General features: G+C 35.3%; 4 protein-coding genes across 4 annotated transcripts; 2 read left to right on the top strand and 2 right to left on the bottom strand.

The window, feature by feature from the left end:
• The first annotated feature begins 2,994 nt into the window (after window positions 1–2,994).
• Window positions 2,995–6,388, top strand: LOC137410521 (methylated-DNA--protein-cysteine methyltransferase-like). The gene is made up of 3 exons (XM_068095950.1): window positions 2,995–3,182; window positions 3,735–3,886; window positions 5,935–6,388. The coding sequence occupies exons 1-3, from the start codon at window positions 3,010–3,012 to the stop codon at window positions 6,201–6,203; spliced, it is 594 nt and encodes a 197-aa protein (XP_067952051.1). The 5' UTR covers window positions 2,995–3,009; the 3' UTR covers window positions 6,204–6,388.
• A 12,929-nt stretch (window positions 6,389–19,317) lies between these two features.
• On the bottom strand, window positions 19,318–21,060 carry LOC137385571 (uncharacterized). The gene is made up of 4 exons (XM_068072056.1): window positions 20,976–21,060; window positions 20,559–20,844; window positions 19,892–20,163; window positions 19,318–19,561 (listed from the first exon to the last, which is right to left on the bottom strand). Exons 2-3 carry the CDS (start codon window positions 20,833–20,835, stop codon window positions 19,937–19,939), a joined length of 504 nt encoding a protein of 167 aa, XP_067928157.1. The 5' UTR covers window positions 20,836–20,844; window positions 20,976–21,060; the 3' UTR covers window positions 19,318–19,561; window positions 19,892–19,936.
• Window positions 21,061–23,511: 2,451 nt separating this feature from the next.
• LOC137385844 (kinesin-like protein KIF27) lies at window positions 23,512–87,287 on the top strand. Its single transcript, XM_068072417.1, has 32 exons — window positions 23,512–23,544; window positions 25,045–25,182; window positions 25,393–25,479; window positions 26,544–26,668; window positions 28,953–29,083; window positions 30,767–30,941; window positions 33,609–33,647; window positions 34,218–34,240; window positions 34,748–34,843; window positions 38,167–38,390; window positions 38,762–38,842; window positions 44,580–44,704; window positions 45,653–45,788; window positions 48,677–48,751; window positions 48,996–49,082; window positions 49,875–50,093; window positions 51,745–51,920; window positions 52,927–53,018; window positions 53,339–53,462; window positions 61,945–62,041; window positions 62,129–62,232; window positions 63,734–63,941; window positions 69,040–69,204; window positions 73,093–73,188; window positions 77,188–77,292; window positions 79,795–79,913; window positions 81,478–81,589; window positions 82,295–82,432; window positions 82,683–82,864; window positions 83,704–83,924; window positions 84,586–84,741; window positions 86,852–87,287. Exons 1-32 carry the CDS (start codon window positions 23,512–23,514, stop codon window positions 86,866–86,868), a joined length of 3,906 nt encoding a protein of 1,301 aa, XP_067928518.1. The 3' UTR covers window positions 86,869–87,287.
• A 1,187-nt stretch (window positions 87,288–88,474) lies between these two features.
• LOC137385845 (rRNA-processing protein UTP23 homolog) lies at window positions 88,475–94,459 on the bottom strand. Its single transcript, XM_068072418.1, has 3 exons — window positions 94,197–94,459; window positions 89,669–89,823; window positions 88,475–89,312 (listed from the first exon to the last, which is right to left on the bottom strand). Exons 1-3 carry the CDS (start codon window positions 94,423–94,425, stop codon window positions 88,932–88,934), a joined length of 765 nt encoding a protein of 254 aa, XP_067928519.1. The 5' UTR covers window positions 94,426–94,459; the 3' UTR covers window positions 88,475–88,931.
• Window positions 94,460–106,925: the final 12,466 nt, after the last annotated feature.

Here is a 106,925-nt window from a genome sequence, read left to right on the forward strand (position 1 = left end):
TGAAAAGCAATTATTATAATTTCCTGGGTTTATGAACTAAACTATTATTAGCGATTCCTTGTTGCTACTAAACAGCATGGTCCTCTCGCTAAGTTGTCTCATTGGAACAATTAACTCGTACTAGGTAGAATAAATTCGCTGTAAAGATACTTGATAATCTTGCAGACATTTTTCACGCTTCTGCATCATATTTGAAGACAGTGTTTAAGAATTTTACAAATATAGATACTAATATGTGCCTTTGAATGTAGCCTATACATGTGGCAATCTGGTAACATTGACAAATTGCTGCATGTTTAAAGCGATAAAATGCATATCTATTGGTTGCCCTGTAATACTTATAATGCTATGTAAAAAGAGCTACATTGATTTTTATAATTAGGTTTAGATAAAGATGCTGAGCATCGGAAAATGTGTTATATGCTTCTTGCAAACGTGCTGACTAAGATTAACTTGCTAGTTTTCCGTTAGGGTCTTAAGAAGTGTCTTGTTGTGTGCTATTTATCAACAGTAATTCTCTGTTTTGTTAATTCTTTTGCAAACTCAATCAACTGTTTCACTAAAGAACGCAAGTTCTGGAATTCTTTGGCCTATGTCTAATGGCTATGGACTTGCAAGTGTTTGTTAGAACGTTGGCTGGGCGCATCGTGTCGACAGCTTCTAACTTTTCGCTTTCTAAAAATTTAATAATGTTTAGTAAAATAATGGGTAATAAACAAAAAAGAGAAAAAAAACATCTGATACTGGTATAGAAGAGCCAATTGATAATGGGCTAGTTTCCAAAGTTGCAGAATTGGAGCCAAAAATTGACAAGTTACAATCCACAGAAAACATTAAGGCTGAATTTTTCAACTATGCATCTTGGGCATCAAACTATTAGCTACACAACACTCATTGTTTTGATGAGCTCAAGGAACTTGAGAGTTCATATGCTGAGACAACAAAGAGAAATTTTCACATTCAACATCAACTACCAAGGAAACAACCAAACATCACCACAATATATTCAAACCCAAAAAGTGACTCATTCAACAATCTAAACATATCTTCGATTTTAAATCCTACCCTAATAGATCTTGATCAATTTATTCCAACCTCAGCTGTCAAACAGCCAGCTCAACCAAAACAACATCAAACTGCTTTTATTTTAAGCTACAACATTGTGGTTTCAATATGACGCGACTCTTCTCTACATAGATCATTTAACCAAGACCCCATACAAAAAGCTATTAACAAGTAATATGGGCCAAATATCATCAAACACATGTTCGATGATAGTTGGCCCATAGTTGGCCCAGATGCCTTTTATGATTAGTACTCATACAGGATTATGATCCAGTTTTGATCACTAAATCTCATGAAAGGAGGTATGAATTGCTGTAACTCTAGTCTTTTTTATGGATCATTTTGCAAGATGCCGGTTAATCCAGATTCTCTTAAAGAGAATTTTCTCATGGTAAAGGGTTTCCCACTCAATGTGGGTGACAACAACATTAATCAGGACATCAAAAATTCTGACTCTGATGCCTTCATAAAAAGGTTCTTCAAAGACAGTAAAAGGTTAAGGTCTTTGAAGGTTAAGTTTTCCTCATCTTTCTGTTACCAAAATGTCATCTCACATTGAATAAGTATACGATCTGTTCATTGTCTATGTCGTACTGAACCTTTTAAATGATAGACCTCTTTGAAAGCTTTGCCATTGCCCGTTTGAATATTAGAGGCTTATCTTCTAATGTTGATCAAGTCAGGTATTTGATTTTTAAGTATAAACTTGAAATTATTTGTTTTCTGAGACATTTCTTGAAGCTAAACAAGGGTGATGATTACTTTAAAATTCTGATTGCATTAAGATAAAAATGATAGGAATTAATTTGAAGCATTTAAAATTAGCAATTAATCAAATTGATCTGAGTCTTTCCATTAAAGTCATTCCAATCATTTACATAGTGCCTTTTGTTTATAGACCTCCAAATTCACTAGTAGATTGGGTAAAAAAATTTTCAGGCTTCGTAAAAGAGTGTTACAGTAATTCGGAAGAAATTGTGGTACTGGGGGAAGTTTGTTGAGTGATGGTCTACTAAGTAAGCTGTTAGTATTTGAAGATGCTTTGTTATTACTGACATCAACTCATTCCGTTATACAGGTAGCTCTATTTTAATGACAGGGTTACATTTTGAAGACCCTGTCATTAAACGAACCTTCCCTTCATGCCTTTGTTGCATACATACAGACCGGTTATTTACATTGTACTGTGCTTCTTTACCTTTTCTCTTTCTCTACTTTTTAATGGCTATTTTTAATAATACCGGTAAGTGTAAACTTTTAACAAGCACATTAAATTTTAATTTTTTTTCATTTAGCTTTTGCATGTACTCAAGCATATGAAGAAATGTTAGGCTGCTGTAAAGTACACGGCGGTAGATGTTACGTAGTTTCACCTATTCTTTACGTTCCCTTTCCCTTAGCATTCTTCTTTTTATCTAGCATTTGTATGTACCATAGGTCTTTTGTTATACTGCTTCAGCTATGGCAGATGTTAGCCTAGTGTCTGGTACCGTAAACCCTTAAAAACAATGCCATGGCCAGTATACATGCCCAATATCTATACATTCATTCTTACTTTCATGGTTTTAAGACATACTTTTTTTTAATTGTAACTTCAAGCATATTTTTTACAATTTTTAACGTGCTGTCGGAACCCATAGTCGTCATTAAGTGAGCCTTTCGTTAACTAAGGACTACTTGTATTTGGCTTAATAAGTTTACAGCTTTTAACCATTCATTATGTTTGTTTACTTCTGCCTTTTGGTTAGCTAAATGTTGCTGGAAATATAGGATAGTAGCTCAATTCTTTCAATAAAACTTTATTGAATGTTGGCATCGTGTATTGGCAAAAACAAACAAAAGGTTTTAATAAGGTTGTACTTACATGCATTCTTACCGACAGGTCTGATGAGAAAACTGTTATCTCATATACCATTAATGGTAGGTTGTAGATTAGTTTTTACTATGTCAAGAAAGATTCTACGAGCGCCCATTGCGACTGAAAAAGGAGTTATGTTCTCGTGTGGACCATGCAGCTCTATGAGTGTCACAAGCCCTACTGGAGTGTTACAATTAGTCGCTTGTTCAGATGGGATGCACAAGCTTCACATTTCACAGCCTTCAGTTTCTTTGTCAAGGTGCTCATAGTAACAACTACGTTTGCAAGACTAGAACAAGAATTACCAAACTGAATATCTCAAAAACATGAATATCGTCAAAAACATGATAGTTACAGGGTTAATATTAGTGTAGCTTATGCGGTTATTAGCTTTAGACATTATACGCAAGAAATCTGTCTCCAGATACATGGAGTCCAGGCTATGATATTTTGTCAAGTCAACTTTTGCTATTTCTAAACATTCAAATTAGGACCTATCTGTAGGTGTTACGATTTGTATAATCACTCATAACCATAGCATCATCGGTTTTCACAGATGGTAGTGCTATTGTAACAGAGGAGCATAATTCCAAAGTCCAGGGTATAACATTATGTTGCCAAAAAGTTTGTTGCAATCGCAAAGTTTGAATTATTATTTTTAGCATTGGGAGTTATCTACCCAGTTACATTTTGTATTGCCAATCGAAGAAATGTTGTTTTCTACTGTAAACTCAACATTCATGACTGTTTCTTAGATTTGTGCATCAAGAACTTCAAACAATAAGATTTGCTTTCACTTTGCATAATTTAGGAATGTAGCCTGTGAGCTGCTGAACGAATCGGATGAGCAGCTGAATGGACCTTTGGAAAGTTGTCTTCATTGGCTCAAAGCTTACTTTACTGGAGATGTGCAAGCCATAGATGCATGCAGACCAGCACTTTGCTCACGGATATTTCACGAAGGTGAGAAAATAACAATTTAAAACCTTACATGTATATGTAATAGCGCGAGCTATCATCATTGCTAGCTTGTTATTCCTCCTGTTGATCACCGTAAGCTAAAAGTTGCAAAGAAACTTGACATCATTATTCTAAACAACCTCCACCGTGACTTATTCTGGAATTATTAAACACATCTGGAATCCACAGCAGTCACAAACAATTTGTACTTTTATGTTCAAGAACAAGATACCTTGCCTGCATTCTTGCAAAACAAGGCTTTTAGTTTACTGCCAACATGACCGGTATTGCATGACAGTGAGTAACACATTTTAAAAGAGGAGAAAAATGGGAGAATAATGCTGGCAGAAAAGTTATTAAAAGCATGGTTCACGATACATTTCAAAAACAATGACTAGACTACACAAATTGATAAGCTCGTGGAGTGGATTGCTATAACACTTTTAATTTTTCCATTAAAACAATACTAAAATCATTTTCAATGCATTTATTTTCCCTGAGTGTTTTAATTTTGTTGGCTTTCTGGTTTGGATGGCACAAAAAAACGGGTGTTTTTGTTGATGGTGTTTTTGTTGATGGTGTTTTTGTTGATGGTGTTTTTGAATGCCATTTCCTCAGCTACGCATCGCCCACCTCTGATGTGAATTGAACTATTAGCGATCAAACGATTTGAGCCAGAAAAGGGGTCGACTTATACGGCAGGTACATATCAAAACCAGGATTTTTAAACTAAACTTTAGACCTCGATTTCTAAGCCGGATCGACTTGTACGCCAGAATTTACGGTGATAGCTCTTTTATTGAGCAATTGTAAAAAATATCAATTGACGTACAGTTATGTGGATGTAGCTCACATAGAGCACTATTTTAGAAACTACTATGTATGAATTTCTACATGGAAATTGAAATCGAGTGAAAGATCTAAGGTTTATCTCATCCATTGTTTCTCCTAATAGTCTTCTAACTGATATTCTGTGTAGCTATAGAACTGCGATTCACAATATTTTTGCCCCTGGCTACTGAAGCACTTTCGACTATTATTCTTATTTCTTTTTTAACCTTTGTAGAAGTGAGCCAACAAATTAACTACTAAAACCATAGATATAATAAACCCATAAACTTATTTATTAACTTATAATGATAAGGGTTTATTATATCTATGACTAAAACTAACAATGTTTATCATTTAAGATTCAGGTATCTTTTCAACAAGTGGACTTGCACATTCTCAATGCATCCATTGAAGGTAGCACAGCTGCCTCCGACCTCTGCAGGTATTTGAGTGGTATTTTAGCCATAAAATTGCCGCAAAAGAAAACGTCACTGCTAGTCATTTCTACATGCGAATTATAGTACTGCCACACTTCTATTTTCTGAGTCCTGGTTCAAACAAAATGATTAATTTATTGTTTTTTCTGGTGTAATAATACAGGTCTTTCTTATGATTGATGAATACTCACAGAAATTTGAGCTTGAATGCTCATTGAAAGGACAAACTTGACAGATCACCAGCTAGCTCATCATCAGTGTCTTATACTGACTGATATACGTATTGCCGATCTTAAAGCATACAAATCTCTCAAAGTGCTGAGAAAACTTGCTAGCCAATTTATAAATTCAAATAGTTGTAAACATATGTTTTGGGTTGATGGTTGTGACTGGTGGAAATGAATGGTATGTGTTTGGAGTATTTGAGTTTTGTCACAGGCCAACTGTAAATTGGCCTGTGACAAAACTGACAATTGGTAGCTAATCTTTTGGCTTCAAGGTTTGTCTGAAATTGGTTAGAACTGCGAGAAAACCAACCCCAGGTTTAAAACTAGCAATGTTATTATGAAATAATGTTGCCGTGCTTACAGGAAAAAGATCAACAGATATGGATTATAAACAAGATATGTTCCAAACCTTCATGAGTATCTTTAGTTAAGCATCGGACTCTCAGACAGCCGGACTATGAAATAGTTTAAATACTCTGTTGATTATCTCTATTTCTGTACAAGTATTCAAGTAGTATAAACCTGTTCCTATCAGAGCTTGTCTGAAATTTTTCAGAGAGTTTCCGAAGCAAGGTCTGGTGTACCTTGGAAAGACAAGTCAAGTTTGGTGAAACTGTCAGTTATGGGCAGCTTGCTGAGCTCTGTGGGAACCCGAGGGCCAGCCAGGCTGTTGGGTCAGCAATGAGAAACAACCCTGTAGCCTTAGTTGTACCTTGTCATAGAGTTATTCTTGCATCGGGCTTGACTGGGAACTACTCCGGCGGAAAGCTAAACAACACTAAATCATGGCTGCTTGAGCATGAGAAAGCATCGGTCTTACAGTAAAGAGTTGCCTTTCCTCGTGTGCAAACAGTGTGCTCAGTCATTGCTCTTGTATTGACCCAGTTATTAAATAATATATTTGTGGTTGCTCGCATTATTTTTGTTTTTCCTTAACGTTTACAATATTATTTTCCACAGGTATATCTACCAGTTCTAGAGATTACTACATTATAATTTTTTATTACATATTCATATTTTACAATAAATACATGTTTGTTTTACCATTACATACTTTTTTTAGAATAAAAATGTTTTCACACTGCACTTGGCTCACTAGGGAACTAGCAAACGGTATCTTGTTTGTTTTTGGAGAAATACTGCTTGGCTTACTTACCCCATGAGTAATCACCTATCCATTAAAGTTGGGCTATCTTTTCATGATAGAATTTATCATTTTATGGGTGGACAGGTTAAACAGGTGTACATGAATAATACTCATAAATAGCGTTCATTATAAAATTGCTCTACTATGTAATTCGGAATGTTATCTGGACTAAAGCTGCCCTGGAAAGTTGACAAAAACCATTTTCTGTGTTTTTATGAGCTAGATGTACATCTGACGAGGTATTTAAAATAATTTCATCACAATCAAATTTCAATAGGTATCTCGTGTGCCTGTTAGAATATCAAGGGTATTTATTCTAATAGTTACTCAGTGCTCGAAACTTACATAAATAGTATTTTTAAAGATTCTTAATTTATCAGTACATAATTTTTACTTATGATGCTGTAGAAATGGCTTACGGTCTTCCTAAAATATTGTTGGTTATTAATTACATGTATGTAATTATATACTTTCTTATGAGCTAGTTAAACCTATAGCTTCATTGTATAATAGTTTCATTTGGCTGTAACATAAAAAAACTTGTCTACTAATTTTTTACTTAATTTACGGTTAGCAGTTTTGTGATAAAAGAGTTCAAGCAATTGCTACCAATTTACGTTATGCTCAGTTATGTATGATCAATACTACTAAAACTGTTATGTTAACATAATACGCAATTTTGGTCTCACGTGAGACATTTGACTTTATAAGCCTAAATAAATTGTTTTATTCAGTGAAAAACTTTCAAAGAATTGTAGCGCATTAGTCTTCATCGCAGCGACTAACAGATTTAGAAAAAGACATTCTAACAAAGAATGAAGTTATTTCTGCTAGGTTCAGCAGGTTGAAGTTCGAGTAATGTGTGGTTCAAAACACTTTCTTGGCTATAGCAGAGAATAGTGAGATAATACATGTACATATATATGTACCTGTATATTATGAAGCTAAGAAAAGTGACTGTCCCCTCTTATCTCTAGACAGTTGATCACTATTATTTTGATTCTCACCACAGCTTTTTCATGTGGTTTCAATGTATTTGTATAGCTAAAATTAGCTTATGTATTGTTGTGTTTTTATGCAAGATACTGCAGAAAGTAATAATAACCTAAGCACGCAAAGGCAGTTTAGGATATTGAATTTATCCTTTACATATAGTTATACCCCAGCTACAAAAAAGCATTGAGTACGTGTCATTGTACTCACATTTAATTCAAATTTACAAACATTGTTTGTTTAGATTAAAGAGATAGTGCTTACTTTAGTTCTATATGCCTATAAACTAGAAATATAAAGAATATAAAGAATAAAGAAGAAATATAACACTATTCAGCTGTCAAACATCAACTCAACGATTATGCAAACAATTATGCAACACGGTTAATGTACTATTCAACAAACACATTTTGTGATTTGTGCAAACAATGTTAGTGTTACACCACTGTTCATATAGAAATATTATTCATTAGACTGGTTGTTATCAGTGTAACAAACTGATTGAAGTATCGTCATGAAGTTACCTTCTCTATAAGTTTCCTGAGGCAGAAAACTCCAAATTGCTAAAAGCCACCGCAATAGTCTTAGCCTTATTTCCTAAGTAGTTGTACATGTAAATACAGATTATTTCGCCGAATAGTCTCAATTCTTCCTCGCGCACCTCTGTATATCCTTTTGAAGTTGAGCGTATTTCAACTCTGTCCAAAATGGATAAAACTGCTGGTGCTCAAGGCGTAAAAATGGCTAAGGTACTGCTCAAAACCAATTATATAACATAATTTATGCTTTAAAATTTTTTGACAATGACGTAACTAGCTTTTACGAGCTCTTCAATTAATGGATAGCTGCAATATCTTGTTTTTTTTATGTAGTCTGATGTACTACATATCTACTAGTTATTTTTTCAAATCTTGTCTGATCCACTACTTACCTACTAGTTGTATCTTGAGCATATCTTTAACATTTAAGGTCGTGCACAGTATTTTCTGTGATATGGTGGAATACGTGATTTGTTGCTGTGTGGTTAATGGAATTTTGTGTCTAAGCGTCATTTTTTAATTCTAGGTAATCAAAGTTCTTGGACGAACAGGCTCACAAGGACAGTGTACACAGGTAAATATAGGACCTTATTTTCGTTAACTACTCTATTTTTCGCTTAGTATTGACCAGAGTTATGGCCACAACTTGGTTTAGGATTGCATGGTCATTATCGTATCGACAGTATTAATAGGCTTGTGAAAAAACTATTCAAGGTGCATTTCTCATCGTGCTGCGAATCCCAAATATTTATTCCGATGTACTTACGTCTAGAAGAAAATGTAGCTGGTGTGATAGTAATATTTAGTCAATATCATATAAATGTATGCTTTCACCTCTTGCAAAGCTATAGGCCAGTTTTTGCCGGTGGCCTATTCATGGTTAAGCAAAGTTTTGGTAATAATCATCGCAAGCAAGTACGGTGAAAGGTTAGGCAGAACATGTTGGAATTGAATACGGCAATACGGGCTGCAATATTAAAATGTAAACTCACAAAAGACATGCTTGGCTAATATTTTGTACGCAGTGTGAAAACCTGTGTCCAGAAGTGTTGTTTCAATCATTGGCCATGTCATATGTCGAAAAATAAAACAATTCGCGTATTCAGCACTAGAGACATGTTAGAAATGGGTTTTACATAAATAATCTATGATATGTAGCAAATATGTTAAATGTGAAAGAACAGATTTTCCTCTAGCTATAAAAATAACCATCGCTGGGGATCAAACAAATTTGAGTGTCTTCAAGCAAGATCTGTTGCACAAAAATGAGATTTTGTGCTACACCAAGATAACTACAATAGACACTCCTATAACACATACATCTTTTAACATAAATAACTTATGTGAAGCTTTTGCTTCTTATTAAGTTAAAACATTCCATATAACAAATTTTCAAGTCAGTGCAAGTTCTCAAATTCCATTAGAATGATGAGAATCTCTTGGTTAGCCTTACAAATATAGTTTTTTGCTTTTGTTGCACTTGGGAGAGAACATGGCATATAGTGGTATATCTATTATATACTAGTGTGCCATGAGACATTGTCCGGTGTTAATAAGTAGTTGCACAATTATTCCGACGTACCAAGGAGCAGTCGATGGTTGCAGGTGTTAGAGTGTCGGTATACTGTACCAAGCTAAATGTCACGAAGTGGCGTCTCATTGAAAGCTACGTTTTATCCTAACGTTTAACTCTGGCTTCAGTCAGATGGGCAGACAGACACTGCTCTCATTATAATAAAGATACATTTTTGTTTTACTTTATTTTAGTCATACCTTTTTTTGCGGTATAAACCTTCCTGTGTGGGAAAATCGATTTAAAACAACCTTGAATCTGTGCGCTCTCGTTAACGTAAAATTTCCGTAATGATTGACCTTAAACCAAGTGAAAGAGATAAAAAAGAGAAAGGTTGTTGATACAAACCAGCAATACTGCAGTTACTCTGCTGTCATAAAATTGAAAAATCAAGTTTAAGTTTAGTTTTTCCTTTTTGAACGGCTGAAGAGGTGAGTTTCGGAAGATTTTGGAACGGATTAGACAATTTAATTGTGTTATACTGTTCGTATAATGTAAAATCACGTTGACATTTTCAGAGCGGTTTATGTTCTAGGAACGTCTACTGTATTCATACTTTTCTATTTACTATTCATATTTATACTGTATTCTACTTTTGAGTTACCTTATATGTATTAATAGTATTGGAAGCGTAAACTTTTTATGTACAATGAGATGTGCTTTCTTTATCTTCAACCTTACCATTATGTCTATTAAAACTAATCTAAATACTATCCCTTTAGTTATTATACACTAGCAGTAAGTCCAGGATTTCTTTCATGTTCAATCAGATATCCTGCAGGTGAGTGTTTAAGGGGCTGGTTCTCAGGAACTAGATAAAGTTTTAAGACATTATTTTTAGCGACCTGACAGAAGGCACAGAGTGTATGTGTTAAAGTTTGGATGAAATTGACCAAAAATTGTGGCAACGCATAGTGTTTACACGAAGAAGTAGACACACAGACAGTGTGGGAATTTTGAATATAGGTTTTTAATTTCTGCACACGTTTTAGGCTAACCATATACCATGGAACCTCAGTAACTAGAATTATTCCGAACAAGACATTCCAGAATATTTAACCACATAATTTGTACATATATTTGTAATTCGAGCGGCCAATCGTGCGTCGATTCAGCAGCACCAGCACCACTTTGAGTCAGTCCGTAAATGAGGATAGACTGACGCTTTGCGCATTGTGCAAAATCTTTCATGTTTTTGTGATGGATTTTCATTAATTATTCCCCCAAAAAATCATAGTTTGAAGGTGCGTGCAGTAAATATCTAAACTACACATTGGTTATGCTTTTCATTGGTGTGTCTAGTCAATCTTAAGTCAGTTTGCTACACAATAATGAAGGTGATCCTTAGCAAGTTGTGTGAATTAGACACATTAGTACTAACATATTTATTGTAGGTTCGAGTTGAGTTTTTAGATGAGAGTAACAGATCCATTATCAGAAACGTTAAAGGACCTGTTCGAGAAGGTGATATTCTTACATTATTGGAAACTGAGAGAGAAGCCAGGAGGTTACGATAGAAAGGCCATTGTTTGGTTAGTATTTTTTACCCTTTTAATGAAACTGAAATTGTCATAACACTACTGTTTCAATTTAAATACAGTGCACCCTCGAGATACGATGTTGATCCATTCCAAGGCTGGCATCGTATGGCGAAAAAATTGTATGTCTGGGTATGGAAACCATTGTAATTATACAATGAAAAAAAATGGTGAAAATCGTCAAAATTTTATAAAAATGCTGTACATATTGAAAATTTGTAACAGAATAGTATGTTAACTTTAGTAACTATGTTACCTACAGTAGCTGCATTGTATTAAGTGCACTTAGTGAATATAATCTGCAATACTGTAAAATTGTAATCTGTGTACCAAATGCAGATCGTACGGTAAAAAGTTCTTACCTTCAAAAGGTACGCATAACATAAACTTTGAATTCACTTCAAATAAGTTTAGCTTGCCAAACTCACCCTTAAAACTAAGTTTTAGTATGTATTTTGAACAATTTTAATGAATTTCAACTTTTTATCACGAAATTTTATCCTTCATAAGTTTATGTCTTCTTTTTCATTATAAGATTTAGCGTGTCTGGTTGAAACCTTTCTCAACCAGAATTCAATAAGAATGGCCGAGCGATGCAGTTATCGAAAACGGCCTCTCACACACCTGACCATTTAATGGCTACCGAAAACTAAATTAAATTTTATTTACTATACAGGACGTACATACCTTTGGGGTAACGTGACTTTAGCTGGTATATTGTAGCGAATAAAGCAGAGAGGAGGCAGAAACGTATCAATGTTAATTATGTTGCTGTACACTTGAAGATTAATTTAATACGTAATAAAATGGAATTTTTAGCAGGTTAAAGAAAGTTGTCTAGTCCTGTCCAATTTTTCTTTTGGTTTAAAAGAAAAAAATGCTGGTGCAATGCAGAAAACTGCTAGCTTGCTAAAGCTTGTAGAAGAATTCAGAGAAGGTGCTGCAGTAGTTTTTCTTGTATGAAATGTGCACAAGAATCAATGTAACCATACGCACAAAGTTTGTACTTATTTATGCCCTATAGGACGGCTTTAAGAAGTTTCAAAAAGTAATGTAAATGTGTCAACTATCTTGAGTAGCTAGTTATATGATTTACATACATTCGATGAATTGTATTCACGTAGGAGATAACAAGCCCATCTGCAAAGACAGTTAAACAAGAAAATAAAACATAAAATCAAAAGGAAACAAATAAAATTTGAAAAACATGCCACACAAGAGATGAATAATATATATTATACATGCATTGTTTTAATGTACCAGTCCATATCACTAAATTAAATGCTTGAAATATTTCTGCCAATGTGGGGTTTTCTGTATCTTCTACTTCCTCGCCTTTACTAAATGGTTGCTCCTTTTGAATGCTGATCGCGTGCATGACCTAACTGCTTCAAATCTTCAGTCGTAATCTCTTTCTTGTGCTTGCTTTAATGGAGTTCTTGTTTTAATAATAATTGCAAATGCTGATTGGTTGCGATCATATTCCTTGACAATGTTAATAATACGGGTGCCTTCTTCTTATTGACGACATTCAACTTTGTTGACATAGAAATCGTTTTTCCTTCGTTTTGTAACGTTTGTATTGGTCTCAGATTCCATAACTAACGAATTAAATGTAGATACTTGTAGTTATATACATATGCTGACTTAAGTTTATAGTAAAATATATTATAACGCTACAAATGAATATTGGCTCTCGCTTGTGTATTTTACACGAATTTTTTCACACGGAATGCTGACATGATATAAGTCGATCATCGAGTTTCTTCTAAACATTCTGAAAATGTTTTCGGCAAACTATATTTCGGTCTTTTTTTATTTTGACGTGCGTTATGAGCACACCGACCGCCAAATTTTAACTCAGGCGAAACTTTTCTCAAAATCGTATGGTGAAATAAAATTCGTGTAGCAAGGTGAAGATCTCACAATGTTCCACTTCGTAAGGTGAAAAAAATCATATATCAGGGTAATCATATCTCGAGGGTGCACTGTATGGTTAAGTATTTATTGCCTGGAATGCTACACTGCTTCATCTATTGTCATATTCTATGGTGATTCACTTTCGCAAAAAAAACACGATTATTTAGCTGGTTGCAAACCCATTTTGCAGGTTGGTGAGTTATTCATAATTGCAGTGCACTCTTAGGTTACGGCGTCCCTGTTTTATGCTTTTTTCGTCTTAGGATGTTTTTCCGTCCCCTTCATACAGCATTTTTTTCCACCATATGGCATCAAAAAAAATGTCTTACAAAATTCAATTTTGGTGATCAGTGTGCTGAATACATCAGAATAACGAAGATGCCGATATGCTATTTGCTGAAATCTCTTGTATTACGAAGACGCCGATATGCTTTCCACTGAAGGTCCTCCCGCAAAGCCTGAAAGAGATGCAATGCTCTCTCTCTCTCTGCTCTCTCTCTCAGTTTTGCATTTTTCGAAACCAGAAACAGGTAATAAAGATAAATACAATGAAAAAATTAGAGTTTAGTAAAATATGTACGAAAACTGAGCTTTAGGTGTGTGTGTTGGTAAGTTAAATTCAAAGTTTGTTATTCGTCTTTCTCGAAGGTAAGAGCTCGATACAGTACATACTGTACGTAGTAAAGTTACATTTTATTGCTTATTGTAACCGCTAAATACGCTATAGTTACTGTATGTAACTATAGTTATTAAGGTTAATATACTATTTTGTTATCAATTTTTAATATGTGCAGTACGTATATAAAGTATTGATGAATTTTTATCAAGGAGTGTTTGCCTTAGATAATGATGATAGATTTCCATACACTTTTATATGACATTTTCGTCTTACGATGCCATCACTGAAACGAATTAATGTCATAAGGAGGTGAGGTGCACTGTACTTTGCAAACAGTCTGTTAAATATGATTGGTGACATGTGAATTGTAAAAATTGTTTCCTCTTGTGCCACTCAACGTAATGAAGGGTAGACAACTTTTGTATTGTAGCCTTATGTTGTCACTATTAGCCTAACTTTTTGTGAATGCTTCTCCAGACCAATGTTTTGAAACTGCTCAGCTATTGTTGAGTCACTCGTTTTCCGGCTGTCAATTGTTACGTTCCTCTGGGTTAGTGTGTACATATGAGTGTATGTTATTGCTCTGTTATTGGACGGTCACTCAAGACAAATATTTATATTTACTCTACATATTCTTCTCATGTTTGGCTAACCAATTTGCCCCTCAAACTGTTTAGCTCAGAAACATCTCTTTGTATGTATTGTATATGGAATTACAGGATTTTATAAATAAGGTTTGCCCTTGTGATACCCATCATAATAACGGTTTATGCCAAAGCACTAAATCAACAAGCTATTGAGCACAGATGTGCAGTCAAACCCTTGACATGCTAAGTCAATTCTTTCAAATCTTCGCTTCGTATTTTTAAACCATATCAGTTGATGCCTATATTTTTATAAGAACACATTGTTTCTATATTTTTGTTCTATGTCAAAAACTTCATAAAAATATACCTGATGGCGCAAAATATTATTGTATTAACCGTAGTAGATAGATAACATTACAGATTGGGGTATGAATAATATTTTTGGGGAACTTCGACTAAATACCAAGTTTTATCAGCATTTTAGATTTATGAAAATGTAGAGAAAAATATGTGATGTTCGCAAAATATCATCCGAAAATAGCCATGACATTAAATAGTATATTAAAATTGCTAATTTTGATAACAAGATGATCTAAAATTTGTTCTATCAAATTCCTTATTCATAAAAAACAGCATGTTTTGAAGATGGTTTCTGAAAATTGCTAATTTTTACAAACAACTTATAAGTTTTCAATTAGTGTCAAGAAATAATTTTTTGCTAGCGCACTCTACGAGATAGAGTGCTAGCTGATTGATGGAATCTTCTAAATTGTTATGGCACAGACTTGTTTCTGTATTCATGGAGTCTGTTTGACCTTGCATTATAACTGCCTGCCACGCTGGTTGACCAAAATGAGTATGTAACATTGCGACTAAATGAAAAAATGTGTTAGAATGGTGGCAAACAGAACTGCTTGTCTCACGTTTATGCATTGGCTAATAGTTGCCGTTGGCAACCTATAACATACGTCTATGTTTTGTTGAACAAATGACCTCCCTGCACCACAGGCTTGGAACTTGCATCGCAAGTGTCTTTTGCCACAAATTGGTTTCTTGTTCCTCTATCATCAAAATCATTGCTGAAAAATGAAATGTCATGATTATATTGTTATGAATAGATGTAAATTTAAAATATTGTCAGATAACCTTGAGGCTATTATATGCAAGCACAGTAGCAGTATAGCAAAAGCATAGTATAATACTATTGAACAGCTAAATTATATCTAAGAAATGAATAAGGTAACGTATTAATAAGGTTTCCTATTGTTGTGTTTACATTGGAGACAAGGTAATTGTGGTATAGAGAAATTAAAAAGGTACGATGCACTCCGGTTTAAGATGTCCCTGTTTTTCGTCTTACGATATCACACACAATGTCTTTTAGTCCTCGCCTTACAATATCAACAAAAAATGATTCTCTAAATTTAAATTTGGCAGGTGGTGTGCTGAATACTGCGAAATAATGAAGATGCCGATATGCTATTTGCCAAAATCCCTCTCATAATGCCTATCGAAGATACGATACTCACTCTCTCCCAGTTTAGCATTATTTATTATGAGTTATAGTACAAACGAAATGGGAACCAAATTAATGATAAAATTTGAGCCGATGGCAAAGTTGAAGTTTAGCAAAATACATCTTAAAATTTAGCTTTAAGTAAGGGTCTAGTAAGCTAAATTCATTCGATTTAAATTCAATGTTTATGTTATACGCCTATCTCGAAGGTAAAAACTCCCTATGGTATGTACTGCACATAGTGCTTTGTAATGGTACATTTTATTGCAGATTACAACACTAAATACAGTAAAGTTACTGTGGGTAACTATAGTTGTGATGGTTAATATATTATTTCATTAATAATTTTTAATATGTACACTACAATACATATAGAAAATTTTGATGGTTTTTATCAAAGGGTGTTTGCATTAGATAATGACTATAGATTTGTATACCCCTCTATACAACATTTTCGTCTTACAATGCCAACACCTCCTTACAATGCCAAACGAATTAATGGAACGAATTAATGTCATATGGTGGGATACATTGTAATTGATGTGGTTTGTAGCTTTTGTAGCACACCCTAGCCATTTAATCACTATTTGTCATAGCTGAATGGTTAATTCTGTTGATGTACTGTTCATAAGCATTAAGATGCTACATCATGACTTGAAAATTTTAAAAGCTGTAATATGTGTGGTGTCTGTCTAGGGAGATTTTAGAGCTTATTCCTAACCAATGAATTAACTCCTATAGTGTATTTTTTTCTAGATGCTGAAATGACGCAAGAATTCTGCTGGAAAGACCATCAGTGCAGTCGTTACAATTTATGATCTATTATTAATTTTGGATAATAAATTGGTTACAACACATGCTGTATCTGCTTATGTACATGTCAGCACAAGCTCTTTGAAGCTTAGAATATCTAGACCATTTATGAACTATGAAATTTTGTATAAACCATGTACATTGTATTTATAAATAATGCAAGTACATGTATACGTCATCTCCAATAAAGCCTATCTATTTTATCAGGCAAAATTTGAGATGGAAATGATATAGCAATCAGCAAATACTTGAACAAATTATATTGATAAAACAAAGAATAGGTTTTGCAAGTATCATTTAGGTTTAAAAATATTATATCAATATGCTATTGGTCACATGGATTTTGCATTATGTACAAAGGCATGAGTGCAAAATTTAAAATTCCTGAATATCAACATTGCTTCAGCTGGTAAGCAGAACAGGTGAACCAAGAGAAGCCTCTGCATATTGGAAATAAGGTTGCAGCAGCTTGGTAGCAAGGATATTACTGTATGCAAAACGATTATTGTCACAAACAAGACAATTCTCTGATGCAACACTAATTGCATGTGGTTAAGACTATACATGGATCAATCGGGATGTCGTACATATGCTTACTGAAAATGTGTTTTTGCGAAACATTTTGCTCGCCTAATACGGTAATTATGGGAGTTGTGTGCTCTAGTGCTTCCTGAGAAGACAATTTTTACATTCAATTCCTTAATGTCAAAGCTTTCACATGCCATAATTGACAGCACCAAAATATGGTTTTATAGTGTTAAAATATGAATAGTTTACTGGTTTGTTTCCACATTTGCTCTTAACGAATACACTATTAGCAGATATGACAAAAATATAAATGGTAACTTTTCTTAGTTAATAGTTGATATAGGACAAACTGGCTTTCTGTACTGTCGGATCGTAATAAATATGTAAACAAAGATTATCATCGAAACGAATAATAATGGAGCAGAAAACTAAGAGCCACATAGTATACTATCATTACTGCAACAATGTTGATTGAAACCTGCCATCTTTAGTCAACATTTCTGAACCATCTTTGACAATAGTAGTCTAACCTATGAAAACTTTAAATATGCAAAGACAACCCTAATTTGAGAGACATGATGTTGCTTGTTTATGTTATTACAAATTTTAATGCAAATGTGTATTAAATAAATTTTTGGGAACTCTAAAAAGTTTATTTTAAAGTCTAAAATTGGAGAAAGTACAATCTGCATAGATAATCAAACAAGAACAAATATTATATTTATTTAAATAATATATTTAACCGCTAGGAAAATTTAAAATGAAGACCTGTTATGGTTTCCTATGACTTTTGTGTCATATAGCCCTGTATAATAGGAGGATATGCTTATCAAACAAGTTCCTCTAGTTCATATCAGGAACTACAATTCAACAAGATGGAAAATAGCGTCTTGTAAACAGGAGTTAAACTTTTGAACATCTTTCAATGTATGTTGGCAAAATATTTACTTAGTGTTCCATTTAGCTAGCCTGTTAATTCGCTGAGCAAATGATTGGTGCAAAGGACAGGGACTAGACAACAAATGCATCTAGTTCTATTCAGTATGGGTAAGTACATTTTTGTATGTTTCTAGTTATATGCATTCACATAGTTGCATGTAGGTACATTTGCCTATAGACAGAAATAACATTTTAACTTCATACTACCAATTCATAGAGTGTTTTCATTATTTGCAAGTAAACACTTCATTTATCAATTTTTTACTAAAAATTAATCAAAAGTCAAACTTATGAATAACCTTTGAACCCATTAAGGTGTTATATAGCTGGATATGTTACATACAAACTTGGACGTAGTTGTCTGTTGCGCTAACACAGCTCTTAATTGATGCAAGTCGCAGGTGACTTTTTCGATTAAAACTGGTTGCTAAGCAAGTTCAGTAAAACTACTCCCATGGTGATAATTAAATATCACATCTGTTTGCTTAGCAGTTTCAAGTAATTTAGAGTTCTCGCCTGTTTTTCGAAGGTAGAACGAAGGTCTATCAAGTTTGCAGACTTCCTACATACAGTACAGACAGATCTCAGTTGATTTATGCGTTTGGCATAATCTTCACTTATGATTTATATGAAATAATAAATTGTGTTAAGTGAGCGCTTTGAAAGAAGTGCAGTCATAGGTGAAAAGATCCTGGCCAAATGCTGTTCAGATTATAAAAGCACCTTTTTGAAAGCTTTATTGATCAAGCTTTGTAAACCGTAGATAGGAAATATATTGAAATACGCATTGTTACACAAGTCTAGTTTAGCTGTCTGCCAACAAGTAACCGTAATGAAATGTTGAAATAAATGAAATCTAATATAGTAGATATTCTTATTTACGTTTGATACGCCATTCTTATTTTTCAAGCATATTTAGATTATTCAAAAGACCTTCCAACACGTTCAAATTTACATGTAAATATTCAGCGATGTATATTTCAAGCTCTTATACTTGCGAATCAGCTTCCAACAAAAAGTGATGATAGGTGTTTATGCAGCAGTCTGCTATCTAGCCTGTTGACTCCTAATTCCCGAGTGTTTTCTTGAGAAACAAAAGGAAAACCCACTCGATGTTATCAGAAACTCCGAAGACATTTATAATAAATAATAATGTCTTTATTGCAACATCAATCATAGCACAATGCATATAGACAATAGCACCTTTAAGAAAACATGTAAAAAACTCAGCACATAAATAAATAAATTATAAATAAATTAAAGTTGCTACTCTTTGACAATATATATTCTTAAAGGTTTTACCAGTATAGAAATTGCTCAATGCGTGCAAGAGAGAGCTGAAAGTACATGAACAGATCGCAACAAATATATCACTAATCAAGCTTCTTTGTTGTCTGAAGTTTATCAGAACTGTCGCTAGCTGATTCGAGAGATTTTTTGGACGGAGTGTAATGGCACGTATCACAGATATCTACAAAGATAGATTATAGTATAAACAGAAAGTTGAAAACTAGAATTTACAAGACAAATGGCAGTTTGCTAGTGAATAGGTGAAAAGAGTACAGCAGTCTGGTTAAGTCAATTTATTGTAGAATTTCTGCTAAAGAGAAACTTTCTGAATCTAAGAAAAAGCTTAGCAAGTTCAAGTAATCTTAACAGCATCTTGTAATTCCCAAGGCAGTTACTGATCGAGTTTTTATAAAAGCAGTGACTGTAAGGGTTGTGTGACCTTTTACTTATACAACAAATATATGTGTTCACTACTCCACCATTTTGTCCAAAAATGTAGATTTTTACTTACTTCTGAATGGAGGGAGGTAGACATGTTCTTTAGAAGAATGACCAGTTAAATGTTTTCCAAATCGTTTTGAATAGCTAGCATCATGGCCGAGAGGTCCTTGTGTTGCTGAGGCTGGCGTGATCTAGATCGAGGTCTAACAGTGTTTCTGTGTTGCAGGGGTGGAGTAGTCGTTTGAGGTTTGCTTCGAACACGACTTTTTGGATAAGACCATATCTTTTTTAACTTTTCCAGAGTTGAAGTAGCTTCCTGTACATTGTCGATACCCATGATAGCTGCAATGAACAGAGAGACTTAGTTTCTCACATCTTAATATAATCAGAAACAGTGACCTTTGTCCACGAGGGCAATAAACTGGTCTTATCAAGTTTGTTTTATGCTTTTGACAGCCATTTATAGTCTTGGTCATCTTCTGCCATGTCCTACGCCACAAGTGCTATGTTATATATAATGCCTGCCGTCTAACATACGTGTGAACAGACAAGGGAGATAAGAGCCCTTACTATTTACTTAAACCTAAATCAGCTGATTATAAAAGGTCTGTTTTATCTCCAAGTTTGACAGCGAAGTAAGTCACCCTTTTGCATGCAAGTATCTTGCATGACAAAACTAGCTATGAATGAGTAGAAAATATGGGATATCAAAATATTATCTTGCATCATCTACTTACATTTATATTTTCTTTTAGGCTGAGGTGCGTCTATGACAGATTTGGCTATAACTTCCGCCCATAAAAGTTCCTCCAGCTGTTTTCCTATATCTAAATTCATCGACACTTTTTGAGTGTCACCGTATTGTCCGATGCGATTGTTTATCTGTGAGTTAACGTCAAGCTGTTGTGTGTTGATCCGTGGCACTGCTAGCGCAACGATTCCATTTTGTGTAAGTCTAATCCATACCAGTATTAAAGTCCACATCATGTGTGTCGAGAGAGTAATATTATCCATCTTCGTATCCTGTAATGAAATATTTAAAACTCATGCATCAACACTGAACATAAGCTAGTTAAAGTTTGCTCGTACCAAACACACAGCCGTAAATATTTGTTGCACAAAACAAACAGACATGAACGACCAGCAATACTCACGAGTGATTAACTAGTTGCTAGGAAAGATAGTTGAGATAAAGTATGGGTGAGTGGAGTAATCGTGGTGTGAACGCTTTGAGTTGCTAGGCACAAATGATAACTATAACACAAGAGATTCTTTTATACTCGTGCTTGAATAGCTTAATCTGAGTCAGCTCACAAAACAACCAATAATATCGCGGTTTGAGTGACCAATGACACCGAAGGCTCTCATCACTCATTCATCTTCGTTACTTCCATGGCATTCATTTAACGTCAGTGAGAGTGTGGTATTAAGGAAAATTAGAGCAGTGAACATTGCTAATCACTTTAGGTCTGAGTCACCTTAGAATCATTAATAAATTTACACAGCAAAAAAATCAAGTTAATGTCAATCCGTAAATTATGAAACTGTTCATTTTATTTTTTAATATCTTTTAAGCAGTTATTGTATTCTTTTTGAGATCTCATCATTGATTATTGCTGCATACCAATATGAATAACAAATTTGATGTTTTTTCATTTCAAAAACATTTCTATTTTTGAAATGAAATTATTGCCAATAAAGTACTAAATATATGTTCCCCAATACAATAATGGCATTATAATTTTTTAAACAATGTAACTTAATTTATCAATTGGTATGATAAATTCACAATTCTACCAATTATCTACATTCAGAACCAACAAGATTTTCTTGGTTATTAAATGTTTATTATAGTAAAGTGATACTCTGAATTACAAAGGTCTAAAATATATGTAGGTTAAAAAAAAACCTTTCGACTAACGAAGAAATTTTCCAAGGAGTAGGTTAATGGTTTTATAAACTCGCTCTTTCCTTCATAAAGACTAGTAAAGTTTAAGATTTAGTCATCAAATAGAGCGATGAGAAGTAACAATGTCTATAAGATGGGGGAAGGAGGAGAGATTGAGAACATCTTGCTTTGAGAACAAATGGATTTACTGCTTAATTTTAATTCATAAACCTGCTGTAAGGTACCAGAATAACATAAAATGTTAATGTATTTTATACCGTTTCTTAAAATACAGGACAGATATTTTACAGTCATTGATATGCAAGATTAGAGAAAAAATGGTTAATCCAAGAGCTCTGGCAATAGTAATACAAACATTTGACTAATCTGTAACTTTTTATCTTACAATTTCGCATATATTGTAGTGCAATAGCTGCAACTCTCTGTTTTGCTTACCTATTTTCATAACTGGCATACTTGTTGTTTTAGTCTAATAATAGGCAAAGGCTTGTTACTTTGCTCTGTTGCATTGTTTTATAAGCATGCGACTCCAAATAGCCAGTGTTTTAATAACCCTGAAGAAATAATGACTGTGTGATGTTGTTGCATAGCTCTGTTAAACCTTGAGGTAGTCTACAAAATATGCTTTTTTTGCTGCGTAGTCACAGCTGACCGAAGCCAAAAACTTTGCAGAGCAAATTTTACAAGTGTACAAAATCAAATAAGAATAAAACTACAACATATTTAATTACAAATTTAAATAAAAAAACAACTAAACAAAATGCAGAGAGTGTACAGCATCGTAACAACAATTAGCAGAACTATAAAACAATTCTGATAAGCAAAATACAACATCGTTAACTTCTATCTAAACTGGTTTGTATTGCATCATTCATTGGATCCTTACATAAGGCTATGGTATCCACTCGTAGCTAGATGAAAAAATATCACAATTTGATTAAACATTTTTGTTGCATATAATAATACGCTGGTGTTTGTAAAGGAACTCGCTTAATTCTTCCAAAACGTCTGTTTAGTGTTGGGCGTCACATTGGTTGCTTGAGCCTTTTCCAGATTGCCTGATGACTGTTCGTTTGTATCTACACAAAGAAGTACGTATTTTATATTAAGAGTTGTGCCATCTTGTTAGACAATTTTTATCATAGCAGGTAATGTTTTGTTTGTACTACGATAAAAAAGTTACGATTTCTGAAAAGTAGCGTTGCAAAGCTCATAACTCAGACTATTTAGCGATACCACTACTACACTTTCTCACCCAAACGCTTCAAATTTTGTTTAGCTTGCCAACGGAGTATAATTTAGCTTTTGAAATATTCTACTAGGCTCTTACTATTATGCATTACGTAAGCAATAGTGGCATTTAAAGAACTCCAATTTTTGTTAGCAATTTGCAATAGACTCTCTCTGCAATGTCTTATAAACAGATGAAGCCATCATTATTTAAACTAATGAAAATATTCATGTGTCAACCCAAACATTGCATATTTAAGCTGGTTTCACTTAATTGAATATTGAGTTAAAGTTAATTTATTGTTGCTAAAAATTTATTTTACAAGAATATGTGGATTTATAAAACGCTACTCAGTGCTAACTGAAAACAGCTTACTATTCTAACTACAGGTTATTCGATCAAAAATTTTGCTGTTTGCATCATTTTGTATTAACGTGGTTTGTTACAGCTATACGCTGCCATTTTTAGCTGAAACGTTTAGTGATGTGACTTATTAATTAAAGACGAGTTAGATTATTACATTCATCGTAGAAAAAGCAAATAGAGGATAATGATTGATGACAACGTCAAAGTTGCTGTTCGGGTATGTATTACACTCACATTAGTATTTGAAGATCTAGCTTTGAATGTTAGGTCTTGCTCGCGGAAATTATTTGAGTGCATGCTTTTGTGCATAGAAACTGTTTAGATGTAATGGTCACCATCTACTTGCAATTCAGCTCATGCCTTGAATCTCTGTAGGTCTTGATGCTGTATTACCTTTACACAATAGTTGTCAAGTCTGCTAAATGCTTGGTAGAGTTTTTTGTTTTATTAAATACACGTGCTCATTCGAGAATTGGTTGTAATACAACCGACACAAATGTGCATGTATAGGCTGGAATATATTTGGTTTAAGTTTTAAAAAGTGAAATCTCAGTAACAGTCTGACAATCAGTCTTTAAAGCTAGTAACTGCTTTTTGTGCCCAAGATAATAAATGTGGATTGACAACCAAGTCAACTTTTACAATGTATTATCTTATCAAAAAGGTCCTTCCGCTAAAACACTCTCAAATAATGAGCGAGTGGTGAAAAGTACTTTTAAGTTTAAGTTTATTGAGGTACTTTGAGAATTTTAGACAGCCCAAAATAGTAGGCATGAGGGCACTAAATTCATGATTGTTCTACACAATACGTCAATGCTCTTTTGAATCTTTAAAAACATTTTAAAATTTACATTTTACAAAATCAAGCTGATCGTTTTGCTCTATAATTCTAATGTTTTTGTGTTGATTTTATCAACCTAATTGTATTGTAAGCTTAAGAGTGGGTACCAGACTGCTAGGGCTGTTAGAGTATTTCTTCTGTATTAGTAGTCACGTAAAGTAACGCTTTGCTTACTGTATTCGGTGAGAAAGTAGGCCTAATAGTCAATTTGTGATTAATTTTTAGTTCTTTCCACTTTTGAGCTCATTTAAGGATTGAAAATTACTAAAATCAAGTTTAAAGCTTTTTTATATTTGATGCTTTAAATCTGTGAACATCTAACCGCAATTGCTCCTGTGCTAAATCTCATGAACAAGTGCTCAAAAAAAATTCTATACTAGGAGGAAGACAATTTGTGGTGGCAAACAAATCGAAGAAACAGGAGAAATCTGCAAACAGATTTTTGATACAACTTTTTAGAGAATCTTCAAGATATTTCATTTGCTATTTGAAACAGCGCCAAAACTATTAATGTTTTATTTGCATTAACAATGCTATATTTTAGGTTTGTTTTATACAATCAAACCTTTAGGGTATGTCATCAGTTGGAGTCGTGTTTTTCTATGAGGTTGTTGCTTAGTCATTGTAACTCAGCTAGCATGAATTGTACCAAACAGAGCTGAAAGATCAATACGATAAACAATGCTTAATTAACCGTGTTACAAATCTAGCATTTTTTTTTATATCGACAAGTTTCAACTATTTATCTTTGCTTCCTCCAACACCGTATTTCTCATCACTACTTTGGCAACCAGCAAGCATGCTCTGTAAGAAGATGGTGCAGTTACACTCAGGTGTCATTCGTGAACCTGCCGTGATGTACGTATTATGATGCAGGTCAGACCCCTGTTGGCTAAAGAGACGGTTTCAGGGGAACAAAAATGTGTTAAAGTACTAAAGGACTCTAAGCAAGTTCTTGTGGGAAAGGACAGGCTCTTCACATTCGATCACATCATTTCTCCTTTGGAGAAGCAGGTGAGACTGCAGACGAGACTGCAGACGATATTCACTACTTTTCCCGAGGGCCCTCAAAGACCAGACTACACTTCTGGTTGCTAGCTTTTATCATCAATAGACTCCTTAGTTTCTTTATACCTTTCACATTAATCGCTTATAATCCTCTTAAATCTAATTACGAGAGTTATTGTGCGTGACTATTCATCTCGATAAATCTATCTTCTGCAGGATACACTATACGAGAGGTGCATAGACAGCCTAGTGACAAGCTGCCTTGAAGGTTTTAATGCCACAGTATTTGCCTATGGACAGACGGTATGTCAGAAATAGCATTTTAATTTCATACTATGGACTCGTAGAGTGTTTTCATCATTTCTGAATCTCAAAACTGAATGACCTCTAGAGGTCATGTCGATAATGAACATGCTTTAATGTTTGCAATTGGATGACAAATACATGAACTGGAACAACCAGTGTTTTAGAATACTCCATTATTGTAAGAGACAGATCTTTATTAACACTTATGCACAATACTGTTGTATAACTGATATAGTGAAACTCAAGATGATGGACAAGTTAAAACATATGAGGAAGAATGATGCGTGTGAAATTGCCTTTTCTCAGCAATATCTTGGCAATAGGGTACCTAATGCCTCAGCTGGTAATTGATTGGCCAAGTGACATTGATTAACTGCTTCTAAAAATACTGATGAGGGCCTTGTGGGGGCATGAGACCATCGTTTATTCACCTATTGACTCAAATACCAAATATTTTATGTTCTGTCAATCAGTCTTCAATATTTCCAAATATTGCCAAAAGTAACAATTTTATTGCGCTTTTATGTCTATGCTAAAGTAGTGTACATGTACTTGTAATTGAATAATTCAATTGAAGTTGAAGATATATGCGCAGACATGGACTAAAACCTTATCATCATTCTTGATCTTTGCTTCTAAATGATGGCGTCAGCATCGAGTTTTGAATGACAGATTATAAATGGCGTTTATTCTACCGTCAATCTTACAAATTGTAACGTAAAATTTAGTAAAATGAAATTTGTTAGGTTCAAGAATCCTGCTATATGTATACATATCCATTGTTTGCCTAGTGTGATCTTGGTTGATTAATAGTATTTTGTTAGACTAATGTAACTGTTACCTGTTCATTTTGTATAACCTGCAGTTGCTCATACTGGCCTATATACTAATAACAGTGTCTTTGAGATTTCAATGACTATTAATGTTTTGCTGATCACTTTTTACCTCTTCCGGTACACCCTTATTTTGGATACACAGCGGGTAGACTGTTTGTCTGCCAGTGCTGCAGGATACCGGAAACTTTGATTTTTTAATCAATTTGAAGATATAAATTTTTTCAGGGTTCTGGAAAGACGTATACCATCGGTGGGACTAGTGCTGCCACCCACACTGATGAAGAACTCGGTGTAATACCACGGGCTTTACAAAGACTATTTCTGTTAATTGAGGTGAGCTTTCTCAGGAAGTTGTCTGAGCAGCTTATCAATTATTAAGAGAGATAAGCTGATGCCGCGTTCCTGTTGACGTAGAGTATAATCTCTTGTTGAGATGATGCTTTCTCCTTCGTAATACATACTTCAACCCTCCTTGACGATTCTATGTTTATCACTTTTATTCTACGTGACGAGATGAAGATTCGCAATTTGAGATGAGTTGGTCACTCTATTTGCATAGGCGCATTCTAATAATATTTGCTTAGAAAAATTGTGCTCATCCCCTCCTACCATTCGACACAAATACATATGAAACCATGGCGTGACGTATTGCGTTATTCCGGAACGGATACCTTTGAGTGAAGGACAACATTAGCACCAGCTGTGTTTGTCTTTAACACTCGGTGTCTTTTTCCTACTGAATTTTTCTTTTCTTATAAAGGAAATATGATGCGTTTTGCCTCATCAAGCCATCACAATAGAACGGCTTACATATACTGTTTGCACTAGATTGTACTAGCTTTGGAACATATTTTAGGAGGCGTTGTTATGAGTTGCGTAATAAGTCTTATGTGAATGATGAAAAAATAACTGCTTTTAAAATGTTGAGATTACGCAATAATTAGTTTTCAACTTGGGCGTTTCATCATTTTCATAGTTAAAAAAGAAAATTACTCTATTGCGGGATTCACATATTATAGCTTTTTCTTGCAAATTTACAAACCAGAACAAATGTGAACTCTGGGGTATCTTGAATGTGAAATTTCAAACATGTGATATTTGCTTAAAATGACAGGTGTATTAAAAATGAAGCAAGACTCAAATAGATCATTTATCGCTTATTTTCATAGCTAACATTACTACACTATCGGTAATGCTAGTATCATCAGACTATCTGTATAGTTAGTATCATCAGACCATCTGAATAGCTAGTATCATCAGACTATCTGTATAGCTAGTATCATCAGATTATCTGTATAACTAGCATCATCAGACTATCTGTATAGCTAGTATCATCAGACTATCTGTATAGCTAGTATCATCAGACTATTTGTATAGCTAGTATCATCAGACTATCTGTATAGCTAGTATCATCAGACTATCTGTATAGCTAGTATCATCAGACTATCTGTATAGCTAGTATCATCAGACTATCTGTATAACTAGTATCATCAGACTATCCGTATAGCTAGTATTATCAGACTATCGGTATAACTAGTATCATCAGACTATATGTATAGCTAGTATCATCAGACTATCTGTATAGCTAGTATCATCAGACTATCTGTATAGCTAGTATCATCAGACTATCTGTATAGCTAGTATCATCAGACTATCTGTATAGCTAGTATCATCAGACTATCTGTATAGCTAGTATCATCAGACTATCTGTATAGCTAGTATCATCAGACTATCTGTATAGCTAGTATCATCAGACTATTTGTACAGCTAGTATCATCAGACTATCTGTATAGCTAGTATCTTCAGACTATTTGTATAGCTAGTATCATCAGACTATCTGTATAATTTATTGGTGAAATGAATCACAAATAGATTAGGCATAAACAAAAATTGCCGTTGTGATATGCAAGGTTTGTTTACAACACATATTAGGCCAGCGATTGGGTATTTTTTTATTTCCTATATTTTCATCTCGTATTCTTCAGTTTAAAAAACCCACGCTTTAATGTGTTCTTTATGATGTATGCGTTGCTATTTTGGCATTACACATGACAAATCTGTACACAAATAACAAAAAAATATAAACTATAAACTTGTTTTTCTTTGAAAAATACCTAACAATATATGCATATTAGCTATCACCTTGTTTTTGACTTCAAAAAGTTTGAGAAAGCAGCTTTATCTTGCAGCGAAATTTGAGGATTTTTGATCTTGAAAAATTGTTATAGAATTGTTAAAATTTAAACAAAGATTGTAATCAGCAGGCAGTTCAGCTGAGACAAGTCAGTTTAACTTTCATAACAAAAGATTTTGTAGAACCAAGGCTAAATTATGCTTTAGTAGTATTTTCTTCTACCAGTCCAATTTATTGTGACTTCATAGTTTACAATTTTTTGTCAAAGTCGATTTTGCTGTTCAATAGAAAAATTTGCCATAATTGTATATTAGTTAACTCTATAGCTGAGGTTTTCGGAGTGTGAAGGAGACCGGATTAGTTTAGTCTGTCAAACTTGTTTAAAGTTAGTTTTGGTTCCTTGCTAGCGGCAGCTCATTTCAGTGGCTGCCTATTGATTTACATGACTAAATATACTTACCCAAGGGTCTCTGTTGTTGCCATGTATTACAGGAAGGAAGAAGTGAAGGCATAGAGTTTCAGGTGTCCACCTCTTATCTTGAGCTATATCTAGAGGACCTTCGGGATTTGCTTGATGTGAGCACGAGCAGTAAAGACATCACTATTCGTGAGGATGATCAGGGCAACACCGGTATGTGTCAGCTAGCATCTACGCTGTTGCAACATTTCCTGTCAGCATGTTTCCTGTCAGCATGGTTTCAGAGGCCTACTTAATAATTGAGGGTAAAGTGGACTCTTTTCTTTTGTATGCGGTATAAATTTGAGGATTCTGGGACTTGGGTGAACTTAAAGGTGTTGACAGGTTTTCTGGAATGGAAAATATGGTAGTAGCATTGCCAAACGCTACCTTTTTGAACAATTGCACAATGAAGAAATTGGCCAACTCACGAGTCTATTGCGAGCATAAAGAGTTCAATTTTTATTTGAAATAAATCTTTATTTAGTATTAAAACGGAAATGCATGACATATATTTTGATACAAAAGTATCTTATGATAATCACAAGCTGATTTTATGACCATCTGTAACCCAGGCGTTAGAGCACGCAGTTTAGTTGGTGTTTGAGTCTCACAAAAAGTTGCTGATATCATGACAGTCGTTTAATTTTAATGCTTCTCCGCTCCTTTAATAACCTTTAAATGTCCTTTTTCAAATTCACTTTTATACCAGAGGTTAACAGAAGAACTCACAAGTAGTTAGCATTGCTATCGAAAAAACTATTTTTGTTAGATTATTATTAAACCATTAAATTATAATTGAATAATTAAATCAGATTTTTCATGTTATTGTGAGGTAATAATTTGTTGCTGTACATAGCTTGCTGCAACAACACTCGGGGGTTGGAGGACCTGACAAAATTTGTGGACGTTTTCTCTTTCCATTTTCCTGATTTGAGCGGATATCTGGACCCTGTACTCAGGCACTTGTGGTTTTATTGTATGTTGGTTAGGACATGAAGTATCATAGTTAATGTACTGTTATTAACAACTTCTGTCATTTCTCAAACTCGTTTCCAATCTTTAACTGCCCAGACAAATGATTGATCAGGCAGCAAATATTCGATCAGTGTTTCACACTGTGCTCAAGAAAAACTACATTGCACTCAACTCGACCATTTTTTTGTGGTTCATATTTTTCTGTTTCATTTTGTGCCAACAGATACACAGATATGCATAATATTGAAGCTGTTCTTTTACTCGACTTCTCATAACGTTTGAAGATAAGACTATTGTTTTCCGTGCCATTAACCTTAAAATAAACTACTTGTAGACTTCATACTGTTGACTGCGTGGGCGCAAATAGTTTGAGTCCATATTTTAAAGCTTAAAAAACTTTCAATGAAGCGCAATCAGGTGACAGAATGTTTGAGGATCTGCGCAGGAAACTTTGCTCTTGAAGTTGGCGTCACGGAGATAAGCTTATGCACGTAGAAATATTTAGTCATGTGGAGCCAAAACTGATGAAAATGCTTTTGATCTTTAGTTTGTTTATCTGATAGTTTGAAAATACATTTATTTATTCTTGTTTCTAACGAGTCCATACTTTACACCATTTCTGAATTATGCTCCTCACTTCTCTATGTACTTTTATTTCTAACGCTAGTTAAGCTATTAAAATTTCACTCAGGGTAGTAGAAGATCTGCTACTAGCGGCATTCATATTTGACATTTGACCTTTTAATTGCTTATCACACATTAAAATTATCCTCTATATAAATGCACAATGTTTGCGTTTATTCATTTATTGTTGCAAAATCTATTTGTATGCACAAACTATATGTTAACAAATTTTACTACATTATGTTTTTATTAAAGTGGTGTCGGGGATGCGGGCAGTACCTTGTAAGTCCGTGGACGAAGTGCTCTACTGCCTCCAACATGGATCAGCAGCCAGGCAGACTGGTTCTACTCAAATGAATGAGCATTCCAGCAGATCACACTCTGTGTTTACTGTCACACTAGGTAAGTGTTCCAGCAGGTCACACTCTGTGTTTACTGTCACTTTAGGTAAGTGTTCCAGCAGATCATACTCCATGTTTACTGTTACTTTAGGTAAGTGCTCCAGCAGGTCACACTCTGTGTTTACTGTCACTTTAGGTAAGTGTTCCAGTAGGTCACACTCTGTATTTACTGTTACTCTAGGCAAGTGTTCCAGCAGGTCACACTCCGTGTTTTCTGTCACTCTAGATAAGCGTTCTAGCAGGTCACACTCTGTATTTATTGTCACTTTAGGTAAGTGTTCCAGCAGGTCACACTCTGTGTTTACTGTCACTCTAGGTAAGTGTTCCAGCAGATCACACTCTGTGTTTACTGTCACTCTAGATAAGTGTTCCAGCAGGTCACACTTTGTGTTTACTGTCACTCTAGGTAACTGTTCCAGCAGATCACACTCTGTGTTTACTGTTACTTTAGGTAAGTGCTCCAGCAGGTCACACTCTGTGTTTACTGTCACTTTAGGTAAGTGTTCCAGTAGGTCACACTCTGTATTTACTGTTACTCTAGGCAAGTGTTCCAGCAGGTCACACTCTGTGTTTACTGTCACTCTAGGTAAGTGTTCCAGCAGGTCACACTCTGTGTTTACTGTCACTCTAGATAAGTGTTCCAGCAGGTCACACTTTGTGTTTACTGTCACTCTAGGTAACTGTTCCAGCAGATCACACTCTGTGTTTACTGTCACTTTAGGTAAGTGTTCCAGCAGGTCACACTCTGTGTTTGCTGTCACTTTAGGTAAGTGTTTCAGCAGGTCACACTCTGTGTTTACTGTCACTCTAGGTAAGTGTTCCAGCAGATCGCACTCTGTGTTTACTGTCATTTTAGGTAAGTGTTCCAGCAGGTCACACTCTGTGTTTACTGTCACTTTAGGTAAGTGTTCCAGCAGGGCACACTCTGTGTTTACTGTCACTCTAGGTAAGTGTTCCAGCAGGTCACACTCTGTGTTTACTGTCACTCTAGGTAAGTGTTCCAGCAGGTCACACTCTGTGTTTACTGTCACTCTAGGTAAGTGTTCCAGCAGGTCACACTCTGTGTTTATTGTCACTCTATGTAAGTGTTGACAATCTATTCTTGAAGTAGGACAAGTTGTCAATTAAAAATGACAGAAATTGAATACAATTATCTGGTAGTATAAATTATATCTCTCTGATAATCTCTGACTCAGTTCCACCATCACCAATATACTTGTGATGGTTGTGTGAAATGTATTTATAATTTTTAAAGGTTTGGTGTCTAAATAAAAATTGAATAGTTCTGTTATTGGGCCCCTCAATGTTATTATTAATATTGTATATCTTGAAGATAAACATAGGTGATTAAATAAACATCTAAAAAGGAATAGAAGTGTATAGAAGCATAATTGAAATTGGATGGTTAAAGTTGTGCCTCTTTTGAACATCATATTCTCTAGCTACAGATCTTTAACCAAGTTCGTCTGTTCAATGAGTTTTTTGCCATGTGTTTTTGTCACGAATCCTCAAGTTTAAAAATAACACATAAAGCATCACTAGCTGGCCATCTGGACATTGAATTGTTGCTATGCTTTTAGATCTAATAATATGTTACTAATGTGTGAAATGAGTGATAACATTTAATGTACTGCAACAACTTACTCCGGTCAAAAATAATCAAACCGACAAGGTTAAAAAAGCATGCCAAAGTTGGAAGGGGTTGATGATATCAACAGGATGTATCTGAGCTGGTAACAAATATTTATCAGAGAGATTAAGTTTAAGATTTTTATTGGCAGTTCTGGTCAGTTTAGCACCAGAAAGTGATCCTACCTCCTAATAAACAAACAAAACTTTTAAGTTATATGTTGAAAAACCAGTTTTAAATGCTATATCATAGCCAACCAGTAAATATTCGTTTAATTGAAATGTCGTATCCGCTTCACAGTGTATTAGAATCTGCAGTTTTTTCACTAGCAAGTGCCAGTTACTCAAGCTATTAAGATTTACTAGAATCAATAAAAACTTTTTATTTATAAGTTGTCAGAACTCAAATTTTCAAAAAATCTGTAATGGACCTGAGAGCCTTGGTGATGATCATGCACAAGGCGGTCAATTGAGTCACAAGTGAGGAACTCAAAAGGTGACTGGGCTGCACATTTCTATAGAGCTGTCATCTGCTACACTGATAACAATGCTTAGATCTATAGATCTGGCATCTGATTCTACCTTTGAGGCCAAAGATTTTCTATTTTTAATTTTCACTAAATTACGCTGAAGTATGTTCTATTGGCAGAGAATGTCTCATTGTGACCTTATCTATAGTCGGAAAGACGCTGAGATTAGCCCCGAAGCTGCTTTGCATTCCCAGTACATCACTCACCTCTTCAGCTGCTCTACGGATAAGAATGGGAGACAGCGTTACGTTGTCTCAAGAGTATTAATGTAGGAAAGTCAGTCGTAGGATAGGCGTTATTACGTAAGATATGTCTTTGAGACGGTGTTTCGTCACGATGCTTCCTGGAGACCACAGGTCAATCGGCTTTGTCTCTGTGACAAATGCGTGAAAATTCCAAAGTGGTTTAAAAACGGCATAGTTTAGTGATGATATTCATGCCTCTTATCGTTATTGCTAAGAGACAGTAAGATAATTTAGCTTTTGTTCGGTGTTTATGGGTTATTTTAATGACTATTATTTTAGAGCAACAATGGAGGGCAGAAGAAACTAGCCAGAATATAACAAATGATAGCCTGCCGGGTATGTATGGATTCCCTGGCATTACTACTGTCATTAAGCTTAGTTAACAATTGATAGGCCAATAGTGTTAGGCCAATTAAAATTGAGTTTATTTTGTAAAAAATTAGAAATTTTAAGAGTTTGTGTTATTGATTGAAACCATATGAATGTTTGGCATGACCTTCAAAAGCCAATAATTCAATAATAGGTAAACAAAATTACGGTTCCTCTGAACTATCTCCTCCATTTAATCAAGAAGCTTGTGAAAGATATAGTTCTAAAACTTGACTCTTTTCGACCTAGGTAGCTTGCTGATGACTACTGCTGCTATCATCCTGTTGATAGAGCACTTAGCCTGGTCATCAAGGGCTCTAGATATGAGGAGAATCTTATGTCAGACAATCAATTTCTAGATATACTTGTGATTCAGCTGTAAGATGACTTTGTTCTCTAGCGTATGAACCATGCAAGTCTTGGTGTTTCAAGTGTCTCCGCTGTTGACACACGAACATCTATTTAGTGCTTCCGGTTTTTTATTGGCCAGCTTGTTACATCAGGCAGGTGATGTCACCCTGAATTTGCGAAGGGATGTATCTTCTATCCCTTCTCGTATTTTCCTTGTGGAGCAATAAAACTGTCGGGGCTCAAAGTTTCACTTTTCCTTTTAGCAATACAACTATGTCTTGTCGGTATTTCACTTTCACTTTGTTTTCTGGAGCAATACAACTGTGTCTGCTCCAAGTTTCACTTTCACTTATCCTTTTAGGGCAATACAACTATGTCTGCTCCAAGTTTCACTTTCACTTATCCTTTTAGGGCAATACAACTATGTCTGCTCCAAGTTTCACTTTCACTTATCCTTTTAGGGCACTACAACTATGTCTGCTCCAAGTTTCACTTTCACTTATCCTTTTAGGGCACTACAACTATGTCTGCTCCAAGTTTCACTTTTACTTTTCCTTTTAGGGCACTACAACTATGTCTGCTCCAAGTTTCACTTTCACTTATCCTTTTAGGGCAATACAACTATGTCTGCTCCAAGTTTCACTTTCACTTATCCTTTTAGGGCGCTAGAACTATGTCTGCTCCAAGTTTCACTTTCACTTTTCCTTTTAGAGCAATACAACTATGTCTGCTCCAAGTTTCACTTTGTTGACCTCGCCGGTTCTGAGAGAGCCCATAGGACTGGCAATGTTGGTGACAGGTTCAAAGGTCAGTCTTACTTCTTTTCACACGTTCTGTGCACTAGTGTTAGTACAACATTGATTGCGTGTGAAAATAAAAAATGAGTGATGAACCAAAGAATACTTATGAATAAATAATGCATTTGATGTGGCCTTCAGCTTTGGCTACACCGTGATATGTTCATATCATAGCTAAAAGCACTATTTAAAAGGCTACAGTTGAATGCTGGAATGTGGTAATCGCTTTTCTATTGTTTCATGATTTTGATTTGTACGAATGTGAGCTGAATGCCGGCCAATATGAGGTCGTAGCAAGGTTATTGGATATATAAAATATGCAGAATATACAATGACAATATTGATAATGAAGTTCTTGATTTAAAGCACTGCTCTGTAAGAGTATATAGTCGGCTTTAAGTATTCCTAATAATGTTTTTATTGTAAAACAAACATTTTTTGACGATAACGGCATAATTTTCATTTCATTGAAAAAAGTGTTTAGTGTGCTCGGTTTGATGAAAATTAGCCAATGAGAAGCTAATTATACTAGAATATTCTGCACAAACACAAATGGCATCGGAAGTGCGCTCTAAGTATAGAGTCATTCTTGCATTATTGATGCACGCGATCTGCTTTAGTGGACGCAGTGATTTAGTTCGCATTGTGAGGGTTTTGAGAAGGCTGCGCATCTATAACATCGCGTTTGTGTCGCATCTTCAAAAATGTTCATTTGATTTTTAGGAGATGTTGATCAGAAGTGCACTATTTTAAAGTTTTCATTTTCAAAAGCCTTTGTGAGCAAATGCGTATAAGTCATAGACCTGTTTGTAAGTGCTGACCTATCTATTAAAGATTATAGTGCTGCTTTTCTCTTGGTTTTTTATATTAAAATATGTTATTATGTTCATCATTTTATTACTCATTAGTCATGAGTGCTCAGCATTAATTAATGAGTGTCAACACCTGAGGGGACTCTTTTGTATATGCCAGCTTGTTTTACTTACAAAATATTGGATTAGAGTTGGTATGGCAGTTGGACCCAAACATTGTTCAATCTATTTTCATCTGACAAGAAGATAATTTTTGTTAAAGTACACAAACTTGTGTTCAATAAGCACCTGGTAATAGTAAATATGCATGATAAAATAGGGGATTGATAAATCATTGCGCTGGCAATCACCTGTTCACCTTGTCTATACTATTCAACGGAGCCATCCATGTATATAACTACCACTCAATGCTCACACCTGTCAACCATACGCTACCAGGCTGACGATTAACAGGGTTCAGTACATTTTAATGATGCTGTTGAGAGGCCCTTTCGGGCCCATGGGCTTTCTCCTCCACTCATATCTGCCCTTTCGCTGCCTGCAAAACATCCTGTTTTTTAATAGTTTTAATTAATGAAATTTTGCTAGCATTTACTAGACTGTTCAACTCAATTGTCATATCAATGTGGAGAAGCGTGTCCTTTCCGCGCCCGGTAATGAGGACGCCAGCTGACTCATTCCAATGGATGCTGATTAATAGACATAACTGAGGATATTCTCACCAAGCCATGCTGGCACAGTCTCTCGCAGGTCGTTAGATGTTCACCTTGAATCAATTTTATTTCACATCCGCATGCTAATATTTTATTAGCTGACAAATTATATTTCTCACAAATTTCAGAATTGCTGAATGAATGAAATATGAATACAGATTATATAAGGTTACGCGCAGTTCACAGCTGCATAGTAGTGGGAAACGTGCATCACAATTTCATATCAATGGCTTTACTCCAATCAACCTGTTTGAAGTAATATTTAGCATTAAATTAAATTTTTACGGAGGTGGATTATAGAGCATCTGAACACGTGAAGCAGTGATAGAGTGAAGGTGGAGCATTGCGAGTCCCAAGGTGTTAAACCGATGCACTTCATAGGCGTCTATAAATAGCCGAGATGTTAACAGTTTGAGGGCTTCTAGGAAACGACAACTGTTGATATAATGCGATGCATTCACGAGCCGCAGTCCTCTCATATATCAATTGTAAGAACAAGCGAGTCCGGTCGCTCCCAACGCCTCCCTCCCCTGATAACATCACAAAAAGCGATAGATTTTTGGACCCCCTACACTCATACCTTTAGCTTTGATGAAGAGTCTACACGTGACACTATCTTTACCTCAAACTGAACCGTATACGTGCGCCTGTGTAACAAATGTTTAGGAATATTTCGGTATGCTGAAAACTCAAAGCTACAATGAATATGCTACAATGTATTTACTTGAATTCTGTAGTATAGTGTGTATATAGTGCTGACATCTAAACTGTAATTACTTGATTGCTAGATAGCAACAGATTTGCCATCACTCACTTGATAGGTAGTCGTGTTATCATGATAATACTGCAGAGGAGCAGGTCTGGTTTGACATGAATTTAACAAATGGGTCTGCAGTGCATAGCATTGCAAATATGCTAAATATCGCTTTTATATGATAAGTACTGAAAATTAGGTAACCATGGTACTGTAAGCTCTCAGTAGAGTGATAGCCATGGCATTGTAAGTATTCAGCAGAGGGATAGCCATGGTACTGTAAGTACTCAGCAGAGTGATAGCCATGTTACTGTAAGCTCTCAGTAGAGTGATAGCCATGGTACTGTAAGTACTCAGCAGAGTGATAGCCATGGTATAGTAAGTACTCAGTAGAGTGATAGCCATGGTACTGTAAGTACTCAGCATAGTAACAGCCATGATACTGTAAGTACTCAGCAGACTGATAGCCATGGTACTGTAAGTACTCAGCAGACTGATAACCATGGTATTGTAAGTACTCAGCAGACTGATAGCCATGGTACTGTAAGTACTCAGCAGTGTGATAGCCATGTTACTGTAAGCTCTCAATAGAGTGATAGCCATGGTATTGTAAGTACTCAGCAGAGTGATGGCCATGGTACTGTAAGCTCTCGGCGAGTGATAGCCATGGTACTGTAAGCTCTCAGCGAGTGATAGCCAGAGTACTGTAAGTACTCAGAGGAGTGATAGCCATGTTACTGCATGTACTCAGCAGACTGATAGCCATGGTATTGTAAGTACTCAGCAGAGTGATAGCCATGTTACTGCATGCACTCAGCAGAGTGGTAGCCATGGTATTGTGTGGGAGCCCCGATTAGCTCCTCTGTTTATGGCTTAGCCATGTATCACTCATCATCATGTACATAGATGTAGCGCTTGCAGTCTTCTATGTTATATAGCTGATAAAGAATAGCGCTCAGGAAATAAGCGTTAACGCAAGGAAACATATCTGGCTAGACAGACTTGACACCCAAGAAATCGTACCATACTTGATGAGTTGTGATTTGCTTTGTAGAATCTATCACAATAAATACCGGGTTATTGGCCTTAGGCAATGTTATCAGCGCTCTTGGGGACCCTAAGAAGAAATCATCTCACGTTCCCTATCGAGATTCGAAGATAACGAGGCTTTTGAAAGATTCTCTGGGAGGCAACTCCAAGACATTAATGATCTGCTGCATCAGCCCTGCTTCAAGCGACTTCGACGAGACGCTTAATGCACTCAAATATGCAAACAGGGTTCGTCAATCGAAATCACTTTATAAATATGTGAAAGTTAATTAAGCGTTGATGGTTGAAAGATCAGTGGGGCAAATGAGATGGGAGATGTTACGAGGCCATGGTAGAACGCGTGTGTGTTTATTTGTGGCTCAGAGAAAGTAATTTCCTTTATGATTAAAGACGGTGTGAGTATTCTTATATGACCTGTTCACCATCCCACTCATTCAACTTTCTCACTCGCATGGCTGCCAAGAATTGCTAAGCTTCGTGGCTTTTCTCATGAATAAACTTGGCTGAGTAGCCATTGTTTGTTGGCTAAATGCTAAATACATATCTGGTCGTGGTCACGCAAGCATATTTCATATTTTTATTGTTATACATTATTGTAGGCGAGAAACATAAAGAATAAGCCAGTGGTAAATCGAGATGTGCAGTCCATTGGAATGGAAGAAATGCAAAATGAGATTCAGGTAACCCAGATACCATGCATGTGTTTATGCTTGTGTTTGTGAGTATCTATGTGTGCGTGCGCACGTGCGTGTGTCTATGGGTATCCGTGTGTATGCGTGTGTCTATGGGTATCTAAATGTATGCATATGTCTATGGGTATCTAAGTATGAGTGCCTCTTTGGGTATTATGTGTATGCGTGTGTCTATGGGTATCTGAGTGAGTCTGTTACAATTCGTACTAAGAATGCTTGATTGATACTAAGAATGCTAATTGAGAGAATTAAAACAGAGCTAATTAAAAACTCTTATATGGCACGCAGTGCTATTAAGTTTAAAGTGAGCTGTGTGTGACAGGGTTAATCTTATCATAAAGGCTAGGCATTGCGGGTGGATGCACCTTAACTTGTGTTCTATTCCATAAAAGCTAGGCATTGCGGGTGGATGCACCTTAACTTGTGTTCTATTCCATAAAGGATAGGCATTGCGGACGTATGCACCTTAGCTTGTTTTCTATTCCATAAAGGCTAGGTATTGCGGGTGGATGCACTTTAACTTGTGTGCTATTCCATAAAGGCTAGGCATTGCGGGTGGATGCACCTTAATTTATTTACTATTCTTATGAAATTATGAAATTCATAAAATTCAGTTTTTCAATTCTGATTACAAATGACAATGGCGCTCGATCATCTGTAAAACTGCTTTATACACTGAAGGGCGATGGCATCCGCCATGTTTCTTTATTGCATTAAATGATCTATTAGTGTTACTCCTGTTTAGGCAAGAACCAGATGTCTGGCTTACTGCAGGAGTGTTCCTGATAAAGGCCTCTCGCATAGCACCATTAGTTACTCATTACAATTCAGCTCGCCTTGCGGAAGGCTATGTAGCGACTTGCTATGTAGCGACGTTAATTATGACAATATGTTAGATAATTTTAGAATAAATTGTGCATTTTTCAGATCACTCAAAACAAAGTTTACAAGTAAACAGCAAGTCGTGTGCCACACTACTATATAATCAGTCAGACTCTATCTTGCTGCTGTCCATTGGCCAATAGCTAAGCATCTTGCTGCAGTCAACTGACCAATAGCTAAGCAATTTTTATTTTTTTCGCAGTTATTTTGTAAGCTTACCTTGAAAACATTTACAAAAAGAAACAGATATGCTGAGTTTTAAATCATGTTTGTCCCTAACTGTTCAATAATTGATTCCGCTTGGCAGCACCAAAATTAAATGTTAGAAATGGCTGGTGTAAATCAGGTGATTGCGTGTCAGAGTTTACATCAATTTTCTCAGAATGTTTGGCTACACAAGTGCATGTCACAATCGTCTAATACGAAAGTAAGGCACTCGCGAGCTGATTTAACGATGCAACTTTTGTAGTAATTTTTGACATATTCCAACAAGAGCTGGTATTTGAGCAATTCATAACATGCGCTCCACATAATTATTGAAACTGGAAAAGAGAGTTAGAGGGCCTGATGATAGGGCCTGAGCCACAGCTGAGCTGAAATACTTGAAAAACGTAAAAAACCTGGACTGTATGCTGATGTGTACTCGATTTGGCTGCGGTAATGCATTTTAGAGTTAAACATTGAAAGCCAATGCCACTCTTGAGTTACTGTTTATACATGATAGTTTATACACAGCAATTTCATGTTGTGAAACCTCTTACAAATTTGTCTCCTGTAAATCAAGTTTATACACAGCAATTTCATGTTGTGAAACCTCTTACAAATTTGTCTCCTGTAAATCACTGCTTATTCAGTTAAACCAATACTAGGTCAAGGCTAATATTTCTGCTTAGTGTTTATATCTAATTGAACAATGGTACTAGAACGACGCCATTGCTGAGTGTTTTTCACATTACCAACGATTGTTTAACTTTGAACTTCACAAAAACTAAGCAAAAGATTAGATAAAATAATTTTGTAAAAAATTTTTTGATTATTAATGTTTTTTAAGCTTACAAGAATCGATAGCTCTTACAGCACAAATTTCCTGATCTCCATTTTCATTTGCCAGATCATAAATGCAACATTATAGTCAAGGGACACAACTTCTATTTTTACATTTTTCCTCCTTTAACATGTGCTTTTGCAAGCTATCATCTGCAATTATTATATTATTAAATAATTTATATAGGTAAAATCACTCTAGACAACATGTGTGCACAATGTAGCAGAGACTGTTTGCGACAAAATATAGGTGGTGGTACCATATATGGTAGTACCAGAAATATCCAGACAAAGTTTTTTAATAGGTATCAAACCCTCTTCAGCAGTACTGAATTAGTTTATATAAAAATACTTTCAACTATTTACTATTTTGTGGAGGTGTGAGGACAATTAGCAAATTCTAGATCCAAAGCTAAAGTTAGACTCTGCGTCAAAAAGAGCTATGTCACTAAACATACGACAGCTGTATCTGGTTGGTGACTCATGTCTCTATAGGGTAACTGTAGAGTTCCTGGAGTGGGTGGTAGTGCTGTTCCCTAGGTCATTGGTATTACTATTAGCTATTCCTTTACCTCACAATTGCCATGGAAGTTGAATCACTCCGTTTCCCTGATTAATCACTCTGTTGTTTCCAAGATTTGTCTCATCATATTCTTAGTGATTCACTTAGAATGATACGAAAATCTCCTTTTTCTATGTAAGAGTATTGGAGATGTGTTTTGTGAGCATGAAAATATGGCCTGTCGAGACAATGGAACGTGTAGGCTCGTCATAGAGTGAGTGGTGGAAATATTCGACGTTATTCACTTACTTACTACATATGCCTAGTTTGATTTTTTGTAGTTTGTGCATTTAGTACGATTTACTGATTTATATGGTTTGTTTTGAATATTAACCAGTAGTGCGATAAAACCCCATTAAGTTGCAGTATACTATCTTGCTGCGATTTAGTAGTTCTATACACACACTAAAATCAGTACCCTCTGTATTCCTTGAGATGAATCTGCCTACAGTTTTTATCTGTATTGTGGATTTGAGGGAATGGTTGTATTTATTCTCTAGTGGGTTGTCTGGCTCATCTGACGCAGTGTAACGTCGAGCAAAGCAATGATATTGAGCAATAGAATTGGTTGGTTAGGCATATTTAGGCTTGGCGACAGACTCCCCAGGCTCCTCTCTAGACTCCCGCTATTAACTATTCTGTCAGTCGCTGACCCCTCAGTTTATCCTTGAGTCTCCTAAAGACAACGACAGCCAGTTCTAATAGCTATGCCACACGTGACTTATATGACAAAAATCACTTCTTCCATTTATTGATGCAAGATTGGTTGCTGCTTATAATTGCAGTTAACATTATTGTCAAAAATTATTTAGTTATAGCCAGTCTCTTCTATAAAGATTCTTGCATTTACGTGAAGAGTTATCACCACATAGTCTGAGGACTATATTGCGCAGGTAATAAACTCGAATGAGAAACAGAAATCTACTGAAGTCACAGCTAGGGCTTCTCTAACTTTCACATAGCTAGTTGACTCTGGTTCAGGTCTTCTCTGGTCTGCTGAGCTATTGTAAACTTTAGTAGTTATAAGCATGTATAGTACAACATTATTACAACTTTTTATGGTAAACATTACTAGATTTACCTGTACAACTTATTTTTTTATTAATACAAGAAACAATTCCATGAATTTTAATATAATTCAGTGAAAACCGACTTAAGAACTGTAATGGAGGGTAATTACATGGGCATTGTACATTCGAAACCTAGATTCTGGTTTGCTTCATAAGTGTATCCGATACTCTTAATAAATAAATAAACTTCTAGTAGAGTATTTTACTGGCTAGACTGTAACTCTGTACTATACTCTGCTAGTTGTAGACACATGGTCAACCAATTGTCTGTAAATATCAATGGCCAGATGCATTGCACGAAAAACAGATTTTAATAACTCCGTGTTGGGAATTCAATGATGAGAAGCCTTTAAACATTGACTCTAATTGTTACAATTATTTATGATATTATTATCATACATATTAATAATATTATGGACACAACTGACGAGCTCAAAAACAATTATAGTCATTGCTTTGTTGCTCATATAAAGAATAGCTGGTTATAATAACAGGTTATAACAACCGCCTGGTGAACATAGGAATCTTCAAAGATGTAATGAAAAACTATTTAAACTTTGCGTTATTAAGTAAAACTGCTTTTCCTTGTTAAAATGTAACCATGAGAAGCAGACGGAATCTGACTCATGTGTATTCCTCATCGGCTTACCTTTGCCACTTCCTGTTTCACCTCATTGGTCATTGGGCTATCTGTAATTTGTGGCAACGAGGTGGACATCCTCCGCTGCAGCAATTTTACAAAATTTTTGTTTTATGTATATTAGCCAACTTTAGACTGCTTCCAGAACAAAAAATAGTTTTATACTAATAAATATATAGAATATATAATATATATTCTATATATGATATATGATATAATATAATAATAAATATAATAATAGATAGTTATAACAAATGTAATATACAGTCAAACATGGATAACTCGCCCACGGATAGCTCGAACACATGGTTAATTCGAACGGTTTCTTTGGTCCGTTCCCACGTAATGATAAATTGCTATAGATAACTCGAACTCAACTCTGTTAACTCGAACTGTTTTTTGCCCAACGGCTACCAAAACGGTTGTTATCGCTTTAGAAAATCACTTTATTCCAAGCCATAGAGGTAAACCTCAACTTTTCGCAATTCATAAGCATCGTTATTACCACCATCGGCAAAATATTTTTGTCAACGACTTTTCTAAAGGTTTGGTGAAATTTGATTTATACCAAACATCCGCTTAGCGATCACCCTTCGGAAGCAAGGTAAAGTGAGGTAATCTTTGCATAAACTTCAAGAAAAATCGGCAAAATTGATCGTGGGTAAAACGCTCAAAAGAAAAAAATGTATTTTCTTTTGAGCATTTCAACAACGATCAAGTTTTTTTGCCAATGTCAATCTAAAAAACGTCCTGGCAATAACATCACCTCAAACAACAAACCAATCTCAAGTGATAGAAAAATCTCTATACTTTTTGATAAAAACGTTTTAAACTTTACATTAGAAGCATTTAATTTGAAACAAGCCATTTGTGCTTTTGATTTATATTATAGTTTGTCCATGTATCTACTAATAAATAAGTAAATACATGGACGTGTGACAGGGCTCTGATAACTTGAACGCTCTGATAATTCGAACACTTTTGCTCGGTCCCGTGAAGTTCGAGTTATCCATGTTTGACTGTATATAACATACTATAATATATAATGTTATATCATTATAACAGCCTTTCTTCATATCATAATCTATGAAGTAACTTTGGACAAGTTTATCTATGTAAGGCATTTACTGATCACTTGCTAAATGCTCATCTTTGACATGTGCCAACAGGTTGAAATGCTGGCATGTGCCAACAGGTTGAAATGATAGTGCATACATTAATACTATTATGAGGTGTCTGAGACCTCACACAGGGATATGTCTCTTATTATCTAAATATTGTCGCCTGCCATGGCAATTCTCCAGGGGGCTCTGAGAGAAGACAATGTTGATGCTAGAAAGAAACTTGCTAATAAACAACATATATTTGGTGAACTAGACGCATCAGAATTCTGTCTGCCACGGCCTTCAGTTCTCAACCTGTGTAGTAAAAGTACGGCTGTGCGTCTGTTAGTCATTAAATTCAGGATAAAGTTAATGACGCAGGCGTTGCATCTGTCGACTAGCATTTTGTATTTCTTGTTGCTAGGCACTAAAAAGAGAACTGGAGATTAAGGACTCGTTGCTAAGGGAAGAGACTAATTTGTCAGCCCGCACGGCAATTGAGTCACAAGTGGCACTCAGTCTACAGGATCGAGAGGATAAAATAATCAGGTAGTGATTGCATTTCAAGGTGTAATATTTTATTGCTCCCAGAGAAATACTGCCCGATGCTGATTATCAGTCTCACCTTCCCAAACTTTCTCTACCTAAATTTAATGTTTTTATTTTAAAGTGCTGTCATAAGCCTGTTTATAAGATTTTAGACGAGAAGCCGCAAACTTTTTAATAAGCTACACTTTATAACCAGAACACTAGTCTCGGAACTTCTTCAGGGTGTGATAATTTATTCTACCGAGAGAAAGCTCACACTACCAATATGGCCAACAGTTGTTTCTAATATTTTATGAGATCTTTTAAAAATAGCAGCTGAGGCATTTTCTAACTATTCAGATATTAATCATGATACATGAATGAAAAGAAATAGATTGTCTTATTTTATTAAGGCCTTCCATGTTTCGATGCAAAGAATACCTGATAGCATAACGCCAACACAATATTTTAGTCCATCCCTTCTATTTTTTGAGCCTCTTGGGATTCGCTGATCAAATTTTACTTGTAAATCTGCATACTAGATTTTACCTGCTATCTATAGTATCACAGTGTGTTCACATTTTACTGTACAATATAAAGAGTATGTGGAGCATATTTGAGACCATCTCAAGTATTGTGGAGGTGCGGGTTAAATTTAACTGTGTAAAGTGATTGTTTAAAAGATAGAGATATATATCACGTTTCGTTAAATTCTCGATATACAAATTTTATATGAACATTTTAACAAAACTTCGTAAATGTAAGTTTTGAGCTAGTCAATAAAAAATTCCTATTTGGTTTATTTCGCATTGCATACAGGTTTGAGTAAAAATAATGTTCTATCATTTATTAAGCGACAAAGACACTATATAAATTATATATACCGTATAAGAAAACATTAGAATTTTTTGTGTGTTCATTATGGGTATACAGACGTTGATTGGTGATTATTTTACTTATCTCTTGCAGCCTGCAGCGGACATCCGAACTGTATGAAGCACTGCTGAGGTTGGCAGCTGACACTCTGACTCAGATTGACAGCAAGGAGTCAGTTAAATCGAGTACAAAGTCAGCCATACAGGATTGGCTGAGACAATGGCACAATGCGCAGGTATCATCTCGAGCCAGTCATGGACGGAAATAGTTTTATAGTGCTATCTTAAACCAAAGTTTTACAGAATAATTTCCTTCCTTATGATGCAGGATTTGCATTACTTGTGGTGTCTTCAGTTTTCTTGTGCGATTTCTTAAGAGCTTTGTGTTTTATTTCTCAAAAGGCGAGTCCGCTAGTTGAGGCTGCGTGCATTTTCTAACGAACTTCCATCACAAATTAATAGCTAATTTTATACCTCCTCGAAGTGCCAAGTCATTCATGCCGACTGGCTAGCTGTTCACGCTCTGAGGAGAGTTTCCTATCCATTAGTCGTTTCTAAAGATGTTTGCAGTCGTTTCCTTTTATCGCAATAATAAATCAACTTTGTGTTATATAATTAGATCGTTGACGAGTTTACTCTGTCCCGCAGTGACTCCAGACAATTAAATGAAGCTAGAGAATGGTTGTATGACTAGAACTTCAACTTCTGGCCTTTTTCTGGTTTGCACTCTTGCTGAAACGCTACTCTGCCCTCTATCGGTTTGATATCACTTGCCTTCCAGACAGACCTAGGAATATCTCATGTTTGGAATTCTGGGTATTCTTACTGATTCGGTCACAACAGCGTCAGTTATTTTATAAACATCTGTGTTTGATATGAGGCATAAGGCATCATGTTCGCTATGTTGTTTTGGTACTATGCATTCTAAATGTATGAAAATGTATTTTAACTCCTTTACATCACAAGCCAGGGGCTGTGAACTGGTGCTAATTTCATTGTTTATTCGATCGTTTCTCTTGGTGGACTTCAAATCTTAGTAAGTTGACATTGTGGAAAACTTTCTGACTTTCCTCAGAGAGACTGGGATAAGGTAATAACATGATAATCTGTGGCGCGGAAAAATAATGAAAAATGCAAAACTTAGTTTGTTGATCTTGGCTTGAAATTTTCAACTCAGATATCTGACAGGATAAGGCAGGCGGTAGCTAATGTGGCATGTTTTCACAAGTAGCAGGTGCATTTTGTTCCATTGTGTTTGAGGATATGCCAGACCGATTTTGAGATGAGTTTTTCAAATAACGTATTATAGCCAACAAACTTCATCTTTGCTAGAATATGGTGACTTATAGAATTTGATTAAAATATAATTCTCAATAAGAAGATATAAACTGGCCGCTTGAAAGCGATTCGAAATATTTTCTCATCAGGTATAACTGTAAACTCTAAAGTTTGTGTTGGAATGTCCTATTAATGACTAATTTACATGTGAGCCATGACACGATGTTCGCGTCTGTCGAAAGTAACTCATAAGGAAAACATGATATCAAACTGAGTAGCTTGGCTGCAAATTCCTGTCTTCACGCCTCATATCATCGGTTGTCTACTCACTGGATTGCAAAAGGGAAGTTGATTGAGCGTGTAACAAAATGACTCGGATTGAGGAAAAGAAAATTATGTTGAGCTTAGGGTCGCTTTAACTATAAAAATGTTGTTTCAGTCTTCTCTGCTTTTTCATGGTGATTTTTGTTTTGTATAAAAGTTGCTAGAATGCTTTAAACCTTTTTAATTATTATTACGTAGCAAAACTGATAAACCATAAACACTTTAATATCAAATTATTTTATTATATTGTGATATAGTTTCACATTTATTATACTTGGATACAATCTAGAAGTACTAAAATAAAATTTCGTGTTAGAATGTACTATCCTAAATAAATGAGTTTTTAAAATATCTATATATATTCATGGTTATTTTATTTACTTATAAAACATATCATAAATAGGAAAAATAATTTTTACAATTTTTAAAAGTTTTGAGATAGTTTATAGGATGTAAATGAGTCATACATGCTGGAGATGAGTCACGGAAATGAGTGAGGATTTATATAGTCATTTGGTACACTATAATAAGATGCGCGGCAGCACCAAAATATAACTAACCAATGATAGCGAAAATGCAGTAGTTACTAATACTTTTAGAACATCAATTTTGAGCGAAGTATATGTTATCCATATTTTTTGGTAAATTTTGTGGCATAGTCAAGATTGGCGTTTTATTGTTTCTCACTCACTGCATATCTGGCAATATCAGGATATTGTTAGCTAGAATATTATTAGCTACATGTATAGGCCTACAGTGTAAAACGGGTAAACGGGTTTGATTCAAAATTTAGAAAAACTAAATGCAAGTCTATGTAACTAGAGAAGGCAGCTAGTGCAAAACTGATAGCTGTTGTATACAGTCAAACCTCGATTTTTGATCAAGACCGCATGTAAATTTTTTGTATACAGTGTAAAACTTGACTGAATACATTTGTCTCGATATTTGAAGTAATGTCCAACATACGACCTATGAAATATTTTAAAACAACTAAAAAGGTTGGCATAAATTAAGAATAAAACATGAAAATAATAATAAATATAAACTAATTTTATTTAAACTTTATTTAGCGTAAGCTAGAGTAAATTACGTTGCAAATGTTTTTCCTTCTCACTCCACAACATGCACTTCCAAGTCTCTACAATTTTGTTACTTGTTACTCTGCACTTGTTATTTGTGTCTCTAAGGTAGAAGGTATCAATAGAAATCTCTTTACTGAATGTTACATTATTAATTTAGTTTTTGTATATAGTTTTTGTATGATATTATATAATTCATCTGTTTTAAGGTTATCTGCAATTACCTTAAAGAGGTATCACTGCATTTTGAGCTGTAAAAAAATTAAATAAAATATGTATTCTCATAAGGATGTCTATGCTAGGATATGATAGTTTTGACTTAAAAGACAAATAGGATAATATTTTAATGTTGAGGCTTTACTCTATTCTTTTGTTCTGCAAGAAGCATTCTAAGTTTGGCTAATATATAAAACAATAATTTGGTAAAATTGTTGTAGCTGAGGATATCCACCCCGTTGCCACCAATTACAAATAGCGGAATGACCAATGAGGTGAAACAGGAAGTGGCAAAGGTAAGCCGATGAGGAATACACATGAGTCAGAATTCGTCTGCTTCTCATGGTTACATTTTAACAAGGAAAAACAGTTTTACTTGGTAACGCAAAGTTTAAATAGTTTTATATTACATTTTTTAACATTCCTATGTTCACCAGGTGGTTTTTGTGCGTGTGTTGCTAAGCAACAAAAATACTTAATCCAACTGCTTGCGTCGGTGTGTTATTGTTTCGTAGATAAATTTAGATTTCAACGTTTCAGTACGAAGAAATGCTGAAGAATGATGAAGAGATATTTGCACAAAAGGCGAAAGAGATCATTGAGCTACAGAATCAAAATGCTCAGCTGGTGAGTTTGTGCTGCAGAGCTCAATGTAGTAGTGAAAAGCATTCATCTTTAGTGATAGAGTGTAGAAACTTAGTTGTGTTATGAGCTAAAAAGTTTGTTGCCCCTTGTAAGCTTGCTTGAAGAGTTCATCTACCCGCATCAATGAACCTACAGTACTTTGTTGACAGATAGTTTTGTAACAAGAGTCCTAACATGTCTATTGCATCCTGTTGCACAAAAGCTATTGCTAAGTTCATGGTGCCAAGTGTCTGGATAAAATAGTTTTAGTTTAATAGCTCAAAGTTTATCCAATCTTCCAATGTAAAAAATGGTGTAAAACATCAACATGGTCAGGTCTAAAATAGTATTTAAATTTACAACTAGACTTTTAGAGAGATAATTTAAATACTTTTAGTAAAAAGCTTTTAATTTCAATCTTAAAGAGTTGCTGCCTATAAAGGTAGCAGTAACTCACCTTTAAAGGTAGCAGTAGGTCATCTTTAAAGGCAGCAGTAGTTTATCTTTAAAGGCAGCAGTAACTCACCTTTAAAGGCAGCAGTAGTTTATCTTTAAAGGCAGCAGTAACTCATCTTTAAAGGCAGCAGTAGCTCATTTTTAAAGGTGAGCTGAAGGCAGCCGGAAAAGATTACATTGAGGAGAATTTATGCTATCGAATTTGACATCAAATCTGTTTGTCTGGTATCAGCACATCAAGTTAAAAATGAAATTTGTAAAAAATTAGAAACTGAACAGGTTAACTTTAACTTAGAAATATTTATAGTGGACATTTTATGCCCGCTCCTGCTATTGTAGCTTACTGAACATCATACGATTGAATCCGAGTTGGAAGCCGTAAGGAAGCGTTGTGTTCAGTTGGAAGAGGTTCTCCTAGAGCAGCAGCTAGCATTAGACCAGGTTGGCCCCCATGGAGATGGTCTAGGAGAATCTCTGGAAAATGAAAATATCCAACTGTCATCCGGAAGAAGAGCGAAATCTGTTCCGGCTCATGGAGCTCGTCTCCAGGAGCCAGCCGTAAGTTCTTATGAGTCATTTCCTTTTCTCTCGCTCTTGAGCCAAGCTGCACTTGATTCGTAAAGGAAAGTTTATAATAGAGCAGTGAAAATAATGAACAGCGAAAAACATGTGTTTACAGAGTTAAAATAAGTTGGTGCCATCAGGAGAAACAACACAACTACATGTATTCTGTTCTTAGAGTCTCTAGTACATGCTATGGTTAGTCATTGTGTTACCATAGTACTATACTGTATTATCACAGTACTATACTGTGTTACCATAGCACTATACTGTATTATCACAGTACTATACTGTGTTACCATAGCACTATACTGTATTATCACAGTACTATACTGTGTTACCATAGCACTATACTGTATTATCACAGTACTATACCGTGTTACCATAGTACTATCTGTGGTACCATAGTACTATACTGTATTACCATAGTACTATAATGTGTTACCATAGTACTATACTGTATTACCATAGTACTGTACTGTATTACCATAGTACTATACCGTATTACCGTAGTACTATACTGTGTACTATCTGTGGTACCATAATACTATACTGTATTACCATAGTACTGTATTGTATTACCATAGTACTGTATTATACTACCATAGTACTGTACTGTATTACCATAGTACTATACCGTATTATCGTAGTACTCTACTGTGTTACCATAGTACTATCTGTGGTACCATAATACTATACTGTATTACCATAGTACTGTATTGTATTATCATAATACTATATTGTATTACCATATTACTGTATTGTATTACCATAGTACTATACTGTATTAACGTAGTACTATACTGCATTACCATAGCACTATACTGTATTACCATAGTACTACACTGTGTTACCATAGTACTATACTGTATTACCGTAGTACTATACTGTGTTACCATAGCACTATACTGTATTACCATAGTATTATACTGCGTTACTATAGCACTATACTGTATTACCGTAGTACTATACTGTGTTACCATAGTACCATACTGTGTTACCATTGTACTATACTGTATTACCATAGTACTATACTGTATTACCATAGTACTATACTGTATTACCATAGTACTGTATTACCATAGTACTGTACTGTATTACCATAGTACTATACTGTATTACCGTAGTACTATACTGTGTTACCATAGTACTATCTGTGGTACCATAGTACTGTATTGTATTACCATAATACTATACTGTATTACCATAGTACTGTATTGTATTACCATAGTACTATACTGTATTACCGTAGTACTATACTGTGTTACCATAGTACCATACTGTGTTACCATAGTACTGTACTGTATTACCATAGTACTATACTGTATTACCATAGTACTGTACTGTATTACCATAGTACTTTACTGCGTTACCATAGTACTATACTGTGGTTACCATAGCATAATGCAGTAGATATGTGCGCCGATAATGCTCCCTTATTTCCTGTTTAGTCTTCCAGTAGTATAACAATAGCCACTGCCCAGCACTCTTTGCCTAGTGTAATAGTTTGCCAATGGTTGGTTCCTTTTTTGACGAGGAGTAACATGTAACCGCAATTTCTGCACGAAGATTGAAGTTTGTTTTTAGTTATTCGAGCTGTGTTCAAATAATCTATGGGAATTATGATGTGGATAACTACACATTGTAGGCCCGACCAGTGCACACAAGCCCGGCACTCTTTACCATAGAGAGATATATGCAGGGTTTTAGGGCCAGGTCTCAGCTACTTGTTGAAAGGCTCGATGATGAAGATGAGGTTCTTCATCAGCCATTTCTCACGGGCAACGTTGAACTGGAGGAAAGAGACAACCTCACGGGACTCAAGTTAGTAACAAACTATACGCTGGAGAATCTACATACGCTATACCAGCATTATCCCTTGACCCCTAGCTTGGTTTAGCTCATTGCTGTTGATCAACCTGTTATTAGTGGCTGTTGCTCGTTGTTTGTTGCCAGTTGTCATTGCCAGTTGCTGTTGCTTGTTGTCTACTACCTGTTGCCAGTTAGTGTTGCTCGTTGTCTGTAGATAATTGCTGTTGCTTGTTGTTTGTTGCCAGTTGCTAGTTGCTGTTACGCCTTTTTTGTTTCTATTTGACATTGCTAGCTGCTGTTGCTTGTTATCTGTTGCCCGTTGCCATTTAGTTTTACTCGTTGTCCCTAAAATCTAGATAATTGCTGTTGCTCGTTATCTGTTGCTAGACACTGCTGCTTTCTACTCACATGTTGCCAGTTGCACACGGTCTGTTTCCCATTGCTGAGTGTTTTTTTTCTGTGATCCTGAGAAGTTTGTTAGGATTAGCCAAGCATCAGGAAGTTATTTGATCTTTTATAAATTTCCAAGTATGATTTTTTCCCTGAACATGCATGCTTGTTTTCCTTTAAGCATGCTGACTTTGTCAACATCAGTGCAAGAGTATTTTGCCATGAGATGATATTTTTGTTGTACAACTAATAAAGATAGACTAGTATTGTACAAATAGGGTGTGAATATTGCAATTAGTTAGCTCTCATAGTATACTTCTAATTTTATGGCCTGTAAGAACACATTTAAATTTTAGAATTCATTGAAATTTAAAATTTAGTTTATTTTAGGATTATTTCAAAGCAGGAGAAACATAAATTAAGTCAACCATTTTATAGTTAATGTTACAAAATTATTCCGATTCAAGTTAATAAGATCATAATTCATCATTTAAGTGAAAACTAAAGCTAAATTGAAACTATGAAACTGAAAATTTATATATTTAAAACTTTAAAATATATAATTTCTATGTTTTACTATTTATACTAGCTCTTCCACTAGTTACATGTCTAAGTTGACGTGCTGTAGTGACACAGGCTTGACAGAAAAGTCACCCCCAAAAAAATCAAGAAGTAGGACATTGTCATTTGGAGAAGTCACGATCAGAGAGACGCAAGCAGGTATTCAGTACACCCTATTCTCTAGGCTAGCTCTTTGAAAACTTACTGTTTGTTCAACTGTTCTACTGAATACAGAAGACTTACTGCTGTAAGTTTGTATTTGAAACCTCAGAAACCACTTCAGTAAATTTGGAAAAGAGATTCTCAGAACTACACGGATTGCTATCAAATGTTTATTACATAAAGATATGAGCATACTGCTTCTCAATCTCATCATAGATGTCTGGATTTGTTGTGTTATTTGTTAAACTAGTAACCTAGTCACAATTCTTTCAGTTTGCTTTGAATTCCTTTTTAATATTTATTTTTTCTTGTCTCAGATGAGAGCGGAACTCTAAAAGATGTCAGACTCAGCATGGACAGACACCAAAAAGAGATTCGACAAGCGAAACTCAAGTCACAGGAGTTCAACAGTCGGCTGAGGGATCTGACCATTGCAATCAGGTATACTTAGTGCCATGTGGTTTAGGTGGATGATCAGGTATACCTAGTGCCAGGTGGTACAGGTAGACGATCAGGTATACCTAGTGCTAGGTGGTGCCGGTAGACGATCAGGTATACCTAGTGCCAGGTGGTGCAGGTAGATGATCAGGTATACCTAATGCCAGGTGGTGCAAGTAGATGATCAGGTATACCTAGTGCCAGGTGGTGCAGGTAGATGATCAGGTATACCTAATGCCAGGTGGTGCAGGTAGATGATCAGGTATACCTAATGCCAGGTGGTGCAGGTAGATGATCAGGTATACCTAATGCCAGGTGGTGCAAGTAGATGATCAGGTATACCTAGTGCCAGGTGGTGCAAGTAGATGATCAGGTATACCTAATGCCAGGTGGTGCAGGTAGATGATCAGGTATACCTAATGCCAGGTGGTGCAAGTAGATGATCAGGTATACCTAGTGCCAGGTGGTGCATGTTGATGATCAGGTATACCTAGTGCCAGGTGGTGCATGTTGATGATCAGGTATACCTAGTGCCAGGTGGTGCAGGTAGATGATCAGGTATACCTAGCGCCAGGTGGTGCAGGTAGATGATCAGGTGCACCTAGTGCTAGGTGGTGCAGGTGGATGATCAAGTGTTTGCATTGCCAGGTAGTGCAGGTGGATAATCAGGTATACATGATACTGATAGCCTTTAAGGATTTCTATTGGTCTCTGAATGTAAATCTGCAGAACAGCAAGGAGTAGGTAAGTTTTTCTACGTTGCACCTTGGAGTCTTTACCACTCATAGATTTCGATAAGCTCGGTGCATGCGCACTGCAGCCGTTATATAGCGTTATATAGTAGATTTCAGCTGTTTGTGCAATATCTCAGTTTTAAATAGTCTTTCTTAAAATAGTTTTTCAAGTAATGATTTAAGACTCCTTTGTGTTCGATTCTATCCGACACTCAGTTTTTGTTCCCTGCTAGCATCATCTAACACAAAATCTCAATATCTATGTGTAGGAAGGCTACTTTATGATGGAAATTTGAGACTTATTCGAGAGCATGGTCATGATATGCATATTATCCAGATCTTAAAGTTAATTCACAGAAAACTACTGAGCCATTCTGACCTATGCACGACTATCTCAAATTACTAGTTGCACCTGCAAATATGCGGGATATGCTGGTATGGTATATTTATGCAAAATGAGATAAATTGAACAGGTATTTTCTGTTTAATTTTATAATTCATTAAGTGACATTGAGTGACTGCTGTTATATAATCTCTCGGTCATCAGCCCAATTATTTTGAAATAAAAATTAAAAATAAATGTAATTGAGCAGCTGTTGCTAGTTCTTAACTCGATTTTAAGAATAATCAGCAATTGCTGTTTTTGCAGTGCGGTGTTATTGATGAATTATCTCAGTATCGCAAGCTGTAAACGACCATGAGACAATGTTAGATTAGCTAGTTTGGATAGCAGTTACCAATGTTCTTACAGCAAAGTATTATTTTTAACAGCCGTGAATTGAATAAACTAAAATTGGAATATTAAAGGATATACAGATATAACCAAGAAGAACTAATAAGTTATTTGAGTATAACTCAAGGATCCTGGTTCATTAGATATAAACAGCATCTTAAGAAAGGAATTATGCAGGGATTATAACTACTTATAATTTTCTGTTTAGTTCCTTAAGTGACTAACAAAACAATGACTGATAGCATGGCCGTATTTGTCAATTCTTCTTATGGTTCACTCGGTTTACTCGATTAACCATGAGGTAAATTTGTAGATATGTATTTTTTCCTGTCCAACAGACTTACTGTATGCATCTCATGGAAAATTTACCTTTACAAAAAATATGTAAAGTTTGCGCTATGGTGCCAACGATGAGTCATGGTTTGTTATTGTGGTTTAGTTTAATAATCCGCAGTTTTTGAAGGATTACTCACATGAAATTTTAAAAGGATTTATCAGAAAGTACCGGTATAAATAGTTTTCTATGATTTAAGATTTTGGGAATCTGACTGCCAGGATGTTTCAAGATAGAAATCGACAAAACTTGGTTAAAATGTTAAAAAAAAGTTAAAATGCATGCCTAAAACAGACTTGCCTAAAAATGACATCAATAGACGTACGTTTTGTTTATAAGTAATAAATAAATGGTCTCATCAGGTACTCATAGGTTTACACAGCATTTAGAAAAAAGCAATGGGGCAAATTGTAACCAACCTATCTTTAAATCATCTTAAATATCTATAGCAGGGGTAGCGAACCCTATGGCTCTCGAGCCATATGGGGCTTTTTTGGCGATTGCATCTGGCTCTTTGATAAATCAATCGAAAAAATAATTCATATTTTTGCTGTTAATTTAATTAACATGATAATACAACAGTAACAATAAACAAAATAAAAAATAACGTCCATTTAATAGAAATAAATTTTCATTTGCAACTTTTTGATGTGGCGCGCGCGGCAAAGAGTTTCTGTGCTTTATTTACTCTGCTCTGTGCAGGCCACACAGAGACCGCACGAGTCATTTATAGATCAAAAGCTAAACCCTTCAAAGCATACTAAGTTTGTTGGTCTTCCTTTTCCATTTTATGTTTTCGAGATTCAAAATACACATATGGCTTTCCCTAGAATTAAATTTTGAAACATGTGAGTTTTTTGGCTCACTCAGTGAAAAAGGTTCCTGGTCCCTGATCTAGAGTGATGTTTCTGAGGCAATGTCTGAAGTTTTATTTTAACAATCATGAGCAAATGCAAAATGGAATATATGTCAATAGAGACGCGTAACACAGCATTTTGAATGGAGTAGCCGATATCATAATGAGAGAGACAAACGGGAACTGCGACAGTTGACATACCTTTTGGATAAATCTTTTTCTTTTGAGCGTTTATACTGCGATCAAGTTTCGTCGCTTTTAATCTAGAACCATCTCGGCAGTCAGATCACCAAAAACCACAAGCAAAATCTAAAACGATAGGAAAATATCTATACGGACTGATAAAACCATTTTAAATTTGATGTGAGTGACCATTAGTCAGATAATCTTGTGGTTACTTAAGACTGCAGGTTGCTGTCTCTAGCATCTGGTGAAGTGTTAGTACTTCTTTGGCTGCTCTTAGCTATGGCCATATGGAATCAGATTGACTCTTTACAGTAGTGTCACTAACCCATGTCATTGGAATATTATACCTGTAATGTCCTTTCTAGTAGAAAGTTTCTACTAGAAAGTTTCTACTAGAAAGTTTCTACTAGAAAGTTTCTATTAGAAAGTTTCTACTAGAAAGTTTCTAGTAACGTAACAGAGCAGGCATGCTATTCTCGGTGAGTTCAGAAGTCTCCAGTAAGCTAACAGCACCATAAATAATAGCTACACTTCTTTGTCACGCTGTCAAATTTATAAGTTGCTGCAGAGTACGCAACTACATATGTCAGGCTTTAGGTTATATTGAACGGTCCAAATATATAAAGTATAAATAGTTGGTTATCGTATGTTTATGTTCAAAAGTAGTTGTACAACTAAACGTAAATAAGATGAAATAAAATTCAAAGCTACAGAATAACTCTACACTAATAGTAGTAAGTGGTGCAATTGTTTAGACTTTAGACTAAAACTTACCCGGAAATATAGTTATATAATTTGTCAAATAGTATGAATAAAGTTATTATAGCATGTTTCACTCTATAACATCCTAGCAGTATTATCGAGCGAACAGGACAAACATTTCTGATTCAACCGTTCTCGCCGGCAATGCTTGTAAAATGTCTTCTACCCCACCCCTCTGTCTCCGACTATTTGAATGTAACAACTACTTGTCATAACATCACTGTTAGCGGTAGAGGAACATGTTAACATTGCCAAATGCTGTTCGGCAGCTGACAATGGACATTTTATCTGGCTCAGCTAAAAGGCTATATAACAAGTGCCCGTGACGGTTATCTTACAGATTTATGGTACTCATTTATGTCAGTATTATTATGTCAGTATTGATACATTCTACTCAGTAAATAGAGTGACATAAGAATGAGATAGCTTTATATTATCAATTAGCCTGACATTAAAATGACAAGTCTTCGAGGAAGCATCTGGCAACTTTTCGGATACAAAAAGTCAGTGTTGCCATGACCGTAGCCCACCCATTCAACGTATTAGGGTAATGATGTACAGAGTATCATTGATAGGTGATCCGTTTCATTGGCTTTAAGAAATTTATCAACCATTTCATCTGGTCACAATTCATTTTGCAAATGCAAGCGAAAGTGACAAAGATAATTATGGAGCCGACGCTCAGAAGATACTCTTGGCTCATAGAGTCTATAATCACAAGTGTTGTTAACAGTTCATTGAGGTTTTTGTTATGAGATACATTGAGAACATCGACTATCTGATCGTGAATATTGATAACATTGTGTAATAATTTGGCACACTCGCAAGGTTAGCGTATTATCCAAACGGTAGATGCATTAAAAATGATGAAGCGTGATACATGAGCGTAGAGTATGGCCTCTTTTGTTACCTTATAGCTTTAATCCTGTTAGAGAGATGTCATTTTATACACTATTATCTATGATATTACATCACACCAGAGGGTCCAGAGCTGAGATCAATTCTATGATAACATTGCGCTCTCAGCATTGTCTTCTTTCTCAGAAGGCATGTTCTTTAATGCAACCTGGTGAGGATAAGCATATCAAAGGGTTATAGTAGGAAGTGAGGGCAATTGGTGATGGGTAGTGTGAGGGAGAGGGCAGCCTTTCTTGGTTCTTTTGAACATTTTTGTTAGCAATAGTATCTGTATATGCATTAATGCGAAAATAGTTACGCTTTTTTGCGAACTCTTGAAAATACATTTGATATAAAAATTTGCATAAATATTCATGTGCAAAAGCTCATAATCTGATTATTGTCTTTGAAACCAAGGTAACACAGGCATCATAACCTATATAGACTAATATAGACTGGTAAACAAGTAGAGTTGTGCCTAAAAATTTTCAAGCCTGAAAATGGTGAATGGGGAAAAAAAAAAAAGAAAATGGAAAAGTCAAAAAGGGCCTTGAGAGGAGGAAATAAGGGTGAGGGGAGAAACAAATGGGTCATGACAATTAGGCTGAAAGAAGTAATAAGTTTGCAATACTCACTTGACTCTCCCATTCTTACTTCTACGCTTTAGTGAACTTTCCGAAACTCAAGCAGTTCAGCAATGAAAGTATTATTTTGTTTAATTATATTGATATAACTACGTGTTGATATAACTACGTGTTGATATAACTACGTGTTGATGTAACTACGTGTTGATATAACTACGTGTTGATGTAACTACGCGTCGATGTAACTACGCGTCGATGTAACTACGCGTCGATGTAACTACGCGTCGATGTAACTACGCGTCGATGTAACTACGCGTCGATATAACTACGCGTCGATATAACTACGCGTCGATATAACTACGCGTCGATATAACTACGCGTCGATATAACTACGCGTCGATATAACTACGCGTCGATATAACTACGCGTCGATATAACTACGCGTCGATATAACTACGCGTCGATATAACTACGCGTCGATATAACTACGCGTCGATATAACTACGCGTCGGTATAACTACGCGTCGGCGTAACTACGCGTCGGTATAACTACGCGTCGATATAACTACGCGTCGATATAACTACGCGTCGATATAACTACGCGTCGATATAACTACGCGTCGATATAACTACGCGTCGATATAACTACGCGTCGATATAACTACGCGTCGATATAACTACGCGTCGATATAACTACGCGTCGATATAACTACGCGTCGATATAACTACGCGTCGATATAACTACGCGTCGATATAACTACGCGTGATATAACTACGCGTCGATATTCCTACACGTCGATATAACAACACGTTGATATAAAAGTCAGTAAAAGTGAATGACATTGCTTGAGAAATTAGTCAGGTGGGGACTGTGTGTAACCACTATTTATGGCGATGTTAGCTTACTGGAGATTTATATATTCACCCAGGACAACGCTGCTGCTCTGTTACATTACTAGAAAGGACATTACAGGTATAGTATTCCAATGGCATGGGTTAGTGACACTACTGTAAAAAGTCGATCTGATTCCATATGGCCATAGCTAGGAGTAACCAAGAAAGTACTAACACTACCAGATACTAGAGACAACAACCTGCAGTCTTAAGTAACAAGAAGGTTACCATATTATATATGAATATAATATAATATATATCAGATTATTAAACTAAACTACTGACCACAATAACAAACCATGACTCGTTGTTGACTCACCAGCATTGATTCTGCATATTTTTTCCAAGGATGAATTTTTTTTTTGTTAGAAGTAATAATTGTAAATGTTCAATGGTGTGAGACTGCTGCACACTCGAGCTGTTGTAAGTAGGGGATAATACATGCAAAGCCTTCCTTTCCTTTGTCGAGCGATTTTTTGTATCAGGAAAAAATTTAATATTTCTTAAACGATCCAAAGATTTTACACAATGTTATATGACAATGTTGTCTTTATTCTGTTTTCTTTGCAAAATATTTTCTTTCCATCTTTGAAAAAAACATTGCCTTAGCTTACATTCTTTTGGTTTTGATTCCTTTATTCTGGTTCCTCGCAATTGGAATGCGATTGTTTTTTACAAATCTGCTTGGCAAATGAGCTCTTCATTTTTTGTATATGATTTGTCAAAACAGCGCAGTTGGCTATAAGAAAAATCACTTTCACTCAGGATTTTAAGCAGCTCTCAACTGCAAGATTGGTTGGTTACCTGCAGACCATGAGATCCTCTACTAGGGAACGGAGTTCTTTCTGAACAGCTTTTCGAAGTGAAAGATTCAACCAATGAAAAGGCATAACCTTGTTTTCGAAAACACTAGTTCATGCAAGATTGCAGTCTTTGATGGTTCTTATTAACACTTTGGTAGCAATAGTATCTCTATACGCATATATGCCAAAATAGTTGAGCTTTTTTGCAAGATCTGTGAAATGCATTTGAGATAAACAATAGCATAAATATTAATGCGCAAAGGTTCATAAGATAATTTTATAATTTCATAACCTATATAGATAACATAGACTTTTAAGAATAGCAATTGGAAATTCCTAAAATTTTCCAGGTGTAAAAGTGTTGAATATCTTTCATCATCGACATGCAGTAAAAGAAGCTGTAGAAGTATGTATTTATGTATTTGTTTTTATCATCTACTTTCTTCTTGGCAGATAGCTGGCTATCATGCTGCTATCTGGCAGTTAGCTGGCTATCATGCTGCTATATGGCAGATAGCTGGCTATCATGCTGCTATCTGGCAGTTAGCTGGCTATCATGCTGCTATCTGGCAGATAGCTGGCTATCATGCTGCTATCTGGCAGTTAGCTGGCTATCATGCTGCTATCTGGCAGATAGCTGGCTATCATGCTGCTATCTGGCAGTTAGCTGGCTATCATGCTGCTATCTGGCAGATAGCTGGCTATCATCTTATCTCTTATTATCTTAATTTATCATACTATGGCTATCTTAGTTTATACGAGCTCCAAATATTTTTAGCTACGAATATTCTTTAAATTGTAGTTTTTGATCTTAATTGTCATCTTAACCGAGAAGAGCGTCATTATCAATTAGTATGTGCTATTAAATAATGCACCCCTTAATGCTAAACCATGAGGCGCACTTATGAAAAGTATGAAATGATAATTAGTTATTGTTTTCAAGTATGAATATTTTTAATATTCTCGATCGCCATGACACTATCCTGTGTAGATAACTCTTCAAAGGGGAGTACTAGCGTATCAGAGGCTGCTGTATTATTGCCAGAGCTAGGTGAACTTTTCACCCAAAGTTATTTTTTATTGTTTGCTGTAATGCAGAAAAACTGCACGAGACTAAACTTGTTGTCTTTGTACCGCTCTTCAGATGTGACCGCTATAATACAGGAGCGTGTCTGATCACGGGGTCAGTAGCCTTCAGAAGATCTGTGCCACTCGTGGTTGTTTCTGCTTGAATAAGTGCCTCATGCACTTGAGTCTCATGCGCTGATTTTTATGCATAAAAAGGTGACTTAAAAATAGGGTGTCTTACCAACAGAGGCTTTGGCTTATTTATTTTTGATGAACCTTTTTGTTAGATTTTGATAGATTTGGGTAATCTACAGGCCATTCTTGCTCTTGTCTGTAATACTCATCTTCTATCTGTCAATAAATATATAAACATATAAACTTGAACTGTCTCCTGTTTGTAATATGCATGTACCATCTGTCAGCAAACAGATACAACCTAAAATGGTTCTAGCTTCTTTCTAAAAGATTGTTAGTGGATCCCAACCATACGTTTAAAGGTAAACAATGAGGATTACTGCTATAGAATGATAAATTCTAGAAAACTCTGCCCCTCCGGGTGTACAATGCAAGACTGAGGCCTTAATGTGGTACAATAGCTCACGTATCATTGTTACGAGCCGATATCTTTCTTTAGGATGAAGGAACAGCTCATCCGGCAGCTGGTAAAAAATGAAAAGGACTCGGCAGTGCTTGTCAAGCAACACAAGGATAAAATATCAGCCATGGAGGAGGTGAACGCTATATACATCAGTGTATTTGATACTTGCCATGATGTTCTTAACTAAACACTTCAACTGTTCAGTAACTTTATCTTTCAGGAAAAAATTAGAACCAACCGAGAGCTGCAGGATTTGCAAAAGGAGTTCCAGAGACTTGAGGCTAAGGAAAAGATGGAAATCAACAGCAAACGTCGACTGCAAGGGTATTTCTCTAGTTTATCATTTTTTATTCATTCCAGTTTTATTGTAGTACTTAGCTTACCTAGTTTGTGCATCTTATAGACTAGCTGTGCTACCCAGCGTTGTCCGAGTTTTAAAAATCAGCTTATAAGCAATGATAAGTAATGAGAGTTGCCTGCCACTTGCTATTAGCCTGGCAGATTGCTAATAGAAAATTTTAGTAAGCTAACTAAATACAATCTCTTACTTATGCAATCACTCTGCGCGGTATGCAAAGCCATTGGCTATGTGCTCCCATATAGCGACTCACCTCGGCAAGCTAACAACTCATTCCTTTTGGCCTATTGGGTAGGGCCTCGGACTAGCGAACTGTAGGGTCCGAGATCAAATCTTCTTCGGTACGAATTCTTTATTCTAAGATTTTAATTGCTATAGATGGAAAGCAGACACACGACATACAGACATAAAACATACTGTGAGAAATATATATATATAAAGATTGGATTGCATTCTGTCGTGGCGTAATGCAATATAGCGTATTATGGTATAACATCTTATATTATAGTGCAGTGTGAAATAACATAAAACAATATGGTAAATTATACTATTCTATGTTATACTATAATGTAATGATATATTATATAGCATATTATATATTATACTATTAAATGTACTATATTATTACACTATGCTATATTATATTATTATAGTATATTGTAATAAAATACATGGTAGTATAATGTATTAAACAATATAATATAACTTATAACATGTTATGTTTTGCTTCCTTATATTCTATTACAGTAAATACAATCTTATTATTTGTATTATTATAATTAACATTCGTGGAGTAAGAAGTTCATCATGGAAATTCTATAACTAACCTAACTGACCATAGTACAGCTAGTGAAAGCTGGTATAACCATAGTTCCTGCTTGTGTTGAGTCAACTGGGGTAGTTACCCAGAGGACCGCATGCGTAGCTTGCCATTCTAAGAATAGGTGCACATGTGGATGATTGTCAGTGTTCAAAGTCTGCAAATGTGTGCTTCTGAGATTTGGAAACAGTGACGCTAAAAGTGAGTTGAAATGCTATTTTTCCTTATATTGTAATAGTGCGTGCGTGGTTTGCTGGCTGGAAGCCAGTCTTTGATAGTTTTACTTGCCCACATCACTGATTAATCATTTCGCCAGATTTCAAACCTTGCTTAAAATTTCGATTGTGTCATTTGTCTTTGAAATTCTTTTCGGTTTGTTGCATAACAATGATTTCACTGCGCAGTCAGCTTCCTCATAGATCACTTGTGGGTGTAGATACAAAAAGCCAAATATTATGAGAAGACAAATTACTGTATGCCGAATTTCGGAGGTTTAGTCAACCTAAACTGTTGCACTATAAAAAACCGTTTTCTGTTTTAAGTGAGTTGATTTATGAGTGTAAATTCGTATCAGCTGACCTTAAACCTTTGGTATAGACTTGAAATCTATAGACTTTGCTAGCTTTGAAATCTTCGTTACATTTTAGGGAGTACAAAAAGAAAATCGACTCGGCAAAAAGACGTCTGACTAGCATTCAGACAAAGCAAAAAGAAACAGTCAAACTCGCAAGTATGTCAGAGCGAACCGATGAGAAAATTAATGACTTGCAGCTCGCTGTGGCAAAGATGCGGCAGCAACAGGAGGAGCTACAGAGGAAGCTGAAACAGGAGCATGACAAGAAGGAGAAACTAGAGGTGAGAAACCATAGAACTTTACAGACAGGATTTACTTTTCCCTGCTCTAAGATAGGTTTAATTGTGTAGCTTTTTAAATACACACAGAAGCAGGATGGATTTGCCTTGAGTTACAGCTGTACCTCTGAGTGCTTTGTTGTCTATGGCACATGGCTGAAGAAAATGCCAGTTTAAATCTCAGCGACAATTCAAACCCAGTTACAGTCATAAGTGTTAAAAGTTCTTAAGTCCGCGGTTTTACTTTAAGGTAACTCTATGTCCAAACTTGTGCATACAGGTCAAATTTGTTTGAGAATGCTCCTAACATTTGTTGTTTTCACCTTGCCACTGTCATGACCAAATGCAGCGTACGTAGTCTGCTATTTAATACTGCCAGGGGTGGTCAATTATCACATTGACGAGTAGTTATTAAAGGTCTCATTCGCTAAACATGCAATAATCTAGGGTTGAGGATGTGACAGGTCGATTTTAAAGTAGGTGTGACATCATCAAACTCTACATCTTTTGTGAAAATGATTGTGAGTAGACCACTCTACTTGAGAAAATAATTACATCGCGGAACAATCCATAATCACTCGGCATGCTATGAATAATGTTAGGTGATCCTAGCTATACTCCTCTATGGTAAGTGGATGTAAATAGAGACCTGTAACTTCCCGGCTGCCATAGCTCATATACATACTTGAAGACTTGTTAGTGCGTTGTGCTGAGGTGTGAAAGGCCAGCTGCCAGAGATGATAAAAAGAAGTGTGAGAGACGGGTAACTCACTGAAGAAGAGCCCACACTATTGCTAGATTTTCAGCCAAATGCTAAAAAAATTTAAGTGGCGATTTTCGATAACATTAATTATCTTTGAGTTATTTATACATTAATTGTTTATTCATATCAAGTTTATAGTTATTATTTTTGTAGTGAATTATCAAGTTATTCCTAGTGATAAGTTATTTTTGGCTTTAAAATATGCATAATTTCATTATTATGTCTCTTAGTATTTGACATTGGCGAATAGAGGAGTCAGCCAAGGATCGCGTTCATCGTTTGAACTCCTCATTTCCTTGCTCAGTACGATGAATGAGAAATGAGGAACGACTCGTATGACTTGATCGTTCTGTTCCAAATTTGTTTTTTCGTAAGCGTGTGGTCGGCTCTTAAAAGCAAAAGCTATACATATCAGTTTGATGTTAGCGGCTCTACAATGTTGTTAATTAAATACTGCTTTTAAGTTATTTAAAAATATTGCTGTTTTTCTTAGTCGAGTTACAATAGTTTAACACTGAAAAAATGTTTGTAGTTTGAGAGTCGTTCTGGCATTGCGCACCGCCATCTCTCAAGCTTGTACAATTTATACTATATATGTATAGTTCTATGGAATATTAAAAAAAAAGTGAGGCACGTGTTGTCTGTTCCGTTATCAACAAAGCTATACTTTTTCGATTTGCATTTAGCGAAAGTTATATTCACTTGTTGGCATTTTAATAGCTAGTGCTCAAACTAATCTCCACATTTTTCAACGACGATATGTCATAGATCAAACGTAGGCTAGCAAAATAAACATAATAGCAGTTTTCTAGCACCGGTTTCCATAGCAACAACCGTGCTCGCGGTGCATTTCCCTTTACAATTGAAAAAATGCACTCTACTTAAATTTAAAAATTCAGCATGAGAAAAGCAGACATCTTGGCACTGTTGTCGATCTAGGGAAACAATGATTTAACAAAACTATTAAACTATTACCTTGCATTTTAACACATATAAATTTTTGCTGCCAAATATATTAACGGTAAATATATGTGGAAACATTAAGTAACATTTGGCTCAGCCATATGGCATGCTTTATCAGATAAAATTTTTGTGAAATATGGAATATTACCAATAGATGGTTTTTAGTTGCCAACCTTGAAAGATAAGTCATATTCCTAGAAGCATCCAAGCGTGTTGAAATGGCACAGTCAATTAATTGTGTAATTAGGCTCGTTACCCGACTCAGTTTTATCAGATGTCTAATGAAGGCTTACTATAATAGCATGTTTGATTTCCTGTTATCATCTGACGTTACAGTATTAGTCTGTGATACGACGCAACAGAAAGTTGGCATATTACAACTATTAACAATAATTACTCGGAGATTATCATGTAATAATTTTCTAGCAGTTAATATAATGTAAATCTGCCTTTGTCACATTTGCATTTATAAGAAACTCGTCTGATGCCTTTAAAATGAGCATTTAATCTGATGCAAACTGATGTGATGAAATGTTAAAGTCCTGACTTTCCACTTCTCATGTAGTTTATTAGCTTGTTGATTGAATGAAAAGTCTAATTATTCTTTCAAAATTATCTTTGAATTTTTAATTATAAGCTCAAGAGTTTAAAATGAATCAATTGAGTATGTACCAGTTTTAGTGAGTACATGACCTTGAGTACTTTTATTGTAAATTTGGTAAATCTATGCATCATTTTCACTCAGTTAAAGAATGGTTATATTATTATCCTGAAAGTACTTTTGTAGCATTTCTGTATATCTGTCAACAGTAAATTACTGTGGTTGACTTTGCGGCGCATGAAAAGTAATATACATGTATATGTTTGAAGCTTTATATGTTTGAAATGCGCTTTAAAAAATATTTTGGTTAATATCACAAATATGAGCATGCTAGTCTTTTGATAGAACTACAATGAAATCTTTATGAAATTCGTTGCAGGTTTCTTAACTGTCTTTGTTAAAATTGAACTGCTCCAGTAAAAGAAAAATAATTTGATCACGATTGATCTACTTTTAAGTTTTATTTTATTTTAAATCTGTCTTTATTGGAATTTGAAAAAAACAATTTCAGAATTAAGCTTTGACTGAATACCATAAATCGACTTAGGGTTCTGTCTCTACAAATACAAAAAAAAAACCAAAATGGTTTGGCAACTCTTACTATCATCACATTTTTGGTCTGGGATGTTTGTAACTACAGCAATGCTATTTTAAGTCAATGTTTTTTGATCTTTAATAAATGTCAACACTCAAGAATGTTAAATTGTGATTAGCAGGGTCCTTCACTATCCTGGTTGATGAATAAAATGTTTACTTTAAGTGTTCCAAGACTTTCCCTCTGTTGATCAACTTTTCTTGCGTTTATAGCTTGAATGCTCGTTTTTAGCACGCGTTAAAATATGTTATAAATACTTGTAATAATTACTAGTACACTTGGCAGTTTTGTACACCGTAAGAGATCATCATGGGTAATCAGTATGTGTATAATTATTCCATGAAGTAGTAAGGTGGTTGAGTAGTGTAGTGGCTAGCACGCCGGTCTGTAGTACGAAGTGTCTGAGTTCAATTCCTACCTGAGGCAAGTTTTTTGGGCTAACGCTTTTGTTGCGGCTTCAGACAAACGGATGGATAGATATGGCTCTTATTATAGTAAAGATTTCGGAATTGTAATTATTTAATTTTTGGTATGAAGTTACAAGTCATTACTAGTACATTGGACTGTAAACGCAATCGCAGATTAATAATCTTTAGTTATATACAGCTCTCAAAATGCTGAAAATACATTAAAAATTGTTAAAATTTTCAACTAGATTTAAAGGTATATATTTGTACGTGTAGACCACCCATCAACAGAGTTTATTAGCCATAGTGTATAGCAGCATGTTATTTAGCTTAGAGTTATAAAGACCCTGATGTGCAGGGAATCTTTTCAATGGACATATGTATGGCTTTATGTGATGCTCTATTTCATCTTATATGTGTATATACATAGTTGGCTTCGTTTGTTGGTGGGCTTGTCCTCTATAGAAACCAACTTATAATTACACTATCTCTCTGAAAATTTGCATGTGGATTTCTCTGATACTCCCTCAGATGTTAAGCTCAAAATATTTTAGGAGCCACCACTAGTAAGGGGTGTTAGGCTGAAAAAAACATTTTTGTGAATGAAATGATGCTAAATAAGATAATAAGACAACCAAAATGTTGACCAATACAAAGCTTTAACCTGTAACACTTAACTTATTAGCCTGACGCTCTACCCAACTGAGCTAATCAGCCAAGTCTAATCAACCTAGGAAGGTTGGTTAGATTCCAGATCTAACCAATCTTTCAAAGTCTCACAAAAATTGTGCCAATCAGAGATAAATATTGCTTATTTGTACCTTTATTTTGTTCATATGTTTGTTGTATTTGTTTGAAAATTACTAGAATAAAATAATAAAAGTTAGAAATTAAAGCTGTACTTTTTAGTCTGGCAATCCTGAAAATCTGCCTATATATATATAGGCTATTTAACCATGATAGCCTCGTAATAAAGTTTTTTTTTGAAAACGATAAAAATGCCTTCTACAGAACGTGACTAAAAATTTGTTGCCTAAACTGAAGACTAATTTTTCATGTTTCTCATAAGTTGTTGTTATGTTTTACATAGTACTAATAAAATTACACATTTCATTATTTACGTAAACACTCCGGAGACAGCTGATACTCAATTTTTATATATCATATTATAGAGAGATATGACTAAAAAACAATTTATATACCAAATTATAGAGAGATATGGCTAAAGAACAGTTTATATATCATATTATAGAGAGATATGGCTAAAGAACAGTTTATATATCATATTATAGAGAGATATGGCTAAAGAGCAGTTTATATATCATATTATAAAGAGATATGGCTAAAGAACAGTTTATATATCATATTATAGAGAGATATGGCTAAAGAACAGTTTATATATCATATTATAGAGAGATATGGCTAAAGAACAGTTTATATATTATATTATAGAGAGATATGGCTAAAGAACAGTTTATATATCATATTATAGAGAGATATGGCTAAAGAACAGTTTATATATCATATTATAGAGAGATATGGCTAAAGAACAGTTTATATATCATATTATAGGGAGATATGGCTAAATAGCACCTTGTATATCATATTATAGAGAGATATGGCTAAAGAACAGTTTATATATCATATTATAGAGAGATATGGTTAAAGAACAGTTTACATATCATATTATAGAGAGATATGGCTAAAGAACAGTTTATATATCATATTATAGAGAGATACGGCTAAAGAAAAGTTTATATATCATATTATAGAGAGATATGGCTAAAGAACAGTTTCGAGTGAGAGAGCTTGAAGATATCACAGAACAACAGCAAAAGGTGTTGAAGATCAAAACTGAAGAAATGGCCGCAGCCAATAGGAAGCTGAGAAAGGGTAATGGTGTGGGACAAAACAATTCTATCCCTGGCAACAAGTATGTTTACTAGAAGTCTTCTCTTGATTTAAAATTTTTGGTTGTAACGCCTGATTTCAGCTAATCTATTTGTAACATTTTACAATTTTTTCATATATTAGTTGACTAGTAATCATCATCAAAAATATTTCCAGCAACATTTCCTTTCACTCGCCTTGTAAAACACACTTTCTATGTCAGCATCCTTTTGTCTGTTTGTTGGTAAGACACACAACGTCAAGAGGGTTCCTGGCAGCATTTTCATTGCAGAACTTGGACCTATGCTTTTTTAACAGCTGAAGTGGTCACGAAGGAAGCTAAAAATGCTTTTTCAGTTCCTTTTTTACCCTTGCTATCTATTTTATCTTCCTAGTATTCCTTCTCACTTTTGTTCAATGCTTTGTCTCGGGTCTTCATTTGTCCTATTGTCCCCTCAGTAGTTCTGTCAAAGAAGCTGCCATAAAGGCCCTGACCTTAGATAACCATTGTAATCAAATCTGTCAGCTTTTTGACCTCTTGCCTTGCGACACGCCTTACTCAACTCACCGCTGTTCTGTGTCATGTTCTGGGTATAGGAAATTATTATTTCTCACTCCCTATTCATCTTCGTGGAATCAATTTCTGGCTTGCGTCAATTCTGTCGTGACGAAAACAAACAGGCTAATAATACAGGGAACAAAGGACCTTCCGATACCTCCCCTACAATCCGCCTACACTTATGTGTTAAGCTGTACCAAGACCACTCATCTCTTTCCGCACTAGATGGTCTGTTCTTGGCAGCTAATCAATTCTTTGCTTTTATTCATGTCTAACTGCATGGCTTCAGCTAAAGGCTGGTTCACACTATATGGCCGTATCTCGGCGCTGATGCCACAATACTTTAGTGATCGTCGATAATAACAGTGTTCACACTATCACATACTTATCCGTGTTTGCATCAAGAAATAATCGGTGGCGTAGTGATTTCATTTTCTCTTTTAATTTTTTGCGAATAAACTTCTTTGTCTTCGTGTGCTTGAATCAAATACTAGGCTCCCAGCAACTATTGCAAATGGAAATAAAGAAATCACTCTATCCGCGTCCGCGAATTGCTATCGCTAAACTGGTTCATATTATACAACCTGTCGTCGATGCTCGATGAAATATCGGAAAAGTTTGACAACTGCAAACTTTCCCGGCGTATCCGCGTTGCATCGTCGACGCTATCGGACCCTGGTTTACATAATCGATGATGAGTGCCGAAAGAAAAACGCCGACACTCAGCGATATAGGGTGAGCTAAGCTCAAGTTATTTGAGAAAATACTTGAGTCAACATTTGAAGTAATTTTCATCGTATGTTTGAAATTTCTCAAAACATTGCAGTTTCATGAGTAAAAGTGACGAGTCTAGTGAAAATTAAAAATAAAAAACGATAAGAAATACATCAACTATGTTAGTTTATACTGCATCTAAAGTAACTTGTGATACACCATGCTGCCACTTCTACCTTCGAACCGGTGCATCGCCGAGTCTGCACTTTTATTTGCTTGTCTCTATCGTAAGGCGATAATAAAAAACTTCTTTCCATTCATTATTTCCTTATTAATTTAGTTGGTTACATATGGTTTTTTATATTTAGTTTTTTGCATATTTATTTTCAATGCATTTATTTTAGTGCTATGTGTAATTTATCTGCAGAATTTCTAAAGGTATTGCCGTAGTCTATTCTCATAAACACATTTGCTCCAATACATGACAGTTTTAACACATAAAGAAATCTTTGAAACAAATTAACTTTGAATGTCAGAGTACACTGTACATAGGACGTCTTCCTACTCAAAATGGTTTACTGTTATATAACTGAAATTAATTTACTAGAAATTGAAACTATTAACTGAAAATCTTTCGAATAATTTTCAAAGATTCTTGTTGACAAAGTTTTAATTTCAAGAAATTATTTTTATTTTTTATGTTTAGTTTTATTGTGATGTTGGCATCTGTCATTATATACATATTTTTTGACCAGTGAAAATACGTTTGCATATAAAATCACTATTTGTCCACGACTGGTCATCTGCAGCTAATATTTTGCGGTTTTAGTATATAGTTGTTACTCCGCGATTTTGAGACTTCTCAACCCACCCACATAGCCCACCCACGTAGCCCTCTTAGTTCTGTGTTGCTGGACCCTCCCCATAGCAGATTCTGCCGATCCTATATCATTGGTGGTTCAGTTGACGAGTGTCATTGCGATAAGCTAGCGTATGTCGGAATGCTTGCTATGCAGCCTTGAGCATCAAGTTTGGAATGGAGATTAATTTTTCCTTTTATGCTGTCTCATATCTTAATGTTTAGTTTTGAGTTGAGCTGGTGGTCTGTATCTATCGTATTTTGCCCTATTATCTAATATTAATTATGGCAATCGATTAACATTTTTGTCAAGGACTCAGAATGAATAAAATACTTTATATCACAAGCTGTAATCTATGTGTATGTCAGGTGCATTTATCTAAACAATGCTCCGTATCATCTACCCTACCGCCTACATAACTACGTTTACAAATGCACTTGAAATTAATGAATTATTTAACTGAAAGTTAATTTCATCATCGTGCACTTGGCAAAAGTTTGAACGAAGCCGTATTTCCTTTGTGTATTGCAAACAAGTTTTTCTTTATAGAACATATGACTGATTCTATAAGAGCTCTTTGAATGCATTTAAAAGATTCCTGTTTGCACGCTTATCTTATTAACCTATTCACACAAAATCGGCCATAATACTAACAAAACATTTTATTTACACTAAAATAATGAGCATCTTCCGCCCGGAGACCCGTACGCAAGGGTCACACGAATTTCTATTTTGGTGCAAATATTGTCGCCATCAGTCTTGCCAACAAATACAGAAATTATGGAAGTTTGTATCATAAACGCTGTTTTCTCTTCTCACCAATTTGATCTCTTGGCAATAATAGTAATGATTTTGTTGATCTTGTGAAGCCATGGCATCATCTCTAATAGCTCTCCTATTGCACAGCCACCTGAATGACTACTGTAGGTTTTACGATGCTAATAATAAAGATCTTATTGTCTACTCCCATAACAAATTTTGTTGATTGATCTAATTGGTGATATCTCTCAGTGATGTGTGTTTATCATAATATGTTACATATACATGTATGGTTAGATGTTTTCTTCATCTCATAAAGTGCATATTTTAATTGCTCAGAGACAAGTATTTTTGGCTATAATACCAAAAGAAGCATGCAAAAATATACTTATTTAATTTTTTATAGCAGAGAAGATTCAATCTTCTAAGGTATCTATTTCACTAAATACAAACTTTATCATCTATTATCTTAGCTGATGTAGAATTTGCCTCTTAGACATCGAACATTGACAATTCATGATTTTAAGCGTTATGCAGTCACCCAGCCACATCACTCATATAGGACGATCATTCATTGACATTTGTAGCCAGCGTATCGTGTCAAGCTGCATTAAGTTTTATATGGAAGTCACTACATTATCTAAAGACCTCTATTCACCTTCTTTGCTACTAGCTGGTGATGAATCAAACTTTATATGTCAGGTTTCCACTGATCAGTGAAGTTGGCTGGATATCAGCTGAGGTTGCTAAAAATATTCTTAGATGACAATATGACTAAAGAGATAATTAAAAATTAATTCACTTGTGCTTTTGTTGCTATTGAAACGTATGGAGGAGTATGAAAGGTGTCATTACATAACTGTGTCTATGATATAGTTGGACTAATTTTAATGCATCTTTTTAAAGACGGTGCTATTAGTTGTGGTTGAGAGGATACTGTCTGAAACAGAGCCGTCTGCGGAACAGATGAACAGCATTTGAGATTAACTCTTATTTTCATTAAAAATCTTCCGATTTGTTTCAGTTCGGCTCTTCGGGGAGAGAGCGATGACCCGAAACTGTTGGAACAGAAGCTCTGGCTAGATGCTGAGATGGAGAAAGTTCTGGAACAGCGGAAGCAAATGGAGCTATTAGAGAAGGTACATTTCAAACATTAACTGATGCACCCTGATGCTTGGCAGCAAAATGCTATTTATAGACGCAATGAGCTGGATAGGCAGCATACTATCTCTTGCAGACGTGTTCTGGTAGATTTCCCACAGATATCTGCTCATAGATATCCTGTATCCTACTCAGCATTTATCTCAGTTTATAAACGTGCAGTTGGCTGTTTGTTACCCACTCATTGTCCATTCAGTCAATTATCTTGCATATCAAGTGTCTGGGCAGGCAACTCTTAATAAAGATGTGAACTTACACAAAATTTTAGTAGATTTTATCAGAAAGTGTCAGTATTTTTCTACCATTTGCATTTTTTTATGTTGGAGGTGATCTGACCGCCAGGATGTTTCAAGATTAAAATTGACAAAGCTTGATTACGGTTAAAATGCTAATAAGAAGATGTGCAAAAATGACATCACTAGTTGTTAGCGTTGTGATAATTAATATCGGCTACATCGTTCAAGCGTTACGCATCTCTATTCTGTCAGTCTCTTTGTAACTATAGACATGATAATCACACTTTTGCTTGATCTGATTTTTTGATTTTAATCCTGAAATATCATGGCAGTCAAATCGCCTCAAACATCAAAAACAATCACAATTGATAGAAAAATACAGACACTTTTTGATAAAATATACTAACATTTTGTTTCAAGTTCATCTTTAATATGTGGTGAACATTGCAGTCTTCTTGTTTGTAGGATGTGCTTTACCACTTTACTGTGTAGCCCTAAATAATTCCTACAAAACTAGTGGTATACTGGCCCTACAGTCATCAGTCTACCGTTCTAACCTTTCCTTGTTGCGAGGTCTGCTTCACATGTTAAAACAGTTGTACGTATTTCAGGTGAAATATTTTTATAAGAACACACCGCGATTCATTTAATTCGTTCTACAGCCCAAAAGTCCTCGATAACTCTTTAATGAATATTGCAGGTAATTAATTACATATCGTATTAAATAAATTTATTATATAAAATATGTAGAAAAGTAATTGTAAAAGACTAAATTGTCTGTAAAAAATGAAATTAATAAAGTAACAACAAAAAGCAGTGTTTATTGTTAGTTTACCATATTAATACATGATTGGATGTGTGGTTCAGCCATGCTTGTGATTAAAGGTTGAGGTGGTGATACAAATATCTGGTGTAACTCATTTTTACTGTAGACTAGTTTGAGTTTAAATTATTATACTGTATCTATATTATTATTTATAGATTTCTTATGTTATATTTTGAATTTCTACCAGTTTTTTCTTACTTTCTTTTACGAAACTTTAATGCTACAAAAAACTTCAGGGGTATGGTCAAACGATTGCTCAAATTTTACATCGTACTTTGGACCGTTCGTATATTGAGGTGATCATTAGACTGGTTACATGGTTAGACTGTACATGTACTGTATTACGGAATACATATTTGTAATTGCGTTCCATAGTTCATCACTTTGAGTACATCTTTGTTCCATAGTTCTACTATAGTTATTGCTATACAGCAATTCAGTGGTTTGTACAGTTTCACATACAGACTCGCGTACAAACTCACGTACAAACTTGCGTACAAACTCATGTACAGACTTGTGTACAGACTCGCGTACGGACTCACAGTTTCACGTACAGACACGTATATGTGAAATATCTGTACAATAAAGTAATAGATGTACAATAAAGTAATATATGTATTACTATTAATATGTATATATATACACACATACAGAAGTACAATGAAATAATATATATGTACAATGTACATACAGACCCACGTATCACATATCCTGAGCGAAGACTCTCATATCTCGAGTAAGTTTTCAAGTGTTGGAAAACTAAACATAAACATGGTCATAAATGTTATCTCTTGTTGATTATACGGATTAGGACCATAATTAGAAATAGCTGATAGATGTCTGACACGGACTGATTTCATGATGTTTGTAAGAGAAGACAATTATGAATTATTTTTGACATTCTCGAATTTGTGCTGCAATTATTATGTGGTCACCTTTACAAAGATTTTTTTACTGAACTAATTAATTATTATACTAACAGATATATGTGTATTTTAATCTTTTAGTTTTAATAAAAAGTTCCTTTCATATGTGTATAAAATGGTTTCGTGTGGCAGACAATAATGATGACCGATTGGAACTAACTACCTGGTTGTAAACCAACTGGAGTGTTGATGGTGTACAATATAATTTACTATTTGTGATTATTCCCCTGGGCGAGTGCCAGCCCATATAACTTGTCCGTGGCCCATTTTTGGCTTCCTCGCTTTGAACTTTCTACGTAATCCCACAACGAGTTTTAAATCTATATTTTAATATTCGGTACTTTAGTCTCCTTTAATCTAATTCTGTTTGACAATACTCAGAGCTCTCCAATACAAACAGACAATAGATTGAATGGACCGAGGCCTGTCTCGCTAGTATGTACTTATTAAGTATAGGTTCTTTGGTTAGTCGGGAGGCCCCTTAAGGATTCCTACCAAAGACCTTTTTCCTGTGAACCGCGCTGGTCAATGGTTCATTGAACTTCTTGACATGTCTCCATAGCAACAGTGTTGGTAAACGAATGTCATCAGTTATATCGCCAGTTGGTGGCTCTGCGAGCGTGACATGTGTATGTAATGCAAGGATAGGCTTTCAATCAGACTGGATAGCTTGTTGTTGCTTGCATTTATCTTGTTCCCATGTGAGTAAGTCGAGCTGTTATAGGAAATAGATTTTCCTGTGCTCATTCTAAAAATATGTTTCCTTTAGACTGTTTACTGCCAAAAAAGTACACGCAGTTGCTCATTTGAAAACTTTTTAGATTATTCATTGTAAGAATTGCTGTAATATGTATTTAAAGTTTTATAAGAACAAATATTTTGTATACAAGCCATCAATGCACTTCGCAGCAGACCATCCTCATATTATTATGTAGTCGCTGCGATACAATTATTTTCATGCTCACATTGCTCATATACATGTCTGGCGCTAGGTAGGTCTTGCAAATAATGTTACAACTATCTTTATTTGATTTGTTTGTAAACTCATCAGACATTTCAGTACATAATTTGTTAGACTAATGAGTTATATACTTTATAATTCTTGTTATGAATTTCTTATATTATGAGATTATTTTTATTGCAACCTGCGCTGTCTGATACAAAAAGTGCTAGTATCATGTTATCTGTGAATGCTTTATATTCAGCCTCTTGGAGAGGTGAAAAATTAGTAACCATGACAACAGATAGAGATTTTATTGCTTATCATTAACACTAAAATTCAAATATGTTAGAATATATAATATAGTGTTATCAGTAATAGCCGTACAATCGACCCTTGCTTCATCGGACTTCACATTCTCGGACTTTCAATTCGGAAATGTGAAATCCGATTGCTCTTATCGGAGTCTGGATGATTGTCCAATGCGGCCGTGTCTGTTCGAAGAATGACGACTTTGACCAATAGCCCTCTCTCCTGGCGGACCATGCAAGCGAGGCGTGTGCGTGAGGTTCCCGCTTGTGTGTTGTACAGTAATTTCCGTTGGTCGTTATTACTGCTATTTATATTATAATGTGCCCTATCGCAAGTATAACCATATTTTACTCTCTCATTTACCCTATTTATGCATATTGTACTATGTTGTAGCTTAGGAACATGTGTGCGAGACAATATAGGCCATTTACTGTACTGTACAGTACCCAATTTTCGATGTCCGGACACTGCCTAGTCCAAATTAGTCCAAACAATAGAGGGTTGTCTGTTCTTTATTAAAAGCAAGACTTTTACATAGCGCAATTGCAATACAATTGAATGTGATAGTATATAGAGAACTGGCAGGATTCAACATCTTGTAACATGTAAATGGCTAGTAAAAATGGAAAGATAACTACATGTACAAGATTGAAGTTGCATCATGCAATCATTGTACTTGGTATGTTTTACCCTCAAAAGTGGAGTGAGCTCAGAGTTGTGATATATTTGTTTGTCAGGAACTGCGGAGTCGAGCATTGATTATTGCTAAGAAGGAGGAGATCATGAAGGAGAAGGGGGAGTTGGAAATGAAGCACTTGCGTGCCAGTCAGCAGTTTCATCAAGTTAGTTGCGTATTTTCTATCTCTGCGTGTCCTTCATCAGAAGCCAACATTTTTAAATGTTTCATAGCCTATAAATCACAACAATATCAGCTTTATGTGACTACCACAGGGTAAAATTCTTGGAAAATTACTTGGTCTAAAATACCCGTTTTTGCGTTTGCAGAGTATCAGGTAAGACAACTTCTAAAAGGAACTCCTTTGTTCCTTGACGTCATTCTATCGTAGTCTGCCATCTTTATGGACAACTTTTATTGTTAAAAACGCGAAGCTTCTGCAATTAATTATTGCAAACAATGCTTTTGTTTGCAAATTTTTTATTTTAGTATCAAAGCAACACCGAAAACTACTATTAATCAAGAGAATGACGATCGTTTTCTACAAAGATGGCGGCTTTTTCGTGGACGAGCGCATGTGCAAACAAGGTGATGACGTCAAAAAAAACCGTTGGATAGTAAGAAGGCTGAAGCTAGCAGAACTTTTTTGTTGGAAAAAGCAAGAGTTTTGTACTTCAAGACATTTTAGCTTCTCATACTAACTAGTGCGCTGGCAGTCCGGTGTGCCATGAGAGATCGTCATGAGTAATCAGTATGATTGTCTCATGAAGTGGTATGGTTACTGAGTAGTGTAGGGGTAATGTGCTTGCCTGTGAATCTAACACCATGGGTTCAATTCCTATGCAAGGCAATCTTTTTTCCTAACACTCTTCGCGGGCTTCGGACAGACGGATGAACACGCTTCTTACTATAGTAAAGACTAGCTAAATGCCCGGCATTGCCCGGGTAGTAAAAGCCTTTGCACAAAAAATTTATTTTAATCTAATATATAGCAACAGTTACCATTCTAACTTTCAAACTTCATATCATGAAAAAAGTGTTTTGCGCAGTTTAAATAAATTAAGAGAAAAAATAAAATGGCTGTAAATGTTTTCAAACTTTGTCAAACAACTGTAACTTTCAAACTTCATATCAAGAAGAAAATGTTTTGTGCAGATCCAATAAATTAAGAAACAAAATAAAACACCTATAAAATAGTTTGAATGTAAATGTGAAATAATTAGCAAGTAATATCTAAATTAAGTCTGCTTTGCTACAATAAAAGATGGTTTGGTAAAAGTACAATTAATATGAACAAAATAAAAATCCTGAATATGAAGAATTAATAATGACAATTCGTGCATAGAAGTACGTGTATAAAAAATGTTACTGTTCCAGCAGAAGCTATCCGTCAAAACTTTGAATACGTCGATACTGGTACCTCTCGATACTGGAGAAAAATGAGATATTAGAGAGAGAATGAAGAGGCTATTCCTACTCGAGATAATACAATTGTTTGTGTGAAAAGCATTAGCAATTGAACCTTACGAAAAACTGGAAATAAAAGTTCACGGAAACACGAAAAAGCATTGTGCTTTATAGAGCTCTTAGAGTTCATAGAGTTTCAATTTATACGTCATTTAGTGTGTGCGATCAAGAAAAGAGTATACAATGTGTGATAAGAGTAATAGAATTGTAAGAACAGTGTAGCTTAGTGACTAAATGCATGGTCTGAATTCGTGGTTGAGATCTCCGTGAGTTCAAATCCAGCACACAGCGAACCTTTCATTCCAAGATTTTGATAGCTATAACTGGACAGGCAGACATCTGTACGATAAACTTTAAGATTTATGTATATAGCTTATGAAGCTACGTTGTATGCTCAAGTGTCTCTATGGGAAATCAGCTCCACGAACATTCCAGTAAATGAATGCTGCTCCTCGGCACTGATTCAGTAAATACTATAACTGAGTGTTTGATCTGGGTCAGCCATTCCATAAAGCAGGGTGAATTCGTCTGTAGCTTGCTTATGGCTCAAGTCTCAGGATTGCTATTATAGCCAATTCCTGTGTCCATACATATTACAGTAAACTCTATTTTACTAGGAGACAACCTCGAGTTGCTAGGATTTGCTTATAATGTTCAAGCCTTGTTCACAGGATTTGTGCCTAAGTTATTGGGAACCTTGTGTGAGTTTTCTGTGATAGCTGATTAGCAGGTACAGAAGGAGGCTACAAAGTGTTCCAGTTTATTCCATAGAGATGCTAGATGCATAATTTCAACATTTATTAAAAAAACAAGCTGGAGAGTGGCATTAAATTTTTAGGGTCACAAATATACAACTGCTGATATTACCTGATCAGACAAAGCCTACCTTGATCCTCGTCATCATTCATTCATTTTGACTACATTGCTTCCAATCATTTGCTTCAATTCGCTTTTTAAAAATATCATTTAATAAAATTACTTCAGGTTAAAATGAATTTCATTTATTAAACACCTTTGAATACGTTGCCATTAACAATAGCTGGTGCTAAGGCTAACCAGCCAAGACCATAAGCGGTGATATGGCTTCGTAAATTCATAAAATTATTGTAAAGAGCATTTCTTTTCTGATACAAAGATTTCCGATGTTCTTTTCAGCCTCCAGCATACAATCACCTGTTAATAGTCATCTGTTTTATCATAGACTACAGCTAGAGACCTTGAAGCGCTGCATAAAGAACGAGACAACATAGAGAGTGAGAGGGTTGCACTGGATCAAAAGCTATACGGGGGAGGAACTCTGTCTAATGCTGAGGATAGGAGGTATACCTCATTGTTATTTATCTGTTAGCATTAAGCGAGATGTTGTTTGCTAACCACTTGTTGTGCCATCGTTTTCAGAGCTGACACACAGTTGCTTAAAAATGTTTGGACAGCTCATGTTGTTGCACTGTTTATCAATGGTTTTGTTAATCTTATTTTATATCTTTCAGTTTGTTAAAGGTTTAGCATCCTCAGCTTAGGTAGGATTCTCTTTGACCTTATTTACTGTTTTACTCCATGGCATCAGCAATGCTTAAAGACAGCACTATTACCATAACTGGATACTATAAAGGGTCATGAGATTCCGCTCAACTCAACAAGCCAGTTTGCTGCATGTCTCTTTGATTGGATCCCACTATGGCTTATTTTGAACTTTTGCACGTGATCAACAGGTCAAGGCCATGTTCTTCTAACGCCTAACGCAATTCTTATTGTAAATGTGTAGATTAAAGGAAAACTTGCCTAGTCAATTTGTCCAGCCCATAATTAGGGTGCTTTGCCAGGCCTCGTTAGCTCGCGTGCTGACAACTATCAAGGGAGATATTAAAAAGTTATGATAGTATTACTCAATGCGAGATCATGGACGTCAGTCATTACACTAATTGCTTTGCGTGAGGTGACAGCAGTGGCATGCTGTCAGAATGCTGCCATAGTCAAAGCAATTAATCAGTGAATTAGTGTGATTGAAAGGTGCTGCAAGAATCGATATAATCTACGCTTGTTTATCGCTTACAAGCTGCCTTTACTTCTTGTCCTGGATTTTAAATTGTGACGAGTGAAGTTATGACACTTGGGAGGTATTATAATAACCTTGAACTCTGGGGATGGGAGCTTTAACAACATTGATGTACTGTATACAATTTTCTTAGGAGATATTACTAGAGCATTGATAAACGACATTCATAATAAACCTCATCACATTACTATATTGTGGGTGTAACACATTCTGTAGGCCTGAGCCTTTATTCCTTCAACAATGAACACTTTTAATCATTCAAGTGTTTGACTAAGATACATTACAAATGAAAGACTTGCATAAGAGAATGTTAGTCGCAAAATTTTATGATTGTGTTTTATATGCTTTCAGACTGTCTATATATTTCTGATCACTGTTGATACAAAACACGATTCGTTATTGTAGTGATTTAGATTGATCCGGGATCAGAAATATCAACATGACCCATTTCAGATTTTTGCTTTATATAGCCTTTGATATGAGATAAGTGTAAGATTACACTGAAAGTATGAAAATACTGTAAATATAACATTGATTGCTTAGAAAGAAAAACAGGAAAGGAGTAAGACAAGAGCGAAGAAGTTGGATTTTAATGAAAAATTTATGTGTATTTGTGTTTATGCTATCTATTCAGAATGAATAGTGTATTGATAGCATGTTTATCTGGAACAAACTAAACCTGCTGTTTGTCTCTCTATCACCTTGTTCTTCATTCTTTGCATCATCAACATAGTGAATTGCAGTTATTTTCTCTTGTAACTAAATTGTCAGGTGAAGGTAACTCTATCTTAGTGTTCAACACTTTGTACATGCACCGATTATCAACAGGTTGTTGGAACTCTCTGAAGCTATAGAAGCATTAGATGCGGCTATTGAGTTCAAGAGTGAGATAATAGCGGGCAAGGAAGCAGAGATACGCCGATCTCAAGTTCTTTCCCAGGTAAAGCATCAAAACCGAATGGAGTTTCATCTTACGATGATTCATGAATAATTCTCAACTATTCATTAGTTCTGTATATCACCCTGCTTGTTTTACTGTATAAACTGTGTTGAAAGTTATTTAGGTATCACAGCAGGTCATTCCAGCTTTGGAAATGCTCAATTATTTGTTTAGATATTTAAAAATGGCCAAGGCATCGGATAAGTCTAATGACAGTAGTGTTAGTAGCATCAGCAGCAGTATTAATGATGCAGTAGTGACATCTGTAGTCAGACTCTTAGTAGGAGTATTAGTGGTCGTAGTTGTCATAGTAGTCATAGCAGTAGTAGTGATAGAGGCAGTAGTAGTTGAAGTCATAAGACTAGCAGCAGTATTAATGGTAGTAGTAGCAGCAGTAAAGGTAGCAGAAATACTAATAATATCACTAGTCATGGTTACTGGATCTGTAATAGCTGTAGTAATAGTACAGGTAGTGGTAGTAGTATTCAGAGTAGCCAAAATGGTTCGATGAGATAATTGTATTAATAGTAGGGGCTGTAGCAGTGTAGGTTGTAGCAGTAGTAATAGTAGTACATAATATTAGTCGTGTGATTGATCATAGTAGTTTGAGTCATAGTATTAGTCTTAGTAGAGGTGGTAGCAGTTGCAATAATAATAGCGGGGGTTTAAACAAATTTTTGTTATCCCTTTAACTGTTCTCTTTAGCATGAAGACAATCTTACAAACAGACTCAAATCGCTCAGCATTGTCGAAGCACAGAAATTGCTCAGCAGATATTTTACGAAAGTGATCACATTGAAAGAGAATTCTCGGGAAGTTGACTTACACTGTCAGGACCTACAAGTATGTCAGTCGTCATTATAAAATTCTGCTGCACACCAAAGTGTAACAGTTTTTATTGTCATAGCTGTTTTCATCTGTTTTGTAACTCATTTGTGTGATGAATACAAATGATCAATAGAGAAGGGCATATGAGTCACTTAAATTGTATCATCTTGCTTGATCAGAAATTTTCTGTAGTTGCTTAGGGAATTCTATGTTCCTTCATAGCCAATGTAAAATTCACTCTGAATGTGTTGATGCTTGAGTTTAGCTTCAGCTTGAGGACCAAAGCAAGCTAGTGCTAGAGTTGGAGGCGTCACTAGAGAGCCAAGTAAGAGAAGTAGACAACAGGCTAACAGAGCAGCAGCAACAGTATGAGTTGGAGATTAACAGTCTGCTACAGAAGATTTCCGAGAAAGAAAATGTGGAGCCAAACACACAGCAATTTGTAAAGTAAAGGATTATTTATTTTATTTTTCTTTATTTTTACCAAATTGACTTCTCATTGATCAAGTTTAATATTTGTATTGTTGCTTTCTCCAATGTGTAATTTATTGTTACCTCGCAAAGTGTTATTTTTTGCTAGGATCATCTGACTTATGCGCATAACAGGTCATCTTTTTAAACAGGTCACCTTTTTAAACAGGTCACCTTTTTAAATAGGTCATGTTTTTAAATAGGTCACCTTTTTCATGGATAGACTTCGCATATTAAGCGAGTGGTTTCGCAAAGAAGTTGTGACATAAAATATGTCCTATACCTTTGCTGTTGACAAATAGTTTTATAAATGCTTTTGATGTTTTTAATATTTTGCAATTTCTAAGAAAAAGTGATGGGTATAAATTATTTTTGACCCACTGAAAAGCTAGGCTTATTACAAAGTTGTGTAATAAGTATCATGTGAGTACTTTAAGACTCTTTAAAGACATTGACTTAAATAATATTTTAGAGAAATTTCTTTAAAGTTTTGCAACATTAATGTGTCTACAAAAAGTGTTGTTGCGAAGCAAATGTTTTTATCAACATCTGTTTGCCTACAATTTCTAATCTAAAAGAACAACCTCTCAAATAAATAGACAAATTGGAATCGACCTAAAATACACTTGACATTTATCAAAAGACTTATTTATCCAATGATTAAATAATTGTAAGTGAATCTCTCTAGATGTATTATTCATGTTTTAAACAATTGACACGTATATCTCGCTATGTTTGGTTCATAGAAACGATTTTGTAAACAAACTAGACGTATTTACTTTGGCTGATTCAGTGTGATGTGTTTGCCTGCTTAGAATTCAGCAGCTTGAGAAGGATTTGTACTACTACAAGAAGACCTCTCGCGATTTGAAGAAGAAGCTGAGAGAGGTGATGGTGCGTGCTGGTGAGCAGGCTGCTGGCTTCTCTCTTGATGCACATGTAGAGGAAAGTGGCATCGAGCCTCTAGATCATGAGCATCACAACAGACACTCCCCACGGCCCCATTCTCCAACAGGAACCCACCTTCCACCATTAGGTAGGCGTGTACGTTAGAAATACTAGCCTATAACTCACTATTGCCAAAAGAAGGCAGCCTAATTACCCTTTACATGTATTATTCTGCTCACAAAAATATTGATCAGGTCTTTTCAGCCGGGTTTAGTGGTCTCTAATTTATTGGCCAGCTTTTCTTGTTTGTTAAATCGTCGTGATACTCAGCAAAGTCATTATTGCTGTTGTTGAGAAGGCGGTTGAGAATATGGTGATATTAACATAATACACTTACTGCTGTTTCTATCAGCGGTAGTCATTAGTATTGACATATTTCTAACTGCTCCCTTATACTTTTCGATAAACTAGCAGTCTTGGTTTCAATTTAAGTTGATTTCATAACATAAACAGCACATTTTTAAAAACAATCTTGGTTTTGCACTCAATGCAGTTATCAAACGTTGACAACCCGCATACACATATGGACACACAAAGATTGTGTGACAGATGCGGTACCTTCATTTCAAGTAAACTAAATTTTGAGATATTATGAAATATATTAAGTGCCCTATGAAAAAATTAAATGCTTTATAGACTCGAGTAAAAATTGTTGTTATGTTTTCACAACTAGTTTTCCTTAGTGAATGCTGGGCTTTGAATGTTAATTGGTTTCGGAGTCGCCCTTCTAAATCTTAGTTTTTCTGTAGTTGGGGCAATGTCTCCAGCAACCCGAACTAGCTACAGCTCAGTAGATGGACAACATGTGAAAATATCAAAGAAGGACCTCCGACCAATGAGTCACGAGGAAATTAACATCAGGAGATCACAGCTTCAGTCCGCTCACTCCACCAGGACCTCTGCAGGTGATTAACTTTCACACCAGAAATGGTAAATACCGTATATAGAGGCAACTTCAGATAACTTGTTGGACCAGGTCAGAGGTCACTGTTGCTGTTATAGCTGCAGATGATTTGGCTAGGAGGAGGCTAAGCTGAGGAAAAAGTGTATTTACCTGCTTTTAAGCTAATTTTTTAAACTGATTTCAAACCTAATTTGCTTTTTTCATATCATCAATGCCATTGCCAATCGCTTCATTATTTTTGTCAGCAGACATTTCGATGATAACTTGCTAGCATTTGCTTGTGTGGAACCAGATGAAAGTTTATCGCATTGGACATAAAATGGAATGATTGGCAAATATTAGTTATAGTATTTTTAATCTACTCAAACAATCCTTTGACTGCTTGCAGTATATTTCATATTGTTTTAGAACAATTCTACAAATAAGGTATTACATGTAAATGTAAAGGAGAACTTGAGCTGGTTGCTAGTTCGATATAAACAACTGCCACTCCACTTGATACAAGATCAGCATAAGTTGAATAAAATCACAATAATTTATGGTTGAAGTTGACACTTTAAGCTTTTGATTACAACAATACTAATAGCTATGTTTAAAGGCTGATTGTTCTATCAGCAATACTGGTGATCTTGTGCAAGTGTAGGACTGAGTCTTGCTTATGCCGCACTTCAGCATTTTAATCTTCTATACTGCACTAATCTTGCAAGTCTTGCGACAAACAGGCTTAACACTATTTCTCATGTCCTTGACACTAAATAGCAGTGTGTACTCGCATAGCTATGGAAACTGATCTTACATTGTTTTATACTCATCCAATAATAGCTGATCAAATGATACCTAGTTCTATGAATTTCTTATTTCAGGCTATCTTAAATGGTCCTGTTTGAGCCACTCAATTTTCTTTCAATAGAGCAAGCTTCTTATTTACTGTACTCCATGCTAACTATAAAGTGTGATTGATGATAACAGAACTAGCTGATGGGATGCAAGCGATGCAAAAGCATTTCAAATGACGACACTAACCTGCTGCTCCTAGTACAAATGAAAACTTGCCAAACATTGACGCATGTAGCCACAGAGTTACACACACTAATTTTACTAATAAGCTAGTACATGTACTAATTGGTACACATGGCTTGATACTAATATGTTAAGATTGATTGAGAGAAAAGAAATATTGAGGCTCACAGATTATTAATAAACACCAACATCCACAGCCATTCATGGAAGAGAATAAATTAGTACAGTACTATGCTATATGACTTAAGAATAAGGTAAATGAAGTTGCCCTTATCAGCTAAAAAGACAAAAAAATATACTTTTGTGTGATTGTTTTTATAAAACATAACGTGTTGAGGCTTGAAACAGTCTTTTTTTACTCATTCACGCAGAGAACGCCATAGTTCGGACTTAAACATTGTCACTGGGTACATCATGAACTGATGAACTGTTTAATTATAGGCAAGTTGAACACTCAGATTAACCTGTGGAGTTGAAGCCATAGAAATATTTTTCATTTGGTATTTTTTGTGATAGCTAATCTTGTTGCAATTCCTAGCTCTCTCACTCTTCTGCTTAGGCTGCTCTTTCATCTGTACAGAATTTAGCATGTACTTAAATAATGTCACATTTAACCTACCTGATTTATTGATTTTAAACACAGACCTTTATTCAAATACAATTATACATACCTGTAGCCAATAATATTCCTTAAGGTTTCGTTAGAGTTCGGTCTTAACCTTGAGTATCGGAACTCCTATATCCTTGTTATTTAATAATTCCAAAGCAATGAAGTGATAGATTTTTATTACTATTGCGCATCTTCACATTGGTGCACAAAGTGTAGGAATAGATTATGTTTCAAAACTCAGTTTTTCTGTGCAAATAACATGTAAACTGTTATTTACACCGTTATTCTGTGTAAACAACATCCTATGGTTAATATAACATTAAGCATGTATTAGACATGTTTAATGTTATAGTAGTATGTTTTCACTACCAAGTCTAAGTGAAACTTCTCAGTTTTCATACAGTTGTACTTTCATACATAATCAGTCAGTCATTGCTGACGAGTGTGTAGATTTAAAGTATTCTTCTGTTTATTTGTGTAGATTCACTTGATGGCTAGCCAGAAAAAACGATAGTGGAGACAATGAACTCTGACTGGAAATTACTCTGACTGATCTCTGTGACATCATTCTGATCTCACAGCTTTTTGAAATATAACAATTTGCACTATTGCTGTCCTTTGTATTTTGTTAGCATTATATATATATATGCAAGTCTTCTGAGACGAAAAAACTTTAAGAATCTTCCGTCCTTGCCAACCATTCTGTCGCCATATAGTGAATGTTTTATTAGGAGTATTCATACTTGTACAGAGCATTTTGCTGCTATCTATTAAATTATATTGTGAATGTTTGTTGTTTTTATTGTTTGCAAAAATATAAATCGTATCAGTAAAATAATAGCAAATGAATTGTCTATGTTAAAAATGCTAAAGATTAATTCTTTTGCTTAGGAGGACTCCATCATTATGCTCCATCAATTCACCACATACATTCGGCTTTCAAGATTAAGAGGCAGGTCAGTTAGCAAACCGTGCAGTCTGACGTATCGCGTATCTCTCAGTGGATTATTCGTTCTACGACGACGAGGCTTCTGGGTAACTGGTCTGCTGAAGGCAGCAGAACTCTTCACACTGCATATTTCATGAACACAATTTACGCGAGTAACTTGTGTTGTAGGTGACTGCAGACGTGGTATTTTAAATTCCACCATTGTTTGTGACCTCTGTGGCAGAGAAATCGATGGTCGTAAGCTACTTCCTTTAGTTTGATTTATTTGAGGTAACAAGGTCATGCCAAAGTTTTCCTGCTTCATCGCTTGATCTGTGATGAATCGTCTTTGCATTTGTGACCATGTGAAAGCCGATTTTCTTTCTTCAATAGAGATGCAAGTAACCTCGCGGTCGAGCTTCTGACTCAGAGTGACATTATCATATAGCAGGACTTTAGGAAGAAGAGATTTCAATTTTACATTTGGCTTGTTCGTAGCATTACTCCGAGATTCATTTGACACAGCCATTCTGCAATTGTGAAGGGAGAGCTTACTCTCCAAACAATTCCTTATTTGTTAAGGAAACTATCGACAGTCAAGCAAATGTACATAGTTGTTACCCTAAATCCACACAACTCTGACAAATTTAAAGGAATCTGTAGACTTACTATTTTACTTGTAAGAAGCCACCACAATACTTGGGAGCTTACTGACATCACAAAATGGTGCGATTGTTTCATCAAATCTTTGAAAGTGATGATAATTACAACACTAATAACTTTCTAACAAACATTAAAAACCGATCATTACTTCACCTTATTTGTTACAATATGCCTATCATAATTAAAATGTTAATATATCGCAAAACGTAAAATCTCTGATTCTATAGCTTCAGTTAAAGGTATCGGTGATTCACATCAACTCTATGCAACATAAAAACTTACTGCTCTATTCACAAATGAACCTGTAGCTAATATTCACCAAAACCAGTGATAAGATTGAGACGGAACCATGAATTTCCTTTTATCCCAAACACCTTCAACAAGTTTAGAGACTAACTCAATATATACATGTACATATATACGCAGTGCTGACAGCTACATGTAGTTGAAAACAGTTTGAGTTAATAATCATATTCCTTACCGTTATGAGCCGTCCTGGTTTGCAGCAAGCCTTTGATTAAGAGCATCTCAGAGCAAGCTATTTAAGGTCCTGTGACTAGGCAGCTGCGCATACATTAGGCTAATGCTTGGTTAGCGAAAACAAACACGAATTGTTTGAAAGCCGTAACCACTCAGACTACCTACACGGTGTTTACTTTTTTTGAATAAATTACATTCAAGGATTGCTCTAGTGATGTCTTGAATGGAATATCTGTATTATTCAGATAAAAGAAGAGGTTATATTACTAGCAATCGAAAAGTAAATAGCAACCAATGAATATCAGTGATTTGAATCACCGCAAGGCAACTAGTGAACTCTAATATATACAATAATAGAATTTTCTGATGGTAGTAAGCTTTTGAGGAAGTTGATAGAACTACTCCACCAGGGCTACTCTTTATAGTATACAAACAAGAGGCTCCTGAAGCGCTGACAATCCTTAGGCTTATGTCCACATGTATCACAATTTTACAAACTGGCTGCATTCTTTACTAATGTTAAGATATCGTCGGATGCAGGTTCTTTCTTTCGTCTTTGTCGTTTTCTACATTTAGCAGTTACCGACTGCGTCTCTGTCAACTTGCGCTTCTTTTTCAAACATGATAAGGGATTTTTTCCCTTACGTTTTCTCGGCCGCTTAGCTGTTTCTGATGGTTTGTCCACTCCGCAAGACTTTTTAATATCAATTAAAACTTTTTTAGAATGCTTGGGCAGTGCTTTCTGTTCAATTTTTTCATAGGCTAACGCCTTACTTTTCTCAGAGGGAGGCTCAATGTGAGGAACCTTAGACTTGAGACAAAACAATGGAACTCCGCCTTTCTTTCTGGCATGATCTCGTATCTCCAGATCCTACATAGAAAAAAATGTAATAATTTTAGTAAAGCATCACGCTTGAAGTCGTTGGCATAAACATAGAATATATAAAGTTTAGTGTTATCCATCTATGTAAAAATAACAAGGGCATTGAGCATCTTGTATGGGTTAGTAATACCGAAAATCAACTCTTTTTATTCCAACAATGGCACAGATATGACGAACAAAAGCGACAACGAAAGTACAATCTGATGAAAGAATTTGCTTAATTTTCATATAGATAATCTACATATATGCCTTCACACTGAGAAACTTCTGCAAGCTACCAAATATCTCTGCTGTGTCCATACAACCACTGCAATAGCAACAAAATAGATTCACAACAACATTACCTGAGTACCAACACAGAACTTGTTTTTATCAACACTTTCCGTATTGTTCCTGTACTTGGAAGCGAAGCAATCCTTGACATCTCCAGCCAAAAGATGATTACACGGTATTACAGGGAATTGTTTGAGTATGGTTAGTGATGTACCCCTACTCACGCCTGGAAACCAATCAAAACACGGTATTACAGGGAATTGTTTGAGTATGGTTAGTGATGTACCCCTACTCACGCCTGGAAACCAATCAAATTGAGTCAATATTTGAGATTTGATAAAGATGGTGAATTAGAAAGCTCAATCTGAAAGTAAAATCAAAGACCTATTAACTATACAGTATAGTTAATAGGTCTATGAATAAAATATATAAGAGTTAATGGTTTAGGTTCTGCAGACAAGCTTGACTTTTAATTTGAACACATATTTCAATAAGTTTACTATTAAAGATGAACTTACACTAGTTTGTCCCTTGACTAACTTTGTCAAGAATTAAGCACGAAATGTTTTGATCCCTTATTTATTAGCAATATTTTTGGTATATGATAAACCGTGTACAACTATCTGCCAACGAGTAAGTCAACAGAGCAGAGTGGTTGCATTAAAATGTCTTTTCAATTAATTTTAATTGAGTATTATAAATACGTGTTCTGGTTGCATCAAAATAAAGCATCAATGTAAAGGCGCAACAACAATGAACAGCTTAGATAGTATTTACAATTATCCAATTATTTATACGCCTGACTGACTGGCTTGCTTTTATCAAGAAATCTTAGCTTTTACTCTGCACCGTTCAACAAAAACTGTTCATGTAAAACGAGATCCATCATTCAAAAGTTCTAAAAAGAAAGAACGATGCTCTTGGGTCAGTATTAAAATTTGACCGACGCACTTTTGTAAACTATAATTTTGATAGAACTAGGAAAGTTGTATTTGGATGCTGCAACTGTAACATTGTAAACTGCGCGCAAGTTGTCTTTTAGATTAAACTAAACTCATATACAGTGAACGCTCTTACAATGTGAATAATCCGTTCTGGGAACGTTTACGTTATAGTGATTTTATGTTACATGAACAGTAAAATACATGTAAATTGCCTAATCCGTTCCAAAAGCTTTCCAAATTTACCCCTTTGCCCCTTCAATAGGAAAATACTAAACTCAACTTTTTATCTTATTGGCTGTAATGTGACTGTAGTATTATTGGTTGGTATTAACCATTGTTCTGCTTTTTCTCATCCCTTTCACTCAATTATGGTCCATGAGTGCGGTAATCTTACAATAAGTTAAGGGGAGCGCACACCTCAAATGTCAATTTACATTGTTTTGCTCATTTTTTCCAGACAGCAAATCTATTTTGCTAAAGAAACATAACAAAAATAATGTATACGTCTAACATAAGTAAAACAACAATACATTTTTACTATAACAAAAATGGTGTTTATTGGTTCGTCCATCTATTCATTTCCAGGGTTCAAGGTTATGATAAAAAAATAGCTTTCGACAATACTCCAGCTTGTGACATTCTGATCGTTAGACTGACACTAGCAATCTGCATCAATCGATCGCCTTTAGGCATTTTTGAATAGAAATTGCGCAGTTACTGATTCTCTGTGCTTAAACGACACACCTGGCGTTCGCTCACGGCAAACTAAGCAGCCAGGGCTCTTGTATATATAATACGCATTGTTTTTTCTTGGAAGTGCGACAAGAGAAAAAGCGATATTATTAAAGGCCTGCTAAGAGATTCTCGTTGTTTAATCAAATTTGAGAACATGCATTGATTTGACACTTATATGAAATTTTTTACGTAGTACAAAGCCAAAACTTTCATACATTTTTTACGTTGTATGGAATATATGGTATAGGAGGTAAACTTATAGAATCCTCTAATGTATAAAGGATGATCTTATCCTGATTTTGCTCAAACATGAAATGTGTGAAAAATTGTGGTAAAAAGCGGAGTCATAAGGAAAATCTTATTTTAGATGCAAAATGTACTAGCTGTAATATATGTCATGACAGTCAAAATGGTATATTCTCCCTGTTGCCATTCACTAATGATACCTTAGAATCCAGTGAAACCCGACTTTCAATTTCCTAATAACATACATGTAACTATGATTAAAAAGTGATGAAAAGCATTTGAATGAAAAATTCTTGGAAATAGCCGAGATTTGCGTACGAACATGGAACAAAACCAAAGCTTCCAGAATTTGCGTAACTCAGCCGAAACAACCACACGTATAATGGGTGATGTCACCGATTAAATTCAAACTCAGCAAATGAATGCAGTTTCAGCTATTTCTTTTCCTTTGCTGAATTTGGACTCATGAATGCCTTGCTTGTCAAAAAATGAAGCAATTATTGAATTTGCTCATAATAGGAATACAAATTTAATTGGCAAGCAAAATTAGGGATGATAACAAATTAGTTTAGCATTTTGCAATAGCATGGTCATTGCATACTATAATAAACAAAATGCATTGCAGTAAACTTCTGTGTATCTACATTACAGTTTGATCATCAAACATGTGCTAATTAGCAAGTCACATATAATGAAGCAAGATTCAGATTTATTTGAAAAACAAACTTATTCTAGTCAATCAGTTGATCTATTGTATTTTTATAAGTTTCCTTTTTTGAAGGTGACATGACTCAATTGAACAAAGCACAAATTACAGCACTGTGTTCCAACTTTCTTTATCTAATATAACAATGATAGTAAATGGTATGAGAGAAAATCCTTATTAACATGTAAAGCCGTGAATTTAGATATGGCTTGCATTCTGATGATTATTTTAAAACTTGTTTGGAGACACTTGCTACAATGATGCTAAATTTTTTAGTACCCCTTATACATTTTTGAACATTATAATTCTTTTGCATACTATCATTGAGATTAACTATCCTGTTAAATGATGCATAATTTCTCTACTAATCTGCTTCTTTTTCGACATATAGTAATCCCTCCTACTTTGAGGCGTCAACTATTCCAGCTTTACTGAGTTTTTCATTTTTATTTACTCATGTTTAAACGTTGTAGTTGTTTTCTTGTTTTAAAATGAATACATACAGAAGTCAGCAGTGTAAAACAGTACAGTATATTTTACTGTCACTATATGACTCCAGGGCGTTCTTTCTACCAGCAGTAGCCTTCATTTGAATATGTATAGCAATACACAGCTAGTGTCATCACTAAGGCATGGATGTGGAATACACATGATATTGATATGAAAACTTCCTAGCAACGAGCTTGTTGATGTTAATGATAAAACTTAGTCTTTTACAAGAATAGTTTGAACGCTTTTCATGTAATGAATGTAAGTTGGCCATATCTACGCCTTCATTAACAGATAATCGCCAATAAATGCTTTCTATCATTTTGCTATATTCATACTGATTGGCTCAAAAATCTTTAGCATTGACTTTGCCTTTTTAGTTTTCATACTGGTCATGCTTTTCCATTCAGTTCTCGCTAATCTCTTACATGTAGCCGTATTGTATATGCAATATACTATTTAAGTATGCCATGTGTATAAGGACATGTACATGTGACACACTAACACATAAAAATCTAGTTTCCCATTTGCTACATTCCCATTTCGTGAGTGGGTCTAGAACATAACCCCTACAAAGTAGGAGGAAGTAATGTATACATTCGTGAGTTTAAATACCTCGTATTACCTCGTAGGATTCTTCACGCTAAACCACCTAGGGATGTAAGGGGCGTGCCTCAATTAGACCCAAATGGATTTTTTCTTTGTAAAACAATGTTCCAGTAATTGGTTTCATAATTAGAATCTATGAATTAATCTTACATAGAGGTCTGCAATTTAAGGTCTCGTATTGTCTTTGGTAAAAATAAAATATTTAGCATAAATAAAAATAGGATTCTTCACGCTAAACCACCTAGGGATGTAAGGGGCGTGCCTCAATTAGACCCAAATGGATTTTTTCTTTGTAAAACAATGTTCCAGTAATTGGTTTCATAATTAGAATCTATGAATTAATGTTACATAGAGGTCTGCAATTTAAGGTCTCGTATTGTCTTTGGTAAAATAAAATTTTAGCAACTGCTATTAACCACCCACATTTCGTCAAAGCCTTGTTTTGAGAATTGTCAAACATCTTTCCAGTTTCGATAAAATAGTCAGCACGCATTTAGAGACAGCTATTTACAAATTTACAGTTTATAATGGGTTACCACCAGTGTATTGCTTAGTTTTAAACTCGAGATGGCCATGTTTTGAAATATACTATATAAAACTAAAATCAATCTTAAAATAGTATACAATCCACTCTACATGTGCAACAAGGCCTTACCAGTTTAGTTTAGGACTACAAAAATGAATAAACTACCGTTTCTGCTTGTTTAATCAATATGAACAAAAATGTAATTTTTTCCCTTTTATTAGACAACTCTTAAAATACACGACACTGCATTTATTATTCAACAACTCAATACCATAAAAATCGTTAGATACAAACATCCGCTCTAAGCCTAGAAAAGATTCATTACTAATCAGGTGTAAACTTGCCGAAACGTGATTGTAGACTTTCTACCTCCGACAAGGCACACTTAGTTGTATAAATCTTAACATCGGCTTGAAACAATTTTGGAATCTGCTCGGCTAAATTTATATGATTCGCATATGCAGCATTACAGAGAGTGCCATCAATTAACAAACGGTAAGGACTTTCTATTTCAAAGTTAATTTTATAAAACCGTAATGTCTTTTGGATGTTTTTAAACCGTTTTCCTTTCATGGCTAATAATTATACTACTCGCGAGCAGGCTCGATCGCTCGATCACGTTTTGGCGAATTGAGTGTATTTGATGGCAGCTTGACGGATGTGTTGGCGTTATTTTTACACTAGATGATCATGTGCATTGAGTAGAGCGTAGACGACTATTTCTTCGCTGTAATTTTGTGCCGCAAGTCGGATAACTCGGCTGGTCAAACGTAGATAGCCTTACTGCTGAACATTTTGAGGGATAGGTGAAGTTTATTATGGTAGTTGATGGTAATATTTAGTTTACACTACGACTCCATTAAACAGCATACCTTGTGTGTGTTTAAGAGGCATCGATCCGAACATACAGAGTCACTGCATTAACCCTTTCTTGCATGACGTCCTCATATGAGGACAAAATACTACATTCAAATTTTAAACCTAAAATTTAGAAGTTGCTTTTTCTTGTATCATTCAATCAATATTCTACAAATTGTTCTCTCCTGTCGTACTGTTATTGAGGTCATGGGAAGTAGGTCAAGGTGTGGAGGGATATCTGAAGTCAGGCAGCTGTGCAGAAGGTGAGTTTGCTAATTATCAGTGATTCTTTTGCTATTTTTTCAGTTCCTCTTCTTTTTGGAAATGTGTCCTTTTTTTCTGAGCTTGTTCAGTCTTTCGGGTGAGTGATTGAAACAAAACAATGTTGTTCACACACTTGTAAAACTTTCAAAGTGGCTAAAATGAATTGTCCTCATTTGAGGACATCATGCAATAACTGAATGAAAATTCCATAATGCATAAAGTCTTCATTAGAAATTTTGTTGATAATAACACTGTCTACATTGTTTTAGTCTTGCTAAAGTTTCTGCACCTCCCAACTATGAGTAGTCAGCGCTCCAGTAAAGCAACCTCTGAGGCACTTCAGGCTATTTTATGCTCAGACTCTGAAGATGGCTACATTTCATAATCAGGTAACTGCAGTGATTTTGGTGCAGACTACAATGTGAATGCTCCAGAGGAACAGGTTAGCGATGACTCTGACTGAGAATACTTTGCAAACACTTTTAGTTCGAGCAGTGGGAAATTCTATGGCAACAGCAGTTTGAGTTCTGTCTGTTCTCGGCCTTCTCAACCTTCTACCTCAGCCGTCGCAACAACTCCTTTGCCACAGAAGAGAAGAAAAGTGGCCGTTGCATTGACTTCTTGTTCTTCAGCATCTACTTCAGCTGCAGCTTCACAGGAGCAAATGTGTAAGACACCACCAGTTGCTAACTCTACACCTTCAACACTTGGTCGAAACAAAGCAATACCATCAACCAATATCAAAGCATCAACTGGTTGGACAATCAACAATGACAACGACTATGTGCATAACGAACTTGTTGTTACTGGTAAACGTCAGGTAAACTTTGCAAATACTGAAACACCAGTCAATATATCAAGAATTCTTTTGACAATGACTTGCTAGATGACATTGTGTATAACAAAAATCTGTACGCGTAACAGGTAAACATCGACTCTGCATTCAATCTTACAAGAGGGGAACTTATGGTATTTTTGGGAATAAACATTGTGATCACCAACATAAGATATCCAAGATAATGGATGTATTGGTCCAGCAACCAAGGAACTTGATGTGGATTGATTGCTGATGTAATGAGTGTCAATAAATTCGAAGCCATACGCCGTCACCTTCACTTTGTAGATAATCAAAAGCATGATGCAAACTCTACTGATAAAGTATGGAAGCTAGGCCCTGTGATGGAAGCTCTTCGAAAAAGGTTTCTTACAAATGTAGATGCTGAAGAATGTCATAGTATCGATGAGCAGATGGTTCCTTTCACTGGCCAGAGTGGTCTAAAGCAATATATCAAGAGTAAGCCGAAGAAATGGGGTTACAAAATATGGGTGAGATCAGGTGTGCCAGGCTACCTTTATGACTTTGAATTGTATCAAGGAACAAGCGATAATAGACCTGAAAAAAGTTCTGGGACTGAGCCCAGATGTTGTGATGCAGTTATCAGACCGTTTGGCTGGCAAGAACCATAAGGTTTACTTTGCCAAATTGTTTACAACGTTGGAGCTGTTGACCGAGCTAAAGAAGAAAAAGATATATGCTGTTGGTACTCTCCGCAAGATTCGGCTATGCGACGCAGATGCAGTTTTGATTTGTGATAAAGGTATGAGAACAAGAGGAAGTGCTAGCTATGCTACCAACAAAGACAACATCACCATTGTGAAGTGGAATGATAACAATCTTGTTTCCACTGCAAGCACATTTGTTGGCATGCAACCAACCAGCGTAGTACAAAGATGGGACAAAAAAGCAGAGGCATGTGGATATTATCAGGCCTCGTGCTGTTGAAGTCTATAACAAACATATGGGAGGAGTAGATTGAACAGATTTTTTGATTTCATGCTACAGGCACAGCCTGTAGCATGAAATCACAAGCGTTGGTATTTACGTCTGTTTTTTCACTTTGTAAATGTCACAATTGTGGATAGATCCATCGCTGGGAACACAGAGAAAGCGTTGATTTGCTTGAGTTCCGCAGCTCTGTGGCACGAGCCCTAATCACACAAGGCTGGACAATGTCAAATCAAAGAAAAGGGAAGCCATCAAGCTCATATGTACACCCTCCTAGTCTAACAAACATCAGAACGACGGTACCAGATGAGATGAGGTAAGCAAAGTGATCATTATGAAGTTTTCATTTACTAAATAGTTTTGAGTTATCAATAATTTTGGTAATAGTAATAGTTTACTCATTTATTTTAAAATTTTCACTAGTAAAAATGTTTATTTAGTCAAAATGTGCATATTGCTATAACCCTACAACTTAAAAGCTCAAAATTTTCACAACACTGGTTGAATAACTTTAGATACAACCTTGATGCTGGAGATTGGCCAGAAAAGTCAGCTATGAAATATGCAAGCCGATGTGTTGCTCCAACCTGCCGCAGCAAAACCAGATACTTGTGCATAATTTGCAAAAAAGCTCTCTGCCCAAAATGCTTTGAAGTATATCATACCAAGTGACTTTGTCTGACTACAGCCTATAATGCTACCAACCAACTGTTGTTTGTCCTCATATGAGGACAGAGCGCATTGTTTAATAACTGCATGGCGTCCTCATATGAGGACATTAATTTTTACATATGTGTAAGATGGGGTGGAAGTAAAATAATAAATGTTTGGTATATTTTGTGTGTAAATGTGCAGTTTTTGCTTGCTTATTCTCCTCTAGCTCAATGGCAGCTATATTCATGCAAGAAAGGGTTAAGCAGACAATTACTATAGTGGACAAGCAGCCCAGAGCTATCGTTCATTTTTATTTATATAAATATGGAGAATAAAGTAAGACTAGATTCTTGGCCAGAATTGTATGCTGAGTTTAATGATATAGTTTCTACACCTATAACTGGTCACATTTAGAAGTTCTAGGACGATTTTATTTCGAAGGAGGACAACTCCTAAAATTTCGGGAAATCCCCATTTTACTAAAATTGTACATTATTTTATACATTATCCAACATGGCACTCAATTACAAGCATTGCAACTTCTCTATCTGCAAGCCACGTGCACTCTGCCGTCATGAATGCACACATGTTCATCGGCGCACTCTCTGTTACTGCTATTTTGACCAGCGTGAGAAACTAGCCACACACAAAGACTCCTTTCATCGGAGGTTCTTTGGCACCCAAACCGAAGGGAGGGAGAGCTGGGCTCCACATCCTTACAACCGGCGACCCGAGCCTCATTCAGTACAAGACCGCAAGCCATACTCCTGGGAGTCCAAGAGGCCAAGATGGCGACCAGCACGGGACAAGACTTCTACACCCCGCCGATCTATGGAGTCCGTTGTGGCTTGCCCCAAGGTGTCACTTTTGGAACCTTCCCCATGTCTTAGCACCACTGATCCTCTAGAGCTGCTGGACTCGCCAGTGCACATACAGCTGTAGCCTGTGCTCACACCCCCTTGGCCCTTTTCAGGGCCACCACTCTCTGGTAACGAGTTGTTCCTTCGCTTTAGTGGCGGAAGTTCTTTTTCATAACTTTCACGCCAATTTACTACATCGGTATAGTCAATTGCAAAGTATAAAGTCGACATATTGTGCAATAATGATTTGAGTTTAGTAATATTATAAATGCAAGACGCTTCTCATGTCTTAATAAGAACCCATTTTTCCCCATCAGAACAATATGTTGCCTCTGAGTAGTGGTGGCTGAACTGCTAGACTGCTATGTAGAAGCTAGGATATGGCAGCACTGGGCACTTGAAGCTTGCACCACTCCAAGATTGACGTACCAACAAGACCTGGTCGAGTGACAAATCTGAATACTCGAAGTTTATTGTACTCTCTAGTTATCAATGTAGCTTGTATAAATCTTTTATAATTGATTGTTTTGACTTAAAGATTGACTTCATTTTAGTGGGTACTCAACTTACTTTGAAATAGAGACTGACCACAAGTCTCGGGTTCATTTTTGGGAGAGGGTGATTTAGCTAATTGTCCCTTCAGGTGCCAATGGTTCAAACTACAGCCGATGAGGGAGAGAAAGAGAGCGGAAAAAAAACCTAAAAAGGAAAAAATTGCAATAGTGAGTTATAGAAATAATTGTGTTAGAAATAACTTCTCGCCATACCCAAAGGGATCATCATGAAAAAGAATAAAACCCTCATTCCTAAAAACATTAAAAGTTTGATGATTGAGAGGGTTCATTGGAGACATCAGTCATCCAAAAGATCTACAAAATGGGTGAGCTTAAAAGTTGACTTGCAACAAAATTCACGTTACAGTTATTTGGTATCAAAAAATTTTCTATGTAATACTCCGCTGTGTTGTAGGTGCAAAATATGTGGAAATGTGATTACAAGCTTTTAAAAGCTCAAAAACAAACAGTTAATCGCCGCCATCACGAAACCGTTGTAGATTGGAATCAGTTTATTTCTCTGACGTAATCAATCCATTTGGTTGTTGTTTTGACACGTGATGTTTTCACGTGAATTGAAAGGCCAATAAAAGGCTCTATATAAAATTGCTTGTAGCACTAGTTTATGGCAAACACTTTACGTTTTACCGAAGAGCTCGTATCAAATATAGATGCTCGCCACTTTACAGTTTTGTTTCGGCTTGGTCTAATCGTCTAGTCGTAATCTGATCATGTCACCCATACTCCTTGCCAAACAGCGCAAATATTTTCTGCAGCATTTTTCAACTATCACTGGTGTCACTTGTCATGTTTATCAGAGAATGATATGCACGCCTTCGAGCTAAGGTTAAAAAATTAAGCCAACTTTCACGGTAGGTTTTAAGATATCAGTGCTCAAAGTGATAGCATTACAATGATGATGAAACAGATGCATAAGGATAATAGACATGGTTTTATTGAATGCGTGAAGTGTATTTGTGTAAATATTTTGACAAATGAGCTTGCATGAAAGTGTAAACAGAAGCCATCATGTTCAATTACGTCCTATTTGAGCCGTTTTGGAAAGGGATTCCGATCTACAGCTTTTTTGTGATGGTTGCAATTAACTGTTCTTTTTTAGCTTTTAAGAGCTTGTAATCACATTTCTACATATTTTGCACCTACAACATAGCATCTAGTAAAACATGGCGTATCTTTTGATACCAAATAACTGTAATGGGAATTTTGTTACAAGTCAACCTTTAAGCAATTAGTAGCTGGAAGTGTAAAGAATAGTCTAAGAATATATTGAGGGCTGCCACAACTGTATCATCAACAGAACGAAATGATACCTCCCAATGACAAACACAGCTTTACTTGAACAACTTTGGCACACGGTAGAATGTGATCTATTTCAGCTCAAAGGCAGAGGCTATTTACTGATGAGAGTAAGGATACTGAGGAACAGCCTGGCAAAGGATTTAGAAATGGAAGAAGTGAGAGTTGTGGGTGGAGGAACACAAACACTAAAAAAAGACAATAGAGACAAATAAGTGAGAACGCACTATGTTTATATTCAGTATTCTCGATCTTTGAAAGAAGGGAGTGAGAAAGAACAGAGTTGAGAGGATACCGGAGCTTGAACGCATCATCAGCGAAATCACTAGAAGGGGCAGATGAGTTGTAGTCACCCTTTTTTTGCTCCAGGTAAGAAAGATGCCAATGCAAGAAGCTAAATCACCTCATAACAGAGACTAAAGTAATGGTTTTGGTGGATAGAAGGTCAGCGGGATAAAACATAGTGTATTTCAGTGAAGATAAGAAATTGTGTTGAAAAATTGGCTGTATAAGAAAATTCACTAAAATTTTACAGCACAGGTTCAGGCCAGGAACAAGATTTCCTGTTTTTAGCAAGAAATCAAATCTCGTCAAAATGGATTTAGGGAGTCAGTAAAACAGATACAAGTAGAAAAGGCGAAAAAAGATAAGAGAACAGGAAAAGTGAGAAAAGAACTTGAAAGGAAGAAAGATACAATCAAGAGAGATGGTTAACTAAGAGTACAAGAATTTACAAGAGCAAGAATATAGAGATAGTAAACGAAATAAAAGATGAAGAAGAGAAGTTTAACTGAAAAAAACAAGAGAAAAAAACAGAAAGTTCATCATATTAGTTTCCTCTAAATGCTGTGTAAACATTTGAGTACCGACTACGATTTTGCCGGTTTACAGTAATTAGGTCGTCGAGCTAATTTATTTCATTGCGGCCTTTGTATCAGTGAAGTTCTCAGTTGCTACCCACACCAGAAACTAGTTACTAGATAAAATAAGCAAGCCGCATTTTTGAATACATTATGTTCAAATATATGGCGAAACCAACTGCATCCCTTAAAACGTCATGCATGTTAAACGTTATCTAGTCAATGTTAGTACCAATTTGCAGAAAAAATTACTGGTTACATTTGATTAGTTGATTCAAATACTAAACACGGTTTTATAAGTTGACCAAAAAAGTCAATTTATTTGAACTCAATCTACCCACCGATTCTGGCAAAGGGTTAATAAAGCCATTCTTGCACCCGGTTGGCGGTTTGTGGACTCACATGTTCTCATTTAGTAGCATGGAGCATAAAATTTTTTGATCTATTATTTGGTCCATTGGAATGAGTCGAGCTATGCAAAATTACCTGTCAAAACAGCTTTTATTACACTTCAAAAATCCATCTATCAAACAAGATTTCAGCACCTGTGGCAATAGGGCTATGATGTATTCAATATGTTTTGCAAATCATGTTTTACATTATCTTCAACAGTATTTTATTATATAATTTTTACAAGCCAAAGTATTTTCATCATGGCATAAAGTTTTTATTAAAAATATCCATCCAAGTCGTGGTCACTCAAATAGTTTCAGCTCATATAATAGGACAAAGTAATCTACTGCAGAAAACTCAAACAAGACATATCATGGTTTGTGCAGCACACATTCATGTCTCTCTTTTCTGTGTATGGCAGTTTCCACACCGCTGCAGCTGCTCCACCGGTGTCGTCACATAAACATCCTGTAATCAATAAAATAAATACATGTACATGTATATGTCATTCATAGATATGTCGTTCTAACACGGATCTACTGAAAGCTTTCAAATTGGGAGTTAGATTGTGAGGGTAATTTTAAAAATGAATAAATGTTTCACTAAAGCATAAGTATGCCAAGCCAACAATTGGAAGCTTTGCTTCTGGGAGTTGAAGATGAGCATTGATCGATCGATTTTCTTCCCTTCTCACAAGTGAGAAGTGAACATAAGTTCTAATTATAAAACTAGAAAGTCCCCTGTCATACAGCCCACGACCAAAGTGGTATTGGAAAAAAAGAAAGGGCACTGATGGTTGAGAAATGCAATATTAGCAGTGAAATGGCGCTGCAGTGCATTAGGATAACTGCAATGGTAGCTGTAAAGTACTGGGTGTGGGTGTTATTATGTACAACAAACAGCAATAATGAAAGGAAAAGATTATATGTTTATATCTCTCCCCCTGCAATAGGAGAAATGCAATATTAGAAGAAAAATGCGCGGATATTATTAGAATAACCAATATTATTAATATAGTAATACAGTAATAATAGAAAACCAATGCACAATTTTGTTTACATTTCAAAACGTCATAGCTAACAATATTAAGAAGTTGTGATATTTATATAGATTTTTAGAAAATCTATTTAACAAAACTATCTAGAAAAAATAATAACAGTAACATATTGCCCATCATCGATGTTGTTAGTGTGACTCTAAGACTTCAATAGTCATCCAAACTTATAATTAAATATTGTAATAATCTCATAAGAATCATTAGAAAAATTATCATAATACTTCCAATGCTTTGGACATCAGTTAGAATACCAAAGTACTCAAAAGTGTCCAAAATGTCAGTTACTTTGAAATCGGCAAACAAGAAACGATTTCTGTACTTCTACATTAATTACAGAAACCTTCAACAATTCGACAATGCTATAGACTGGTGAAATGTGCACGGTATTTTTTCGTGAAATGCGCACGACTTAATGGTTCTATTTTCTGTCGCTCGGTGTTTCGTTTGCCGGTCTTAATTTTGATAAAAGCAAGGCTTGGCCAGTTTTAATAAAGATTTTTGGCAGAATTAATCTGTCTGCTTATGTATAATCCGATCAGATGGGTTAGTTTTAAGATATTGCAGTAACCTTTCAAAGACTTGGTAACATATTTAAATAGGTTTATATGCGTTTTGTATCATTATTATACTTAAACGACTTTACTGAAAAATAGTTAAATTTGTTGATGAGATTTCGATGCAAGGGTTTGCGACGTTGTTGATGAATAATTTTCGTAAGTTGTGTGCACATGCATTTATCATAAAAACTCTCAAACTTCGCTCCACTCGTTTGGTCGTGGGACTAATTTACTAGCTAAAACTGCCAACAAAAACTTGAAGCAAGTATTATAGCTCGGTGAAACGATAAAAAAGTTGATGGTGAAAAACGATGATTCGTGATAGCAACAAGTTATAATTTTATTAATTAGTAAATGTATTCACAAGTATTAAAATTATTACCTTTAGTATATTTAACACTTGTTCATCAATCTAAGCAATTGTATTGCTAGATGCTATAGATTAATTAAGAAGCCATCAATTTAGCAATCATCATCGTTTAATTTGTAGCAGGAACTCATTGTGCGTCCATATCACGCACACGTGCACAGGAAGTTACATTATAGCCTCAAACAGGGCAATATAATCTGAATGTAAACGCAACAGTATATATAGGAGACTTAAAGTTAAAGATAAATTCACTTCTATTCTTCTATCTTCCTCTGCAGCATAACGCTGCTGGCGCCTGTCAACTCTAACCATAAGCTGTCTGTCCCAAACTTTATCCACCTGATGCTCAGAAAACTCTCGTCACCTTCGCAGGAGCTGGAAGCATTGTTACAATTATGTTGTTCGTCAATAAAACGTGTCGATGCAGTAATTCAGTAAATTAACGATGTCAATTAATTCAGTAAATATCGATGTCGATGCGCAATCTAGTAATTGAGTAAAATCACAGACAACGCGTTTTAGGAGCGATAACATTATGATCTATATAAAAATTTTGTGCTGATGATGGCTAATGAAGAGATCTTATATTTATTACTCGTGGAATTTTTCGACATGTATCACTATACACGTCACGAATGAAGCACCAGCTCAAATCTGGGCTTTTAAAGGATGACCTCATTCAAACGCTTATATCTCTGGACAGGGTTAGTCTACAAAGACAAAAATGACATCAAATTGTAGCTGATGTTTTAGCCTTTTATTGGCCTTAGTTTTATTTGATCGACTTCTCTAATGCAATCACATCTTCAATTTGATATCAATTCCAATAAGCGTAAATAAATAAAAAACAATTTACAACATCGAGTGACTAAATGAATGTTTTTATAATAAAAGTTTGGTATTACAAAGTAAGTTGAAGATAATGATGCCAGGTAATCATTTTTTTTTAACTGAACCTATACGCTAGCTTGGGCACAAAAGATGTGTGATACAAGCATACACTATTGGTCTCTATAAAGTCATGTTCATATTGGCCACCTTTGGGTGTCCAATATGAACATTGCTCTATAGAGACCAATAGTGTAGTATCGGTGAGGTGTAGAAGTGGAGATATATACACGTAACAACACAACTTATTTCAATTATTCATATTATATTTCAATTATACGAAGTTAAGTCTTAGACTAAGCTCAAATATCGTTTTATTGTTGCTATATATTTTACACTATTTTATGTTCCCATTTAGCCTCTTCATTTTCACCTATGAAACTACGTGCAGGCCTACAATGTTTCAAGGAATTTCAGATGCTGTTTATTGGAAATTGCTTCAGTAGTACAGTAAAATATTTACAGATGTTTTATGTCTTGTGCTGGTTAATTCATATGTGAAATTCATCATAGCTTGAGGTTTGACTATATATATTATTAACAAAAATTTTTTTAGTCCTTGAACTAGACTGTATTATGATTATGGCTCTGTAAAACAAGCCAACCTTTTTCTCTGCTACATACCACACACATTATGCTGACACTAACTAAAATTGTCTCTAGTAAAAGAGTCAGTGATGAATAGCTGACAGAGAAAAACACTAATATGATATACGAGTGCTAGTCCTAAATACAAAAAAAATCAGCCAAAATTTTCATCTGATAGCAAGAGACAATGAATAGCTTTAGATTAAAGCTACCCAGCCATCCACCAGACGATAGAGCTGAATCAGATAGGTGAGTTGCGTGTATATAATTCCTCCAACGGAATTTCATTTTTAGAGCAATTTTGTATGCTCAGCCTATAGCCTAAAAATACGCACGCTTCATCGAGCATGCTTGCACTATTAGAAATCCCTAAATCTGACTTCTCCTAAATGCTATAAATATAAGTATATATAGCATAAACTTATAGCACACACGGAAATAAACAAACGCATTCATTTAAAAGGCAGAATGGTAAACATTGTACATGTTGATTAAAAATAATTTCCTTGTGCAAAAACTTTTTACTGCCCAACTCCATCCATTCACCTAGTCATTTAATGTTTTGTTAATAGGTGAGAACATCTGTCATTCCTCATGTAAAATCCTATATCATTACTGGCCTGTAGCCTTTTCAATGTTAGCTTGTTTTGTCATCTCTGACCATTGTCTTAGCCTCTGAAAGCATTCTTCCGAAAAAATTGATTGGTACACTTTCAAGCAACTAGTTGCACGTTTTTCTGCTTTCTTTGTTGTCTTACAATTTTAGCTTCTTTATGAGATTTTTATTATATTCTCGTTTTGGTGCTATCATTATGTTGGCTTTTTTATTGAAAAATCTGTGCAGAGCCATGAAATTTAGTAAATTACATTTTGGCTGACCCTCCAAAGCAAGTTTGTATTAAGATGGTGGTCGGTTAAAAAGTATGTTTTTTATTGTTACATTACTATATGCTCAGGCATACCCTCTTAATATACTTTACCAAAATTTTTTGCAGCGTTTCAAGTCATGTATTTATCTTACAATGTGCATGTACGAATAATATACATATACAAACAATCCGTCTTTTTGACTTTAATAATCTTTTACTTTTCGATAATCGTGCTTTTAGATTAGTCTAACAGTAAGCTAGCAGCTACAGCAGATTTGGCGCAAATTTGGTCAACTAAAGGCTATAAGTTTCGCAATAGTTTTGGTGTCATTTACAATATTTGCATTGTTGCACTTCAGCTTCACGTGATACATTTTTAAATGTAGTCTGGTCAAGAAAATATTTGTCAACCTGTACAGAAGTTCAACTTCTTGGTAGCGCCCTTAACCTGAGCTGCTTTTTTCTAATGCTTTTCTATTAATCAAAGACATCATCTATAACATACACATCTTCGCCTACTGGTTGCTTATTTTTGAATTTCTTTTTGTGAATAACGGTAAGCTGTGTTTTTAAAGAAAAAAATTAGTACATGCAAGTTTCCCTGTTCATGAGCATGCTTTTTAAAATGGTTTGTCTATGTTACAAACATGTATATGTAAAATGTTGTTTTAAAGGTTAACTGGCAGAATTTTAAAGTGACATCTATTCATATCAATATAATCATGATAGTTTATTTTTAGCATTGATTTGGATAGTAGAAAAACAAAAAATCAGGTGAAGAGACAAAATAATTTGCTATGCAAGCTCAAAGCTGTGACTTGAGAAACTCATTTTGTCAACAAAGTGTAGACGTGTGAATTACCATGTTCACACCTAGGGTCAGCCAATACATGATCGCTTATAAGGTCGAAACAGATTCCTCCAATATCGAAAAAGTTTGCGCCATTTACGTCCTGCGCTAACCTTTGAGTGGTAGTTATAGAATTACTTCAATCAGCTGCTGAGTACATTTTGTGAAGTTAGCAAGACATTTTTTACACAAGTAGGAGTTTGAAAAATTGTCTGTCTGTAATAATTAGCTATTCTCAAAAGTCATGTATTTAAATCCTGTTAATGCATGCTTTGCTTTCACGAATAAGAATTTTCAATGGACAATTATTAAATAATCTAGTTGCAAACAGCAAGTGATTTCAATACA

This window comes from Watersipora subatra, chromosome 1, assembly GCF_963576615.1.
Source record: "Watersipora subatra chromosome 1, tzWatSuba1.1, whole genome shotgun sequence".
NCBI lineage: Eukaryota > Metazoa > Bryozoa > Gymnolaemata > Cheilostomatida > Watersiporidae > Watersipora > Watersipora subatra.

Bases quoted from the DNA above. Each gene is read 5' to 3' on its own strand.
- LOC137410521 (XM_068095950.1), top strand. From the start codon at position 3,010: ATGTCAAGAAAGATTCTACGAGCGCCCATTGCGACTGAAAAAGGAGTT. The intron at 3,183-3,734 runs GTGCTCATAGTA...TGCATAATTTAG, and splicing joins CCTTCAGTTTCTTTGTCAAG to GAATGTAGCCTGTGAGCTGC. The intron at 3,887-5,934 runs GTGAGAAAATAA...GAAATTTTTCAG, and splicing joins CTCACGGATATTTCACGAAG to AGAGTTTCCGAAGCAAGGTC.
- LOC137385571 (XM_068072056.1), bottom strand. From the start codon at position 20,835: ATGGATAATATTACTCTCTCGACACACATGATGTGGACTTTAATACTG. The intron at 20,164-20,558 runs GTAAGTAGATGA...TGTTCATTGCAG, and splicing joins GCCTAAAAGAAAATATAAAT to CTATCATGGGTATCGACAAT.
- LOC137385844 (XM_068072417.1), top strand. From the start codon at position 23,512: ATGATTGATGACAACGTCAAAGTTGCTGTTCGG. The intron at 25,183-25,392 runs GTGAGACTGCAG...TATCTTCTGCAG, and splicing joins TTTCTCCTTTGGAGAAGCAG to GATACACTATACGAGAGGTG. The intron at 53,019-53,338 runs GTATTCAGTACA...TTCTTGTCTCAG, and splicing joins GATCAGAGAGACGCAAGCAG to ATGAGAGCGGAACTCTAAAA.
- LOC137385845 (XM_068072418.1), bottom strand. From the start codon at position 94,425: ATGAAAGGAAAACGGTTTAAAAACATCCAAAAGACATTACGGTTTTAT. The intron at 89,824-94,196 runs GCAAGTTTACAC...ATTGGTTTCCAG, and splicing joins AAGTCTACAATCACGTTTCG to GCGTGAGTAGGGGTACATCA. The intron at 89,313-89,668 runs GTAATGTTGTTG...TTTTCTATGTAG, and splicing joins AGTTCTGTGTTGGTACTCAG to GATCTGGAGATACGAGATCA.